We start from the raw sequence: 142074 nt of genomic DNA, 5'->3' as shown, positions 1-142074 counted from the left end.
GAAAAATGGCATTTGGGGGCATTTCACTACTTTAATACACATTTCAATGCATTCTGATGCATTTCAGTGCAAAATCGGGTGCCATCGCATCGCATCGGATGCCATCGTATGGCATCCGATGCGATCGCATACGATTTTTGAGCTAAAATGGCTCAAAAATCAGTAAAACATCGTATCGCATCGATGGCATACGATGCCATGCGATGTTTTACCGATTTTTCACAATTTTTGCTCAAAAATCGGTAAAACATCGTATCGAATCATATGACATCGTATGCCACTACATATGGCATACGATGTTATCCGATGTTTTACCGATTTTTCACCATTTTTGCTCAAAAATCGGTAAAACATCGTATCGCATCGTATGACATCGTATGCCACTACATATGGCATACGATGTTATGCGATGGCATACGATTTTTGAGCTAAAATAGTCAAAAATCGGTAAAACATCGCATCGCATCGTATGCCATCGTATGCCATGCGATGCGATGCGATTTTTAGCATACGATGCAGGTCGTGGGAGCCGTGATACTCCACAAGTACCTTTTTTTTTTTTTCCAACACTATTATTTGTTTAAATTATTATTAAATTAGTGGCCACATGACAACTATTGTAAATCTGTGGTATGTAGTCATGGCAGCTAAACCACCAGTACAGCTCTGTGTTTTTGGCCACATACATGTTAGGCTGCTAGAAAGAATGTTACAGTGTTGATCAATATGAGCAGTTGTGGAACTACAGGGCCCAGCATTATGAGCAATTTGAAAGTAGGAGCAGGCAATTTCTGGTGCATGACCTTGCTGGCCTATGTAGTTCCACAGCAGCACTTTACTTAGCATAACAATACAAGTGAACATTATAGTTATAAAACATTTGCATGTATGTTTAAGATTGCATGGGGTCACACTTACCAGCTCTGGATGGCGTTTGCGGCCTATCGGTATCCGCCACGTGCATGCCAGGCAGGACCTCAGGGGGTATGATGCGCTTCAGCTTCACCTCATACGAATTGTAGCACACAGTGGTGGGGCTTCCTCCTCCAGTCTTGGTGGCCTCCTCCAACTCCATGGCCATTTTATTTTTCAACTGCCTTTTGATGTCGTTGAATCTCTTTTTTACATTGCGGATCAGGCGCTTGTGCTGACTGACAGCGTTCACCGCCTGGGTGATGTCCTTCCACATAGCCCTTTTGCGCTGTGCAGTGGTCTTGTGGTGAGATTTGCCAAGCAAACGGTCAAACACTGGCATGATAGCCCGGACAAGTGCAGCATTTTCCTCATATGAAAAGCGGACCTTCCGGCCACTTTTTGTGCGGCCAGCTTCCACCTCCTCCTCCTCATTTTCAACTCCAGCCATGTACCCCTCCTCCTCCATGCCAGTGTCTTCCTCCTCCTCACCACCATCTTCCTCCACCTCTGACATGTGGCCCTCCTGCAGCTGGTGTGGGGTATGGTCAAGGTCTTGGCTGTAGAATGGGGATGCCAGCGGATCCTCCACCTCCTCCTGCTAGGGCTGGACGCCCAGGGCCTGGTGTGGGGCTGCCCTTGCTGTGGCCATGCTGCCTGCCACACTGCTGCCTCTCCCACTTGGCTGGCTGCTGCCACTGGTCCCTCTGCCACTGCTCCCTCTGCCACTGCTCCCTCTGCCACTGCTTCCTCTGCCACTCCTCACTCTGCCACTGCTCCCTCTGCCACCAACACCTCTTCCTGTACTCACACTGCCACTGCTCCTCTCCATGCTCCTTACTTCCTATCAAAGAGTGAAATGGCGCCAATGCCCCTTTATATAGGGGGTGTGATGCATAATGGAGGGGACACAGGTGGGCCAATAGGTTGGGGGGTTCTTAGTCATGCGGAGACAGTTTTGTAAATCGCACTCCGGTTGGTCCAAAACTCGCACATGACCGGCGGAAGAACTCGCACTTTTTTGTGACTTAAAATCGCACCACTTCGCTGCAAATCGCACCTCTTCGCACTTTTCAGCCTCCAAAGCGCATCACATTAAATATGCGAATTATAACTGAAAAGTGCGATTTGAAAAAGGGCGAATAGCGGCGATGTGGTGCGCTAAAAAAACATGCGCATTTATCTCAAAGCATAGAATGTCACCCACTATATCTACACAGATGTCAAATTAAAACATATATAGAGTGATATGTTATACACTGGGATAACAAATAACATTAATGTTTGTTGTGGTCTCAATGCAATGCAGGCAAAAGACAAATTAGTTTCAAGATAAGAACATAAAGGGTGAAATTCAATAGGATGCCATTTGTGTTTTTTTGTGATTTTTAGGCAACAAAATGGCGTTATCGCATTTTTTGCCGAAATCGCTTACTTAATAGGGTGCGCTAAATCACGTAAAGCGCACATTTTGTGCGATAATTCGCACTTTGTAACTTGGAGGTTTTAATTCGCATTTTTATCACATCCAGATGTTTTCCCATACAAAAATATACAAATCGCAAACGGCATTCGCATTTTTAAAGTGTCTAAAAATCGCCAATGTTTCAGACCAGGTCCTGATGGGTGAATTGACCTGGAAGCAACTTTGGTCAAGTGCAGAAATGGTTAATTTTCACACAGGTGTCCTCATTTTTACACATAAACTCCCCTACATATACCCCAACCTGATTAAGGGCACCTAGAGGGTTTTAGAGATGGAGATTGTGCTGAGTGGTTTGGAGTTGGCTGTTTGTGATTTTGACCGTTTGGAGGAGCTGCGCAGGAGGAGGGAGGAAGCTGCATGCCAGATCCAGGTACCCCGAGTACTGCGTGCTTCACGAACGTATCATGCTAGGCTGTACCTGGACTCCCTCTCTGATCAACAGGTTGTGGGGATGTTTTGGCTGAACTGCAAAAACCTCTGCCAACAATGCAGTGTCTGGGCTGCAGAAATTAATGTGTGCCCTCTACTTCTTGGCCACAGGCTCCACTCAGTCTCCTCAGGCTCCTCATGGTCATTGGGGGTCTCACAAGCCACTTTATCAAAGCATTTCAATCAAGTGTTACTTGCTTTCAAGAAGTTGTGGCGCACCTATATCAGATTCCCACGTTGTGAGTCCGAGTGGCAGGACCTTAAGGTGGCTTTCTATCGGCTCTCAGAATTCCCAAACGTGCTGGAAACCATAGATTGCGCCCACATTGAGCTTCGGGAACTGCACGTGAGGGGACACGTCTATGTCAATAGGCGTGGGCGTCACTCTCTGAACGTGCAGGTGGTATGTGATGCCAACCTAAAAATACTCAGTGAGGTTTCAGGCTACCCAGGGTACTGCCGTGACGCCTATATTCTGTGGCACTCAGCCCTCTGGGACAGATTCCAGGACCACCAAATGCCGGAGGGCTGGCTACTTGGTTAGTACATTTTAATATATAGAAATGATTGCATGTGAAATTGATTGTCAACTCAATTAAGGATGTTAGATAGGCACAGTTTACTTTATTTTATTTTTTTTCCCAATAAAAATATGTTTATTCTAGGAGTTCCATTAAACAAATGCTGATACTCTAGGGTGCCCCGGGGCGGGGCTTGCATTTACTCACCTCGTCGTCCTCTGTCTCTCACCTTTGGGATGAAGATGGTCCCAGTACTTCTCTCACGCCTTTGTTGGATCTGGACATAATTCTATCTGCAAGAAAAGGGTGAGGTGTTCCGATAGGGGGGTAGTAGATGGTCATCACAGGCACTACTGTACTCAGACTGGTTAGAACCACTTGAGGAACACAGTGAGTGTTACCCGCGTGGGGAAATGTTCCAGGGGAGAGGGGAAGGAGCATGCACAACACAGCAAACAGACACAACCCAGATTATCCTCACCGGATATCTACCTGCCCCCTAACTCGTTGGGGGTTCTGGTACCGGCACCTGGAAATAAGCACAAGTAACCTCCCGCCACCTAGGGCAGGGCAATATGCAAAATTACCTGGGGCCCAACGCCCATGCAGCCTAGCGGCCATGTAACCTGCGGCCTAGCGTCAGTGCAACCTGGGGCCTATCGCCTGTGCAACCTGGGGCCTAGCGCCGCCTAGACACAACCCTGTGGCCTAACGCCTGCACAACCTGGGGCCTAGTGCCCGCGCAACCTGGGGCCTAGCGCTGCCTAGACAAACCCTGCTCGCTATCCCCCATGCAACCTTGGGCCGCAAACACCTGGCCTGTAAGCAAAACATCTTGCAATGAAATATGTTTGCATGGATTAAAACACAACAAAATCCACAGAGAGAAATCCACAGTGGAAATGCAGTATAATGCAAGCAAGGCAATACACGCCCAAAACAACACTGAGGGCTTACCTCCCTCTGACCGCCTACGGCCACACCACGATAGTCATCGTGGTTATGCCAGTACCTCTTGGATTGCTGCCCGCTCACAATGTGCCCCTGGGCCTGCTGCCTAATGTCCTGTGCCAAGGGGCTGGCACCTGATGACTGAGGCCTTAGACTTGGAGGCTATGGGCCTGCTAAACAAAGGCCCAGACTTCCCGGCTTACAATGGTCATGGGCCGTAAAGGCCTGACTGCAGCCACCACAGGCTGAAAAGGCCACCGCCACTTCCGCCGTCTTCTGGAGCCACTTTTGGCTCTGGTGGCGTCCACGCGGTGATCCTCTGTCTTCTCTCCTCCGTTGCCGAACTGGAGCTTCCGTTGCGGGACGCGATTTTAAACCCCCCCACTGGCATCTGCCATCAGACACCAGGGGCGGGATGGAGGGCAGCGAGTGCCAAATGGCTCGCCGCGGCTGACTCCAATTGGATGGCCCTTCGAGAACTGGTATGGGCTCCCACTGGGGGCAATCCGGGGCCATAGCACACTGGGGACGCCGCACTTCATGCTCCGGTGCTTGGACCAGAGAAGCTCCACAACTCAGCAGAGTGTTTGATTGCTCAGACCCCAGTGCTCCCGGCAGAAAGGAGGGAGCCTGGCTGGAGGAGACTACACACGGACATCCACCTCTCCTAAGACGCCCCTGACAGTAAGGTGTAGTGAGTTCAAAAACACACACACAATTTGGTTATGAGGTTTCACTATAAACATTATTATGATATAAAGATTATATGAATAATACAAATGTGATATTTATAATCGGTACTCTTTACCTAGAAGGGCGCCCGTCGTGGTGATCGCGGGTACATTTATGTCTGGCCGCGACGCGACCGACGCGATGCCCGCGATTTCCCATTGAAACCCATGTTAAACATGGAAATCGCGTCGGTCGCGTCGCGGCCGGCCATAAATGTACCCGTGATGCCCGCGACGCGATGCCCGCGACGCGATGCACCCGATTTCCCATAGGAATCAATGTTAAATGGCCCGACCGACGCGATTTTACTGTTAAATGCCTCAATGGACCCGATGTGGCCATAGGAATCAATGTTAAATGGGCTACAGAGCCCAAATAGGCACAATTAACCCTTAAATGTCCCCCCAAATTTTTAACGCCACCCCACGATCCACGCCAACCCGAAGCGTGGCGAGCGCAGCGAGCCCGCGAGGGGCGGCGGTACGCGTCCTCCGACCTTTTCATGCCCTACTATCCACGTAGGCGTGGAGTTGAGAATAGAATAGTGTGGCGAGCGCAGCGAGCCACCGAGCCCGAAGCGTGGCGAGCGCAGCGAGCCCCGCGAGGGGACGCGGATACCTTCACAGGTAAACGCGTCCCCTCGCGGGCTTCACAGGTGTCCGTGGCCACGCGGACACCTGTGAAGTCCGCGAAGGGACGCGTTTACCTGTGAAGGTATCCGCGTCCCCTCGCGGGGCTCGCTGCGCTCGCCACGCTTCGGGCTCGGTGGCTCGCTGCGCTCGCCACACTATTCTATTCTCAACTCCACGCCGACGTGGATAGTAGGGCATGAAAAGGTCGGAGGACGCGTACCGCCGCCCCTCGCGGGCTCGCTGCGCTCGCCACGCTTCGGGTTGGCGTGGATCGTGGGGTGGCGTTAAAAATTTGGGGGGACATTTAAGGGTTAATTGTGCCTATTTGGGCTCTGTAGTCCATTTAACATTGATTCCTATGGCCAAATCGCGGGCATTGAGGCATTTTACATGAAAATCGCGGTCAATCAGCCTTTTTAACATTGTTCCCTATGGGAAAATCGCGGTCATCGCGGGCAGCAGATTTTTATGTACCCGCGATTTAACCGCGATGCCCGCGATGACCGCGATTTTACCCCCGACGCCCGCGATTCCAATCGCTGGCGCCCTTCTAGGTAAAGAGTACCTTATAATCTATAAATTTCTTGTTTTAAATCTTTTAATAATTCTTATAGTAAAAACTCTGGAGTATACTGGAGTATGGCAGGTAAGACTAACCTGACCACAGGTCACTGCCCAGGGTATGAGAAGTACAGTAGATTTAATTTAAACATTACAGTATAATACAAATCATTATTTATCGGACTATACATTCCTAGGAGTGTAATACAGAGCCCTTAAGGTGATTTATTGCTACTAGGGGGTATTTGGACCATGTTAGTGAATAAATGTGAACTCTCGTGAAATAGGTTGCTGGCAGATATATCAAGACACTGGGAATTCATAGCTGTAGGAGTACCACTGTTGGGGGAGATGTATTAAGCCTGGAGAAGAGATAAACTTGAGATAAAGTGGAGATAAAGTGAAAGGAGATAAAGCACCAGCCAATGAACTGTGGGGCAGATTTATTAAGCTCCGTGAAGTGATAAGGCCCCCACACAATAGAACAATTTTTTGTCCGATTGTCCGATTTCCAATCGATTTTCCAATATTTCGGACGATCGGTCGGAAATCGGACAATCGGCCCAAAAAATCGTTCTAGTGTGTGGGGGCCTAGTATGTGGTTGGTACTTTATCACCGGCCAATAAGCTCCTAACTGTGAAGTTACAGGTTTGGTTTGAAAAATGACAGGTAGGAGCTGATTGGCCAGTAATAAAGACCAGACACTTTGGGGCCCATTTATCAAGCAATATTTGCATCTAAATCTAAAACATCCGTTTTCGGGGGTTAACCGCAAATATTAAGAAGCACTGAAATGTATTAAAGGGGGAGCGCAGCAGGAATCACCGATCCCTGCTGCAATCTCCCCTGCAGCGCCGGCGGCGGCATCCCCCATAGGTTTCTATGGGGGATGCGAAGCTGCCCGATGTAACAACATCGGGCAGCCTGGCATCGCACCCCTGGGCTATCGCCATATCAGAATGTAGCCTATGGCTACACATGTGCGGTCAGTGGGGTCACGCGCGCGCGCGCGGGGGCAGCGCGTAACCGCGCATGCGCAGACCCCCCCGGCTTCCGGCTCCAGGCATCGCAGGGACAGGCTCCTTTCGGAGCCCTGTCCCTGCGCCCGGCAGATGATACATTAAGGTGATATGATCGCATTTTACAATGCGATCCTGGGCGGTAATATTCCGCCCAGATCGCATTGTAAATGCGATCAATGATAAATGGGGGCCTGAGTCACTCCACCGAGCTTAATAAATCTACTCCTGTGTTTGAAAATGACAGTTGGCAGTTGATTGGCTGGTGCTTTATCTCCTTTCACTTTATCTCAACTTTATATCCAGTTTATCTCTTCTTCAGGCTAAATACTGTACATCTGCCCCAGTGTATGAAATAAAAATAGTACATTGTACATTTATAAATGGAAATCCAGCATGCTTGGCTTTCTCCAGATAACTGTGACACCAGTATCACATATTACTAATTGCCCATGTCCATAGATAATAATTGGTATATTTTAATTGTACAGATGCTGTTGCTCCTTGTAATATAAAATTACCGGCCTTTCTTCTGTTCTGTCTGTACTGTACAGTCTCCACCCATTCTGTCTGTCAGGTCACATGCAGGTTAATGTCACATTGCCTGGGGACACTGGAACTGTCAAGTGATTCTGTGCCTCATCCTCCACAGGGGTGATGATAATCAGTGGAAAGGAGGAGTGAACAGAGAGAAGGGGGAGCGAGTGCACAAGAAGTCTTTTGTAGAAAGGTTTTTCAGAGAGGGGTTAACAAGGCAAAAGAAAGGAAGTGTTAGGAATAGGGTGGAGTTAATGTGGGTGGATTTGGGGAATAGAAGTTTAAGTCCCCGGCCTCCCGTTGCTTGATTTATACAAATATATACATATATATATATATATATATATATATATATATATATATATATATATATATAACATCTTGTCCATATATATACACGTATAATATATCCTTTCTCCCTGCTTACATTTATGTGACCATGGTTGTGTCTTCAAACTGACGCATTCTGTAAACATACAAGCGGAGTACGCAGTTATAAAAGACTTCAGTGTAGCATAGGGGATGTAACACAGAAACTGTTATGTTCTTGTCCTGATGATGATGTTTGTGACATTTCTGCATTTGTAACAGCTTCTGACATGCATCAGTCACTCCTCCACTTTCTCGGAATGCAGCTATGACACTGGTGTCTGTTTTGTATGTGAAAAATGTTTTAAATCTTGCAATAAAATGTGGGTTTAGTTTTTTTTTATTGTATTTTCACAAATCCTGGATCTCATAATGGTGTGCTGGTACAATACATGCATTATGAACTTCTGGTGGACCTAGACCAGTGGCATCACTAGGGGGCTCTAGGGCCAAACTTAAACTTCGGAAATATCAACTGTATTATTATAACTAATAATACAGCATCCTCAAATATCATATGTACTTTGTGATTGTAGCCATCAGCAAGAGAAGTGTGGTGGTTTGTGTGCTCAGACTAAAATGGGCGATGCATCAGGCAGCTATTGGGGCACTTCCCCATTCTGCCGATAACTGGGTCAGGGGATCTGGGAAATCCAACCTGTCCAAAATCAAAGATTTGCCAATTCAGACCAAAACATTATCCAGATTGGTGAATCAGGATTTTTAACATGTTGTTTTATGATGATTCCCTGATGGATAAATGATCATCGATGTCCACTGATTGGCAGAACGGGGAATCAGGCCATAGATTTAGAAAGCATATTAACAATTGCAGCATAGACAACAAAATAAATGATGTTCTAAAGCTGTTTATATATACAAAACAAAGCTGTTTATATATACAAAACACAAGTTGACAATGACATTATGAAATTTAGCATATATATATATATATATATAAGAAACTGTGCAGTTGTTCATGCACCAAGCATTGGAATAACCAGAAGTGCAAGGTCATTCCATTCGCCCGGAGGCAAATTAGAGTTTGATGCCCCCTCCTTAAACAAAAAATGGGAAAACAAATATGGTATGTGTGTGACAATGCTCAGACTCACGAGATTCAGCTGTCTGTAGCATGCAGAATTAGTATCCACCGATGGGTCAGCATAGGCTGAGCGGTACGAGGTGGGGGTTTCCCTGTCCCCTATTGCAGGTGTTAGCAGGGCTCCTTGGAAAAAGCCAATTGACTCTGCAGCAGCAGCAGGTGCGCCGCAGAGCTCCGTTGAAAGAGCAGCCGTCATGCTTGGATCCTGATGTGAACCACACAGGTGCTGCTGTAGATGCAGGTGCCCCTTCAGGGCTTGGAGTACGGAGGCAGGCGGCTCCATTTCTTCTGAGAGTTACGCCCCTGGGAATAGCTAATTAAAACCTGCAGAAGGATTAAGTGATTTGTAATTATTCATACATATATATACATACAGATGGGGCCGGGCTCTTCTTTGCTGGCGAATCGCCAGAACGTCACCGCTGGCGATCCGCCAGCAGCCCGGCTCGCCATCTGACTGAGACGAGCATGCGTCTCACGCGCACGCGCGTCTCAATCTCCGTCGGCGGGGCGACGGTAACCCTGTCCGTCTCCGCTTCAGGGAGACGGACAGGGTTAGGGGGGGTGTGCGGGCAGGCGGCGGGGACCCCGGGTGACTGCCGACAAGCCGGCGGTGACCCGGGGGAAGCGCTGGAAGCGGGACGCGCACGCCTCTCGTGCGCGCGCGCGTCCCCTTCTCGTTATACAGATGGCGGCTGGCGTGGGATGGCGGCTGGCGTCGCCATCGCCATCCCCTGCACAGATAAGCCATGCCCCATCTGTATATATAACAATGAGAAGTGATACTATGCATACATCTGCATTTGTTAAATGGTGTCAAAGGCTTGTGACTAGATCAGCAGAATGACAAAGGTTCCCTTGCACATCACTGTTGTTTTTTATGTATTAATCAATACGCATAGTTTTAATTACCGCTAAATTATTTGTTGCAAAGTTGATACAAGTAAAGGCATATAAGATTTTCATGTCTGACAATATACTTGTAAGAAGTGGACATACATAATAAAAGCTTATACTGAGAATTGCAATCAGCATTCCATGCAAATAATTCCCTGTGTAGTACTGTAGCTATTGAATAATAACAGACACAGGGATATCCCCATCAGGGCCGGCGCCACCACTAGGCAGGACTAGGCATTTGCCTAGGGCGCCGGCCACTGGAGGGCAGTACTGAGCCGCCAAGGTACCATAGAGAGGTACCAGAAAGCAGGGAGCGGGGAGCAGGTAAGACTGTCATCCTCCCTCTCCCCTCCCCGACCCCCATCACGCCCGTTAATCAACGCTGCCCGCTCCCTGCTTGGGGGATTTCAGCGCGGCAGTATTGCCCGCACCTTCCCCCCCCGTGCCGCATCACAGTGTTATCGCACCCTCCCCCCATGCCGCATCACAGTATTAAAGCAACCCCCCCACCCCCGTGCCGCATCGCGGGCGGCGGGCAGTGTGGGGGGCTTTGCCTGGGGACGGGCGGGGGAGCTTTGCCTGGGGCGGGCGGGGGCTTGCACCGGCCCTGATCCCCATATATCACAGATACCTTGTCAGCATAGATTCCTACTTGGCCGGATTGTGCTGGGGGCTCTCGATTTTTGGAGTAGTCCCCTGCACCCCTGGAAGAGTGTACATCCCTCCCACATTCTGCCCACTTCCTAGTGAAGTAAATAAAATGGGGAGCTAACCTGAAGTCTGACAGAGGGGTGGGACAAAAAGTGTGATTCTGTGCTAATCTCATAATTTTAGCTCTCCCTCTGCCTGCAAATTTGTCTTAATCGCAACATTCCCCTGCACAGGGCTGCCCCATAGCCTCACACATGCTACTCTCCAGGCAATTCCCAGGGAGGAAAGCATTCAAGTACAGTAGGTAAGTATGCTCTTAAGGTATATCTTTATAACTACAGTACAAAAAAGCTATAACCCAATTCATTAACTCTTTCAGTGCCAACCTCTCTGTGAGAGATGGTCAAAATATCCACAAAAAAAATGCCAGCATCACTCACATTTGTTATATAAATTCAAATACATGTTGTGTAAAAAAAGATTATATTTCCTAAATAAGGTAAACATTACAGGTCATTAGGATGAATAAAAATGTTTGCTTGCAATTTTCACACTTCTTTTGACCAATTCACTTGGCACTCAAAGAGTTACGCAAGAAAAATCCCCTCCTTTCTCTTTGATAGTGTCCAAGATGAAATATAGATTTTGTCTATTCTCTTCAGCTAAATCTCTGTAATATGAAGTTTTATAGTTGGCATATGTATTCTATTGAGGGTCCAAATAATTCATAATTTATTAGGTTTCTTCTTTGTTGTTTACCACTTTGATATATTACCATTGGATGCTGAATATGTATCTTTAGTTGAGTTTATGCTTACTGTATGTGTTCTCTTTGCATGGTTTCTCTTATATTTTCCCATCTTTTTTTCTGTAATATCTTAAATATTATTTTTTATTATTGAAAAACTCAATAACAATTATTGTTAAAAATAAAAGGCACAACCCACTGGGCACAATATTTGGGACACCCGTTGATGTCTGCAAGTCACAGGCCCCCCAAGATAGGAACAATTATTGATGTTTATGTTTAACATATAGAAGAAGAGAAAAAGTGCTGAACAGGTAACATTACATAAAAAAATCATATTGAAAATAGGTAGAGATCATGCTAATTACATTTGGCATAGCATGTGGTTCGGAATACTGCAATCAGCATAAGATTCTGACAACAGATCCAGAGAATGGAATGTTACAATTAGAGGCGTAACTAGAACTCAATGGGCCCCATAGTAACATCTTGATAGGGCCCCCTCCCATCTTTTGTCACTGCAATGCCCTTTATGGACAGGAGAGAGAAGAGAGTGAGAAAGAAAGAGGGTGTCGGGAAGAGAAAGAGAGGAGCCAGTTAGAGAGGGAGAGAGTAAGAGAGAGAGCTGAAAGTGTTAGGGAGAGAAAGAGAGAGAGGAGCGAGCAGGAGAGACACTACTTGATAACAGCACAGGATGGGGATGGAGGCATTGATGCACAGACGGACAAACAGGAGGGCAGGATGGGGCATACACCAACAGACAAAAGAATGTGGATGGGGGGGGGGGGGGGGGGCATAGACAGACAGAAGGTAGGGGGTATGGGAGGGGTATAGATGGACAGATGCGAGGGGCAAAAATTGCCAGTAAGAGCATAGATAGACAGATGGACAGGCAAGAGCATAGATGGGGGCATAGATAGACAGAAGAGAAGGGCATAAATAGACAGTAGGGAAGGGCATAGATGGGAGGGGCAAAGATGGACATACGGGGAGGGACAAAGACAGACGGACAGACATAGATCCCCCCGCGCTTTCAACCCTTTTACAATATACACATTATGCCACCTATGCATATTAAATGATTATTAATCAAATTACTTTTATTGTAACCAACATTTGTTGCTGACAGTCCAGGCTGGCGCAGGTTGAGTCAGACACGATCATAGGAGCTGGTGACAGCCTGAGGTAGTGACCTCTCCTCCTCCAGCCGCAGTTCCCAATCACCGGCTGGAGGAGGAGCATTGATGAGGCACCGGTACATTGAGGAGCATTGATAAGGAGTCCTGTACAATGCTGCCGCTATGCCAGTACGCAGCAGCAGCAGAAAATAGAGATGGTAAGCACTGCCTGCGCAAACAACCCACCTCAGCCACCTCCCTCCTTCTGTCGGATAACGTCTGGGACTGCACCCCGGGCCGCCTTCCTCCTTCTGGCTCTCTCCAGGTAACTGCACGACTCGGTCCCTACCGGGACCCAAACTGCCGGGACCCCCAGTTATAAAAAGAAAAAAAATAATATTTTTTTAGAGGGTGCAGGGGCCTTGGGGCCCCCCAAATTCCCGGGCCCCATAGCAGCTGCATCCCCGGCACCCTCTATAGTTAGGCCACTGGTTACAATATTGGTCGGGAAGTAATGAAGTCTGGCTTCGGCAGCCGTGCGGGATGCTGGATGAACTTTTTTTTTTTTTAAATCATGACTTGTAAATAATTGCCCCTTTAAAAAAATATGTGAGTTTGACCAGTTTCCTGCATGGCCGCTGATCTTGGAGTTTATTATACCACACCCATAGAATAAGTGCACTGTACTGTACATTTGTTCTTCAGTACAGAATAAAAGCAATACTACTTACTGCCGTCTGTTAGTTGATAGGGGTTGCTGCAATTAGAAGCAAGGTAAAAGAAAGCGCTTGGGTTGGAGGGATAAGTTAAAGCCAGTCTCTAGTGGTAATTAGGACATTTACAGATACAGAAACAAAAATTAAATAACAATAAAATGTAATAATCAGTTTCATAGGTACCGGCCAATACCAGACATATACAAATAACAATGGAAATCAGATTCCGGGAGGCAAGATATATATATATTGGTGCACCCCCCCCCTCCATACACACACACATACACAACCCTATATAACCTTATATAAAGTAACATCTGCCCCACCTGCAGTGCACATGGCTTTGTCCATCTAAGAAGGATTTTGTCAGAAAGAGTGAACTAGAATAAGGCCCAATATCCTTGGCTTTTAAAAAAACTGATTTAAGCTTCCAGGGGGAGGAGAGGTGCTCCCTTGGGATCAGGAGCCCGGCGGCAGATGACTCCATTGCCTCCCAGAGTTCTGCCTCTGATGGAAATAGAGTAAAAAATAAGTAAAAAATCAGGATTTACCTGAGGAAAAAATCAATTATGCTAAAATATCACGTACATTGCAAGTGAAAAACAAAACATCCCCTTTTTAAATGTAACAGGATAAATCCACTTTTGCCAGCCTCAGATTCGTAGAGGGTTAATAATGTTGGTGAATAGACAGTCCAATATTGTTAGTAAAGTAAGTGGTCATATGTTGTCAGTCCAATATTAGTAGTATTAAATTGGAGTTTGATATAGTTACCACATTCCTGCTTTACAATCGGCTGGAGGGCATCAGGGAAGTGCTGTTAGCATCAGAGTCTACAGAAAGTAGCACTTGACTGTAAACTTTCAAATAGTTGGAGACACAGCGCAATTGCGGTTTAAGGCTCCAATATGCTGGCCGGCAATACCTTTCAGATGGCAGAAGAAATCGTGACCTGGCGCGTTTCCCCGCTTACTTATGTCAGAGACTTTCTCAAAGATCAAGAACAAGCTACTATTTTTTATTTTCTTGTTGCTGCAGTTAGTTGTTGCAGGGGGATTGGTTAGTGGCGTGTTATAAATTAATTACTTAAATGAATAAATTATTTTGTTTTCTGACCATTTTGTCTATTTTTTTTGCCTTTGTAACATTTATTGATTATTGTCTTTGTTGCTTTAATTGTTCTCTGTCTTTAGAGTGAATATTTTGTGATTGTAAATGTTCTTACTGTATTTTTCTCTATTTCTATTTCTCCTACATACGTTTGGCAGCGATGTCGGGAACCCGGTGCCAGTCTCCTCCCATTGTCAGGATGCTAGCATTGGTATTATGAATGCTGGCATCACAACTTACACTGCTAATCGTAAAGCTCTTCAGGCCATTTAAAGGGTTATAATCATTCTATGTAGATGTAGGTAAGGAAATAAAAGAGTAAACACAATCATAACATTGTCTGTATTTGTATTATAAAGAGTAGCTTGCTACAGTATATGCAACACTTGATACACATTATCTATAGGTTGTTCCTAGTTACCTAGTATATGGACTTTATCCCAATTATTTTGCCATTGTTGCAGTGTATCTGTGTAAATAGCCACCTTTATCTTGCAATCACACTGGATTATGGAATGGCTCTACAGTAACACCTGCTGGACACAAGTAGAACTGCATTGTTTAAAGAAGTTGAAATTGTACAACCTAGATGTTTCCGACCTTTTCAGCACTAGAATACACCAGTTGACATACAATACAATGCAACATGATTTGCTTTCTCATGACAATCCAGTCTGAAATATTGTGCAAATAAAACCAGCAATAGTAGTAAAGAGAGAATTACATTTGAAGTGGATTTACTCTGAAGTGTCTTGCCTAAATTGTTTTGTTGCAAGTGAAATATAGCCCAATTAATTTGAAGTTTCATCCAATTTAAAAATTTGTCACTGATAACCAAAACTCCTGTGCTCAAGACACTAATTCCCCTTTCACACTGCTCACCCAGCAATAACAGGCATTTTTGAGTGCCAGGTCAATTGCCAGGTGCAAGTAAATAAAAATAGACAAGAAAAAGCAGCGCTGACTATTACCAATCAATCAGTAATTATTTAATGACAATTAAACATGTTAAAATATAATACATTAAAAACAAGAATTGAATAAAGGAATGGTTGTCATGGACCCAATTATATAGTCACCAGTTCAAGGATAATATAGCCTGCTCTGATCCTGGGGGAAGATTGTTAAGAAGTCCTTATTAGCCACTTTATGGTGTCCTGAAGATGTTAAAGTGGACTCTACCGATGGCACAGATGGAATAAGCCTGCTGGGGAGTCCTCACTGCTGCGAGTGGTCAGATATCCATAGTGTAACTGGCAAGAGACTTCCAAAAGTGGGGGGAATCCGATCAGATGAATAAGCAGGTGGGGCGAGTCCTTGGGTGTAGAAAGGATATTTCCTTAAAGAAAATTGGGTCCAAACTAGGGATGTGCACCGGCCACTTTTCGGGTTTTGGGTTCTGATTACCTTGAGGTTTTTGGTTCTAATGGCAAAACACCTCCTAAGTGTTTTGTGTTTGGATTTTTTGGGTTTTGGGTTCTGATTTTTTGTTAAAAAAGCATAAAAACTGCTAAAATCGCAGAATTTTGGTTTTTATTTTTTGCCCCTACGTTATATTAACCTCAATTACCCCTGGACTGATATGGCACATCTAGCATCACCCCTGGACTGATACGGCACATTTAGCATCACCCCTGAACTGATATGGCACACTTAGCATCCCCCCTAGTCTGATACGGCACACCTAGCATCACCCCTGGACTGATATGGCACGCTTAGCATCACCCCTGGACTAATACAGCACACTTGGCAGCACCCCATGAATTATACAGCAGACTTGGATCACCCCAGGAATTATTTGGCAGATTTGGCTCACCCCTGGACTAATACAGCACACTTGGCAGCACCCCATGAATTATACAGCAGACTTTGATCACCCCAGGAATTTTTTGGCAGACTTGGCTCACCCCTGGACTGATACGGCACACTTAGCATCACCCCTGGACTCATACAGCACACTTGACAGCACCCCATGAATTGGCAGACTTGGCTTACCCCAGGAATTATACGGCACAGATGGTGGCACCCCTGACCTGATACAGCACACATGGAATTATACGGCACAGATGGCGGCACCCCTGGACTGATACGGCACACATGGCGGCAGGAATGGAATTATACGGCAGACAAATTCCTGCAGTAAAAATAAAAATTTGTATTCTTTTAATTATAAAAAAGAGCAGCACACCTTACTTAGCAACACCCCATGAATTATACAGCACTCTTGGCTTACCCCTGGACTACAGCGCATTTAACAGCCCTTGCAGTAAAAAAAAAAAAAAAACCTTATTTTTATTTTCATTTAAAAAAAGGCAGCTCCCCTGGTCTGATATGGGACACATGGGGCACCCCTGGAATTATACAGCACACATGCGGGCACCCCAGGACTGATACAGGACACATGGGGGCACCCATGGAATTATATGGCACACATGCGGGCACCCCTGGACTGATACAGGACACAAGGGGGCACCCATAGAATTATAAGGCACACATGCGGGCACCCCTGGACTGATACAGCACACATGTGGGCACCCCTGGACAAATACAGCACACATGTGGGCACCCCTGGATGGATACAGTACACATGCGGGCACCCCTGGACTGATACAGCACAAATGTGGGCACCCCTGGACAAATACAGCACACATGTGGGCACCCCTGGATGGATCCTGATGTGAACCACACAGGTGCTGCTGTAGATGCAGGTGCCCCTTCAGGGCTTGGAGTACGGAGGCAGGCGGCTCCATTTCTTCTGAGAGTTACGCCCCTGGGAATAGCTAATTAAAACACAATAATTACAAAAGTGATTTGTAATTATTCATACATATATATATATATATATATATATATATATACACACACATACAGATGGGGCCGTCTTTGCTGGCGAATCGCCAGAACGTCACCGCTGGCGATCCGCCAGCAGCCCGGCTCGCCATCTGACTGAGACGCACGTGCGTCTCACGCGCACGCGCGTCTCAATCTCCGTCGGCGGGGCGACGGGAACCCTATCCGTCTCCGCTTCAGGGAGACGGACAGGGTTGGGGGGGGGGGTGCGGGCAGGCGGCGGGGACCCCGAGTGACCACCGACAAGCCGGCGGTGACCCGGGGGAAGCGCTGGAAGCGGGACGCGCGTGCCTCTCATGCGCGCGTGCGTCCCCTTCTCGCTATACAGATGGCGGCTGGCGTGGGATGGCGGCTGGCGTCGCCATCGCCATCCCCTGCAAAGATGAGCCATGCCCCATCTGTATATATAACAATGAGAAGTGATACTATGCATACATCTGCATTTGTTAAATGGTGTCAAAGGCTTGTGACTAGATCAGCAGAATGACAAAGGTTCCCTTGCACATCACTGTTGTTTTTTATGTATTAATCAATACACATAGTTTTAATTACCGCTAAATTATTTGTTGCAAAGTTGATACAAGTAAAGGGATATAAGATATTCATGTCTGACAATATACTTGTTAGGAGTGGACATACATAATAAAAGCTTATACTGAGAATTGCAATCAGCATTCCATGCAAATAATTCCCTGTGTAGTACTGTAGCTATAGAATAATAACAGACACAGGGATATCCCCATATATCATAGATGCCTTGTCAGCAGAGTTTCCTATTTGGCCGGATTGTGCTGGGGGCTCTCGATTTTTGGAGTAGTCCCCTGCACCCCTGGAAGAGTGTACATCCCTCCCACATTCTGCCCACTTCCTAGTGAAGTAAATAAAATGGGGAGCTAACCTGAAGTCCGACAAAGGGGTGGGACAAAAAGTGTGATTCTGTGCTAATCACATAATTTTAGCTCTCCCACTGCCTGCAAATTTGTCTTAATCGCAACATTCCCCTGCACAGGGCTGCCCCATAGCCTCACACATGCTACTCTCCAGGCAATTCCCAGGGAGGAAAGCATTAAAGTACAGTAGGTAAGTATGCTCTTAAGGTATATCTTTATAACTACAGTACAAAAAAACTTTAACCCAATTCATTAACTCTTTCAGTGCCAACCTCTCTGTGAGAGATGGTCAAAATATCCACAAAAAAATGCCAGCATCACTCACATTTGTTATATAAATTCAAATACATGTTGTGTAAAAAAATATTATATTTCCTAAATAAAGTAAACATTACAGGTCATTATGATGAATAAAAATGTTTGCTTGCAATTTTCACACTTATTTTGACCAATTCACTTGGCACTCAAAGAGTTACGCAAGAAAAATCCCATCCTTTCTCTTTGATAGTGTCCAAGATGAAATATAGATTTTGTCCATTCTCTTCAGCTAAATCTCTGTAATATGAAGTTTTATAGTTGGCATATGTATTCTATTGAGGGTCCAAATAATTCATAATTTATTAGGTTTCTTCTTTGTTGTTTACCACTTTGATATATTACCATTGGATGCTGAATATGTATCTTTAGTTGAGTTTATGCTTACTGTATGTGTTCTCTTTGCATGGTTTATCTTATATTTTCCCATCTTTTTTTCTGTAATATCTTAAATATTATTTTTTTTTAATTGAAAAACTCAATAACAATTATTGTTAAAAATAAAAGGCACAACCCACTGGGCACAATATTTGGGACACCCGTTGATGTCTGCAAGTCACAGGCCCCCCAAGATAGGAACAATTATTGATGTTTATGTTTAACATATAGAAGAAGAGAAAAAGTGCTGAGCAGGTAACATTACATAAAAAAAATCATATTGAAAATAGGTACAGATCATGCTAATTACATTTGGCATAGCATGTGGTTCGGAATACTGCAATCAGCATAAGATTCTGACAACAGATCCAGAGAATGGAATGTTACAATTAGAGGCGTAACTCGATGGGTCCCATAGCAACATCTTGATAGGGCCCCCTCCCATCTTTTGTCACTGCAATGCCCTTTATGGACAGGAGAGAGAAGAGAGTGAGAAAGAAAGAGGATGTCGGGAAGAGAAAGAGAGGAGCCAGTTAGAGAGGGAGAGAGTAAGAGAGAGAGCTGAAAGTGTTAGGGAGAGAGAGAGGGAGGAGCGAGCAGGAGAGACACTACTTGATAACAGCACAGGATGGGGATGGAGGCATTGATGCACAGACGGACAAACAGGAGGGCAGGATGGGGCATACACCAACAGACAAAAGAATGTGGATGGGGGGGGGGGGCATAGACAGACAGAAGGTAGGGGGTATGGGAGGGGTATAGATGGACAGATGCGAGGGGCAAAAGTTGCCAGTAGGAGCATAGATAGACAGATGGACAGGCAAGGGCATAGATGGGGGCATAGATATACAGAAAAGAAGGGCATAAATAGACAGTAGGGAAGGGCATAGATGGGAGGGGCAAAGATGGACATACGGGGAGGGACAAAGACAGACGGACGGACATAGATCCCCCGCGCTTTTAACCCTTTTACAATATACACATTATGCCACCTATGCATATTAAATGATTATTAATCAAATTACATTTATTGTAACTCACATTTGTTGCTGACAGTCCAGGCTGGCGCAGGCTGAGTCAGACACGATCATAGGAGCCGGTGACAGCCTGAGGCAGTGACCTCTCCTCCTCCAGCCGCGGTTCCCAATCACCGGCTGGAGGAGGAGCATTGATGAGGCACCGGTACATTGAGGAGCATTGATGAGGAGTCCTGTACAATGCTGCCACTATGCTAGAGCGACAGCCACTGCCAGTTTGCAGCAGCAGCAGAAAATAGAGATGGTAAGCACTGCCTGCGCAAACAACCCACCTCAGCCACCTCCCTCCTTCTGTCTTCGGATATCTGCTGGGACTGCACCCCGGGCCGCCTTCCTCCTTCTGGCTCTCTCCGGGTAACTGCACGACTCAGTCCCTACCGGGACCCAAACTGCCGGGACCCCAGTTATAAAAAGAAAAAAATAAATATTTTTTTAGAGGGTGCAGGGGGATTGCCTTGGGGCCCCCCAAATGCCCGGGCCCCATAGCAGCTGCATCCCCGGCACCCTCTATAGTTAGGCCACTGGTTACAATATTGGTCGGGAAGTAATGAAGTCTGGCTTCGGCAGCCGTGCGGGCTGCCGGATGAACTTGTTTTTTTTTTTAAATCATGCCTTGCAAATAATTGCCCCTTTAAAAAAATATGTGAGTTTGGCCAGCTTCCTGCATGGCCGCTGATCTTGGAGTTTATTATACCACACCCATAGAATAAGTGCACTGTACTGTACATTTGTTCTTCAGTACAGAATAAAAGCAATACTACTTACTGTCCTCTGTTAGTTGATAGGGGTTGCTGCAATTAGAAGCAAGGTAAAAGAAAGCGCTTGGGTTGGAGGGATAAGTTAAAGCCAGTCTCTAGTGGTAATTAGGACATTTACAGATACAGAAACAAAAATTAAATAACAATAAAATGTAATAATCAGTTTCATAGGTACCGGCCGATACCAGATATATACAAATAACAATGGAAATAGAGTAAAAAAAAAGTAAAAAATCAAGATTTACCTGAGGAAAAAATCAATTATGCTAAAATATCACGTGCATTGCAAGTGGAAAACAAAACGTCCCCTTTTTAAATGTAACAGGATAAATCCACTTTTGCCAGCTTCAGATTCGTAGAGGGTTAATAATGTTGGTGAATAGACAGTCCAATATTGTTAGTAAAGTAAGTGGTCATATGTTGTCAGTCCAATATTAGTAGTATTAAATTGGAGTTTGATATAGTTACCACATTCCTGCTTTACAATCGGCTGGAGGGCATCAGGGAAGTGCTGTTAGCATCAGAGTCCACAGAAAGTAGCACTTGACAGTAAACTTTCAAATAGTTGGAGACACAGCGCAATTGCGGTTTAAGGCTCCAATATGCCGGCCGGCAATACCTTTCAGATGGCAGAAGAAATCGGGACTGACGCGTTTCCCCGCTTACTTATGTCAGAGGCTTTCTCAAAGATCAAGAACAAGCTAATATTTTTTTATTTTCTTGTTGCTGCAATTAGTTGTTGCAGGGGGATTGGTTAGTGGCGTGTTATAAATTAATTACTTAAATGAATAAATTATTTTGTTTTCTGACCATTTTGTCTATTTTTTTTGCCTTTGTAACATTTATTGATTATTGTCTTTGTTGCTTTAATTGTTCTCTGTCTTTAGAGTGAATATTTTGTGATAGTAAATGTTCTTACTGTATTTTTCTCTATTTCTATTTCTCCTACATACGTTTGGCAGCGATGTCGGGAACCCGGTGCCAGTCTCCTCCCATTGTCAGGATGCTAGCAGTGGTATTATGAAGTCTGGCATCACAACTTACACTGCTAATCTTAAAGCTCTTCAGGCCATTTAAAGGGTTATAATCATTCAATGTAGGTAAGGAAATAAAAGAGCAAACACATTCATAACATTGTCTGTATTTGTATTATAAAGAGTAGCTTGCTACAGTATATGCAACACTTGATACACATTATCTATAGGTTATCCTAGTTACCTAGTATATGGACTTTATCCCAATTATTTTGCCATTGTTGCAGTGTATCTGTGTAAATAGCCACCTTTATCTTGCAATCACACTGGATTATGGAATGGCTCTACAGTAACACCTGCTGGACACAAGTAGAACTGCATTGTTTAAAGAAGTTGAAATTGTACAACCTAGATGTTTCCGACCTTTTCAGCACTAGAATACACCAGTTGACATACAATACAATGCAACATGATTTGCTTTCTCATGACAATCCAGTCTGAAATATTGTGCAAATAAAACCAGCAATAGTAGTAAAGAGAGAATTACATTTGAAGTGGATTTACTCTGAAGTGTCTTGCCTAAATTGTTTTGTTGCAAGTGAAATATAGCCCAATTAATTTGAAGTTTCATCCAATTTAAAAATTTGTCACTGATAACCAAAACTCCTGTGCTCAAGACACTAATTCCCCTTTCACACTGCTCACCCAGCAATAACAGGCATTTTTGAGTGCCAGGTCAAGTGCCAGGTGCAAGTAAATAAAAATAGACAAGAAAAAGCAGCGCTGACTATTACCAATCAATCAGTAATTATTTAATGACAATTAAACATGTTAAAATATAATACATTAAAAACAAGAATTGAATAAAGGAATGGTTGTCATGGACCCAATTATATAGTCACCAGTTCAAGGATAATATAGCCTGCTCTGATCCTGGGGGAAGATTGTGAAGGAGTCCTTATTAGCCACTTTATGGTGTCCTGAAGATGTTAAAGTGGACTCTACCGATGGCTCAGATGGAATAAGCCTGCTGGGGAGTCCTCACTGCTGCGAGTGGTCAGATATCCATAGTGTAACTGGCAAGAGACTTGCAAAGGTGGGGGGAATCCGATCAGATGAATAAGCAGGTGGGGCGAGTCCTTGGGTGTAGAAAGGATATTTCCTTAAAGAAAATTGGGTCCAAACTAGGGATGTGCACCGGCCACTTTTCGGGTTTTGGGTTCTGATTACCTTGAGGTTTTTGGTTCTAATGGCAAAACACCTCCTAAGTGTTTTGTGTTTGGATTTTTTGGGTTTTGGGTTCTGATTTTTTGTTAAAAAAGCATAAAAACTGCTAAAATCGCAGAATTTTGTTTTTTATTTTTTGCCCCTACGTTATATTAACCTCAATTACCCCTGGACTGATATGGCACATCTAGCATCACCCCTGGACTGATACGGCACATTTAGCATCACCCCTGAACTGATATGGCACACTTAGCATCCCCCCTAGTCTGATACGGCACACCTAGCATCACCCCTGGACTGATATGGCACGCTTAGCATCACCCCTGGACTAATACAGCACACTTGGCAGCACCCCATGAATTATACAGCAGACTTGGATCACCCCAGGAATTATTTGGCAGACTTGGCTCACCCCTGGACTAATACAGCACACTTGGCAGCACCCCATGAATTATACAGCAGACTTGGATCACCCCAGGAATTTTTTGGCAGACTTGGCTCACCCCTGGACTGATACGGCACACTTAGCATCACCCCTGGACTCATACAGCACACTTGACAGCACCCCATGAATTGGCAGACTTGGCTTACCCCAGGAATTATACGGCACAGATGGTGGCACCCCTGACCTGATACAGCACACATGGAATTATACGGCACAGATGGCGGCACCCCTGGACTGATACGGCACACATGGCGGCAGGAATGGAATTATACGGCAGACAAATTCCTGCAGTAAAAATAAAAATTTGTATTCTTTTAATTATAAAAAAGAGCAGCACACCTTACTTAGCAACACCCCATGAATTATACAGCACTCTTGGCTTACCCCTGGACTACAGCGCATTTAACAGCCCTTGCAGTAAAAAAAAAAAAAAAACAAACTTATTTTTATTTTCATTTAAAAAAAGGCAGCTCCCCTGGTCTGATATGGGACACATGGGGCACCCCTGGAATTATACAGCACACATGCGGGCACCCCAGGACTGATACAGGACACATGGGGGCACCCATGGAATTATATGGCACACATGCGGGCACCCCTGGACTGATAAAGGACACAAGGGGGCACCCATAGAATTATAAGGCACACATGCGGGCACCCCTGGACTGATACAGCACACATGTGGGCACCCCTGGACAAATACAGCACACATGTGGGCACCCCTGGATGGATACAGTACACATGCGGGCACCCCTGGACTGATACAGCACAAATGTGGGCACCCCTGGACAAATACAGCACACATGTGGGCACCCCTGGATGGATCCTGATGTGAACCACACAGGTGCTGCTGTAGATGCAGGTGCCCCTTCAGGGCTTGGAGTATGGAGGCAGGCGGCTCCATTTCTTCTGAGAGTTACGCCCCTGGGAATAGCTAATTAAAACACAATAATTACAAAAGTGATTTGTAATTATTCATACATATATATATATATATATACTAGGTGATTCATCGCGCCCTACGGGCGCTCTTCACACCGTCGTAAGGGGCTGCGCCCCCTTAATTTGTGAACGTTTGTATATGAGAAATATGGTTAGAATTGTATGAAAGATGCCCTGTATTGCAACTTAGGTGTCCGCGAATCGCGGGAGGGGGGGGTCGCGGAGGGTGCCGCGAATTGCAGGAGGGGGGGGTCGCGGGGGGTGCCGCGAATTGCAGGAGGGGGGTTGTGGGGGGGTGGATGCTGCGAATCGCGGGAGGGGAGGGATTGCAGAGAATCGCGGGAGGGGGGTTACGGAGGCGGGGGTTGCGGCGAATCATGGTAGGGGGGGTCGCGGGGGGTGTGCCGTGAATCACGGGAGGGGGGGTCACGGGGTGGGGTGCCGAGAATCGTGGGGGGGTGTGTGTGTGCCGTGAATCGCGGGAGTGGGGGTTCCGGGGGGGGTGTGACGCGAATCGCCACAAGAAAAAATCAACACAGAAAGGTCAACACATGTAAATGTTGACATAAGCGTGGCACTTCATTGGTGTCCATGTCGACACATGAAAATGAATATGAAAACATTCAAAAAATGAAAAAAAAAACTTCAAAAACTCATGTCAACCTTTTTCATTGTCGACCATAGCTATGTCAGTGTTTTCCATGTGCAATTTAATTCTGGAGCTGCCGCGAATCGCGCGGGGGGTGCCGCGAATTGCGGGAGGGGGGGTCGCGGGGGTGGGTACGCGAATCGCGGGAGGGGGGGTTACGGGGCGGGGGTTGCGGCGAATCATGGGAGGGGGGGTCGCGGGGGTGTGCCGTGAATCACGGGAGGGGGGGTCACGGGGTGGGGTGCCGAGAATCGCGGGGGAGGTGTGTGTGTGTGTGCCGTGAATCGCGGGAGTGGGGGTTGTGGGGGGGTGGGGGTGGGTGACGCAAATCGCCACAAGAAAAAATCAACACAGAAAGGTCAACACATGTAAATGTTGACATAAGTGTGGCACTTCATTGGTATCCATGTCGACACAAAAAAACTTCAAAAACTCATGTCAACCTTTTTCATTTTCGACCATAGCCATGTCAGTGTTTTCCATGTGCAATTTAATTCTGGAGCTGCCGCGAATCACGGGGGGGGGGTGCCGCGAATTGCGGGAGGGGGGGTCGCGGGGGTGGGTGCCGCGAATCGCGGGAGGGCGGGGTTCACAGGGGTTCCGGTGGGGGGTTGCCGCGAATTGCGGGAGGTGTGGGGTCACGGGGGTTGCCGCGAATCGCGGGAGGGGGGGTTGCGGGGGGGTGTGACGCGAATCGCCACAAGAAAAAATCAACACAGAAAGGTCAACACATGTAAATGTTGACATAAGTGTGCCACTTCATTGGTTTCCATGTCGACACATGACAATGAATATGAAAAAATTAAAAAAATTAAAAATAAATCTTCAAAAACTCATGTCAACCTTTTTCATTGTCGACCATAGCCATGTCAGTGTTTTGCATGTGCCATTTAATCCTGGGGCTGCTGCAAATTGCGGGAGGGGGGTCGCAGGGGGGTGCCGCCCCGAATTGCGGGAGGGGTCGTGGGGGGGTTCTTTTTGCAGCGAATCGCGGGAGGGGGGGTCGCGGGGGGTGTTTTTGCTGCGAATCGCGGTAGGGGGGGTCGCGGGGGAGCGGGTGTTTTTGCCGCGAATCGCGGGAGGGGGGGGGGGGGGGCGCGCGGGGGGGAGGTTTTGCCGCAAATCGCGGGAGGGGGGCGCTCACCTGGTGGCTGTGGAGTAGCAGTGCTGGGCAACATGGGAAGGCAGTGGGTGTCTGGCACTGTCTGTGGGCTCACTGGGCTGGTTCTCTGTCACATACCTCCCAACATGACCCTCTCCAGGAGGGACACAATGCTCTGTTTCTAGACTTCCCCTTAATGTATGATTGCCATCACCTGTTTTAAACAGGTTAATTTCTCAGAAAGGTGTTCAGCACAGATGAAGGCAATCACACATTAAGAGGAAAGTCCAGGAACAGAGCGTTATAGACACAGACACCCACTTTGAGTGACAGATGTAGCCAAATATATAAGAGATATATATACACACACATACAGATGGGGCCGGGCTCTTCTTTGCTGGCGAATCGCCAGAACGTCACCGCTGGCGATCCGCCAGCAGCCCGGCTCGCCATCTGACTGAGACGCACGTGCGTCTCACGCGCACGCGCGTCTCAATCTCCGTCGGCGGGGCGACGGGAACCCTATCCGTCTCCGCTTCAGGGAGACGGACAGGGTTGGGGGGGGGGGTGCGGGCAGGCGGCGGGGACCCCGGGTGACCACCGACAAGCCGGCGGTGACCCGGGGGAAGTGCTGGAAGCGGGACGCGCGTGCCTCTCGTGCGCGCGTGCGTCCCCTTCTCGCTATACAGATGGCGGCTGGCGTGGGATGGCGGCTGGCGTCGCCATCGCCATCCCCTGCAAAGATGAGCCATGCCCCATCTGTATATATAACAATGAGAAGTGATACTATGCATACATCTGCATTTGTTAAATGGTGTCAAAGGCTTGTGACTAGATCAGCAGAATGACAAAGGTTCCCTTGCACATCACTGTTGTTTTTATGTATTAATCAATACGCATAGTTTTAATTACCGCTAAATTATTTGTTGCAAAGTTGATACAAGTAAAGGGATATAAGATATTCATGTCTGACAATATACTTGTTAGGAGTGGACATACATAATAAAAGCTTATACTGAGAATTGCAATCAGCATTCCATGCAAATAATTCCCTGTGTAGTACTGTAGCTATAGAATAATAACAGACACAGGGATATCCCCATATATCATAGATGCCTTGTCAGCATAGTTTCCTATTTGGCTCCCCTGGTCTGATATGGGACACATGGGGCACCCCTGGAATTATACAGCACACATGCGGGCACCCCAGGACTGATACAGGACACATGGGGGCACCCATGGAATTATATGGCACACATGCGGGCACCCCTGGACTGATACAGGACACAAGGGGGCACCCATAGAATTATAAGGCACACATGCGGGCACCCCTGGACTGATACAGCACACATGTGGGCACCCCTGGACAAATACAGCACACATGTGGGCACCCCTGGATGGATACAGTACACATGCGGGCACCCCTGGACTGATACAGCACAAATGTGGGCACCCCTGGACAAATACAGCACACATGTGGGCACCCCTGGATGGATACAGTACAAATGTGGGCACCCCTGGACAAATACAGCACACATGTGGGCACCCCTGGATGGATACAGTACAAATGTGGGCACCCTGAACTGATGCAGCACACATGCGGGCACCCTGGACTGATGCAGCACACATGCGGGCACCCTGGACTGATGCAGCACACATGCGGGCACCCTGGACTGATGCAGCACACATGCGGGCACCCTGGACTTATACTGGGCACTGGCAGCAGTCATTAAAAATTTTTTGCTGAATTAAAATAACGTAGCCCCCTCTGTAGCACTAGCAGCAGCCCCCTATGCATAAATCATCTCCCCCAGCATGTCATCCCCCCCAGCATGTCATCCCCCCCACTCCGCTCAGCAGACAGCACGGACACATCCGTGCTGTCTGAAATCACCAGCCTGTTTGATAATGGCGCCGACCGCCGGGAACTATATATCCCCAGGTCTCGCGAGAATCCGACAGCGGGAAGATGACGTCTGGCCTCGATTTGAACTCAGAAAAATGGCGGCGACCATCGAACTCCCTGGATCCGGCCTCGGATCAGGTAAGTTCGTGGGGGTTCGGATCTCTAGGATCCGAACCCGCTCATCTCTAGTCCAAACGGTACTTGCCGGCAGCTTCCCGGGAGTCCTGCAATTGCGATTTGCTACTTCAATGGTTTTTCTATCATATTTATTGCATGCGATCTGTACAAGTGCACTGCGATGTGCATTTATATACGTGCGATACATATATTGATGGAGGTCCTTGAGATTTGCAACTCCAATGTGATGCGCACCGAAACACACCTCGCATTGCAAGCGCAGGAAAAGGACATGCGATGTAACACTTTTTATGCGATCCATTGCACCTTGAGCTATATGGTGTTATATTTTTTTAGTTCTATGCATTACACTTTCTTCAATTTCAAAGTAATCCAGTGCGATCATGTCTAACATCAGCATATTTTTATATTGACACACAGATATTTAGAAGCCTTTTCATTATCCTAAAGGGCCCATTACACATGTGGAAACCACTACCGTAACTACAGGGTGGCAAGAATGGCAAACGTCCATGGGGCCCCAAGGTGAAGGGGGCCCACCGTGCTCCGGCCTTTGGATAGGCCCAGAAGCTGCAACCTCGATTTCTGGATTTCCAGATCAGTGTCTGCCACTGACAATCCAATGCTGCTGCATGCAGAGCCATCCGGACTACTGTCCATACTATCTGTTGCTTGTCATTGGGGTCTGCCTGTGGAGGTTGGTGTCTGCACAGGTACCTCTGCAGCTGCTCGTTAATGTTTCTGTCCCCTGGAGTCCTCTGGCCTGCATTCTGTATAGCTTTCTCCTCGTCGGCTGGTTCCCTGTTTGGTTCAGTTGGTGCCTACACAGCTGCAGCTGCACATGTAGACTTAAGAGTTTATAGAAAACTAATACAGTAGGAGGCCAATCTCGAGAGTGTGTCAATGACCTCCGATACTCGTCCGCTACTGCTGTATTAATACTAGTAATGAGGTAGCTGTATTAAGGTGTCCTTACATTAGGCTGTGCGTTGTCCCGATCCACTAATCCATTTGAAGCTCTGATCCACAGACTAGATCAGCTGATTGGTGGACATCGATGATCAGCGATCTGTTGGAGGATCGGGGGGGGGAATGAAAAACGTTAAAAATGTTTCAACTCTGTGATTCCTGCCAGCATTTGGAGATCGGGATTTTCAAACATGCTTAATAGCCTCAATCCCTCAATGTGTCCGCTAGGGGATCGGCACCTTTAGGGATTGCAGGGACAGCTACTTTTGGGAGCAGCTTTGGTACAATTTGGATGCGATCCGCTGGGAAGTGCTGCCGTGAAACTACACAAGTACCAAAATATTTATGAGACCGTTTTAAAAGAGTGCATGTTATTTATACTGATATAAAAAGTTATAATTTCACATCACTGCAGATGGATAATAATCACAGCAGTAATACATAGGTCTATAAGACTGATTTTACCAGTGTCCATGATTTTGAAGTTTTTCACTCTAGAGGCCTATTTATCATTGCGGGAAAAGCTGCGGTACTTGTGTAATTTCACGGTGGCACTTCCCTGCTGATCGCATCATATGCAAATTGTATGCAAATACCGCATGCAATTTGCATATGATTTGCGTACGATTCAATACGTGATGCTTTTTAGCATACCCCACTATCCACGTCACACTGAAGTGTGGCGAGCGCACGTGGTACGTGTCCTCGCAACCTGTTCGTACTCCCACTATCCACGTCAGGTACCTTTTTTTTTATGCATTGATGAAATTTTTTTACTTTTGCTTGTTGGTAGGTGGCACTGTAGGTGGGGGCAAGGACACCAAAGAAAATGTTTCACCCTGAGCTCCACTTTTTCTAGAACCAGGCCTGACAAAGCTGCTGATATTTGCAAGTGTCAGAACATTTCCAGGAGGCGGCAGCATTAGCATCTTTTCGCACATCCACAGAATAGAAAAATCAGTTGAATCAGCCACCGTATTTGAATCAGGAACAAAGTACCAACCAATTAGGAACTGGAAAAATTAACTGTCATTTATCAAACACAGACTAAAACATGACAGTTGATTGGTAAGTATTTTAACCCTCTCTACTTTATCTCTCTAAGCTTTGATAAAGAAAAAACTACATTCATTACTATCATGTTATAAAATCTCATTACTTTGTAATTCATTCATTGTTATAATACAACCTTTCCCCATATAAAACCTGACACAACCCGTAGCTAAATGTGTTTGTCCTGGAGAGTCCCATTAGTCACTCAGCCAATCAAAAGCATTTTTCCACACTGGTTGTTTGAGACTGAGTAGCGCCTAAGGAAAGTCCACATAATTCAAATCACAGTCATTCAACGGTGGGTGGTCGTAACAAGCAGTTACATTGGCTTTTATGTGAATGTGTTTTTTCATGCTCTATTACAAAGACAAAAGACTTTTCCATGATCATGCTGTATGAGAAAAAAAGAATGGTTATCAGTGGGTGCGATATTCAATCAAAGATAATTTTTGAAATGTGTCAAAGATTTGTTTTATTTTGTGGAAATAATGTAGATGCAGTTTTCAAATAATTCAACAAATACTCAATTGGATTGTGATCTGGGGATATATTTACTAATGTTCCAGTTTGCATTTTGGAGACTTACTAAAAGCAAAATTCAGTATCCAATATAAAACCTTACCAGTAAGATTCATTATGGGAACAAGACTCTCCACAATCAGGAGTAGGGTGTCCTATCCCTCAACAACACTGAGCTTTTCCTGACCTGGTATATATATATATATATATATATATATATATATATATATATATATATATATATATATATATATATATATATATATATATATATATATATATATATATATATATATATATATATATATATTTTATATATCCACATTTGGTAACATCATGGGTGAAATGTAATAGGATGAGAGATTCAGAATGTGAGAGATTTGGTAAGAAATCTCCAGTTTTTTTAAATCAGCAATCATTTACACTGCAAACTCAAAGTGGAGATTTCTTACCAAATCTCTCACATTCGAATCTCTCATCCTATTAAATTTCACCCCATATTAAAATAATTCCCCAAAGTAGCTCTGTTTATTATTCTGTTTTTATTTTCATCTTCCGTGAGTGGCCACCCCTATTTATACAGCTGCTGGTTGAGAGAACAGTCTCATTCTAGCGCCTGTAATAACGTAATTTGATATTACCACACAAACAATAGTTTTGCTTATTATACTGACTAATTTGAATTACTCCTGGACCACCAACCCAAGGCACCCTTGTAAGTGTCCCAAGGCACCCCAGGGTGCCACAGCACCCAGTTTATGAACCACTACCTTAGTGTGTTTTAATAGTACAGCACTGGAATACAGCAGGTGTCAGAAATACTTTTGGAAAACTGTAATGAAAATAAAGTCAGTGAAAGTGCTTGTCAGAATCTAGAGCCACATACAATGAGGTGCACCAATGCTTTTAGCTAAAGTTGGAGTAAAAACAGAAGAGTTGCTAAGTGAATGGTAGGGACACATGCTGTGTAAGTGGGCATTGCCTTCATACGTTTGCGGTTAGGTCAAGGCATGCCACTGGCCCTATGTCACTACTGGTCATGTCTCTCCTCCCCTTCCAGCTGTCATTGTCACTCTTTCCCTGAACATCTCAGCAGTCACAGGAGATATGGCATCAGAGAGAGTGGCTCTTCTGACAGGCATGTTCCAGCATACTGTCCGTGTGTATGTGTGTAGCATGAAGCCACCCCATTCCCCCTACTTATTGTCCCCTTTCTGTCTGTGTATTTGTCTTGTACATAATCTCTCCCTTTATTTACTTCTCTATCTCTCTGTTTTTCCTTTTTAGTGCACTCTTTCCAAATATCTGCCCCCTCTCTGCAATTGTCTTACCCTCTCTCTGTGTAGATCTGCCTAATATTTCCTTCCAGTCTTTATTTCTGTGATTTCCCTTTTTGGCTCAGATTTCCAGCTCTGCTGTATATATATCCCAGAGCTATAAATAAATGCAGGCATGTGTGATTGGATATGTGTATATTTAGCAGGATCTCTAGTTAATATGTAAATGTGAGGTATTTATACCACCGAGGGATCTGCTTGTGCTCATGCTAAATTAGTGCTACAATAGCTATAGCTGTGAGCAGGTCTGCATATTGTATAGTACGCTATACTGTATGTGTGATAGGTATAGCTGTGAGCAGGTCTGCATATTGTATAGTACGCTATACTGTATGTGTGATAGGTATAGCTGTGAGCAGGTCTGCATATTGTATAGTACGCTATACTGTATGTGTGATACTGTAGGTATAGCTGTGAGCAGGTCTGCATATTGTATAGTACGCTATACTGTATGTGTGATAGCTATAGCTGTGAGCAGGTCTGCATATTGTATAGTATGCTATACTGTATGTGTGATAGGTATAGCTGTGAGCAGGTCTGCATATTGTATAGTACGCTATACTGTATGTGTCAGAGCCGGCCTTAGGCATAGGCCAACTAGGCAATTGCCTAGGGCGTTTGGAATGCCTAGGGGCATCAGCAGCTTCTGCTGATTAAAATGATATGCAGCATGCCTATATTCTGTGTGTGAGTGAGGCTGTATCTGCATATGAAATAGTGTATTCATGGAAATCACTGTAACATAGCATTCCGTATGCAGGTACAGCCACAGTTGCTCACAGAATATAGGCATGCTGCATATTATTTTAATCATTGGAAACTCCTCATAACAATGCAAATAAGACGAATTTTCAGCAAAAAAGGAACCCAACGTTAGCAGAACTGGCCAGGAGCTGCATGGCCTATTGAGTCAAGATGTATAAGGAAACATCTGTATCCAAGCAGAGGCAGAGGTCACAGTGCTAGCGGCTGTGCGAGTGATGTCTGCGGGTGGGTTGGCTGTGCAATAGTGTTCGGCTTATATGTGTAAGGGGCATTATTTGTGTCATGTATAAACGCATTATTAATGTGCGACATATGTGTAACAGGCATTATGTGTGTCATGTGTATAAGGGCATTAATAATGTGCAACATATGTGTAAGGGGCATTATGTGTGTCATTATGTGTATGAAGGGCATTAATAAAGGTTGGCATAATGTGTAAGGGGCATTATGGTTATAAGGACATTAATAATGTGTGTCATGTGTAAGGGGCATTACTGTGTGGTATTATCAGGGATGCTGAGAGAAAGGGGTAGGGGGTACAAATTACCCAGGCCAAAGTCTGATGGAAGGGCCCAGTGGGGGCCCCGGGCCCCCTCCCCTTAAGTCAGCAGCAGCTGAAGCTCTTCTCCTCTGCCCAGCACACACTGCTTTGTGCTGGGTTGCAGTGTGGCCATGTAGGTGCTTAAAATACAATATTTTCTCAGGATTTTTTTCTAAGGGTATAATGTGAATAATGTGAGGAAAAATGTATATAAGGTAAAGTGCTACTACTGTTTGATGTAACGTGAATAAGGGACACCATCGCATGATATAATGTGAATAAAGTTGCACTACTGTGTGACGTAATGTGAATTGGCGGTACTATTGTGTGGCCATGCCCCTTCCCAGCAAAAACACACCCCTGTTTGGGCTGCGCACCAAATGTGTGCACTGTTTCTATTTATAATATTGCATGTAGAAGCACCAAAATGATGACTGCTATGATGACTGTTGATGGTACTGGGAAAGGGGAGCAGGGTCAGAGGCGGAACTAGTGGCGGTGGTAGGGGGCACCAACCAAAATCTTGCCTAGGGCGTCATTTAGGCTAGGGCCGGCTCTGGTATGTGTGATAGGTATAGCTGTGAGCAGGTCTGCATATTGTATAGTACGCTATACTGTATGTGTGATAGGTATAGCTGTGAGCAGGTCTGCATATTGTATAGTACGCTATACTGTATGTGTGATAGGTATAGCTGTGAGCAGGTCTGCATATTGTATAGTCCGCTATACTGTATGTGTGATAGGTATAGCTGTAAGCAGGTCTGCATATTGTATAGTACGCTATACTGTATGTATGAACATACAAAGGTATGTAGCAAATTGTACAAGTGAATGTATCTAGTTATGTTTCATATACAGCTGTTTGCTATTATGTTTCCATGTAGCATGTCTGTATAAAATATATTTACAGAACTGTACTGCAACACCCTGTTCACATACTTGCGAAAGTACATGCATTTACATGAGCACTATTACATATGCTGTAAATTCTTAGTTTACATTTTATTATTCTGTTAGTATATGTTACTAATATTCCTTTCATGTCGCAAAATAACCTGGGCCAACCCCGGTCTCTGTGCAATGTGAAAGGGCCTTTTTCAATTTGCCGGGTCCAGCAACCTGGCATCCTGACTTGGTTCAAGAGAAGGGTTAATCCGGGTTAATCCCAGGTCAGACCAGGGTTGCTGTGCAGTGCTAATGGGTGACCTGGGCTGAGCGACCTGTGTCCCATTCACACTAGTAATGACGCAGCGCTTGGAGACCCCTCCACTGATGACACGCTTTTACTGTGTCCAGAGCCAGATTAAGGTCTAAATGGGCCTGGAGCTGAAAATGATCAAGGGCCTATTATGCGCAATAATAGGGCTTGCGGCCAGCACCTAATAATGTGGGTGGCGTGACCAGTGTTCTGTTTATATATTTATATTATATATATATACATATGCCTGGAAAAGGCAGGGGGCTGGCATAAGAAAAATGCAGGGAGATATAATGGCGGGTGCACTCCAAAAGTGCACCCGCAGGACGCCGATGTCCTAAAATACTTGCTGGGTGAGGCGGCACTCCAGTCATAAAAAAATACTGAAAGCCGAAACTTGGTAGACAATATGTCAGCACCTTTTATGTGGTAACCTAACTTTACCACACCATATACCCCTTATACAAATCATGCAACACAATAGTAACCCCTTAAACTGTACTTGCTTCTTACACATTATGCCACATGGAATGAGACAAAATTCACACTGATTGAGCAAAAATTTACACTATGCCACACAGATTAAGGCAAAATTCACATTTTGCCACATGGATTGAGCCAAAATACACACTATACAAGGCATGTTCAAACAGTGGCCCTCCAGCTGTTGTGAACCTACACGTCCCAGCATGCCTTGACATAGTTTTAGCATTCCCTAATTGCAAAACTGTGGCAATGCATGATGGGACTTGTAGTTTCACAGTTGGAGGGCCATAGTTTGGACATGCCTGCACTATACCAAACAGATTGAGCAATAATGCACAATATGCTTCATAAATAGGGGCATTGCGCGCCAAAGGCGCACATTACAAATTTACACCATAATGCCCATTACATGTTAAGCCTCACACCATAATCTCCATTACGTATTATGCCAAACACCATAATGCCTATTAAAAATTATGCTACGTAAGTGTTGCATACCTACATGTTCATTGCCAGGGGTTCCATGTTCATTGCCATGGGTTCCATGCTCATTCCCAGGGGTTCCATGCTTGTTGCCATGTGGGATTACATGCTCATTGCCAAGGAGGAATATATGCTAGCGGTAACTGGGGGACAGTCGCCGCCGGGCAGAAATGACAGCCATTAACAGCCGGGCAGAGAGCAGGGGGCTGCCCGGCTGTATTCAGAGCACTGCATGTCCCGGCTATTTGAAATAATACCAGAAAATGCAGGGAATATGGTCCCAGGATCATGCAGGGACATTCTCGGACTGGCCCCTTTTACACCAGCCTAGTCCCTGCATTTTCTGGTGTGAGGGGGACAAAAAACCACCCCGCCCCCTTTTAAACAACCAGCTATATCTTCGGAACCAATTGACCCATTTACATGTAGGCTTCGAATGATTTTGGTCCCGTGAAACTGGGCCGTTTGGTTCCAGAGAAATCTGTCCTCAAACAACATGAACAGCCATGAAATTACATTTCAGAAATGAAATTTTTTTTTTACCTGCAATATCTCTAGAACCAATGAACCCACCAGGTATCAGATCGAAGGCCCAGCGATTTGGGTTCGACTGAGATCAACCTCGAGTTTCTGTGATGCTGTAGGGGGAACTGGCAGCCGTTGGAACCGGTTGGAGGTCGGAATTAGCGGTTCCCATGTTATCCTATGAGGAAAACTTTCCAGGTTTGCCTGGCGATATTTCCGGTTCCCGGGGGATAGCGACGCGGGGATGTCTCGTTGGAAAGCCCTGGCCCTCAGCTACAAAATGGGCCTATATGGAGAGTGGGCCTGGAGCTATAGCTCCATCAGGCCCATTGTTAATCCGGCTCTGGCTGTGTCCCAACCCATATGACATCAGCAACCTGGTTTATTGCTGGATTGCTGTGGGCTTCTAAACATTGCAAAGGCCAGGTCGATCCCAGGATGGACCCGTGTCCAAATCCCAGGTGCAAGGCTGTATTTGACATGTGAAAGTAGTATATATACCTGTACATGTCTTAATGCACAGGTTCTCAATGTCAGTCCAAAGGGGATACGGTCACTAGGTCTACAAGCATTGGGTTGACAAGCATTAGGTCAACACCATTATGTCGACATACATTAAGGTCAACATGGGGTATTTCAACAGGCCATTATGTCGACACAAGCATTAGGTTGACATGGGGAAGGTCGACAGTCAAAAGGTCAACATGGGGTTTTTCACTGTCGCTTTTAGCCAACATGTGCCGACGGGCAGTATTTCATGCCTACCATCCACTAGGTAGTGGTGAGAGAATAAAGTAGTGCGCCTAGCGCAGCGAGGCAATGTGCCCAAAGTATGGCGAGCATAGCAAGCCATGCGAGGGGACGCGGTGCTACACTTCAGTGTCCATGTCGACTGTGTCGATATTTGGGACAAAAAAAGGTGAAAAACCCCATGTCGACCTTTTGTCTGTCACCCATGTCAACCTAAAGCTTCTGTCGACCTAATGACTTGTCGACCTAACCCATGTAGAACTTCAGTCATGTCGACTTGCTGTCTACCCAATGATCCATACCCCCACACAGTGCATGTTTTGCAGGTCTCCTCCACCTGTGGATCTTTTAAAATGTTTCAGTCAGTAATGAGTGCACCTGTCGGATGACCAGAGAAACATGAACTGTGTGGGGTCCTGGGGACCGAGTTTGAGAACCACTGTCCTGATAGAAGCAGTGGATTGGAGTTCAGCAGAAATCGTTTTCCTAAGTTGCTTAGTTCTCTCAATATTTCTCTCTCTCTATTTTCCTGACTAGCATCCATCTGGCTGTCTCTTGTGGGTTGTCTCTGTGATCAGAATGTCTATCCATCAGTGGGCACCATCTTCGTACATCAGCTCAACACTGAGGATTACCAACAACACTTCCTAAATAAATCTGGTGAGTGAAAGAAAGATCTATTTTTGTGTGTACAAATAGACCTGTTAGAGGTTATTTGAGGCTGATCAATATTTAAGTTAATATGAGACTATAAAGCAATACTTTCTAATAATCAGTATGTCAGCGCAAACATCATTTTCCTAGAAGCTCTTATATCTTTAAAAAATTTTTTTTTTTAAATCAGTCTCCTTTTATCAGTGTCCAGGCAAACTGGGTCCCTTAGCAATGGCAGCCATTGCACCCACTATAATTATGCCCAAGGTTGGGAGGATTGTTCAGGGCATATAAGTACTGAGAAGGCTTTGAACAAATGTAAATGTAAAATAGTAAAATATTTTATATTTCTGTAAAAACAAACTTGTATTAATGTCTATTTGGCTAAGGTCCCAATTTCATTCCATCCTGTCATTTCTGTCTTCAGGTAATCTCCGTACTCACCCATTTACCTTTCGGGCTAATTTGGAAGGATTCCCAGACCTGCCGCAATGGTTGCGTTACACCCAGCGCTCTCCCTGGAACAGCGCTTATCTGTATGGATCCCCGACCAAGCCAGGGAGAGAAGTTATAAAAGTAAAATAATGATACTTTGCCGATAGATTACATGTTGACCGGCCTGTCTAATCTATTGCTAAATTTTTTATTTTAGGTATCTGTATACAACAGGCACACATTTGATATTTTTCAAGAAAAGATCATTTTCCACATTCGTTCTGCAACTGGTAAGTGACACCAGCTCTCAGATGAAAAGTAAAACATATGTAAAGTACCAAGGCCTCAGATGTGTCATACCCTTTTATTTTAATTTCTGCAAAAACATTATTTGTACTTGTCCCTATTGTATTGATAATGGGCCCTATGATTGGCCCAACATGTTGATCAAAGTTATATCTGCACAACTCAGTGATGGCAAGGAGAGATTGTGTGTGCATTAACATCAGCTTGCGAGTTGTGTTGATGCTGCTTGTAGTCCGGTACACACTGAAGCGATATCGGGAGGATTTCCTGTTTCGGAATGATAAATCTTTTACATTGGTTAGTGTGTAACCGTGAATGCATGCTGCCACACTTCATTACGAACTTTGGTTGTCCCTGTTTCATGGACAACCAAAACATATCAATCTGGTGCATGTTGTCTAGTGTGTACGACCAACCGTATGTCCTAACAATATCTCAGTTTGATTTAGCCAATGAAGACGTCAGTGATCATTTTAGTGTGATCAATATGATACATTATATATATATATAGCAGCAATGTGCGGAACTCTCGACTCTTCATAAGAAATAAAGATGGCAGACACGAGAATATGGCTTCAACGTTTCATTTCTTTTATAGAAATTTTGTCATTCTGCTAGCCTCTCTGAAGCATTCAGAAGTCCCAGTGGAGATTCATTTGCTATTATTATTTGGATGAGGGATCGTCATCCACATTTTTAGGTAAAATCTTTTAAGTTCAAATTAGAGAAGGCGAACAGGAATTCAAAGACCTGTTACATCATAGGAATTTTTAACTCCGACACAGAGGAGGTTGACAGGAACTCTGAGACCTGTTTCATTATAGGAAACTTTTTTAACTCCGATATAGAGGAGGCCGACAGGAATTCCAAGACCTGTTTCATTATAGGCCACAATAATAGACCTACTCCAAAACATATCAACAGATATAGATGTATACTCCTACTATAGGTTCAAGGAATATCATGTCCTTACATTAAATTATTCTGGAGAACATCTATATAAAGAAGAAAGGAATTACAAGACTGTCATTCCCCTGATGAAGTCTCTGTGAGACGAAACGCGTTGGGTTTTCTACAAGCGTTTTTTACCTGACTATCCTGTGAAGAAAAATAAACAAAGTATAGGAAAAACACCTTCTGTTTTACTTCACTGGATGTGGATATTGCAAGATTGCTATTGGACTTTGTTATAGGCGCCATACCACTATTGGGTAAAAATATTGGTCTTTGTTCGTTCCCTATCCCTCAGGGAACTTAGTGGTGAGGCTGCCAAGCATATAATTGTGACGCATTGTATACATTTTTTGTGAAATAGGCTTTAGCGCAAGTTGGAATATTGGGGATACATATATATATATATATATATATATATATATATTGTTCACTCGTTTGCAAGATTGCACTGTGTGGGCCCGGTTCAGACCTGATCGCATGGCTGCAAGTAAGTCCTGCAACTTTTTCTATATTTCGCAAGGTGATTGACAGGAAGTAGGCATCTGGGGGTGGAAAAAGGCAGATGTGCCCAGGAAAACGCCTCCAATGAGCAATTCAAAATTCGGTGCATCTTACAGCAATAACCAATGGCCTGTCCTAAATTTGATTAAGGGTTTTTTGCCTTAAATACATTTGTTTATCCTATTGATCTGCCAGCTCTTACACTTTATAATTTCCTTGTTAGTTTCACAATACTTACCACCTTTGCATGTCCGTCAAATCAGATTACTACTCTGCATGATCCTTCAGACATCTGTACTAAGGAGTCACATTGTGTTTTGTATGCATCTAATTTCAGATCATATTAAGCCTTACTTTAATACCATTTATTTATTTATCACACATTAATAATTTGTTCATCTCCATTTTCAACTTCAAGAAGTGCCACCACTATATCAGGCTGAATTCATGATTCAGAATTTGGACGTGGAAGAAATGCTTCTACCAGAGGCCCAGCACAACTTCCAGGTTCCCCTACAGGATGTTTGGAATACAGAGCGACTTTCTGTCATTAACATAACGTCAGCGCTGGACAAGGGCGGCAGAGTACCGCTTCCACTGCCAGGACTTAAAGAGGGGTATTTCTTTTTTTTTCTTTTTCCTGGGCCCCTTTCAAAAACTACTACTACCCAATGCCCCTGACAATCTGTTATAGTGAGATACTCTTACAAAGTATGTCAGGCAAGTTGGTGCATAAGATGGCTATTGACACTATAATATAAATGTCACCATATTTTGTTTAAGTTGGGAAATCTAAATATTTCCATAAGGAAACCCTGTCATCCTGATTGTAGAAATGAAACCTTGGCTTTCAGCCTTCACGTTAAAGCAGCAGCTTCTCCTACCTGTATTTCCCAGGGGTCTGTCCATCTGAATTTTTCACATGCATGGGGTTGTAATCCTGCACAAGCATGTAAGTCTACAAGCAGGCTGCAGACTGCATTGGCTGCGTCCCTTGAAGTCAGATAGGACTGCTGTTATAGCAGGTGAGTGGCTTTCCATGGGTAGTGCTCTCTCTTCTAATTGCAGCTCGGACTGGCAGTCTCACAGGCAGAGGTCAACTCACCCTGTCTGGCTGCAATTAATAGGGAGCGATTCTCATGGGAAGCCACTATCAGTTTCTCACTGGGTGGAATATATTGGTGGCAGAAATCAAATATTACCATTTGTAAGTAAAATGGTAAAAATATATAAAATGTAGATCAAGTAAGTCAAAAGGCGTTATGTACTAACCCATGGCAGTACATTCTGCCACACTTTGCATTGATACCAATTGCATATGTACTAACTTATGTTATTTGTATTGCTAGGGCAGCGCTTCAAAAAACAGCTCCTCTTTGTAAAGCTAAGACTTTTGAGTATTGCCACCCCTGGGAGTCCCATGCATGCACAGAGGGCAGTGGTGGCCATTTGGACCCATCTCTGGTAGCAAGCAGAAAAAACTGACATTACCCTCTGGGTTGGATCTCTGGGATGAGGGGCTTAGAACATTTTTCCTGTAGTACATCCCACCCAAAGCCTGTTCACTGCTGTATGAGGCAGCTACCCCATTTAAGATCCATCTCCTGTATATGCTCTCTTGCCTCTCAAACACGCTAAAACATGGTCATTGCTTGTCTGAAGCTCTGCTATGTCAATGTCAATGTTGATAAAACATTTTAAAAATGTTTGGACCAGTTCGCCAACAGAATCCATATGCAGCCAGCTTGGACATCTCTTGGCGCAATGCTTTTACAATTACTGTACAATGAGATATGTTGAGCTTATTGCTGGTAGAATCCATGTCTGGATTCTTTCCACCTAATTAATGGGCTAATAAAAAAAATTAAACAGTATCACAATAAAAAGAATATCTAATATGCAGGGAGATGAGGTGATGTCATTGGATGGCTAGTATCAGGCCAGGGTGCCGGACGAGGTCCCGACAGTCGGGATCCCGACTGTCAAAACACCTACAGCGGGTTCCCGACGGCCACCCACTATTTTCCCTCGTGGGGTTCCATGACCCCCATAGAGGGAGAATAGAATAGGTGGCTCGTGTAGCGAGCCACCAAGCCCGCAAGGGGCTTAGTTGCACTCACCATGCTGTCTTGGTCCGGCCAGTTGAGATCCCGACGTCGGGATAATGACTGTCGGAATCCCGACTGTCGGACCCCTATGCCACACTCATCAGAGCCACATATCTGATTTGGTGGTGAGTTTTGGCTATTATTTATTTATTATATAGTGCAGTAAATTATTTAGCTATTTACAATTGGAAACTGATAAAACAAATTGGGTAGTTACATCCAGTCATAGTGGTAGGAGGACCCAGCTCGCAAGTTTATAATCTAAACAGTGGCATAACTATAGCCCCGCAGCCCCCATGGTGGGGCTGCAGGGCTATTGTTACCCGCTGCCACCTGCCCGGGACCGGCCGCCGGCGCATCAGTCAGCAGTCCCGGATCTACCTGCTCTCCCGGCTCCTGCTGCCAATAAAAAATGTGACACTCAGAAAATGGCTGCCCCCAAACTTTTGAGGATGCTAAAGGAGGCGGAGGCACTGCCAAAATTCAGGCAGGTTGAATTTATATATTTTTTTATTATTTATTGGGCAATAAATCCCATAAACTTTAAATCTCTTCAGCAGCAGAAATGGTGGTGTGACTGTGTAATCACGCCTAATTAGATGGTGATCCTACAATAAGTAGGTCTCCATCTGCAAAGAAAAAGAACTAAATCCAATATTCTGTGCTAATTTAAAAAGGTGCCTGATGCTCTGAATTATTACTATACACAATTTTATCAAATAATTTTGTATTTATAAAAATGAATAAATAAATATAACAATGTATTAGAACTAAAAATAAAAATACAATATTAATAAAAGTATGCATTGAAATTATAATGCTCATATGTTTCTTAAGGTGGCCACCTATCATTCACAATTAAATCTAGTTAATTGTCAATTAATATAATCACATAAGCATATGTGCACAAATAATATATATAAAAAGACTGTATAAAATTTACCCCGTATTTAGGTAGGTATTAATCTCCCCTATATATTAGGGAGAGAAATGTCCCAATCAATGAGGCAGATCTGAATAAAGCAAACAGTCCAGTATTTGTAGATAACCAGTCTGTATATGGGAATATCTCAACTCATTTAGACTGCCAAAATTTGCAGCGGGGGGGAGCATATTTAATAGGTACGTCACTGAATCTAAACTGCAATAGGTAGTGATATACATAATGATAGGTATTATATATTGCATAATGTTCAATAAGATTGCAAAGGTTCTTGGTGGCTATATGATATAGTAACCCAGCAATATTGGCCAGGGGTCAGGAGGATATGTGTATATGGGATGCGGTTAATTTGCCGGCGGTCGGGATCCCGGCGGTCGGAATCCCGACACTGGAATCCCGACCGCAGAAATCCCGAAACTTTCTCCCTCCGTGGGTGTCCACGACACCCATAGAGGGAGAATAAAATAGCGTGCCGAGCGTGGCAAGCGCAGCGAGCCCGCAAGGGGGGGGGGGCGATCCATGTCCCCCCCTTGTCGGGATTTCGGCGGTCGGGATTCCAGTGTCGGGATTCCGACCGCCGGGATCCCGACCGCCGGGAAATCGTATCGGATCCGTTTATACTGTACAGTGGGATATATTTGGATAGGAAATATTTAGAATAATACAAATTTGATAGAGATTATGATTCTAAATTATAAATGTTTTCTGTTTATAATTCTAATTATTTTATAATCAATCTCTGGAGTATAACAGGCTCTGTCTTCCCTGCCTACCCTTACCACCCTTACCACATGTATCTGCTAAAAGGTTCAAACAGAGATATCCCTACAATGCTATGCTTTTTCACCGTGCACTACTGTAATTACTGTAACAGGCATTTTAGAAAGGTTCATTGGGCAATAGCCAACATTAGCTTTAGCACTTACAGCCATATCATGTAGTATAAGTCAATATAATGTGCTTAATTCCCACTTCCAGAAAGTAAGCATTTACCACCATTCTCACAAGGATCAATTTTTAGCACTTTTACATACTGTATAGCAAGGATTTCATTTTGTATTTGTCATTCAGTTTTTAAAATCTATCAATTCTTTCTTTAAATAATTGATATCGGCCCTTATTCAGGTTGATTTGGTCTGGTGCAAATTTGCATGGGGGACCAATGTTTTGCGTCTGCGCATGTGTATACGCTGGGAGCATGCAAACTCGGCGCAAAATCTGTTCACGAGTGCACGATCCCTGCCTTTCGAGCGGGTGGTGGAGAAGGGCATGGGGTGCCGGCCTGGGCCATTAGCAAATGTAAACGCCCAGCATTTCATGGGTGTTCTGATGAAAATGCTGTGCGTACACATGCTAATGCAGGCATGGGCAAACTGTGGCCCTCCAGCGGTCAATCCTCTTCAGTTAGAAAAGGGAGTGTGATTGGACACTGTCCCAAAAGAAAGGGGAAAAACTGTAATGTCCTTGGTAGAACAGGTATAACAGAAGTACTTTCGGTACTTGTTTCCTAGCACGGTCACACCGATTTGTATCGGGGTGATCGTGTCGGAAAAATCGCGTCGGTCCCATCGCATGCGATGCGACCGATGAGATCGACCCGATTTTTACATTGAATCAAATGTGAATAGGGCCCCTGGGACCCTATTTTACATTCGATTCAATGTAAAGTATTCCCCAGACCCCCAATTTTACCCCCTCAACGGCACCCCACGATTGACACCAACCAGAAGCGTGGCGAGCGCAGCGAGCCCGCGTGGGGCGGCGGTGCGCGTCCACCGACCTATTCATACCCCTACTTTCCACGTCGGCGTGGAGTTGAGAATATAAAGTGTGGCGAGCGCAGCGAGCCACCGAGCCCGAAGCGTGGCAAGCGCAGCGAGCCCCGCGAGGGGACGCGTATAACTTCACAGGTATACGCGTCCCCTCACGGGGCTCGCTGCGCTCGCCACGCTTCGGGCTCGGTGGCTCGCTGCGCTCGCCACACTTTATGTTCTCAACTCCACGCCGACGTGGATAGTAGGGGTATGAACAGGTCGGAGGACGCGCACCGCCGCCCTCGCGGGCTCGCCACGCTTCGGGTTGGCGTCAATCGTGGGGTGACGCTCACAATGGGGTTGCGTAACTTTTTTACCATGACGGGGCCATATACAATGTGAAATGGGTCATATTGGCCCATTTCACATTGTTTCCTATGTAAAATGGACTTAATCAAGTCCATCTCATCTTGTGCCATTATAATGGCACAAGACCGATGCGATGCTCCCGATTTCAATGTTAAAAATATTTTAACTTTGAAGCCTATGGCAAAATCGCGTCCATCGCGTCGGTCGCGTCGGGGGCCATGTTAATGCACGCGACCAACGCGATGCCCCCGATTTTGCCTTTGCCGGCAAAATGGACCTGATTTCAAAGGAAATCGCGTCCATCGCGTCCATCGTGTACCTTAACTTTAAGGTACACGATGGACGCGATTGTGGCCGTGCTAGGAAACAAGTACCGTGCTTTATAGTTTACGCCACAAGATGGCGCTGTTAGCTGTCAGTCAATTTGGGGAGCTCTTCTTCGGGCCCTCTGGTGAGCCGGGTAATAAACTCCTTTGGGTCCTGCTGTTTGTCGGCTCCATGATGTTATGGTTGCTTAGCAACCCTTCTGGCACTGTCCTCCTGAGGGAAACTGCAAGGCTGGTGCATACCCTCCAACATGACCCATTCCATTAGGTACAAAATGCTCTGTTCCTGGACTTCCCTGCCAGTGGCAGCTACAGAGGTTGGACTCCAGCACAGTCCAAAATTCAAAGAGGGGAGCCACATCAACTGCCAGTGAGTCCAGGACAGTGATGTTTGGAGTGGCATTAGGTGTGGCTCCCCTTTTTGAATATTGGACTGTGCTGGAGCCCCAACTGTGCAACTGCCACTGGCAGGGAAGTCCAGGAACAGAGCATTTTGTACCTAATTGAATGGGTCATGTTGAAGGGTATGCTGGTGTCCTGATGAAACGGGGTACCCCCAGGTTGGGGTGCCACATGATGGGACTTGTAGTTTCACAACAGCTGGAGGATCATAGTTTGGACATGCTTGTGCTAATGCATTCATGATGCACGTGCTGGGGGCAGGCAGCTGACATAACTGGATGTCAGCTGCCCACCCAATTCCCTTGAAATCTACACACATATGTACGAGTGGTCTGGACCACCCTTACAAATGTGTGTGCCTTCACCATCATTCGAGGGTCAGCGACCATTGAAAGCTGGGGGAGTTTCCCACTGACATGCAAATGGTTGTTTATGCATAACATCCATTCGCATGCCAGTCAAACGAACCTGGCATGCAAAGGGGGTGGGTTCTGGTTGACTCGAAAGGGTGCGAATTTGCGCCCAAGCGAGTCGACCAGAATAAGGGCCATCATTAGGCAATTTCATATTAGTTGGATGGAGTTTGTGGTGTGTGTAAAATAAATATTGTGTGTGTGTGTATACATTATATAAACAACACACAACATATAGATATCACTGTCAGTCTACAGGGACTGGAGCCTGCAGTGAATTAGCAGGACTCCAGACTCACAAAGTTAAAGCTCGGTAGACACAAACAAACTCCCTTGTTCTTGTCACTGTGGGGGGATGCCCAGCTGCTGGCATGCCCCCTGTCACTCTCTCCGGTAAATAGAAATTGTGTATACAGTATGCACAGAGTGGGTAAGATTCAGACTCAGTCGCAGTGTTGCAAAATTTCTCAAAGCTACAACTAGCGGCAGTAGTCTGTTGGAGGGGGGGGACAAAGCCACCCACTCAGCGGGCCCCTCCCCGCAATGTGCCTGCAAAAATTTGCGTGCACATTACCGGCTGCGAATTCAGGTGCATGACGGCCATGTTTAGGGTCACAGTGGCTGTGTGTGATGTTACGCAGCCATCACGGCTTACCCGCGGAGCTCGGACCCACTCCACAATGGTCTGCTGTCATGGGACACTGCCCGCACCGCAGGACATTGCTGCCCATGGATGGGACATTGGGACAGTCCCAAAAACTGTCCTGCAAACATCATGACAGTTGGGAGGTATGCTGGTGGGTCCCATCTCACAGTCCACCTGTAGTCATGGTAGCACTGTTGCTTGCTGCAGCGTATTCTGAGTGGTCCCCAGACTGGAGCTGTCCTGTCCCCACTTGTTAGCAGGCCTCATGGGATAGAGCCAAACAACTTTGCAGCTGTGAACACAAAACAACATGCTTTAATAAAAAAACTTTTAGATAACATGTCTGGGCTTTAGCAAATAGAATATCTCTACCCTTCCACCCGAAGATACAACACTGCATCTATCTAACTAGGATGCATGTTTTCTGGGTATTCAATCGATGGGGCGAGAGTGTTTCATGAATACTGTATGGTCAACACAAACAAAAGATCAACATGACAATGGTCAGCACATGAGAAGGTATTCATGAGTTCTTTCGTATTTTTTCTCTTTTTTGAACTATTTCATATGTACTTTCCAATCAATGTGGAATCCAATTTACGGCGGTAAAGTGTGCCAATTGCAGTGGAGCGATGCACATTACCTGAAGCATGGTGAGCACCATGTGAGGGGACACAGTAAATATGTCTATGTGATGAAATCTATCAAAAAAACCATGAAACACTCACACTGACCTTTTCATGTGTCAACTCAACCATTTATAAGTCGATCTTTTTCTTGAGCCAACCTTTTTTTCCTATGAAGACCTTGTGCATGTCGTCCTTTTGGTGTCAACCTAGACACCGTCGACACTTTATACCATAAACGTAAAGTAAATAAATATTAATATATAACTGATCTAGTAACAGTCAAAATCCTAACACACAACATTCTGTTACATTAACTTGGGCCAATGAAATGTCCTTAATTTCTTAATGTGGTTGACAGCTGTCTTTGGCTCAAAATCCAGTGCTCTTTATTTCTGTAGTCAAATGTCCCATGTTCTTATGTTGAACGCTAATGATGATGAAGACTGATCAACTATTGTAACCCCAACTAAGGGTTAAACATTTATACTTGTGTATAAATATATGTGTGTAAATACTTTTATGATATAGTGTGTAAATTGTATATGTAAATGTTAAGCTATGATATATTAACATTATAATTTATGGACGTAAATTGGTGGCAGTGATTATAGGGTTATTTTCATGTATATATGCACATTGGTGGCCAGTGCTGACAGAAGGATCTAGAAGCCTCACGTGCCCTCAGCAGCTGACAATATAACAGCTGCAGCTCGAGACAGAGGCGGGAAAGCTGACCCCTTTCTCACTGGGCAGTAGAGGTCATGTGCTGACTGGAGAAGGCTATATAAGAGCTGTTAGCAGCAGCTGACGTTCACTTCAGTCTTGAGATCCCTTCCTCCAGTGCTCCTCCCCTGTGCCTGGCCTGCCGGAGCTGTAAACATCTGAGCTGTAGACAGGCGGCCAGGCACATGGGGGGAGGAGTCAGAGAGGGGAGCTGGGATCGCAGCAGGAGCTGTGAGTCCCCAGCGCTGTGTGGGCAGCAGTGCCTGCCAGCATGAAGTCCCCTGCTGGCGCTTACCTCCAGGTCTCGCTTGCTGGCCTTGGGGAGCAGTGGCAAAAGTGGGCGGAGTCAGCGGACAAAGTGGGTGGAGCCAGTGACAAAAGTGGGCGGAGCCGTGGCAGGTGTGGGCGGAGCCAACTACACCGTGGGCAGGTGATATTCATTGGTGGTGGCTGCTCCACTGTTGACTTTCTGGACAGAGGTGAGCTGTGACATGGCAGCTGGGAGAAGTAGCTGGGGTACTTCTGCTATAGTACCGCCTGGATACACTGCCCACCAATATAGAGACATTGAGGGAGGAGTCAGGGAAGTGGCCAGCCAATTGTCTTGAGGACTGGCTGAAGACTACAGGAGAGGTCTGTAATGGGCAGAGGATCCAGTACTGAATCCCGGCGGTCGGGATCCCGGCGTTCAGAATCTCGACGCCGGAATCCCGACAGCCGAAATGCCGACAAGGGGGGGACGTGGATCGCCCCCCTTTGCGGGCTCGCTGCGCTCGCCACGCAGCGGGCCCAGTGCCTCGCTACGCTCGGCACACTAATTTATTCTCCCTCCAGGGGTGTCGTGGACACCCACGGAGGGAGAATGTGTCGGGATTTCGGCGGTCGGGATTCCGGCGTCGGGATTCTGAACGCCGGGATCCCGACCGCCGGGATTTTAACTGCATCCCGGACAGTTCACACGACAGAGTGCAGACAGACACACCCCTCCCAAGTAACATGCAGGGAGCAATAGTCTGTAGCTGCAGCTCCAACCTAACTGTATATAGCATAAATGTCACAAAGCCAGCATCGACTTGCAGCCCTCGTTAAACAGTGACTTAGCTGTAGATTCTGGATGCTCTATATATTTGTATCTATTCTACATTTATCAGCTATACATGTAAAGAAAAAATGACATGCTACAAAAAGGCTAATAGACTTATAAAGGAGAGAGCACTTATGATTGATTATCATAGGAGTACAAAGCAACAATCCTGCCCTTAGGATAAAATAACTACAGTAAAATAATAATTGTAATACTATGTGCAGTATTCAATGAGAAAAATTTGCCGTGTTTTATGGCGAGTTTGTGCTATTTTCGCGTTGGAAGGAGCATTTTGCTCTCCAAAAGTGAACCACCCTATTCAATGTGATATTTCTTTTTAAGTGATTTTCGCCGTGTCTCTCCGTGTAGCAATTCTCCATCTTTTCATGGAGAACTGGAATGTGAACTTTTAAACTAAAAGGTTTTTTTTTCTAATTTTGGTGTAAAAAAATCAGGATTTTTTTTTCTGTGAAGGGGCATGTTATTTTTATTCATGTTCTTATAGCACATCTCTTATATATTTGGCTACATCTGTCACTCAAAGTGGGTGTCTGTGTCTATAACGCTCTGTTCCTGGACTTTCCTCTTAATGTGTGATTGCCTTCATCTGTGCTGAACACCTTTCTGAGAAATTAACCTGTTTAAAACAGGTGATGGCAATCATACATTAAGGGGAAGTCTAGAAACAGAGCATTGTGTCCCTCCTGGAGAGGGTCATGTTGGGAGGTATGTGACAGAGAACCAGCCCAGTGAGCCCACAGACAGTGCCAGACACCCACTGCCTTCCCATGTTGCCCAGCACTGCTACTCCACAGCCACCAGGTGAGCGCCCCCCTCCCGCGATTTGCGGCAAAACCTCCCCCCCGCGCGCCCCCCCCCCTCCCGCGATTCGCGGCAAAAACACCCGCTCCCCCGCGACCCCCCCTACCGCGATTCGCAGCAAAAACACCCCCCGCGACCCCCCCTCCCGCGATTCGCTGCAAAAAGAACCCCCCCACGACCCCTCCCGCAATTCGGGGCGGCACCCCCCCTGCGACCCCCCTCCCGCAATTTGCAGCAGCCCCAGGATTAAATGGCACATGCAAAACACTGACATGGCTATGGTCGACAATGAAAAAGGTTGACATGAGTTTTTGAAGATTTATTTTTAATTTTTTTAATTTTTTCATATTCATTGTCATGTGTCGACATGGAAACCAATGAAGTGGCACACTTATGTCAACATTTACATGTGTTGACCTTTCTGTGTTGATTTTTTCTTGTGGCGATTCGCGTCACCCCCCCCCCCCGCAACCCCCCCTCCCGCGATTCGCGGCAACCCCCGTGACCCCACACCTCCCGCAATTCGCGGCAACCCCCCACCGGAACCCCTGTGAACCCCGCCCTCCCGCGATTCGCGGCACCCACCCCCGCGACCCCCCCTCCCGCAATTCGCGGCACCCCCCCCCGTGATTCGCGGCAGCTCCAGAATTAAATTGCACATGGAAAACACTGACATGGCTATGGTCGAAAATGAAAAAGGTTGACATGAGTTTTTGAAGTTTTTTTGTGTCGACATGGATACCAATGAAGTGCCACACTTATGTCAACATTTACATGTGTTGACCTTTCTGTGTTGATTTTTTCTTGTGGCGATTTGCGTCACCCACCCCCACCCCCCCACAACCCCCACTCCCGCGATTCACGGCACACACACACACACCTCCCCCGCGATTCTCGGCACCCCACCCCGTGACCCCCCCTCCCGTGATTCACGGCACACCCCCGCGACCCCCCCTCCCATGATTCGCCGCAACCCCCGCCCCGTAACCCCCCCTCCCGCGATTCGCGTACCCACCCCCGCGACCCCCCCTCCCGCAATTCGCGGCACCCCCCCCGCGATTCGCGGCAGCTCCAGAATTAAATTGCACATGGAAAACACTGACATAGCTATGGTCGACAATGAAAAAGGTTGACATGAGTTTTTGAAGTTTTTTTTTTCATTTTTTGAATGTTTTCATATTCATTTTCATGTGTCGACATGGACACCAATGAAGTGCCACGCTTATGTCAACATTTACATGTGTTGACCTTTCTGTGTTGATTTTTTCTTGTGGCGATTCGCGTCACACCCCCCCCGGAACCCCCACTCCCGCGATTCACGGCACACACACACCCCCCCACGATTCTCGGCACCCCACCCCGTGACCCCCCTCCCGTGATTCACGGCACACCCCCCGCGACCCCCCCTACCATGATTCGCCGCAACCCCCGCCTCCGTAACCCCCCTCCCGCGATTCTCTGCAATCCCTCCCCTCCCGCGATTCGCAGCATCCACCCCCCCACAACCCCCCCTCCTGCAATTCGCGGCACCCCCCGCGACCCCCCCTCCTGCAATTCGCGGCACCCTCCGCGACCCCCCCCTCCCGCGATTCGCGGACACCTAAGTTGCAATACAGGGCATCTTTCATACAATTCTAACCATATTTCTCATATACAAACGTTCACAAATTAAGGGGGCGCAGCCCCTTACGACGGTGTGAAGAGCGCCCGTAGGGCGCGATGAATCACCTAGTGAATATATATTTAATTAAAAAAAAAATATATTTTTATTTTTAATTTTTTTTTTACACAGAGCAGCTAGCAGGGGGCCAGAGCTCTCGAGCCTTTCATTAGATATTCATATATTCACTGCACCCGATCATTACATATGCACGATCGGGTGCAGTGAATACTGGGTCCCCCGCTGGCTATAGGGGGGGGGCAGCTTGTGCTGCCTGGGTCCCGGGGAGCCCACCTCCCCTCCACATATGTTCTGGGGCAGCCAGGGAGACTTTAATCTCCCTGGCTGCCTCCATCCCCCTGCTCCCTGCCAGCTCACTGCCGCGGACGCTCGTCCGCTGCAGGGGTTAATACTCGCTGCGAGTGGCGGCGAGTCTTAACCACATTGAATAGTGGGAGCTGGAGTGGCAGCGAGCCCTCCGGAACAGGGCGAGTGCATAACGAGAGAAAAAATCTCTCGCCATGCACGGAGAATTTTTCTCATTGAATACTGCCCTATGAAATGAATAGCAGACTGAATGGAAACATATGTAACTACAGTACATGTTGGAAATAGGATACAGAGTAATAAGCTAGGAAACAGTTCAAACAGGTATTCAAACCACAGCTAATATAAAGAGCACCAATAAGTATATTTCTGTTACAGGAACTATTCATATACAGTATGACCCGGAAGGATTGATATGGAGGACAATTATTTAATATTGCTACAATCTTTCTGTATTCTTTATAAAAGATATACGCACCTGCACTATCGGTAGCTGGAGGGTTCATCAATTATATGGAGATATAGGATGTTAGATATATCGTTGCTATGGACAGTTACAGCAACCTGCAATGAGATTTCTGCTACACATTCTATAGCATTTATATTTGCCGGAGGACTCTGATTAAAGACATTTACTTATTTTATGCTTATGGAGCCGAGCAAATACAGAAGGAAACATGATGTTTATAATATACAGTGCAGTTCATCCTACCTCAGCTACTAAATGTAACTACTTTAAAAGGGCCCCAACGTGTGCACTAGTAATAATACTGCAGTACGGCTTAGAACAATTAATACCCAGGTATTATTTTTATTGTTTTATTATATAGTATAGATAAGTACTATAATTAATTCACTGTTATAATATACTGTATGTTACTTTGGGAAAATGCAATTAAAGTACAATTACTTTTCTCTGACATGCAGCAGGGACCACTGGAATCACTTCGGGTATTAGAGCTGGGAATGCTGGGAGCTAGGCACTTCTTAATATTAATTAGGGGATACTGGCTCCTCCCCTCTAAGACCCACAATCCCCCAGTGAGAAAATTGTGCCAGGGAGTTAGGTCACAGTTTTTCTGCTCCTGCACATTTTCAAGTTTTTTCTCTATTTTTTTACAAGAGTTCTTTTCTCTTGGTAGCTAACTGTGAATCCCTTCCCCACCTATTGAAAGGTGTGGGTCCGGGTATTCAACGCCCCTGGATATCCAGGTCGTCAGTCAGGACCTCGCTAAAGGTACCTGCCTGCACGTGTTCCGTGTTCCTGCCGCCCCTCCAGCAAAGGGGACGCCAGTCACGAAGTTGGGAGGCCTCCGGTGGTGAGTACTGCGCTGAGCGCACTTTCCACACGCCGTCCCCTGCTCCCCGTCTGCCGCGCTGTGCGCTGTTCCCTGCAGCGTTGTGAGGCGCCGCCATCTTGCGGACGGCGCGTCCTCGTGTTACAGGTCCCACGCGGCAGAACTGAGTTGCCGGAGGCAGTACACGGAGGAGCGCTAGCAAGCGGGTGGCTCTGGGCGCTGTCAGGTCTGCACAGGCTGGCTAGGTATGAGGGAGAGGGGGCATGCTGTTTAACGGAGGCGGGCATGGCGCGGCCATTATGCAGATACACAGTAAGGCTGACTCTTTCCTGTTCACAGGTGACTGCAGCTTGGAAGGCTCTGTAAAGGTTATGTGCTGACATATACAGTGCTTTGCGCTGTATAGGTCTTTGTGTTAACAGAGCTCATTCTCCTCCAGGTCTCACAGAACCCTGAGGTTTTTGGCTTGTGAGAGGTGTATCTGTACTCAGTGTGTGTGTGTGTGTGTGTGAAACTGTGGTCCTGTATCGCACGCAGTTATTGGACCGGGCGAGCAGGGATCATGACGGGCAAGTCCAAAGCCTCTCAGAAGGTTTTTGCTTGTACTGTTTGTACAGCAAAGTTTTCTCAATACACAGCTGAGGGAAATGCCACTGTTTGTCAGTCATGTTCAGGTGCTGAATCTGCATCACTGGCGGGGGCTCAGGCGCCCCAGTGGGCCTCAACCTTGGTAGGTACTATGTCCAAGCTCACATCTGAATTGGCGCTGGCTCGCAGAGCTGAGCCTTCTTGGGCTACAGCCCTAGCAAGGTCTGTGGAGGGGTTAGCTAGCTCCATGAGCAGACCAGAGAGGCCCTCCACATCCAGCAATAAGCGGCCTTATCAGGCTCTTATTGTTGAGGATGATTTAGAGGAGGAGCAGGATCCATTTCATGAAATGGAGGATGGTGAATGGGAAGAGGTTCAGGATGCCATTCCTGAGGAAGAGCCGACGCCATTAGGTATAGAGGCTCTTATTATGGCGGTAAAGGAAGTGCTTCGTTTACCGGAGGACCCTAGGCCAGAGCCGCAAGAGTTTGATCTGTTTGGCGGGGTTCAGAAGACGTCAGTGGTCTTTCCCTGTCCAACTCAGGATCAGCTTTTGGCGGCATGGAAGAACCCGGACAAGAGGTTCCAGATTCCTAGGCGTTTTCCTTCTCTGTATCCCTTTGAGCCGGCCGCCCTAAGCAAATGGGAAACTCCACCGCCTGTGGACACCTCAGTTTCCCGACTATCCAAGAAGACCACTCTGCCAGTCCCTGGAGCTTCGGCCTTGAAGGACCCTTCAGACAGGAAGATGGAGGCGACTCTCAAGGCCATTTATGTAGCAGCAGGGACTCAACTCAGACCGGCAATAGTTTCGGCCTGGGTAAATAGGGCTAATGTCAAGTGGGCGGAGTTAATCATCGAGGGGTTGGAGGCCGGCATGCCTATGGATGAGTTACGCCGCCTAGCCGAACACATTAAGGAGTCTGCTATGTTCCTAGGGGAAGCTGCTAAGGATGTATCCTTAATTTCTTCTAGAATCTCAGCAAGCGCCATTTCGGCGCGGAGAGCCCTCTGGCTACGCTCCTGGCAGGCGGACGCGGAATCTAAAAGGGCTGTTGAGGGTCTTCCCTTTTCTGGGGACATCCTCTTCGGGCCTGAATTAGATAAATGGATCTCACAGGCGACGGGGGGGAAGTCGGCTTTCCTGCCGTCTGCAGCTCCTCCTCCTCCTAGGCGACAGTTCGCAGGTCCGTCTTTTCAGTCCTTTCGGACTCAGCGCCCCTTTCGGGGCAGAGGAAGAGGCTTCCAGTCATCCAGAGGTTCCCGGGCCAGGGCCCTTCCTCAGGCCGCCCCAAGAGTCCAGGACCCTAAGCCCCAGCAGAAGCCGGTGGCATGACGGTTTACCAGCTTCTGTCAACAGCTTACCGGTAGGTGCCCGTCTGTTGGCCTTCAGAACCCAATGGTTCTCCCTGTCGGAGGATCCTTGGGTTCGCAGGGTCGTTTCAGAGGGGTACCGAATTCAGTTTGATTCCACTCCTCCGGTACGATTCTTCACAACGGCTCTGCCAACATCTCAGGAAAAGAGAACGAGCCTGCTAGAGGCCATTCGGATCTTGCTGGAGGCTCAGGTCATCATGCCGGTTCCAGCAGCTCAGAGGAACACAGGGTACTACTCAACCCTCTTTGTAGTCCCCAAGCCGGATGGGTCTGTCAGGCCCATCCTCAACTTGAAGCCTTTGAATCTGTTAGTCTCTTATCAACCATTCAAGATGGAATCAGTACACTCAGTGATTGCTTCGTTGGAACCAGGGGAGTACATGATATCCTTGGATATCAAGGATGCTTACCTACACATCCCGATTTGGATTTCTCACCAGGCCTTTCTCCGTTTTGCCATCGGTCGGGATCATTTTCAGTTCAGGGCTCTGCCCTTCGGATTATTGTCAGCGCCCAGAGTATTCACCAAGACTCTGTCAGTGGCCATCGCATACCTCAGATGTCAGGGGGTGACCATAATCCCCTATCTGGACGATCTCCTGATCAAGGCTCCAACGAAGGAGTTACTGGAGAGTCAGGCGAGGTTAACTACTCAGACGCTCACCAGCCTGGGGTGGATAATGAATTTCAGGAAATCCTCTCTAGTCCCATCCAGGAGGATCTTGTTTCTAGGTCTTTGGCTAGACACAGAGTCTCTGAGAATCTTCCTACCGGAGGACAAGATCCAGGCAATCTTGCTCCTGGTTCAGAGGGTCTTACTTCCACAGAAGATCAGCCTTCACCTGTGCACGCAGCTTTTAGGGAAGATGGTGGCAGCCTTCCCAGCTCTGACGTGGGGACGTTTCCACTCAAGACCGTTTCAGTGGGATCTTCTCAGGAAGGGTGCGGGCTCGCATCTGAATCTTCACAGAAGGATCCGCTTGTCGGCCGAAGCGAGACACTCCCTACTGTGGTGGCGACACAGGAGGAACTTGGTAGAGGGCAGTCGGTTTGCAGTCCAGGACTGGATTGTGTTGACGACGGACGCAAGCCTCCGCGGCTGGGGTGCCGTAGTACTTCACCTCCGTCTCCAGGGCAGGTGGGACCTTCACGAAAGTCACTTGTCCATCAATGTGTTAGAGATCAGAGCCATATACAATGCTCTGCTGGAGGCCCAGGATTTCCTTCAGGGGCAGCACGTAAAGATAAGATCGGACAATGCCACGGCAGTCGCATACGTGAACAGGCAGGGCGGCACGAGAAGCGGCATGGCCATGAAGGAAGTAAGGAAGATCCTTCAGTGGGCGGAACGGTCAGGAGTAATTCTGCTGGCGGTATTCCTCCCAGGTCGGGAAAATCTAGAGGCCGATTTCCTCAGCAGGGAGGACCTACATCCAGGCGAATGGTCTCTCAACCCCGAGGTGTTTCGGGAACTCACCGACAGGTGGGGAGTTCCCGAGGTGGACCTGATGGCGTCTCAGGGAACCATCAGCTACCAGCATACGTGGCACGCACAAGAGACCCTCAGGCCATAGCGACAGACGCTCTGTCAACTCCGTGGGAGTTCAGCTTTGTCTATCTGTTCCCTCCACTTCCACTTCTGGGCCAGGTGCTGAAGAGACTCAAGAGGGAACAAGTGCAGGCTATTCTGATAGCGCCCTGGTGGCCTCGCAGAACATGGTTTTCAGACATCCAGAAGTTACTGGCAGACGAGCCAGTTCGGTTGCCCCTCAGACCGGACCTTCTTCTGCAAGGACCCTTCTTTCATCAGAACCTGCCACAGCTGCATTTGACGGCGTGGCTGTTGAGACCGAGGTCTTGCGGGAGAAGGGAATTCCAAGACCAGTAATTCCTACGATGTTAAGGGCCCGAAAGCCCGCCTCAGCAGCGCATTATCACAGAATATGGCGTTCATATGCGTGCTGGTGCGAGTCTAAGGGCTGGCCATTCCGAGTCTTCAGTTTGTCCCGCCTTCTGTTGTTCTTACAGAGAGGGTTGGACGGCGGTCTGAGACTGGGTTCTCTTAAGGTCCAGGTCTCAGCCTTGTCCGTCCTCTTTCAGAAGAGATTGGCTCTCATGCCTGAGGTGCAAACCTTTTTTCAGGGGGTTCTGCGGGTCCAGCCTCCCTTCGTACCTCCCACAGCTCCTTGGGATCTGGATTTGGTACTAGCTTTCTTGAGGTCTGAAACCTTTGAGCCACTGGACAGGGTGGAACTCAAGTTCTTGTGCTGGAAGACAGTGCTTTTGCTAGCCCTTGCCTCAGCTCGCCGTGTATCAGAGCTTAGTGCTCTGTCCTGTAGGCCTCCGTATTTAATTTTCCACGAGGATAGAGCAGAACTACGCACCCAGGCCGGTTTTCTTCCGAAGGTGGTATCCTCATACCACATTAACCAGCCTATCGTGGTGCCGGCGTTTCAGGGAGATTCTCCGGAACAGTCCTCATTGGACGTGGTCAGGGCTCTTCGGATTTATGTGAATAGAACCAGGTCTATACGTAAATCGGATTCTTTATTTGTGCTCTATGACGCTTTCCGCAGGGGTTGGCCTGCGTCTAAACAGACAATTGCACGATGGATCAAGTGGACGATCCGTAGTGCTTATCTTCATGCGGGACAGGTGCCTCCTGTCTCCTTAACGGCGCACTCTACCAGATCGGTGAGTACATCGTGGGCCGCTGAGAGAGGGGCTTCAATCTCTCAGCTGTGCAGAGCGGCCACTTGGTCGTCTAAAAACACGTTTGTGAAATTTTACCAGTTCGATACCTTTGCCTCTTCGGCCTCGACCTTTGGTCGTCTGGTATTGCAGAATCCTCAGCACTCTCCCACCCGGGGCTTGGTCTTTGGAACCTCCCCGAAGTGATTCCAGTGGTCCCTGCTGCATGTCAGAGAAAAGAGGATTTTGGTACTTACCGGTAAATCCATTTCTCTGAGATCAGCAGGGACCACTGGACACCCGCCCGGCTGCTGGATTCTGCCTGTTGTGGTTGCTGTTGCGGCCCGGTCCGGTGTCTGCGTGTTGTATGTATGGTTATGTTTTTGTGTTTTTTTCTGTAACCCTTTCCTCTGGTGGGCCAATTTCCTCACTGGGGGATTGTGGGTCTTAGAGGGGAGGAGCCAGTATCCCCTAATTAATATTAAGAAGTGCCTAGCTCCCAGCATTCCCAGCTCTAATACCCGAAGTGATTCCAGTGGTCCCTGCTGATCTCAGAGAAATGGATTTACCGGTAAGTACCAAAATCCTCTTTTCATGTCAATGAGTGTCCCAGGATAATTTCTTAATGGAACCAGGAGGATGACTAGGAAGGCAGGTGTATGAGTATTGTATTAGGGTGACCGATACACTAACTCCATATGTATATTGGCAAATTTACTAGATTATTCAATAGGCATTCCCAAGTAGGCCTACGGTTAATCCATACTTGGGTGGAGGCACTGATGATATTCAATAGGCACACCCCTTTAACAGCAGGTTAAGGGTGTGTTTACATTTGTGATAAGGTTATTGGTAACCAAAAGTCCCTTTAAGGGTTAAAGGGTGGGTTACACTATACCAAGTACTTGACATAATTGCCTCTTCCTTACAGGGTGTTCATAAAGGTGGGATCGGTTGTCCCCTTTCCGGAGTGCTTTTATGAGACCCAGAGTCCAGTGTTCCGACAGCAGTGTCAAGCAGGATTGAAGCCAGAGTTATGCATGATTCCACAAGAACTTGATTTCAGCATAGATTGGTGCAATGTAAGCCTGGTGAGTATCAGGTGTAGTACTAGGTATGACCAACAGATGGCTTAGGAACTCAATTATGGCAGTGATTCCCAAACTTTCTGGTATCACAATTCCATAGACAGGGACAAATGCATGATTATTCTTGGGGATGGGGGGATATATCTATATTACTAAGCCCCATGTAAATAAATGTACTTATTTTCACTCCATCATATCATTACAGGTAGATAAATCAGAACCATCTCCTACACCATATAATTCTGAGCCTCTTGAATGGAAAGTTGAATTTAATCCTCCTTCCGATGACTTAGGTGAAACTCATTACCTCTCGGATTACTTGCTCACTCTGCTCCTTCCTTCTCTAATTGCTGTGCTCCTGTGTGTTCTGCTGTCCTATATCATGTGCTGCCGCAGAGAAGGGGTGTAAGTGTTGACAGCAATTTTCTATATGCTCTTTAAGGGAATTTATACGAGAAAATGACAATAGGGGTTATTCAGAACTGATCGGTACTCTGCTAATTTGCAGGAACCAGTATTCAGGTAATCACTGCCCAGTAGGGTGACCAACTCATCCCTTTAATCCGGGACACATATTAATTACACAGGTTCTGTGGCTGGCTTTCAGCTGGTTTTAAACTGCCACACCTCAAGACTCCATTTCACCTGGTTTTAAACTGCCACAGAACCTGTGTAATTAATATGTGTCCCGGATTAAAGGGATGAGTTGGTCACCCTGCCGCCCAGTGAGAGTAAAATCCTTCCCTGTGATACACCAATTGGCGATTAGCAGCAAATCCATATGCAAGATGCTGACCATTATATGATTTCCCCCCTGTGTGCAGACTGTGCATAGCCCAGGACTTAATCAGTGGGTGTGATAGAAACAGGCTGATCTGGGCCGGAGCTGATGTCACATGTCTGCCCTTCAAACGTCTGGGCACGCCTGCATTTTCCCTGACAATCTCCGAAAATGGCCGGTTACCACCCCCAAGTGCCATTTTTCTGTCAATGGACTTGCATATGGTCAGCAATTAAATAATCCCTTGAATTTCATCGCAGGATGGGCTCACACATGCATACTATGAGCCGTACGCATGTGGAGTCTATCTATTATTGAAGGAGGCAGGGCTGAGGGAAAAAGTGTTGGGTATCATATCATAAAGGTAACAGTGTCGGTGGATCTTATTGGACTTTATTCACTGGTAGAAGTAGTGCTGATGTTTTGATTTGAGCATGCCCCCTCCTAGTGCACCTACACAGGGCCGCCGAGAGGAATGCTGGGCCCCGGTAAAATTGCGGGAGGGGGGGGGGGCCCAATAACAGGAGGTGTGGCCACTTCCCACAATTGGGCCATGCCCAAAAATGTTAAGGTGGGTGAAAAACACTCTAAAGTTGAGGGTGGAGTGTTATTGCCCCCCCCCCCCCCCCACACACCTCAGCAGCAGCAGCAGCACACAGCTACAGCACATGCTGTAGGTGTGTGCTGCAGCTGCCTAGAAGGGATGGAGTGGGAAAGGGGGGGTGTCGGACCAGTGCCCCTGCCAGGCCCCTCCAGCAAGCTTGGGCCCGGGTAATTAGTACCTGCTCCCCCTCCCTCTCGGCACCCCTGCACCTACAGTTCCCTGTAAGATCTCCTATTTCTGCCAGCTTCACTAAAAGGCAGGTGGGGCAGTGTGGAGGTATCCAATGGGATGTAGACAATGTTATAGGATACCTTTATTGGAAGCAATACATATGGACACAACAGCAGGAATCAGTGTAAGCAAAGCAGTGCTGAGGAATACATAGCATTTAGTATAAGTACTATGTAGCACACACACAACTAACACGTTAGCAAACCCCATCGTGAGAGAGCAGTGGTAGTGGTCACATCACAAAACAGGTAGTGTTGAGGTCATCCTGAAGGTATTTTTGCTGGGATAACATATGTTGTAGGTATGTAGTGCTGGAGAATTAGATCTTGAGAAAGGGTGTGGTATACGGTTCCAACAGTCGGGATCCCGACAGTCATTAACCTGACGTCGGGATCCCGACTGCCCGGACTCAGACAGCATGGCGAGCGCAACAAAGCTCCTTGTGGGCGCGGTGGCTCGCTACGCTCGCCACCTATTCTGTTCTCCCTCTATTGCCACCTATTCTATTCTCCCTCTATGGGGGTTGTGGACCCCCACGAGGGAGAATAGCCGGTGGCCGCCGGGAACTCGTCTGTCTGACAGTCGGGAGCCCGACGTCTAGTAAATGACTGTCGGGATCCCGACTGTTGGGACCCCGTCACGCACCCCTTGAGAAAGACAGGGTTTTTTGATCATGTCATGGGACAGTCAATATTGATTATATCACAAATGAAGTATTGGAAAATGCATTATATAGAAGGCAGTTTAAGAGGAACACATAACCAGGATGCTGTGTTTCGGAGATACAGAAATCCTGAGCAAAGCAATGCTAGCATACTGAGAGCATGTGGTAAAATTATTATAATGTGTAGAGTGCAAAGAATAATGGGGCATACACACGGGTCGTGTCGCCACCGTGGGCTAGATTTATCCTGCATGCAGTAGAAATCTAATCATCGCCAGTGTTCTCTCACCAGAGAACATTGGCCGTACCAGATCGGTCAGTGAACAGCACTGGTGCATCACTGTGTGCTGAGCGATCTATGCTGAGCGATCTGAGCTACAGTAGATTGCTCAGCATGGAGGCTCCGTCGCCCCATGTGTATACTGCATAAAGGCCCAGAGATAATGGCCACTTTAGACCTGTGTTCATGCATATTGAGACTAGATAATCTAAATGATATGTACCACTTTTGCTGAATATTGATAAAACATTTCATTTTTATTTTAAGAGAGAAGAGAGATGCTGAAACATCAGTGTAAGTTATAGACAGCGTGTGTTTTATGCTTTCATTGTATGTGTGCATCATGTTATATTAGTATTCTTATTGACACAGGGCAGGATGTATTAATATACATCGCCGCCCTTCGCGTAACAGCCGCCGCGATGCTGCCGCATATGTACTAACATATGCGGCTAGCATCGGGTTGCGGTGACGGAGACCCCCGCGATACCTGTGTTTGGTCTGCAGGGATCTCCGTCACCTCCCGGCGGCTGCCAGCATCCCCCTGCGTCTCCTCCTCCCCCCTGAAACCGGATGTCCTCCCGGCTGTGAGGGGGAGGAGGAGATCAAAGGAGGACGGGAGGGGGGGGGGGGGGGCGCGCGGATGGCGGACGGTGGGCGGCGAAAGAAGCCCATAGGCTTCTTTAGGGTATCGCCACCCAGGGGGTGGCGATACCCTACAATGCGTTGACGGGGCGGCGGGGTTTTAATACATAGGGAAATGCGATAAAGCGGGTGTTTTACCGCATTTTCCCGTTAGTACATCCCGCCCACAGTGCTATGTAATCTGACTTTATTTCAGCACATCACTCTCTTCCCCACAGGCACATGCAATTTAATTTCCTCGCAGAGGAAACCACATTTATGGGTGTGCATCAAATGGTCACCAGCAAGTTGTTAGACAGTCATTAGGTCGACACCATTAGGTCGGCATGTGTCTAGGTTGACATGCATGAAGGTCGACATTATGTCGACAAGGGTTGGGTCCAGGGGCGCTGGAACGTTTTTAGGTTGGGGGGGGCAAGATATAATCTCATTTTGGCGCCCCCTAAATTGCTATATGTTACCCCCGGGCACTATACACACTGGCAGCGGCATATACACGTTGGCATTATACACAGGGCAGCGGCATATATGCATGGGCATTATACACAGGGCAGCGGCATTTACGCATGGGCATTATACACAGGGCAGCGGCATATACACGTGGGCATTATACACCGGGCAGCGGCATATACATGTGGCCAGAGACTAGATCTCTGTGGGCCCCATAGCAAAAATTTTATTAGGGCCCCCCCATTCGGTTGTCACTATGATGATCTTAGGGGACAGGAGAGTCGGAGACAAATAGGGCATTGGGTAGAGGAAATACAGGGGTAAGGGAGTGAGAGGGTTTCCTGGAAAAAGAGAGAATGAGAAAGAGAGACAGGGTCTCAGGGTGAGAAGGGGGAGAGAGAAGGAATCAGGGACATGGTGTCAGGCATACGCAGAAGAAAGCAGGCTGTCACTTGCAGGGGCACGGTTGCAAGCACACACTTAGGAAAGGTTTTGGTGGGCTGTTGGCAGGCATGTGCAGGTCAGATAGGGGGAGCAGGAAAGTGAAGGTCAGAAGGGGGCAGGTAAGTGCTGGTCAGAGAGGGTCGGCAGGTAAATGCAGGTCAGAGGGGGGGCAGGTAAGTGAAGGTCAGAAGGGGCAGGTAAGTGCAGGTCAGAGGGGGGCTACTACTACTATTACGCGCAGATGTCTAGAGTTGAACCATCGCACAATGACCAAAGAGTCCTGGGACATAAACCAGTGAGCATCGAGAAGATGTAATGTCCATGACAGACAGAGTTCCTCAGTATATGCCCATGTACGAGGTCCAGGGGCTGGCTGGCAACTTTTAGCCTGGGGGGCAAATTCAGGGCACTGGCCCATAAGAAATGGACGATCCTTAAATTAGTAGCAGGCAATCAAGCATGGCCACCCCACTGCACAGTAAACATACTAGCAAGTAAGCTTACAGATATGCAAAACATGATAAGCCATAAAAGTACGCTTATTGTTTTTAATAAAAATCTGCATGATTTCCTTCACCATATAATAGTATGGTGTTGGCAAAATCATTAGATGTTTGCAGATATAATAATACTGTATACAAAGTTTTATACAAAGCAAACTTCTACGTTATTATAATAATGGGCCAAAGATATAATTATAATAGGAATACATAGTAAAGTCCTAAAAAAAGGCAAAATAAGGAGATACTATATATATATATATATATATATATATATATATATATATATATATATATATATATATATATATATATATATATATATAGTTTGCGAAGTGGGAAATGCATCCAGTCTCCTGGTGATTATTTGCTTTACTATTACGAGTGCCGCTGCCAACCAGTCCTATATCTATATCTATATCTATATATATATATATATATATATATATATATATATATATATATACTTAGGGTCTCACAACTGTGATAGCACTACAAGTCCTAGCTTAGTTAGCTTACAAAGTATGCTGAAACTTATAGTACCACCACATCTGGACAGACACAGTCAGCATTGTTGTTCTCCACCCAATCACAGCCCATTCTGCAGTGCTTACCTCTAATTGCAGAGCTGTAGGAACAGAGCACTAAATGCCAAACTTGAAAGGACCCACAAAGGGAGGACCCTGCATGCTCTAAATAACCAATGCTGCAGCCTCCATCTCTGTAGCAGCCTCTTGTCACATGTGGGAGGATCGGAGAAGCACTAATGTAGTCAGACTGTGCGGGGCACTGGGAAGGTGGAAGAGGAAGAGCACACAGAACTATCATAGTTGCTGCAGCGTTCAGTGGGACTTCCTGCCTGTGCGATCCATTTAAGTCATGGGGGATTGCACAAAGCGCAGATGTACTGATAAGTACAGGTTGGCCATGTCACTGTTCACAGTGAGCCCACACCTGTACCGCGCTAATTGCGGTCCTGACTGCTAGTTTGACCTCTGCTTATACCTGCGCTGCGGATCAGTGATTCAATTTCAATCCGCGGCAGGGGGGCCTGGGGTACTTACCCCCTGTGATCCCCCCTTAATCCTACTCTGTCCACAATGTGATACGGCCGCCTATGTGTTGCTGCATCACAGACTGGTAATAACTGTGAGCTTACAGGGCTTCCATAGCCCTGAAAGTCCACCATTATCAGCAGTCTGTGATACGGCCGCACTGCCATGCATAGGCGGCCGTATCACACTGTGGACGTACTCGTAGCCCTGTATGCCTGCGGCTGCTGACAGTAGCAGTCTGACTGCAGCTGCACAAACCGCTAGATGGCAGAGTGGCCCAGGGGGCACATGGCACCCTGCCCCCCCATCACCCGTCCGTCCGTCCGTCCGTCCGCCCGCCCTACCTGTGTGCTGATGCGTCTTTCATTGTTGACAGCCGGGCAGACTGTATGTGCGCTGCCCGGCTGTAGTCTCCGGCAGGATAATCTTTATTTTCATATCTCCCGCTGGACCGGCGGGCAGCCAATCAGGAGCGGCGGCATTGATAGCCGCTCCTGATTGGCTGCCCGGCGGTCCAGCAGGAGATCTGTGTAAATACTCCTTCCTGATACTAGTACAGCCGGGCAGCGCACATACAGTCTGCCCGGCTGTCAGCTACCTATGCGCGTGTGAGCGCAGATGCAGGGACCGGGTCTCCCGTTGGCAGTGGCGTCTCTAGGCGGGTGCGGGGGGTGCAGCAGCACGGCTGATTTTGGTGTCACCCCACTGACTGGTGACACCCGGTGCGGGCCGCACCCCCCGCACTCGCCTAGTGAAGCCACTGCGCCCGCCCTCCCGCCTATATTAGCGCCTCAGTAATTTTGGGGGGGGCAAGCTGCCCCCTCGCCCCCCCCGTTCCGGCGCCACTGGTTGGGTCGACAGGATAATAAAGTCGACAGGGTCATTAGGTGGACATGGGTTAGGTCGACAGTCAAAAGATCGACATGGGGGTTTTCACTTGTGTTTCTACCCAAATGTCGACCCAGTCGACAATGACACAGGTTGAAGTGCACCGTGTCCCCTCGCATGGCTTGCTGCGCTCGCAATGCTTCGGGCTCGGTGCCTCGCTATGCTCGGCACACTATTTTGTTCGCCCACCACACCCTAGACGATGGTAGGGCATGAAATACCGCCTGTCGGCACATGTCGGCTCAAAAACAGTGAAAAACCCCATGTCAACCTTTTGAATGTCAACCTAATCCATGTCGACCTAATGGCCCTGTCGACCTAATGACCCCGTTGACCTAAACCCACGTTGACCGTATCCCAGGGAGACATATACCTACATCAAACTAATACCAAAATAAAAAACTGGAAACCATGTGGGAAAGCAATTGGTTCATATGGTCGACAATGTCTAGATTGACAGTGTCTTGGTCGACACCAAAAGGTTGACATGCACAATTTCAGCATGGAAAAAAGGTTGATACAAGGGACAGGTGGACATGAAAATGATTGACACATGAAAAGGTCGACATAAGTTTTAATGCTTTTGAGGTGTACCTTTTTATCTTGTAGCATATCGACCCCAATTAGTGTATCACATCCTTTGCATTGCTAACATGTTAAAACTGTGACATGGCATACTGGCATGCAGGGGTGTCACTTGCTCCTGTGTGCCCTGAAAAAGGGGTGTGGCCTCATCCGAGGGGCATGGCTTTGCATACTGAACACCTGTTTTTATTAATATGGGGATCTGTTAGGTGTAGGAGGCCCCTTAGGGAATGCTGTGGTTGCAAGTGCCGGCTTCTACTCACTGACAGGAGCCAGGTGCTGCTAGAATTGCCACAGTGCAGCACATAGCTCCTGTCACTGAGTAGGAGCTGGCACTTTGAAAAGGAAAATATGTGATGTTGCTCATAGCAACCAATCAGATTATGTCTATCATTTCTCTATTGCATCCTGGAAAATGATAGACAGAATCTTATTAATTGCTATGGGCAAAATCACCTCTTTTCATTTTTAGAAGTTTTAGTAAATGCACCCTTATGACTGTCAACATGGCTTGTCGACATTTTGACTGTGTCTACTGTATATTTTGACTGTCAAACGAATTACCCTGTCAAACTTCTGTCCATGTCGAGCATTTTGGTTGTCTACATTTTGATCATGTCAACATTTTACTGTCGACCTTGTTTCTAGATTTTCATTGTCGATATTTTGACTAAATCCCTTATTCGGAGTGTCGATGCAATGACTGTACAAAGTAATGTGCTGTAAATACTTTGTTGGTGTGTCTTATAGAATCCAGTTAGTTCACCAGCAGTCAATCTTCTCCAACACGGAAGAGCTTCGGCACATGGCATCAAGTAGAGACGTTCCACGACCTCTCTCCACGCTTCCTATGTTCAATGTCCGCACAGGACAGAGAACATCTCCGACGGAGATATCAGGAGATAGTGCCCGTGTTCCTCTTATCCTGTCCCAGCAATAAATGCACAGCACCAACCTCATAACTGCTCAACAAGGTATGTAGTAATTGAAGATACATGTATACAGTTCAAAATGTATTGAAAAGACTACCAAGGGAAGCTCCATCTGACTGAGACGCGCGTGTGTGTCTCACACGCACGCGCGTCTCACACGCACGCGCGTCTCAGTTTCCAGGCGGCGGGACGACGGGAACCCTGTCCGTCTCCGCTTCAGGGAAACGGATAGGGTTATCATTAGCCGGACGAGCGGGGAGGCGGTGGGTACCCCGGGTGACAGCCGGCAAGCCGGCGGGGACCCAGGGGAAGCGCCGTCGGAGTGGGGACGCGCGCGCATCTCGTCCCCTTTCGCAGATCAGATGGCGGCTGGCAGGGGATGGCAGATTGCAAATCTTCCACCATCCCCTGCAAGAGCGAGGCCGGCTCCATCTGTATTTTAATTTACCCGACATTGAATGGGAAAACGAAACAGGTAAATCAGCAAGAAGCAATGGGTTCTTAAGCTTACTTAAAGACCAGTTTATTACACAAACGGTGGAAACTCCAACTCGTGATGAGGCACTCTTGGACTTAGTTTTAACAAATAACACAGACTTAGTTTCAAACACAAAAGTAATTGAACAATTAGGGAACAGTGATCACAATATGGTTTCACTGGAAATCAACTTCAGTAAATTACATCAAAAAGGATCTGCAAAAATACTAAACTTCAGAAAAGCGAACTTTGAATTATTCAGGGAAGCCCTAACAGGAATTGGGTGGGAAACGGTTATGGAGGGAAAAAATGCAGAGGAAATGTGGGATACTCTAAAAAAGGTGCTTGATTCACTAACTATTGAATACATTCCTAAAGTAACTAAAGGTAAATTCAACAAAAAAAAGCCACCATGGTTGGACAAAGAAGTAAGGTCAGCTATCAACAATAAAACCAGAGCCTTTAAATTCTATAAAAATAACTTGAATGAGGAGGCGTTCGCAAAATACAAAGAATCAAACAAAACTTGTAAAGGGGTAATCAAAGCAGCTAAAATATTATATGAAGAGTGCATAGCCACTGAAAGCAAAACCAACCCAAAGAAGTTTTTTAAATACATAAATAGTAAACGTTTAATTAAGGAAAACATAGGCCCACTAACTGATACTAGTGGAAAAAGTGTTACTGAGGACAAGGGAAAAGCAAAACTGTTAAATGAGTTCTTCTCATCAGTATTTACTAAGGGAGAGCAGACTGTGGAACGAACATTTACCACAAACGGGACAAATAAGCCAGATATCATTGTGGATTTCACGCCGAAGGAAATAATACTGAGGCTAAACAAACTCAAAACAAATAAATCACCAGGGCCAGATGGGATTCATCCAAGGGTATTAATGGAATTAAGGGATGAACTAGCTACCCCCCTACATTATATCTTTAGCAAGTCACTATCGTCAGGTATAGTACCAAAAGATTGGAGAATAGCAGAGGTAGTGCCAATATTCAAAAAAGGGAAAAAGGAAGATCCCGCTAATTACAGACCCGTTAGTTTAACATCAATTGTGGGTAAACTATTTGAAGGATTTTTAAGGGATGGTATCCAGAAATATTTAGATCATCACCATCTACTCAGTGCTAACCAACATGGGTTCATGAAAAATCGTTCATGCCAAACTAATCTACTAGGGTTCTATGAAGAGGTTAGCAAAAACCTCGATAATGGAAATGCTGTAGATGTGATTTTCCTAGATTTCGCTAAAGCATTTGATACTGTCCCACACAAGAGATTGATTAATAAAATGGAGAACCTAGGATTGGGTGAAAATATCTGCAGATGGGTAGGTAATTGGCTATGTAATAGAGAACAAAGAGTGGTTGTGAATGGTGCTGTATCAGATATGATACCGGTACTAAGTGGAGTGCCCCAGGGTTCGGTTTTGGGGCCCATTTTGTTTAACATTTTTATTAACGATATTGGTATAGGGTTACTCAGCAATGTATCCATCTTTGTGGACGATACAAAACTTAGCAAAGTCATCAAATCATCAGAAGATGTCACCATGCTTCAAAATGATCTTGCAATTCTAGATGAGTGGGCAAAAAAATGGAAGATGAGGTTCAATGTAGATAAATGTAAGGTTATGCACCTTGGGAGACACAACCAGTGTGCAAGTTACAACTTTAGCGGAGAGGAACTGGGTAATTCCATACTTGAAAAGGATCTAGGAGTCCAAATAGACAACAAACTAGGATGTAGTGCCCATTGTAATGTAGCTACAAAAAAGCCAACAAAATTCTGGCATGTATTAAGAGGGGAATGGAAACTAGGGACTCGAGGGTAATTATACCACTGTATAAAGCATTGGTGAGACCTCACCTCGAGTACGGAGTACAGTTCTGGGCCCCACACTATAAAAAGGACATCATAGAATTAGAAAAAGTCCAAAGGCGAGCAACAAAGCTTATTAGGGGAATGGAGGATTTAAGCTACGGGGAGAGATTAAGCAATTTGGGACTATTTACATTAGAAAAGAGATGTTTAAGGGGGGACATGCTCAACATGTACAAGTATATCAAGGGCCAATATAAGGAACTGTCACACACCCTCTTTTCTACTAGAAAGGAATCTAGGACACGAGGGCATGAGTATAGATTAGAAGAAAAAAGATTTAATTCAGCTAGTAGAAATAATTTCTTTACGGTCAGAACAGTCAAACTCTGGAACTCTCTTCCCAGAGAGGTGGTAACGGCTGGCTCATTAAATGCGTTCAAGGCAAAGTTGGACAGACATTTACTGGAGAAAAACATCCATGGGTACAAATAAGAAATATAATTTGTCTGTAAAATACCAGAACCTACCAAATCAGCAATGGATATCTATACCAGGTTGAACTAGATGGACGCAAGTCTTTTTTCAGCCTTACCTACTATGTAACTATGTAACTATGTATGTTGTACAAACACATCAAACACACACAAGTATATTTTGTTTGTGCATGAAACAAGGTTTCAAAACATGAAACAGTTTGTGTGCTATCCCAGACACTGAATTTAAATGCCAAGCAATCATTTTCTTGCACATATTTAGTGCCAGTTACATACCATATTCCCAGAAGTGCCAGTTACAGATGTCCCCAGTAGTGTTTTTCGCAAAAACAAAAAACAAAAGTACATTTGGATAACGTATATCTGGATAAGGGATATATATCCTTTTGAGGTATTAGTTTATGCATATGCTTGTGTTTGACCATGGCTTCACTCTCATCGATGACTGTTATTGCTCAGTGCAACACATATTCGGGGAAATTTACTAAGATTGAATGTTGCTATGGGCAACCAATCAATATTTATTTAGCACCTTCTAGAACATGGGTCTTCAACCTGTGGCCCTCCAGATGTTGTGAAACTACATGTTCCAACATGCATTGCCACATTTTTTCCTATAAGAGCATGCCAAAACTGTCAGGGCATGCTGGGACATGTAGTTCCACAACATCTGGAGGGCCACAGGTTGAAGACCTGTGTTCTAGAACATAATAGATAGTATCTGATTGGTGGCCCATAGTAACATCCCCTCTGAAATAGAACTCCCATCTTAGTAAATTTCCCCCATTGAGTGTAAAGCATCTGGTTGTTCCTTTATTGCTCCTCTCCCTGATGCCACATTGAGATAATACATACCTCAGTTTCTTTCTAGGTCACTAAGTCATAAAATAGTGAAAACACAATCCAAATTCATCCAGTGGTTTTTGTGTTATGCCGGAAAGAACAGACAGACAATCAGACTGACACATTTTCTTATTGTCTTCATAGCTCAGAAATACTAGTACTATATTCCTAAAGAAATTCTAAGCACAGACACAACTCTTAGGGTGAGATTTAATGGGATGAGAGATTCAGAAAGTGAGAGATTTGGTGAAAAATCTACAGGTTTTTTAAAGCGGTAATCATTTACACTTCAAAATCAAACTGGTTTTGCAGTGTAAATGATTGCCGCTTTACAAAAACTGGAGATTTCTTACCAAATCTCTCACTTTCTGAATCTCTCCTCCTATTAAATCTCACCCTTAGAGTTTTATCATATGTATAGATGAGATCACTAAATCCAATGCTGGAGGAATGACTTTCCATCACTAACGGGCCCATTTATATGCTGCTAAATCCCCGAAAACACACGTTTTCGGGGTTTAGCCGCAAATATTAATAATTAATATTAAGTATCTCCTAAATGTATCATAGGGGGACCGCAGCAGGAATCTCCGATCCCTGCTGCGATCCTCCCTGCAGCGCCGCCGGCCGCGTCCCCCATAGGTTTCTATGGGGGATGCGAAGCTGCCCGATGTATCAACATCGGGCAGCCAGGCATCGCACCCCTGGGCTATCGCCATTCTGATACGGCGATAGCCCATTGTAGCCTATGGCTACACATCGCACTGCCGATCGGGGTCGGAGGGGGGTCAGCGCATAACCGCGCATGCGCAGACCCCCCAGCTTCCGGGTTAGGGCTTCGCAGGGACGGGCTCCTTTTGGAGCCCTGTCCCTGTGCCCTTAATATTGATACATTGCCCCGATATGATCGCATTTTACAATGCGATCCTGGGCGGTAATATTACGCCCAGATCGCATTGTAAATGCGATCATGATAAATGTGCCCCTAAGGCTGTGTCTACACATTGCCTTTTGACAAGTCCCTTTTAAAGGGACCTGTTTGGCAGAAGGAGACTGCAAATGTAAGTCTATGGCTGCGTCTACACATTGGGCAGTATTCAATGAGGCCAATTCACCATGTTTCACGGCGAATTTGTGCTATTTTCGCGGTGGAAGGTGATTTTTTGTGTCAGAAAGTGAATCACCCTATTCAACGTGCACTTTTCGCCGTCTGTGAACAGTGAATGACGGACAATTCGCCATCTGATAGTCTCTGCAATTCGCTGTGGTTTTTCAATGGGTTTTTCAATGTGAGTCTCTGTCAGTGTATTCAATGAGAAGATGGCGAATTGCTTTCTAAGTGATTTTCGCCGTGTGTCACCATGTAGCAATCGCCATCTTTTCATGGTGAAGTGGAATGTGAACTTTTAAAATAGAGTTTAAAAAAAAAAAATTGGCGGAAAAAAATCAGGAATTGTATTATCTGAAGGGGCATGCTATTTTTATTAATGTGCTTACACATAACAACCAGCAGGGGGCCGGGAGCCGAGAGACAATCATTACATATTCATATATTCACTGCTCCCGATCATTATATATGCACGATCGGGAGCAGTGCTAGCGGCTCCTACCCGGTACCCGGCTAGCTCTGCCTGGGACCCGGGGAGCCCTCCTACCCCCCACATTCATTCTGGGGCAGGCAGGGAGACTTCCATCTCCCTGCCTGCCGCCGTCCCCCGGCATTGAATACTGTGTCAGAGAGGGCTGGCAGCGAAGGCTCCAGCCCTCCGGAACACGGCGACTGTGCAGCGAATCCTAAACAGGATTCGCTGCACATCGCGATTATAGTCATTGAATACTGCCCATTGCCTTTTAGCAGGATGCAGTCGAACAGGAGCTGTTTAGAAGAATGCTTACTCAAGACTTACGTACAAAAGCCTGCTGCATCCTGCTAAACAGGATGGGTCTAGACCACCAGTTCTCAAATTTTGGGTCCTGTCCCCAAATTGGGTCCTGACCTTTTCAGCATGGGGTGTGACTCCGAATTGCTGACCATCAGGCTGATGACTTTTCTAATGTCAGTCAGCGATTCAAAGAGTCTAAAAAATCTGTTGGATTGTCTGTTATTTCTGACTCCTCCCATCATTTTGTGCCTCCACAATGCTGCCATGTATGTGCTGTTTGCTGACTACACATGTTCTGTGATGACCTTCTGTAGTAACTTGCTGGGGTCCTGAAATTATATGTATTGTCTGATGGGGTCCCAGAGCAAAATAGTTTGAGGACCCCTGATGTAGACATAAGAAGCTTCATACCTCTAAACAGGATCACGTTTAACTGCGTCCTGTGAAAAGGCAATGTGTAGATGCAGCCTGAGAGGCAATTAATGTAGTAGAGAATTATTAAGGTTTAATGACGCCATGTCCACTTTCTGGCTTTTTCTTGTTTCTTCACCATTAATGATTCTGAGCCTGATGAAGACGGTTGCCAGACGGGGTCCCGACAGTCGGGATCCCGCAGGCATTCACCCGACGTCGGGATCTCGACTGTCAAAACACAGACAGCCGGGTTCCCGACGGCCGTTGGCTATTTTCCCTTGTAGGGGTCCACGACCCCCATAGAGGGAGAATAGAATAGGTGGCGACCGTAGCGAGCCACCGTGCCCGCAGCAAGCCCGCAAGGGGCTTTGTTGCGCTTGCCATACTGTCTGGGTCCGGCCAGTTGTGATCCCGACGTCGGGATAATGACTGTCGGGATCCCGACTGTCGGACCCCTATACCACTCCCGATGAAAACATTGTTGCAACATTCTTTGTCCTGCAGTTTACTCATATATATATATTTTTCTTAGGCTATATTAATTCCATTTTCTTCTTAGGTTATGAAGCATACATACTTACATGAAGCAGATGTCAGGAGGCTGTTTATGGCACATGAATACTTCCAGGACAGAAGAAGCTGAAAATCATTATTGTAGTGTGTGTTTTAACTGCAATAAACAGTTATCAGAGCTGATTGAAAAAAAACAAATTAAACCAAACAATCACTCATCTCAACACTGTAGGCCTGATGCAGATGTGGTATTACATTGTGTGTACATTGCTCAAAACAGTGTTTGACTGGCCTACAGGGGCACAGGAAAAATCCCCGGTGGGCCCCACTCCTGGTGTGCGTGTTTTTCTGCCACCTACAATTAAAGGGATCAGATTCCAGACTGTGCACATGAATTATATACATTTTACATATGTTACACACTACACAGGACTGTGGTGCATCTTCTAGTGCATTGCTATGATTGATCTGATACATTATCATGCATGCACTAGCAGTGTTTTCTATACTATTTACTCTCTACTGTTTAGCCAAACTTCTGTGGAAAATGGCCGTACCCCCTCTGGAGACTGGCCACACCACTAAAGTGAGCCCCTATAACTTCATTCCCCTGTGGGCCCTTCATGCCCCAGTCTAATGCTGGCTTAAAAGATGTATACACAGAAAATGCCTAAATTCACTGATATGCCTAGTGAAGCAGCGACAACAAGCATGCATGTGTGGTTTGCTACAAGTCATCATTGTATTCTGTGTGTACTTGCACATGCCCTACAGTATACTAAGTGCTCTTGTGTCCAGGTCTGTATACATATGGGGCCCCCTCTCAGTGTTGCCGTCAGACCGCCATCCGCAGGTTTCTGGAGGTTGGCGATCTGGCGGGCGGGGACAGAACAACATTGACACATAAGCATCTCACATGCATGCACGTCCACCGCCGAGGATGGGGCGTGCGAGCGTCTCGATGTGCGCGTGCCCCATTCTGGCGCACAGTGGCGGACGGCGCGATGGGAGCCACTCTCATGTACAGTATGCTGCTTTTGCATTAACTTGTTCTCACAAAACCTTGCCTAAATAACAATGTTCCTTTACACCCAGTTCCCCCTCTTGGGTTGTAAAGTGTTGATGTGTTTTAAACAGGGGTAGTATGAGCCGGACAAAACAATAACAAGCAACAATATCTGGATTAGAACAATCTCTACATTACAGTTTGTGTTTGTTCCTCCAACTTGCTCTCACCTCCTCCTAGGTTTCAGTCACCTACTTCCTAGGTTTCCTCCTCGGATGCCCCATGCCCCATGAAAAATGGCTACACTGGGGGGGGGGGCTTCTTGTTTTACTTGGTGGCATTGCAGATTTAATATACCACCATATCTACACTACCTGTACTGGGGCATCATCCTTACACAAGGTAACGTCCAACCATATTGACAATGGAAATACATTAATTGCGATGAGCAGCCATATATTGGTTTCACATTTTTCCTCTCCTGCCAGGGGCAGATGTACTAAGGCATGGAGAAAGATAAAGTGGTGAGAGATAAAGTACCAACCAAGCAAATCCTAACTTTCTTTTTTAATACCTATTCTGTAATATGACAGCTAGGAGATAACTGACTGGTACTGTATCACTCAATGATGTGCATTTCCCCATGTGTTTGAAAAAAGACATGACAGATAGGAGCTGGTTGGTTGGGACTATGACACTTTTGTTGGTAAGCTGCTCAATCAGAGGTGGTTGGGACTATGAGCCAGATGCACTAAGCTTCAAAAGTGATAAAATGGAGAGTGATAAACAGCCACCCAATCATCTCCTGCCTGACAGTTTTCAAACACAGTCTGTGACATGGCAGGTAGGAGCTGATTGGCTGGCTGTTTATCCCTCTCCATTTTATCACTTTTGAAGCTTAGTGCATCTGGCCCTATATCTTCATTCAATTCATCTCCATCCAATACTTAGTAAATACACCCCAAGTTATTAAGTAAGACAGACAGCAATCAGATAGATAGTAATAAATCTTCAATTTATTTATAGTCAAATCCAACCACTACTGCATAATATAGTAAAACAGAATACAACATCATATTTTGGAGTGCATTTATTGTAATATTATTACATGATTATTTACAAATGACGCATGTTTTTCCATATTATATAATACATTAAGATACTGAATAATAGCCTTATGCAATTGTTTATTATGTATATGTCTATTGCTAAAGCCAGATACGATTATCTGTCCAATACAGTATTTCTGGTTGGAGCAAACATCTGGTAATGTATGGGAGCAAATGACAATTGACCTTTTTCCTATATTCTAGTAAATGGTACCTACCTGTTCCCCTAAATGCTGACTAAGGACCATTGCTGCTGCTCAAGCTGTACTGGGTGATACTTAAATGCCTACCAGCCCAAATATTACCATGTACATCTTAACATGTTGATTACATTTTGCAAACTAAGAACTAATATAATATATCTTCATTTTATTCTAGTGCTTCAAGTTCAGATATAGTTTTAATTTAAACTAAAATAAATCCACATTAGTAAATTGGTACAGCAGTGGCTGTCCTCTAGATTGCGATATTGTGTACCTATGAATTACTATTCCAGTGCTTCTTCTTAACCTAATGATCTAATGATGCTTGCTCTCTTCTATTCCCTCTTACATTAAGAGCATGTGATTTTTATTCTAAGTAGAGATCAAGGTGTCTCAACATACCTCATGTCCTCTTCTCTTCTGCACCTTCTTTTTCTTTTGCCCTGACCTTCTTTCCTCTGTTCTTTTCTAGATTGTGTCTCACAGTGTTTTTCTTCTGCAATCCCCTTCCTTTTTGTAGCATTCTCTGACTATTGACTCTCTGTTTCCCTCTGTATCCTTCTCTCCTCCTGTACACATCGGTAGCTCTCTCTTTATATATCCTCTGTTTATTTCCTATAGTCTTTGTCTTTATAATAGATGTTCTTTTCCTTTTCCTTGATGTGTCTTTCTCCCTGTATCTCTACATTATCCTGTCTTTTGGCAGCAACCTCTCAGTATCAGTGTATCACCTATGCAGATTGGTGCTTCTCTGTGTTGCTCCTCTCACTGCTTCTGCTTCGCTATGCTACTCTCATCCTGTCATTCTGATTATTTCCTGTTTGTAGCAGTGTTCCACTCTGTGTAGCCCTTTTCGTCTTTGCTGATGCCTATTTCTTTGTTAATGCCCCTGATCTTTTCTAAATATCTTACATCCCTTACACTATGCAGAATTTCCCCCCTGATTCTCTGTAGACCCAACACCCATTTTCGCTGTACCCTCCCCTACCATATCTATGTACTTTTACTTCATCTATTGGTAAATCATCTCTCGTTTGTTTCTGTAGATTGCAGTAAACTCAGATTCTCTATAAATCTCGTCTTTTCTCTACTTAGACCTCCCTTTCCCCTTTCTCAGCAGACTTCTACTTTTCTAACTAAATAATTCTTTGTAAATACCCTTATTTTTCTAGTTCCAGCTCCTGCTTGACTCTCTGATCAACACCCTTTCTTCCTATGTCTTTCCTGACTCCATGTACACAGGTTTTTCTTGTCTCTCAATAGGCTCTCAATTCCCTCAGTAGCCTCTCAATTCGCTTCTCTCTGTGTAGAGCCGTTCTCCTACATTTTAAAGATTTCCCCTTTCAATTATCTAAAGAGAACTCCCTTTCACTTGTCTATCAGGAGAATACCCCCCCCCCCCCCCCCAATCATTCCTCTATAGCTCTCTTTTGCCTGTCTATAATATTCAGTTCCTTCCACTCTATGCCACTATGTTTTTGCAGACTCATGAAAACTTTTCAGACCCATTGACAACTATAAATTCCCCCTCCGCTATCTCCTTGTGAGTCTCCTTTTCTCCTGGCTTTCCGAAAATCTAATTTCTCTGTAGACCCCCTCATTTCTGTTTGTAGCATTGCCATAATCCCCCTTCAGTTTTCCTTAAAACACCTCTTACATGTTTCTCTGTAAACGTCTTTGTTTCTCTGTAGATGCCATTGTCCCGCGTCTCCCTGTAAACCGATTCTTCTCTGATTGGATGCAGCTCACAACTCTCCCTGCCTATATGTTTTTTCATCATTAACCCTGAGTGGGAGAGAAAAGAAAATTGTCAATAAACATACCTTTTTTTTCACCATTATTTATACTCTCAGTTGGTCCAGCTTTGTATATTACTATACACAGATTTTTCTCTCCTTTGAGATATGCCTCTCCTCATTAAGATTTCTATTGACGCCTCTCTCCTCCTGTCTCCCCCTATGCTTCCTGTTTATATAACACCCCTCTCACTTCCAGACATACACAATGTTCCCTCTGTATAATGTGACAAAAAGCTTTTTCATTTAGAAGTTTTTAATCTAAAGGTCTCATATGGAGAGTTTCCAACATCAATAGGCTACAGTGTGTTCTCTGTCCCCATTAGTGCATCCTGTAATTGTGGGACTTGTGATAATTTAACCCTTACCATGCCAGATAATGAGCATGTAAATGTAATACAATAACAATGCAGAAAAATGTGAGGATCTTCAAATGAGAAATCTCAGCCAAAGTGTAGCAGTTGCCCCTAACAGCCAATCAGCTTATTTCTGTCATTTATCTAGCACAGTTTTAAAAAATGACAGAAGATGATTGGTTGCTACAAGACACTTCTCTATGTCATGTTTGATACATTCACCCCCTAAATGTTATGGTTTAAAGCTAATTTGACCATCCTCTGCTTTTGTAGCTGCGCTGAAAATACATTTGAACTTACAGGCAAAAGCTCTGTGTTAACATTCATTTAAATAAAGGTTCGTATAGTTAAATTCTAACCAGAGCAACTTCTGTGTAGCGTTTGTATGTTTTCCATGTTTGCATATGTCTTCTACCCCCCCCCCCCCTCTCTCTCTCTCTCTCTCTCTCTAACATTTATTTTATTAACAGTTATTTTTATAGTGCACACATAGGGCCAGATTCTCTAAGCTTCAAAAGTGATAAAATGGAGAGTGATAAACAGCCAGCCAATCAGCTCCTACCTGCCATGTCACAGTCTGTGTTTGAAAAATGTCAGACAGGAGCTGATTGGCTGGTTGTTTATCACTCTCCATTTTATCACTTTTGAAGGTTAGAGAATCTGGCCCACAATCCGTAACATTTATATGTGTGTATGTGTATATGTGTGTGTGTGTGTGTGTGTGTAAAGTTTAATAAAATAGATTATAGTTAAAGTGTTCTATCTGGCTTATATCAATGTGAAAATCAACTGTATACCAATATCTCAGTACACAATGGGGAAAATTTACTAAGATGTGTATTTCACTTCACATGTGCTGTTGCTCTGGGCAACCCATCAGATCATGTCTACTATCTTCTAGAGGGTGCTAAATAAATAAGTAGATTCTGATTGGTTGCCCATAGCAACATCACATGTGAAGTAGAATACACATCTTAGTAAATTTCCTCCAATGTCTTTTTGTCAAAGTTTTTTCATAACCTCTGGTAACGCTTCCTGACAATGGTTTATATAATTACCTAAAACAATGAGAATATTAAACTCCATCACCATGTTTTAGCAAGTAGTATAGTAAGCAAGTAGTAAAACCTGTGGAAATCACAAATGATAATTGTATTAATATTTTATGTTGAAATAAGGATATCCATTGTTAAATAAAAATGGGAGGACTGTTCTTTTACCGCAAAGTATTATGGGAATTTGATTGTCAGATGAGGCCGCCTCAGATAGCAGGGTGTCACTACAGACAGCGATTTGAAGGGGGAAACTTGAAAAGGTGGATCAGTTTTGATTCCGTGTTGCTAACATCAGCTATCTACATTGTAATATCTTCAAAGTCCAAAACTTCCAAAAAGACTCTTGTATGCAAAATTATAATATTTTCGGTGGTCGCACATATTATAAATCAAGACAGGCTGGGGTAATTCGGTGCATCCTATATACCTGTGTGCAGAAATTTCTTCATCACAGATTCTTGATGGCATTCTACTTCTGATGTTCCATATTCCTTCCAATGTCTGCCTTTGTACAATCCATACAGAGTCCTTGTGCCCCTACTCCTGTACAATCCATGCAAAGGATCCTAAAGAAGTTTGTATTATAAAATCCATGAAGGGGGTCCTTGGGCCCCTACTTCTGTACACTCCATGCAGTGGGTCCTTGGGCCTCTGCTTCTGTACAATCCATGCAGTGGGTCCTTGGGCCTCTGCTTCTGTAAAATCCATGCAGGGGATCCTTGGGCCCCTATTTCTACACATTGCAGAAGGTAGAGTGGATTTCTGCTTCTATGCAGTTCATACCCAGGTCCTGTGAATACTGTTTTTTAAACAAACTTCTGTGTTTATAGTACCCTTGGTCTATCTTTCCCTTGCTGGCATTGGCTTCTCTCAGAAACTGAGCTCTTTTCATCATCCTCATCTCATGTCATCACAAGGGGTGGAGCTCAGGGTACAATGCCCTCATTATACCATGTCCGACATACCAGAGTGCGATTTACAGGGAGACGAGGAATGTTATGTGTATTTTCTACCTCTCTTCTCTCGTATAGTATTGCAAACGCACACTACTTTTGTGCAGTACTTAGATGGGTGAGCATTTCTGTGCATTGCATTAGTGAGGACTTACTTATATGCACCGTACTGCTGGTGAGCATTTACCTTTGTGCAGTACATTAGTGATCACTAACTACAGTCCATAGGGTGAATATTTACCTTTGTGCAGTACATTAGTGATCACTAACTACAGTCCATAGGGTGAATATTTACCTTTGTGCAGTACATTAGTGATCACTAACTTCAGTCCATACGGTGAACATTTACCTTTGTGCAGTACATTAGTGATCACTAACTACAGTCCATAGGGTGAACATTTACCTTTTTGCAGTACATTAGTGATCACTAACTACAGTCCATACAGTGAATATTTACCTTTGTGCAGTACATTAGTGATCACTAACTACAGTCCATAGGGTGAATATTTACCTTTGTGCAGTACATTAGTGATCACTAACTACAGTCCATAGGGTGAATATTTACCTTTGTGCAGTACATTAGTGATCACTAACTTCAGTCCATACGGTGAACATTTACCTTTGTGCAGTACATTAGTGATCACTAACTACAGTCCATAGGGTGAACATTTACCTTTTTGCAGTACATTAGTGATCACTAACTACAGTCCATACAGTGAATATTTACCTTTGTGCAGTACATTAGTGATCACTAACTTCAGTCCATATGGTGAATATTTACCTTTGTGCAGTACATTAGTGATCACTAACTACAGTCCATAGGGTGAATATTTACCTTTGTGCAGTACTTAAGCGATCATTTACTTTACTACAGTACAAGCAGTGAATACTTAACTTTGTGCCTTTCACAGTAGAGTACTTTTGTAATTAAATTAATAAGCACTTAAATGTGTCCTACAGTACAGTACACAGGTGATCAGTATTCAGTTGGCTACTGCGCAAACGTATTGAATACATTTTTACCTGTGCACTGGATCAATGGACAGTCAAGCTAAATAAAGAGATGTTACCCTCATGCTAAAAAAAAACAACTAAAGAGGTAAGTGCTCCTTAAAAACTGTAAGCGATCCCCTAAGTTTTCAGTGAATTGAACAATTGTAAGTGCTTACCATATACTGTACAAAACTAATAAATTACAGTATGTGTGTATTATACAATGAAAGGTAGATATCTAAAGTACAAGCATAAATGAACTGGGTAAAGACAGGCACTTAACCTTGTACTATTTCAATGTATGTGCTCATTCTTCCACTTTACATTGGTACGTGGTAACCTTTATGCCCTACATTAGTAAGCACTTACCTGTGTTCAGGGAAACTTACCTTTGTACAAATCGTAGGAAATGCTTTTGTATAGAACATAGTTGATTTTTTCGGGTTGGGATCATTTGGTCTACAGCATGATGGTCGACATGGGAAAAGGTCAACATGGGTCTAGGTTGACATGGGAAAAGGTCGAAAGGTCATTAGTTCGACAGGTCGTTAGTTCGACAGGTCATTAGTTCGACAATGTCTAGGTCGACAGTGAAAAGGTCGACATGGGGTTTTTCACTGTTTTTTGACCTGAATGTCAACCCAGTCAACATGGACACAGTTTAAAGTGCACCGCATCCCCTCGCATCGCTCGCTGCGCTCACAATGCGTCGGGCACACTATTTTATTCTCCCACCATGCCCTAGTGGATGGTAGGGCAAGAAATACCACATGTTGGCTCAAAAAACAGTGAAAAACCCCATGTCGACCTTTTGACTGTCGATCTAGACACTGTTGATCTAATGACCTGTTGAACTAACGACCTGTCGAACTAATGACCTGTCCACCTTTCAACCTGTCAACCTTTTCCTTTGTCGACCTAGATCTATGTCAACCATTTCCCATGTCGACATAATGGTGTCGACCTAATGACTGTCTACCATCATGCTGTAGACCAAAAGACTGCATCACGATTTTTTAAATTCAACATATTGATCAACATTTACCTTCATAGAGTGCACTGAATACTTACTTTACCTTTGAGCAATTATTTTCATGTAGTTCACAGATAAGTACTTTGTGTAATGATAAGCATTTTATACAGTACACATATGAGCACTTAATTTTGTGCAATTCTCAAATAAGCACTAACATTACAGTATGTACTATGGGCGGGATGTATTAAAATACATCGCCGCCCATCGCCGCCTGCCCGTCGCGATGCCAGCGCATATGTACTAACATATGTGGCTGGCATCGCAGTGCGGTGACGGAGACCCCCGCGATACCTGTACTGTGGTGTGTGGAGGGTCTCCGTCATCTCCCTGCCACCTGCCTCTCCCCTCACGACGTGGACAGCTAAGCAGGCTGTTCCTGGCACCTCCTCCTCCCCCTGCAGCCGGAAGGACATCCAGCTGCGTTACTAGGGGGAGGAAGTGCTTACCTTCCGGGTCCAGGGGGACCTGGACTAAGGTAAGTCAGAGGGAGGGGGAGAGGGGGGTCGGCAGGTTTGCGGCAGAGGCGTCGGGCAGCGAAAAGAAGCCCATAGGCTTCTATAGGGTATCGCAACCCAAAGGTGGCGATACCCTACACTGCGGTAACGTGGCGGCAGGGTTTTAATACATAGGAAAATGCGGTAAAACAGGAGTTTTACCGCATTTTCCCCTCAGTACATCCTGCCCTATATATGGATAATCACTTTAATCTGGGCCGTACATGGATGAGAACAGCATGGAGATAATCAGAGGTAAGTACATGGATGACCATGAGCACTTATAGTGCATTTCTTCCATACCCATGTGAACACTTACCATTTTCAGTGCACAGGGGAACATTTACCTCTGTGCAATACACAGATAAGTACTAAGCTTTGCACACTTACCTTCATACATTACTTGGAAAAATATATTTGTACAGTACACTGTTTAACTGTTCACATATATACAGTACACCAGAGTAGCACTCATCTTTATTCAATACGTGAGTATAGAGTGTCAGACTGGTGCATGAAGGACCCACCAGGGGAATGCAGTGGTAGGGGCCCATGTTTAGAGGTGTGGCCAGTCTCCAGAGGTGGCATGGCCAGCCAGTACAAAGCTTTGGCTAAACATTAGAGTGGTGTTTCCTAACCTTGGTCTTCAAGGCTCACCAACAGTCTAGATTTTAGTGATAACTAAAATTGAGCACATATGGTTAAATCAAAATAACTGATGTAATAATTAAATAATCTATGCTCAAGTATAGCTATCCTTAACCACTTTGGTGGTATGCCAGGAAAAGTTTTAGGCTGCTGCAGTGGGCTCTCCTGAAAAATTTCTGGCCACGTCACCATCCAGCATCAACTCCCCATTGCTCCCCCTTCGCCAATGGTCGTACACTGAGCCCCCAGCAGCCGCACTCCCGCTCCCAAGCCCTCTCCTTTGTCGCCGAGCACTCCCCATTGCCACCGAGCAATCATGGTCGCCACTCACAGAAGTTCAGAAGCACTCAGGCATTCGGGTGCCCAAACACATAAGCGCACCTGAGCCCCTGAGTGTCCCCAAACATCCCAGAGATGCCACGCACAGCTAAAGCCATCGGAAGCAGCCCTAAGGGAGCAGGATCTGCTGTAAAAGATCTGCGGCTGTAGCTTCAGTTGTGATTTTTTTCTGGGGCATGACAAACCTTCCCTGAAAAGTTTGTCCTGCCCCAGCAAAACCCACTACTGTGCCTTGAGGACTATAGTTGGGAACCCCTGCTTTATAGAGTGCATGGTTATATATAAAATATAGTAAATACCATACCTTCCAACTGTCTCGTTTTTTGAAGGACCGTCCCATTTTTTGGGGAAGACCCCACATCCCGCATGGGGCCAGCAGTGTCCCTGCCCGGTGCTGCAAAGTGGAAAATAGATGCTGTGCACATGAGCACAGCAACTATTTAGAGAGGCAGAAGGGCAGGGTGCATGGCCAGCAACTTACACAGCGCTGGCCATGCCCCAGTAGTGAAGGAAAATAGAGACGTGGCCTATGATCATACCCCCATTTCAGTCTATGCTGTGCGAGTATCCCCGTTGCTGATAGGAAAATGTTGGTAGGTATGAAATACTGTAGTGTAATGGAGTGCCGGTTTTTACCTAGGTAAAATTTGTGACTGTAGTGAAGCCAGATGACTGTGACCGGTAGTGACTTCCTATTGGAAGTCTGACCTGCCAATCACCAAGGCAGTCCCATATTAAGGTGTTTCCTCCCTCTGGGATGCCTTTCTGTGGGCTGCCATGCAAAATCGGAGATTTCTGAGCTGGGCGAGAGAGCCAGTACACTGCTGGGGACAGGCTTTATGCGCTAGAACAGGTTGTTGCTAATGTGCGGCTTAATCAGTAGGACAGCAAGCAGGGGAGGAGAAGAGGGCGCGTCTTCTTGTCCACGGTGATGAGCCTGACCAAACCGCTGCGCTGCTGGTCCTCTGTGTTGTTGGGTACTTTTAGTCTCATCCTATGACAGCGGCACGCCTCCTGCCATTCCATTGCCCGGCTCCCGACTGCTCATCTCCTCAGCACGGGACAGTCCTCTCCTGCACAGGGCACACTGCCTCCTGCTTGGCTTCCAGCTGCACCCATCTCCCGGGATCTAGCCAGCCGTTCATCATCTATTTTGAAGCTACATATGCCCAGGAGCAGTGAACAACATCTCCCTTCTTGCCAGGTAACACTGCTGCCCATAGGTGCTGGTTTATGTTTTTGCTGGTGGGTGCTCAAGCCAAAAATATAGGGGAGTGGCTACATGGGGAAGGGGCGTGGCCTCAAAATAATACCAATTTATATTACACAGCACAATTGTCTCCAATATTCAAATTACGTCAGCAGAGTTCCCCTTTTTACATATAACAGCAGCAGAGTCCCCCTTTTTACACATTACAGCCGCAAATTAGCAAGTTAATATGGTGGGCCAGCAGCGGGACTCGGACCCGTGGGTGCTCATCAATTTTCGTGGGTGCTCGGGCCCTTGAGCACCCACAGAATCGGCACCTATGCTGCTGCTATTTGGGAGATCCAAAGATAAACTGAACTCCCGACCATACGTGGTATCTTCCTGGTATCTTCAAACAGAAGGCCTGTCTATATAGAGGACTGAACATGTGATTTGTTATTATCCTCCAGCATAAATAACATAAGGGCTACATGTATTTTATTAATTTATATTAATACTTCAAAACTAAAAGCACAAGCAGCCAGCCCAAGTTACTAGCACTAGCAGCCAACCCCTGTCCCATTCCCAGCAGAGCCTGTCTCTGCAAGTGATGGCCTACTTCTGTAGCCTGATCACTAGGTTACTATAATACCGTTAGCCCTACCTCTGGCTCCTCTCTGATTACTTACATCAGAGGTGTTTAGCTTGTTGTTATGCGTTTCCTTTTTAGTTAAGTATGTATTTTTTGTACTGTTTCCTAGCAGGGCGCCCACTAATCAAATTGCTTAGCGGGCGATTCTGCGTAAGAAAATCGCATTGCATGCAGTTTTTGCGTGCGATGCGATCCGATATAAATTTCCTATGTCATTTATTCACTGCTCTTTTTTGCCCCGGGCGGTGCAATGCGATCGCATCCCACCACAAAAGAGGGTGCTATGCCATTTACTTTACTATACACTTATATGAGATGCTATAAGATTGAGGAACCCCCCACTATCCACGCCACCCCGAAGAGTGGCGAGCGGCGGTGGAACGCATCCTCCTGACCTTTTCATACCCCCACTATCCACGTCGGCGTGGAGTTGATTTTATATAGTGTGGCGAGCGCAACGAGCCACCGAGCCGGAAGCGTGGCGAGGGGACGCGGAATACATGTAACATAATCTACGTCCCCTCGCAGGGCTCGCTGTGCTCACCTCGCTGTGCTCGCCTCGCTGTGCTCGCCTCGCTTTGGGCTCGGTGGCTTGCTGCGCTCGCCACACTATATGAAATCAACTCCATGCCGACGTGGATAGTGGGGGTATGAAAAGGTCGGGAGGACGCGTTCTGCCGCCCCTCGCCACGCTTTGGGGTGGCGTGGATAGTGGTGGTGGTGGTGGGGGGTCAGTAAAACCTCATTGTATGTCATACAAGTGTATAGCTAATGGCATGGAATTGCACCCTATAAAATCGCATGCAATCACATGCAATTTGCGGGAGGTGCGATGCGATGCGATCCCCTGGAGCCAACAGAGCAGTGAATATATTACATTAAAAAATCGCATTGGATCGCACGGCACTAAAACGGCCCATGCGATGCGATGCAATGCGATTTCCCTACGGTAGCGTACGCAAGAAATCTGGGCGCCCTGCTAGGAAACAAGTACCGTATTTTTTTGTCAAACAAACCTTTCAAAAGTAAAAACATGTGTCAAATATATTTAAATTAGCAACTTTTTTATAAACAGAAAACCATGTGCATTCATACTAAAAGTAATACATATTACAGGGACTGTGGGTAATGGTTATAATAGGCACATGAAACAGTAGCGGGTAGAGGAGCTAGAGGTGGGCAAGTAAGAGTCACCTTTGTACCCGGGGGGCTGGCGAGTGGGTATTGGTGAATGTGGGAATATGGGGAGGGGGGTGTAGGCTGACGGTTTGCCTTGGGTGCTGAGATGCCTTGCACCGGCCCTGTGCACGCGCTGGTCCCGGTGCCTGTAATTTGTATTGTACAGGTGCCGTGCCAAGATTCCTTCTATGGGCTGTTGCTAGGGGTGCCACCTTTGTGTTGAGAGATTCCTGGACATTGGCCCACCCCTAGAACCACCCACAGCCTGCCCCTTGACCCATCCACAGCCCCACCACCTTGGCCTGCCTTATCTTGTTTTTTTTTTTTAACCCTTGCTTTAATACTTTTTGGGGATTTTGCACACTGTAATGCCCCTTACACGTTACGTCACAGACCATAATGCCGCTTACACGTTACATCACACACCGTAATGCCCCTTACACGATACATAACACACCGTAATGCCCCTTACACGTTACGTCACAGACCATAATGCCCCTTACACGATACATCACAGACCATAATGCCCCTTACACGTTACATCACAGACCATTATGCCCAAAATGATCTGATATATTTATTTTTCCTTCCCCTTACATTTTTTTCACATTTATTGCCAGATTTTATTTTACGGTACTCTTTACCTAGAACGGCGCCCACGATTGAAATCGCGGGCATCGCGGGTAAAATCGCGGTAATCGCGGCATAGCGGGTAAATCGCGGGTAAATCGCGGGTACATCAAAATCGGGTACCCGCGATTACCGCGATTTTCCCATAGAGAACAATGTTAAAAAGCCTGATTGACCGCGATTTTAGCGTTAAATGCCTCAATGCCCGCGATTTTCCCATAGGAATCAATGTTAAATGGGCTACAGAGCCCAAATAGCCCCAATTAACCCTTAAATGTCCCCCCAATTTTTGTACGCCACCCCACGATCCACGCCAACCCGAAGCGTGGCGAGCGCAGCGAGCCCGCGAGGGGCGGCGGTACGCGTCCTACGACCTTTTCATGCCCTACTATCCACGTCGGCGTGGAGTTGAGAATAGAATAGTGTGGCGAGCGCAGCGAGCCACCGAGCCCGAAGCGTGGCGAGCGCAGCGAGCCCCGCGAGGGGACGCGGATACCTTCACAGTTATACGCGTCCCCTCGCGGGCTTCACAGGTGTCCGCGTGGCCACGGACACCTGTGAAGCCCGCGAGGGGACGCGCTTACCTGTGAAGGTATCCGCGTCCCCTCGCGGGGCTCGCTGCGCTCGCCACGCTTCGGGCTCGGTGGCTCGCTGCGCTCGCCACACTATTCTATTCTCACACCACGCCGACGTGGATAGTAGGGCATGAAAAGGTCGGAGGACGCGTACCGCCGCCCCTCGCGGGCTCGCTGCGCTCGCCACGCTTCGGGTTGGCGTTGATCGTGGGGTGGCGTTAAAAATTTGGGGGGACATTTAAGGGTTAATGGGCTCTGTAGCCCATTTAACATTGATTCCTATGGCCAAATCGGGTGGATTGAGGCATTTAACACTAAAATCGGGTCCATCGCGGCTTTTAACATTGCTTCCTATGGGAAATCGGGAGCATCGCGTCGCGGGCATCGCGGGTACGTTTATGGCCGGCCGCGACGCGACCGACGCGATTTTTCAGGTTTAACATGGTTTTCAATGGGAAAATCGCGGGCATCGCGTCGGTCGCGTCGCGGGCAGGCATAAATGTACCCGCGATGCCCGCGACGGGCGCCGTTCTAGGTAAAGAGTACCTATTTTACTATCCAGGGACAGGTGTTGTGCGGAGTAAGGAGGTTGCAGAGCAGCGCAAAGTCTTGTCTTCAAATTCTGTGGATGTAAAGGCTTAAGGGAAATTGTAGCAAATATTCTAAAGCAATTAAAGGCAACTTTATACACTTTGGGGGCCACAAACAAGTCATTTCATACCTCTTTGTGGCGAGCTCAGAGACTTGGAAACCTGCAATCACAGTGCACTAGGCCAGCGGGAAGCGGGGGAGGAGCTGGTGACTTGAGCCTGATCCTCTCTCCGCGTGGTCATGTGCGTCCAGTACATGATCACCCTGCATCTCCCCTACATTGCATCACTGTGCTCTCCCCCCTGTACAATACCTGTAAAATCACACCCACTGTACTGCTCCTAAACTGAGCACTACCCTATATTCAGGTCATGCTTGTCAGCCCCACCCTCCTGCTTTCCTGAGCTGTAAAAAAAAGTTCTCTCTTAATGTACATTGTAGATGAGGACTTGACAGGAAGAGCTTGTCACTTTCTCCCTCAAAATTCTACAGTAAAGAAAATGATGTTTTTTCCTTTATGAGCATGGCGCTATACTACACACTGGTAGCCCAAGGATAGAAGTTCTTTATAACTAACCTGGATGACGTTACCAATACTCTTATGTTGTCCTACTTGATAAGTGAATTTTTACTGCAATATGCAGCTGTGAAGCAAATAAGAACAGTTTTCATTCCTCACTCTGCCTCTCCAAACAGCACAGTTGGACTATTGCTTGGAATCTTTATACTCGCTCAGCAGATACAGTATGTGTGGGATAGGAAGGGGAAAAGGGATAAACTGGAGAAAAGGAAAGCTTGTGTGGATGTGTGCAGTGCAAGGTTCCTTTGTTACAAAGAAAAATGACAGACACAATGTGAATGTGACAAGTTAAACAACCTTATACTTTATTTGACTATTATGGAAAAAGCACACATTTAGATGACCTCTCATGGATTCCTGGCTGAGTGTGCCACTGCTAGGGGTTCACATCTTATATCACTATAGCGGAAATTACAATATTTAGAGTTTGCCTAGGACAGGTCCCACTTCAAATCAATGCAGCCAGCGTGCTTAATAATTGTCCTATTTTTACTGTGGGCCTGATTCAGACATGGGCACTTTAATTAACAATTTGTACCCCCCCCCCCTCCAAAAAAAAAAAAACAACAACAAAAAAAAAACTACCGTATATCAATTTGTCAGTAACAATACTGTATTGAGCTAAAATATTTAATGGGTGGTGCCTTGATGATACAATTCAATTCTTTTTTTGTGGCATTACCCAGTGGCCCACCATCTGTCCCCACACTCCCTGCCCACCATCTTTTCCCCCTTTCTCTGCCCAGCATATCTCTCCTCTCCCTTCCCAGTATCTGTCCCCCCTCTCCCTGCCCAGTATCTGTCCCCCCTCTCCCTGCCCAGTATCTGTCCCCCTCTCCCTGCCCAGTATCTGTCCCCTCTCTCCCTGCCCAGTATCTGTCCCCCCTCTCCATGCCCACCATCTTTCCCCACACTACCTACCCACCATCTGTCCCCGCTTTCCCTGCCCAGCATATCTCTCCTCTCCCTGCCCACCATCTGTCCCCACACTCCCTGCCCACCATTTGTTCCCCCTTTCTCTGCCCAGCATATATCTCCTCTCCCTGCCCAGTATCTGTCCCCCCCTCCCTGCCCAGTATCTGTCCCCCCTCTCCATGCCCACCATCTGTCCCCACACTACCTGCCCACCATCTGTCCCCGCTTTCTCTGCCCAGCATATCTCTCCTCTCCCTGCCCAGCATCTGTCCCCCCTTTCTCTGCCCATCACCCCCTCTCTGCCCATCATCTTTCCCCCTTTCTCTGCCCATCATCTCTCCCCCTTTCTCTGCCCAGCATCTGTCCCCCTCTCACTGCCCATTATCTGTCCCCCATCCCTCTCTACCCAGGACACAAGCACCTATCCCCACCTCCCCAGAATCTGTCTCCTCCCCACCCTCTCCCTGCATCTGCAGCTCTCTCTCCTTACATATGTACCACCATCTCCCTGCCCAGCATCTATCACCCTCTCCCAACCCAGGATCTGTCACCCTCTCCCTGTCCAGAATCTCTCCCCCCTCTCTTTGTCCAGCTTATTTCCCCTCTCTCTGACATATTCCCCCTCTCGCTGTCAGGGGAGCTCAGTGCATACAGTGCCTGCAACCCATGGCAACGAGCATGTAACCCCTGACAATGAGCATGGAAACCCCTGGCAAAGAGCATGGGGGGAGCGCCAGAAAGTTTTTTGGCAGGGGGCACAACATTTCTAGTTACGCCACTGGCATTACCCCTGCTGCACAATGACATAAGTCCTGTAATAAAGAAGTTAGGTAGGGATGTGAGACTTGTTTATGATCTCCTGGAGAGTATAAGCAAAAACTTGGTAAGGACGCAAAGACTATTCTGAATGCAGCTAAATTATGTATTAAATGAAGCATAAATGTGCTGTGATATCAGTGTTTATAATGTGTCCGTGTAGTTTTATGTTTTTGTTACTTTGTTATGAATGCTCTATCATACAATGTACTGGGGAGGTCTCTACAGACGTCATGGGAATTAGCTTTTTCTGTGAGAACACTCCTAATAAGGCAACACCTCTAAATAATATCTTCTTCCCTTGATACTGTACATTTTTAAATAAGGACAGCAAATACAGTTATATTTTGTTTTGTGCAGTGTAAATATTGGCTGTTTTTGCATGTAGCCCATATTGTTACACGGCTTTATTTTTACATTGCAATTTAGATTTCAATTTGGACATACCCCACCCATGTCTCAAGGGGCCTACACACAGGGAGATAAGCATTCAGCACAATGCTAGATCACTCAGAGCGCACAAAGTGCTTAGCACACAGCAATGAGCAATATGTCAGGGCCAGCGTTCTCCATGAGGACTCTGACCTGAACACCGGCGATTATAGATTTATCCAGCATGCTGGATATTGATCACTGGGGCGAAATTGACACTCAAGGCCATGCATCGCTATCGCTATGTCCCTTCACATGGAGCGATGCAGGGGCATTTGCTAAGTGATTACGTGTGTAGTCCCCGAGTCTCTCTGCATATGTTACATTTGCCCCATCAATAGATCAACATGGTTTTGCTCAATTGCATGCGTTTTTGCTTCATTCACAAACATTAATCTGACCCTATATCACAAAACAGCATTTGTGTTTAAAAACATTATTTTACAGCCAGGCCCGCCGCCTAAAATGTTGGGGCCAGGAACTGAGCTTCAGTCCGGGCCCCCAGCAGCACAGCGCCACCCCCCGCCTGCACCCACGTGCACCCTACCCCCATTACTTACTAGCATCCAGCAGCAGCGGCAGCGGCATCATTGCCGGCTTCCTCCTTCACAGTCCGGAGTGCACAGTGCAGCCTGCAGAGCACCGAGCCCATCTGTGTCCTAGGCTCGGCGCTTGCAGGCAGCTATTGTGCGTGCCTGGCTGGGGTCACCCGGGTGGGGGAAGTCCGGAGGCAGGGTGCAGGCGGGTGTGTGTGTGAGCCATGCTGCTGTGGGCAGCTACCCGGGCCCCTCCAGAGGCTGGGGCCCGGGACAGCTGTGCCCACAGCTCCCCCCTGTCGGCGGCGCTGTTTACAGCTTTGTAATACCCACTACTGTCTCTTTCCTTTAACATGATGGACAGCCAACCTCTATCATTGAAATAGAAAATGAAATTTGGCAATTCGTTACATACCAAATTTATGAGAGTTTTGTGCTCTGACGGCCACTATATGGCGTCTGACTGAGCGATTCAAGTGTTGCTCTGCCGCCAGCGCTGACATTACTCTTTTGTTGTTATGTCTTTTTGACAGGCTAGTAACTAGTATTTAATAAAAACTCTATTAAACCTTAAAGGATTTGAATAATAAAACACACAGTTAGGGGTTTATTTACTAAGATGGGACTTATTTATTTAGCACCTTCTAGAAGAGAATGGATAGAATCTGATTGGTTGCAATGGGCATCTTCAATGGAACTCCCATCTTCATACATTTACCCTTTAGTGTGCCCATTCCTATAAATTACTGGGGCCATGCCTACAATTTTACAAGTTTCAATCCTCTCAAGTGCCATGAACTCTGCTCCTAATAGGATACATATATCGTTTATTTTAAATATTTTCTAACATAAAGCAATACATTACAAAATTCTGTTACATCTATAGGCAAACGCAGTAGGAGTTTACAGTTGTCCGGATACCCCTCTTCTCTTGGCAAGTGGCTCAAATTATGACAACAATAACAATGGTGTATAATAGGATAACTAAAGCTGCTGCGCCATTGTGCAGTTTAATGGAAAGAGCAGAACTGCTGCACATGTCTAATGGTAGCAGTGTCTTCTACAAAATATGCTGTATATGTGTGTGTCCTCAATCAGTGCACTGGACCAGAGAATATTTTCCAGGAAGAAAAGGCAGGAGCCTTTCCATAAGGTGGGAGAACGTTAGCTTAGAAACTTTAGTGCTGGTTCTGTTATGTTTGTGCATTTAATTATTATGGTATATATATATATATATATCTCTTGCACTTGCTCCAATGTTCTGCAGAAAGGAAGATTGCTGTCTGCTTTTGGACCCCCCCTCTAGTAATCCTGCCTTTGCAACTGGTGGCAATCAACGCTGCGGGCAATCACGCTGCGGGCACGGTGGCTCGCTATGCAAGACACCTATTCTATTCTCCCTCTATGGGGGTCGTGGACCCCCACAAGGGAAAATAGCCGACGGCCGTCGGGAACCCAACTGTCTGTGTTTTAACAGTTGGGATCCTGACGTCGGGTGAATGTCTGTCGGGATCCTGACTGTAGGGACGCTGTCCGGCACCCGTCTGATAGTTGTGTATGTCTCTGTAGCAAGAGGCGCTGCCAGTGGATTTTGCAGTACAAATACTGACATTTGTGACCCTGACATATTTTCACACTGCATACAAATTCGCATCTGTGAAGGCAATTGTGGAATCAGAACTTGTCAGCTATTTCTGCATGTGCAGAGGCTGGAAGTGACTGAGCATGCTCAGAGGAAGCCCTTTCCCTGCTGTATTGGGAGCAGAAGGGGGTCCTAGGGTTATATTTGCTAAACTGCATTTGGTTTTAAGTGAATGTGTTGCACAGACATCCACTCAGATTCTACTTATTATTTATCTAGCACCTTCCAGAAGATAATAGCTGGAATCTGATTGGTTGCTATGGGTGGCGAGCTGTTACCCACAGCAACCAATCAGATTCCAGCTTCTGTAAACTTGTAAACTTTAGTAAATATTTAGATTGGATTCAGTACAAGCCAGGCATATATATACTGTACACTGTAATGCCCCTACTTCCAATCAAAGAGAACACTGCTATATATAATACATAGTCACAAGGAAAAAGATCAATGGAGGGAAATAACCTTTTCATGAGGGAAGCATGTCGCCCTGGTCAGCCACTTGCCCATACACCTTCAACAGTGACACAATGTTGACTTGGGTTTAGGCATGACATCATCAAACAATTACTACTAAATTGAGTACATGAGATGAAACTTACAATTAAATAATACAATTGTACTTGATAACATTTCAAGAATTATAGATAAGGAAATATTAGAACAGGACTGTACACGGGATACATATACCAGGGGTCAGGATAAGGGTGGTCAAAAGAATGAACCGGCATCCCGATATAGATAATCCCGATAGGGGCTCTGGTAGTAAGCTAACTCTCTCCCCCAACCCAGAAGTGGATTTAGACCTTATGGGGCCCTAGGCAAGATGCCAGTTTGGGGCCTGCCCAACACAAAGCACTATATTTTTGTTGCTGATTGCAGGTGGCATTGATAGATTACATTGGCATGTGCACAGTCTACTTATAAATGCGCAGCTGCGTGCACAGATCTGAATCAGGCTCTCTGTATTTTGGAAGTAGGCCTAATACCTTTTACATACCTTTTACAGTCACATTTAAAGTAAACTGTCTGCTCACATACAGTCAATGAAACCATTGTGTGTGTCCAAACCTTTTTTATGCTTTCAAAAAAGATCCAAGGGAAGGTTTGTGTGATGTCATGGCGTCACGCAGTAGTCTTGTAATGTTCCTCGCGAAGTGACCCTCTCCAGGAGGGACACAATGCTCTGTTCCTGGACATCCTTCCTAATGTATGATTGATATCACCTGTGTTGAACAAGTTAATTGATATGAAAGGTGTGTCACCACAGGTGATGGTAATCATACATTAACAGGGAAGTCCAGAAACAGAGCAATGTGTCCCTCCTGGAGAGGGTCATGTTGTGAAGTATGCCACATGGAAGAGAATAGCATTTACATTTAGAGTCATCTATTCAGTTGATGTAATGATTAGATGTATGTATGTATGTATGTATGTATGTATGTATGTATGTATGTATGTATGTGGTGTTATATATGAAATACAGGAGCAGTTGGAGTAAGACTGCTCAGGATTACCAAAATAGAAATACAAGTGAAATAATTAGCTCCACCTGTGGATCTTTTAAAATGTGTCAGTGAGTAATAAATGCACCTGTGCACCTGCAAGGTGACCTGGAAACTGTGAACTGTGTGGGGGAGCTGAGGACCGAGTTTGAGAACCTCTGGCATATCTTATGTCCTGTGCAGACTAGCTCAACTCTTTCTAATTTCCATACATAATACAACAAAATATATGTAATTTGTAAGTTAGGGTAATAAATTACTTTCTAAATGTATATTTTATGGGTGTGGTATATTAACTCAAAGATATCTAGGTTGACATGCACAAGATAGACTCTGGAAAAGGGTCAACATCAACAAAAAGTCAACACTGAAAAGGCAGACACATAAAAAGGTCAACATGAACTTTTGACTTTTTTTGGTGTCAATGTTGATACCTGATCATTTGGACACTAAGAATTAGTGTACCCTGTCCCCTTGCATAGCTCGTTTCACCAGATGCCTCGCTGCGCTTAGCACCCTTTACAGCTCTCCGTCAATTGGATGGTAAAGTTAAAAATGTTAAAAAAATCCCTAAAAATTCATGTCAACCTTTCCATGTGACTTTTTGTTTGTATCGACCTTTTGACCATAATGACCATGTGTCTGTTGACTATATGTTGTCAACTTACTGACTGTTGAACCAGACATTGTCTGTCCACCAGCCAGATACCATATTTTATTAGTTTCCCTAATCTACTGTAAAATCAACTCATCTAAAAGAATTTCCAGTGGTTTGCCAAATTCTCGAGATGCAATAAATAATGGTTTGTTTTGATTATCTTAGATGTCCACTGTGGCTCACCGCCACTGCTCCATACAATTGTGGACCTTGTTCCCAACAGGCAATGCCATCTATAGATGGTGTTGCCTATAGAAGACTATGTCCTTTTTCTGAAGACTTCCCCTAAGAAGGATCAGAAGTACTCAGAATGCAAAGGATAGCTCATATTGAAAAAGATGTGCTTAGCATTTTATTCAGAATTATACGTGCATATGGTCTTAATAAACACTGTGCTGCATGCTGTAAATGGTGGGATGCTCGATACAACCTGCCCACTACACAGATATAAATATAAATACTGTAGCTATCAATATACAATCTTAAGTTATATTAATAACAAAGCTTGGTGTTGCCAACCTACAGTATTTGGTATTTATATAACAGACTGATTTGAAATACTTTATAACTGAGCTAAGCCCCGATTTTCTTTATTCAATTTGAAGTTAGATAAGGTGTCAGCTTTGGACGGAGAAGGACCACTGATCACATTGACTGTTTTGGACCATATCACATGCTTTATTCAGCAATCAAAATAATTAAAAACATCTCAAATTATTATACAATTACAAACAGGTACAGATCCTTTGGTTTCAGTTAAAACCCCATGGCATCGCTGTCTAGATTTGGGTTGGACAAAGATGGAGAACAGGGACAGGTGGGAAAATAAGAGAAACTAAGATGGAGGAGGAAGAATGGAGAAGAGGACCAAGCAAAACAAGAATGTGGAAATTAAACCAACACAGACAGGACCTTATGACCTTGTGTTCACGGGAGAGGGGTTTAAAGGAAGTGGTAAGATTGGAGCAGGATAGCACCTTAAATTCCTCAAGTTGCAGGGTATTTAGGGGAATAAATATGGACAATAGATCCTTCTATTGCTTAGCACCAAAAACTGAAGCTACTGTGGAGAAGACTATCAAAGAAGCAGTGAGACCATAGCACCAATGGAATGGGACATGACAGTGAGGTAGTCTCAGAATATAAAAACATTAATACTCTACAATGCTCACCCTTCTAACACTGGAAGAACCTTCAACTGAATGATCTGTGGGGCTTTCAGTATGACAAAGATGAAGCTCAGCATTGAGGAGAAACTTCAAGAATGATGAAGTAAGAAGCAGAAGGAGACACTCACACCCAGTGGAAAAAATATACTTTTTCATGATTTCAAAACACTCTCCACACACCTTCAAATTTATTTTTTTCATATTTATTTTTTTTGCCACCTGAACAAATGAAAATAAAAAAACATTTTTTACTTTTTAAAAAAGGTGCATTACATGAAATGATTTGGTTTACTCCTCTTCTACTCTGGTAACTTTATAGGATCATCGATCCTACATTCTCCTCATCTCATATCCAGGGACAGTCATAGGAAGGACATTCCATTTTTTTCTGAAGTGGAGAGGACTTCTTCTGGGTAGTGGAAAGCCAATTCATGTAAGCAGGGAACACAGATATTGGGAGAGTTGAAATATCTCCATCCCGTGAACACAAATTCACACGGGTGTGGTCTGTCCTTTGAGAGATGTTTTTCAAAGCATGACTATCTGTTTGTTTTTTCGTGTAATGCTTTCGGAAACAAGAACAGTTTTAGAGATGAGAGGAACAACAATTTCAAGTCCGCATGAGATATTCTCCTGTCCTGGTATTTGTGTTTTGTTTTTACACGAAGCAGACTGGTCCGATGTCAATTCCGAATTCCTGGTCTGCAGCTCCAATATCCATGGGTGCAACATCGGTAATGGGCAGGCGTGATGTCTTTGATGTCTTGTATTCAATGACTGTCTTGCCCCATTGTCCTGTGTGTTGCTGTGGAAGGAACAAACTAATTAGTACACACTTTGGCTACAGCATAGAAATCAAAAATAAATGTGGAAGCTGTCATATGTAGTAAGTTTTAATGGCAGCAATATTATGTAGGAATTTAACATAATTTATAAAAAAATCAAAATAAATTATTAACATATAATAAAATATTCTGCTCCTAAAGAACACTTTCCTGTTCTGTTCATAGATCTGAAAATGACTTGTTTATTTGTATTATTATGTACTTGTAAGGCATATGAAGAGCATCATCTTAGTTGTAGCATCACAATGATTTATTTTATCACTATTTTCTAAATAAGTGCAAAAAATTCCATTGTGCTTTACAATAACTAGACTTTATTCAACCTAATTTTTTAAAAGGGATAAACTTTGGCTTTCCTTTTCTTTATCTATCAAAAATAATAAAAAATCCATTTAAAGATTGTGAAGTTTTGTGCTCAGGATATTAGTGCCAACTTACCGTGCAACCATCCTCTGTGACACTGAATGTAAAACGGCTGTTGCCCTCGGCTCTGATTTCAATATCATTGGAGCCTTGCAGGAGCAGGGCCTTTTTCAGATTGCCAGATTGTTGGTCCATGTATGCAACGCTGTTCTTACAGTGGTAGGTGATGTTCTGAGAAGCTTCGGTGGCCATGAGGCGGAGGAAGGTTAGTTGGATGGCAACATCAGCTGGGTCAGATCCTTCACTGCCATATTCAAACTGAATAAGAAAAGAAAATCACTTTATGAATCATCACATTTAGGCTAACATTGTTATAATTCTGGAACTGATTTAGTTTTATAATATAGGTGCAGCCTCTTTCTTCTTGAAAGACCAGTCACACTAATCCCCTCTTAATGCCCTTGCTGTATTGTTCTCTCTATTGTATTACAGCTGAGAACAATAGAAGAAAGGAAGCATTTTCTAGGTGCAGAAACTTAGTCAAGAAGAACCTGGCTCTATCTGTAATATAAGTGACACTTGGTGATGTTCTACAAAATACCATATAACAAACTAGTAGATAAGATTAATTTTGTGAATTGGTCAAGATATTATTTATATCAATATCCTTACCTGGAATCCATCGCTCATTGTCTCTCCAAACCAGACATGCTTCTTCTCACGTGGGTTCTTGCTAGTGTACCAGTTCTTCTGTGGAATGCTGGATTGTGTAGGGTATACACAGGTCTCTCCAGTTTCCATGTTACAAAAGACCTTGATGGCATCAAGAGTGCATCCCTGGTTGGGGTCAATCCAGTACTCACCTGAAAAAAGAAAAGGGGAAACAATAAGGTAATGCAACAAGAGAAATAAAACAGCTTTTCGAAAATTTTGCACATTTTGTCTCGTATTGAAGAATAAAAATATTCAATCAATATATTCCTAAATCTTCAGCTCATTGTATTACCGCTCTTCCAGTCAGAGTGGCACATCTTCAGGTCACGGCAGGTGCGGGCTGGGTTCTTTTTGGTACCCTCGGGACTGCGGATGTTCTCGATCTGTTTGCTCAAGCTCTTCAGAGTGGTGTCTACTTCTAGATCACGGTCGCGCATTACATTGGCATCATCAGCACGGTATAATCTTTCAGATTTCTCCTGAGGTGGTTGGGGCATGAAGCTGAAGTCAAATCCACCACTTGGGGGGCCAGGGGGACCTGGAGGACCAGGAGGTCCAGGGGGACCCTAAAAAGTATTAAATAGAATAAGTTAGAAAACATATAGCATTCAAAGTGAAAACAAAAATAGATAATGTGGCCACTTTGGAAAATAGTTACAAAATAAAAGTATGCTCTGGACAAAATTTCAGACTTACTTTTAAGTCAATGAACTAAGAATATATATATATATATATACTCACAGCAGGACCAACATCACCAGTACGACCACGTGGACCAGGGGGACCAATTGGACCAGGCAGACCATTAGAACCATCTTTACCAGCATTGCCAGAAGATCCAGGGGGACCCTATGGTGGGAAAGCCTCGGTCAGTCATATATATGAGACCACATTTGGAGACCATAACATATTTTGTTTTAAAAGCAGAAGTTATAAATGTTGCTGAAAAATAGTAGAAAATTGTACTTACTCTTGGACCAGCGGGACCGGAAGCACCAGATGGACCTTGTTCTCCAGAATGACCCTGAAATAAATATTGTGTATTACTTTTTGTAACTGGAGATTCAAGAAAAATTCAATTTCAGCTGAGAAGATTAGATGATTGCTCTAATATATACTCTAAAGGAGCAGATAAACTTGTGGAAAACAACTTCTATAGAGAGTAAAAAGTAATTTAGCTTCCTAAATGTGGTTGCCAAGGTAAGATCATTATAAAGAATATTGCATAGAATAGATTGATAAACAGTATAAGTGGAAAGTTTAAATATCAACAGCAATGAGGAAAAAGAAGAAGGACAATAGTAGTAGCACTATGGCCTATGGTACTTACAGGGGGGCCAGGTGGTCCGGGAAGACCATTGAATCCTCTGTGTCCCTTCATGCCTCTCTCTCCTTGTTCTCCAGCCTCACCCTTGTCACCACGTGCGCCTTGTGGTCCCTATTTAAATACAGAGATGAGAAATAAATTTGAGAACAGAACATTGAAATGAAATTGGTAAAACATATTAAAAATAATATGAGTACTTACAGCGGGGCCACGAACACCAGCAGGACCAGCAGGGCCGGCAGGACCAGAAGGACCCTAACAATACAGATAGAAGCATTTTACAGATATATCTAACCAGTCCATGGTTTCTTCACAATCAATAAATAGTGGTCAGAAAATGTATTTATGTCTTCACAAGGAAGCTTCTTATATGTTATGTTACTTGCAAATGCAACCTCAACTGAATTAATGCGTATTAAACAATGCAAATGTTTTATATAAATTAGAGAATGATGAAGATGGGTTTTAGAAAACGATACAGAGCAAACTGTGTTGACTAATAGGGCAATTCCAGATTGTCCAATATTATATCTTTATTATCTTTTTTTTCAGTCATATAATAAAAACATATGGGAGACAGGTCATACAAAGGCATAACCTGAACATGTGAAATGAATACTTTAAGCATCTGAGCCCTCTGCATGGTGTTCATTCAAATTAAAAGGAGGCACCTCTACCCTCTTTAAAATATACATGGGCAACTGTAGATTTAATAGTGGGGATGTTACCTAAGCATCAGTGGCCAGATGGGTTTTGCAGATTGGTAGGCCAATTCCAGATTAACTTGGAGTATCATTAGGCAATGAGTCAACTGCAGTTTAATTTAAAACTATAGTATAACTATAGTACAAAATAAGTAAAATAGGAGCATTTTCTCTCCAAAAAAAAGCCTTTGTTGGCACATAAGATGCCTATACAAAGGAAGCATATTTATCTATTTTCCTTCAAGTCATCACCTGCAGCTTCTACTTACACCTTTTCATAGCAGGTGACAAATATCTGCCCCCTAACAGTAATATACAGTATTCAAATATTTGCAAATCTTCAGTTGTAGGGAATGATGTGTACAAATTATTTATGATTTTTTAACTCTGTATTTACTCATTTGTTTTTCTGGGTATACATAAATTGGTTAAACACAAGATATGTTATACAAATGAGAGTAAGTTAGGTGTTTAGCAATGTAGTCCTTGGAATATGAGCATCTCAGCATATAGCTTGGTTAACCACTAAAGGTATAAGTAATGATACAGCTAGGCTTCGGCATAAGTTTTGGTAATTCTATCTATGAATTAGAAAACTAAGTAAAATATTAGGGAATCTCATTGCCCAAATTATGGCATGATAAGATTTTCATATACCAGTAACTGCTATACTTACAGTCTCACCACGATCGCCATTCTTTCCAGCAGGACCAGATGGGCCAGGAGCACCAGGGGCACCAGGAGCACCAGGAGGACCAGCAGGTCCGGACTCACCACGATCACCCTAAATAAATGAGGATTACATAGTTAGTTTTAGGTGCCATCCATAACACCCATAAATACTGTAGATTATACAGGATTTTATTGAACAAAAAATATGGTTGTAGCAACTAACCTTAGGTCCAGCAGCACCATCACGACCAGGAGAACCTTCAGAACCAGGAGAACCCTAAACACATAACACAAAATAGATGAGACTTCCTTCATACCAGTTTTAGAGAAGGTAACTTATGCACTTTATCCTGATTCCATCACCTGTTTATATAGACTAGCACAAACTCCCACTATGAGTGTACTTGAAACATTAACATGCTATGAACTTCAGAAGATGTTCAACACTATCGATAGAGGTATTCATGTTACAGTACTTGAACATTATTTTACTTTGAAGCCTATCCATTATTCTTAGCTTTTTCATAGATTAGAAGGAACCAAATACAAGTCTCTTTTCTTTTTCTTTTGTGGAGGATATACAAAACAGTTATAAAATTTGGTGGCAATATTGACACTAATTTATTCTGAATTTGGGTTCCCATAGGTGTTATTTTTTTACATTACAGTCTTGTGTACATACCCAATTTAAATAATATTACAGATATTACTAATATTACTAATTTAATAATATTTTTAGAGACACTTACCTCACGACCAGATTCACCGGGAGGTCCACCTAAGCCTGGTGGGCCAGCAGGGCCAGGGGGACCACGTTCACCACTGGGGCCAGATGGACCTTGTTTGCCAGGTTCACCCTAAAAGGATACAAATCACAATAATGTATAGGCCAAGACAAATAATAATAGTAATAATAATAATAACAACATAATTTAAATGTAATGTGACTATGTGTGTGTGTGTAAATATGATACCATACAGGTAGGATATTTAGCATACTTAATTTGCTACAGGTATACTTGTATTCCAGAGATGGAAAGTAGGATGGTAAGGATATGGAACTCCCTTCTGGAGGTAGTGTGGGCCGAAACATTGAATATATTTTAAATAAGGTTGGACAAACATTTACTGGAAAAAAACATCCAGGGGTACAACCCATAATTATTATTTAGACCAAAGTTACAACAAGCAAATTATTTCACAGGGGCATATCACAGCTAGACCAGGGGTCTTCAAACCATTTTGCTCTGGGACCCCATCAGACAATAAAAATAATGACATGACCCCAGCAAGTTACTGCAGAAGGCCATTACATCACATGTGTAGTCAGCAGACAGCACATACATTGTGGAGGCACAAAATTATGTGAGGGGTCGTAAACAACAGACAATTCAACAGATTTTTCAGATTTCTTGAATCACTGACTGAGATTAGAAAAGTCATCAGCCAGTCGCAACCCCATGCTGAGAAGGTCGGGACCAACTTTGGGGTCAGGACCCACAGTTTTAGAACTGCTGAGTTAGACCATATACTTTATTGAAACCTGCAAAAAGGATTTTTCAACCTCAACTACTATGTTATTATGTAAGTGCTAGTTTGAAGGTACCTCCCCTTTGATCATAGAGTACATTCTCTGGGGCCACAGTGAAATTATTTATATAATGTTAAAATATCTATATTTTTCCAATATTCTATTGTCCCTGTATACATTTCAAGTTGGTACTCACAGAAGGTCCGGGAAGACCTGGGAAGCCACGCTCTCCTCTTTGTCCGGGAAGACCAACGGTACCACGGGTTCCTGCAATACCTTGAGGTCCGGGAATACCAGGAGGACCCTAGAGAATAATTAGAGTCATTTTATAGATTCACATTCTAATAAACACACTATAGAAAATGTTCATCATTTTTCAGGTTTATATATAGATTATATTGGGCACACAGTATCTTAGCATAGAAATCCACAAGCCATGCAAATAGGTTCACTAAAGGGATTGCTACCTACAGAGCTATATATGAACATTGCAACATTGCAACCTAAATCACTTGTTTCAGGATTCCGAAAGACACTTGATGTTTTAGTTATAGCAAAATGAGGGAGAAGATGTAGATTTAAGGAGCACTTACATTAGGGCCATCACTACCAGGAGATCCTTTCTCGCCAGGGGGTCCGGCAGGTCCAGCAGCTCCAGGTTCACCAGGACGTCCAGCTGGGCCAGTCTCACCACGAGGTCCTTTTTGTCCTTCTTTTCCAGCTGGTCCAGAAGGTCCAGGTGGTCCAGCATTGCCCTATAAATTAATATTATTGTTAAATAAAGTCCAAAATGTGGCATAAATTATGCTGTTTACTATGTACTATAAATCTTGTTTGGAACATAACTATTAATATTGGTATAAAATGGTATAAAAATGTAAATTAATGATAAAAACAATGGAACCAATATGAGGTTATTCAAAGCGAGTTAGTGAGTGAATTGAGAGGTACTTACAGATGGGCCAGGGGGTCCAACACGTCCAGCAGCACCAGGGAAACCAGTAGCACCCTATGGATAGGAGAGACAGGTCAGTGCATATGTTCAATAGAATCAAACATGATGACACAAATGGATCAGAACTAAGTTCTTGTGAGATTTCAGACATGTATTTGTAGATAGCACTGAAAATATAAGGTGTTTGTGTAGAAGGGTCATGCTGTAGAAAGGATACTATAAGGTAATATCCTTTTAAAAATAGGTTGAACTCGATGGACTTGCATCTTTTTCAACACCACAAACTATGTTACTATGATAATCCTCCTAAATGGCATGCAAACATGAATTTATAATCTGGTGTTTTTAGTGCATCTTTATTATGTATTGATATATTCATGATACTTTCTTCAAGTTATATATACTGTATATATATATATATATATATATATATATATTGATTTTAATGGAGTGTCCTTGGATAAGTAATATGGGTCTCTGTTTCTAAACCTAGAAAGCTTTCATGTCAAACATTTATGTTAAGTAGCACAAAAATAAATTTACACTCCATTAGCTACACAGGCATTTATGTACTCAGTACTTAATATTAGAAACAAATATGATTTGTATTGTGGTGGATTGTGAAGCACTGTAAAAAGTGCACCAAAGGCTACCTCATCAATATTCTAGCAGTTTAGTGGATTACTCATACTTACAGGGGGACCAGCGGGGCCACGGGAACCTTTGGGGCCAGGAGCACCAATTGAACCCTGAAAAACAAAGGGTTACATTGGTATTGTTGTGCTTACTTTTCATGAGAGAATATATTTTTTTTTGGGGGGGGGGGGGGGGTCTTAAAAAAAACTTACAGCAGGGCCGGGAGCACCAGTGGGACCAGCAGGGCCGGGAGGACCAGCATCTCCTTTAAGACCAGCATCTCCTTGTTCTCCCTTAGCACCAGGTTGACCATCAGTACCCTACATGGAGAGAAGAGAGAGATTAGTAAGAGTAGTGTCTATCTTAGAAAATCATATTGGGTTTAATTCTGAGTTAGATGTTGCAATGACTGTGTGTGCATTATTGGTCAATCTTGCACATGTGACTTTATGCTACTATCCATACATGCCCTTCCCTGGTGTATAGCCATGCATCTGAATGTGGAACGATTTAGACACCCACTTTGAGCACCTGCACATACTGAAATCCCAATTGGAGAATCTTTAGGTGCAACCATTGGTCACACCATGGAACCTTCCACCAGCCCTAATCTAGGTGCAGATTCTCCATCAGAGTATTGCCTCCATTGTGACTGATTTTCAACAACCAGTTACATGACAACCCTGTGACACTCCTAATGTTTGTCTGAATAGCCACCTCCCATTCACTGCCCAGTGCATTTCCAATCCACATTTGATACCATGCACAACAATCACTACTGCACCTCTGTGAATGCACACTCAGAGAACCATGTGCTATGCACCTTTTCATGATTTAGACACCTGCGCAATTGAAAACCATTGGCCATTCGCTCAAATTATCTAGTAATTTCTATCACTTAGTCAACTTGATCAAGAAACTCTGTTGTATGATCCCAAGCAACAACATCTACATTATACTATTTTCTATCACTTTGATGGAGGCTGGATGCACCTGACACTATGGAAGGGATCTCACTTAATTGGACAGCACACACAGGTACATCCCCCTTTTTTAATTTGTGGGAAAATATTTTTTTATGGTTAGATATCTTTTCCGGAAGTTGGTTATTGGATACTTAGTGCTATTAGCTAATCATAATAATATATTGTAGATGACCACTTACATGAAATAATCAAACTAGAAGCCCTTTAGATTTTGCATCTGGATGATGTGGACCTTAGTTTTATAGTAAATTAGGCAAAGAATAATGAAATTTAGCTGTAACCAGTATTAAGAGTATTTTCTAGACCGTTAATGGTTTTCATGTTAGGTTGACTGTGGATAATATTTTGGTTCTTCAAAATACAAATGTAGGGAGTATACTTACAGGGGGACCAGCAAATCCAGCGGGGCCGGGAGGACCAGGCTCACCACGTTCACCCTATAGGAGAAATATGGATCTTTTTGTAATAAACCATCATATGATAGGTACAGAAAAGGGTGTTGGATTAATATAAAGGAGATACTTACGGGAGCACCACGAGCGCCACTAGGACCATTAGGACCAGCGGGACCAGCTTCACCCTGTAGAGAAGAACAGATTATTATATAGTGGATCAGTATTAGACTAAAGTAATGAAGTGCCTTGAATAAATCCAAGTACAAGGACCCTCTATAAATTGATAATAATATATATTTTAGTATGCATATTCTACTTAGCAAGTTATATATTTTTAGTGATTGCTAGATAGCAGAAGGCCATATCATTACATTTTAGAAACATTTCTTAAATATATTTTGGATATCTGTAGTAAAGCATAGAACAGTCTATTATATTTAAATAATACAACCCCTCACAACTGTGGAATTAAATATTGGTATCTAGAGTGTCCTTTTAGGAACCTGTACATTGCTTTTTGGAATCTTTAAAAGTGTAGATAGCAATGTACACATATTTAAGTGTGTATAGTTGTGATGATTCACTCACCTTGTCACCAGGAGCACCAGAAGGTCCAGGAGGACCAATAGGACCAGTCAAACCTCTAGCACCATCTTTGCCAGGAGCACCATCGCTTCCCTTAGGACCTTGGTCACCCTAGATTGAAGAATTGTTTACTGTAAGTTTCAGGAGTGAACTACAAGTATTAAATTCCAACAGAAGAAAAAAAAAAGAAGGTCTTGATTCACAAAGGTTGAGTACAAAAGGTTCTGATATATTATTTGATACTTGAAGTTTAGTCTATACATGAAGAGTAGGTAAGTTCTTAGGTCATGGTGATGTATTTGCACTTACTCTGTCACCTTTACCACCAGGAAGACCAGCAGCTCCACGTTCACCGGGCATTCCCTGAAGACCAGAGGGTCCTTGACCACCAGGGCTACCTGGAGCACCAGCTTCACCCTATTATCACAAGAAATTAACATGGTATAGCAATTTAAAGAAAGTATACCACAATTGGTCAACACAAGTACAACACAATTGGTCAACACACAAAACTACATTCTTAAGACTAAATAAATGCTTTTATTAAGCATATTGCTCTATTACACAAATTGCTTAGTTTATATTTTATAGTAGAAACCAAATTTCTATAATATATTGTACATTAGAGCCTACATTTTTATGATAACTCACCTTAGCACCATCATTACCAGGAGAGCCATTAGAACCACGGGGTCCCTGAGCACCAGGAGGACCTTGAGCACCACGTTCACCAGGGAAACCTCTTTCACCCTAGAAGTCATAAAAAATAATACTGATTACAATGGTATAATAATCAACATATGCATGGAAAGGGGAAAGGTTTGAAAATGGCCAAATAATGGTCTTTGTCACTATTATTTATTAACAGTTATCTATATAGTGCATGCAAATTCTGCAGTGTTTTACAGATAATATTTAGTAAGTCACATCAGTCATGCCCTCAATAGAACTTACTCATCTAGATTCCCACACACAGACACATATAAACATTGTTTTTTAGTCAGAAATCATATAACCTACCAGTATGGTTTTGGAATGTGGGAGGAAAACCACACAAACATGTGGAGAACATACAAACTTCATACAACTAGGGCTTTCTAGGATCAAACTAAGACCTCAGAGCTGTGACGAACAAGCTCATCGCTATGCAGTCCCTGCTAATATGTGTATAGGTATGATGTGAAAGGTCGAGCTATCAAAATACTTCTAAATATATATAACTAGATTGCTACACTTATACAATATATGCACTGCAGTCTAAGTAAAGGGATGAATGTTTGAAGTACAGTATAATTAAAGTGCTAGTAACTTTCATGTGTACAGCAACTGTAGCACTTCATAAAAACAGACATGATACTCACTCTTGGGCCAGATGGACCGGAAGGACCAACATCACCAGGGGGACCCTATGAACAGAGAGACCAATGTTAATAATATGCAATGTAGCAATCAACAAAAAGGTTCCTAAGTACTGTATAGTAAGTGTAACTATTGAAAATATTGTGTATGGTAAGACTGCAATCTCAAAAGAGTAGTACAAGTGCTGGACATTTTACTGTTTGGAAACAATAAGTATTTCCAATGTATGCGTAAAACAATATACATTGGCTATGGGAAGCTGCTGTAAAAATCATATGGCCACTATTATGGCAAGCAATGGTAACATGGCACCCAGCAGCTACTAGGGAGTTCCAAATTATGTCTCTCCACCACAAAAACACGGACATCTCTAAAATACTTTTTAGAAGTTGGTTTAGTTTAACTTTAAGGTACATAAACCTCTGTGTTTATAAATTATATTTGTGAATGTTGCAAAGTGTAATTCACACAATGTAATCTGAATATCATTTTATATATACAGTATATAGATAGCAAAATACACATCTGCAATTTAAGAAGGCAGCTATTTTCCTCTCACCTGTTCACCGGGTTTGCCACTCTCACCAGGAGCACCTGGAGATCCAGGAAGACCCTGCCAAATGAAAGATAATGTTATATTAATATATGGGATACTAAGGCTAATATCTCAATATCAGTTTCCATGAGCATTATGTATACAGGTCATGTATGGCACAATCCATGTGTGCAAATGATGATAATGTCATGTCCTCTATATAAGATCATGACAAAAATATATGTAATAAAATGTACAATAATATCTACCACACAAAACACGTGAAATGATCCTTTCAAGAACAAACATTTCAATAATAAAAAAAATCAGTTTATAAAGACTGAAAATGGCACCATGCATTATGTACAAGTACTTACTTGGAATCCAGGAGGTCCACCAGGACCTTGTTCACCTCTCTCACCAACGGGACCCTGTAGAACAAAAGTAGCATTAATTATATCTGATGAAAATCAATGATCAATGTGTAATCAATGTTGCAAATAAGAAATATTTATACTCACAGCAGGGCCAGGGGGACCTTGAGCACCAGCTTCACCATCTTTGCCAGGGGCACCCTATAGAAAATGAGAGATAGTTTATATTACTGAAGGCAACACTAGAGCATAGAAAGGAAGTACTCCTTATCTGAGGCTAACAACTGTAAACTAACTTTCATGTGCTACCTCTATATTACTGAAAATTGTTTAATGACAAGGACACTTTTAAGGTATCTTAGTAAAGATTGAAAAGGTAGACAGATTGAGTCCATAATCCAATTTAAAAGTCAGTCTGCCCCATCTTCTGTGCTTTGTGTTGGAGGCAGTGTGCTAACAATGATTTTTTTTCTAAATAATAAGACTGCCTTTATTTTGGAACAAACACTTTCCATCTATAATCTTTACTTCTCTCTCTTCCCATTTGCAACAAACCATGCTTAACCACAGGGCTTTATACCTGTGTTGAATGAAGCACCCTATTTGACAAACTAAAGTGCCCAATTGGGCCAAAATTCATACTTACAAGAGCACCAGGGGGGCCAGCAACTCCTCTCTCGCCAGGCTTTCCAGGCTCACCCTAAGGAAAAAAGAAAAGTTAAAACAAATAAGAAACCAGTAGGACAGTTGGTTAGCAATATGTTAAAGTTTGTAATGTATAAGGCAGGTTATAGCCTCACAGGCAATAAATACTTACAGCTGCTCCTTTAGGACCAGGGAATCCCATTACACCAGATTGGCCTCTAGCACCAGGTGGGCCAGGTGGACCAGAGCGGCCATCTTGACCTGGAGCACCCTGTATAACAAACATTGTATAGGTTAGAAAATATGTAAAATTTAACAAAAACTAGTATATGCAAGTATATGGAAGACAACTTACAGCAGGGCCAGTTTTGCCATCAGGACCAGGGCTACCAGGGCTACCAGTCAGACCCTAGAAAGGTGGAAAGAAAAACATGGTCACACTATTATCTATAAGGCCCATAAAATACAACTGTGTTCGATCATATAAACATTGCTATATTCTTGAAAATGTTCTTTTGTTATGTAGGCTAGAAAAACAAATAATTTATAGTATGGTACACATAGGAAGTGTACATATTCTAGACTTAATTCTGTATAACTGACCAATTACATTTGAATTATTTCCCTATGGTAGCTTTTTAGTGCCATCTTGAAGTCTAAGGTAAACTCTCACCTTAGCACCAGGAAGACCAGGCTCGCCAGGGCGACCAGATTCACCAGTAGATCCTTTGGGACCAACAGAGCCAACGGGACCACGTTCACCAGGGGGACCCTAGTTTACAACAAGAAACAGTACATACTTTGAGTGAAGCTTTACAAGAGACACACAAACATGTAAGTCATCACTAAAACACAGGTGTGAAATGTCATGTCTACAAAAACCATCAATAATTCTTCACCACTTTATAAAATAAAAGGATAATGTAACTATAGTTCAATTTCCCATTTCATTGAACATTGTATAGTTACATTGTATCATCAAAGAATGCTCCAAATAATTAATCCATTGTTCCCAAGTCTTACCTTGGGGCCAGATGCACCATCAGCACCAGGGAAACCACGGCTTCCAGGGGCACCCTGTCAAAAGAGCAGATATGGTCAATCAAGTCAATCGGACACAAATGAAATAGAGACAAAATCAGAATAGCCTGAAACACATGCAAAATAGTAATTATATATGTTAATAACTTTGGGAGTTATTAATGAAATTCAGTAAACTAAGGATCCATGTCAGAATATGTTTTAAGTATGCTATAAGTCTATGACACCTGCTAGGCCAGCTAGTTCCAAAGCAGACACACCCGTAACTCAAATCTATCATATGCCTATTACTTCTGATTTGCTCATTGTGTATTCAAGGGACTACTGTATGTATGATCCTGTGTATAAACAGAAAAGCACTATCTGTGCTTTCCACAAGTTATGAAATAATATTAAGGATTGTGTATATGTAACAACCTTATAACTAAACACTGTACTGATCTCCATAGATACTAAAATTATGAGTGCTCATTGGAAAAAATCTTGATAAGAATTTAATGAATATGTTATATTAGGAGCATTGATAGCCAGTTGATTAATGTACAATCAAATAGTTTCTTATACTGTATATGGTCCAATCAGTTAATCATTTAAATAGGCTGTGCCTGAAACTACATTTGGTTACAGAAGGGTTATGCAGCTGGTGTATTGCATGTAGAAACTCAGACTGCCCCAGGGTGATGTATGATATTGGGCTAATAACTGTTTGTTTTCAAGAAAATGTAAATGAAAGAACAGAAGGTATGTACTATAAGTTTAAATTAAAGAACAAAAGGTATGTACAGTTTAGTCCAACCTATAAATATTCAAGTATATTATATAGTACAGAATTTCATTGAATTAAATATAAAGTACACAAATCCATGAAAACAAGACTAATTAATTCACTAGTAAGTGATGACATCACTAGAAAACATGCTTCACTGATGTCACTTGTACTTATAGGCCAGATCAGCCCAAGAAATAGCTGTTTCCTTGATAGACCCATTTGTTAACTGCATTTCTCAAACCTTCCAGTAGTGTAGGCCCTAAATATATTACTATGGACAGGTATACAAATAATACAGTCATTTTAAACAAAAAGAATGTACCAATGGATGACAACATTATGGTTCAATACAGGGCCGTCTTTTTGTATGGGCTTAATGGGCACTTGCCCAGGGGCCCCAGGTGTATAAGGGCCCTATGCTGATAGCTGAGGATCCCCTTTTTCCAGAGATACCAGAATTTTGAAAATCGGCCCCGGGGAACTGGAGATATCCAACTTCAAAACAGCAGTCCACATCCAACCTGTTAATTGCATTTCCCAGTCATATTTCTCAGGTTCTCTCTGACTTAGAGTTTTTCTGAGAGAATATTCCAAAAGCTGGGACTCTCCCCTTTTTGACGACACTAGCAGCTTGTCTCTATCATGACCAGAACCAAATATATCAGTCTTCCAGCAGCCGGTCCCTGCTCCAGCTCCAAACGTCTGGTGTACAGTTTTAGATTTTTTCAATGGATTGCTCTGGCTCCTGATCTCTGATCCCCAAGTCCCCAGCACCTCCTGAAAGTTGGGACTCTAGGTTTTTATGCTATTGAAGGCTAAGAAATCAATTTCCAGATAATGGCGATATCTGCAGTCAAACAAGCTGCCCTTCCACCGGAAAATGATGAATTTTAAGCCCACTCCATTATCCAACCCTCCTCTGCGTATAAAATACCCCCTACCTCCCTGGAAGTCATTTACAAGGGACCCTTCATTCAGCTCTGTGCCCCCTTCCACACGTTAGTGTTCTCCCTCCCACCACCTGTGCAGTAAAGAAGTAATTAGCAGCAGTTACTGCTCCAGGTACTAAATGTGCAAACCGTGGGACATCAAAGCTGCTGCTGATAGCACCCCCCATCCCTAGGAGAATGGGTAAGGGCCCCAGTGCATTGCTTTGCCCAGGGGCCCACACTGCTGTTAAGACGGCCCTGGTTCAATAGATCCGTTTTTCCATGAGTGAGCTAAAGAGAACTAAATAAATACGCAGCCCCATTTATGTAAAATAGAGTAATATGCTAAATGAGTTTTGGTTTTCTGTAGTGTGAAATGCATTAGCCTGTTTGCATGGTTAGGGTAAATATAAAAACAAACTGGAGGTGATGTATTGGTATTTGAAGCAATGTTGATGCTTTTCATATTTTTATCATAGACTAAATTAAGCATATATTGTCAAAAGATATTTGTATGGAAAGCAATAAAAGAACTACTGTAAGGGGTCCTTTAATTAAGCTTTGGCTGGAGATAAAGGGCCTCTCTTTCTGACAAAATCCTTCTTAGATGGACAAAACCATGTGCACTGCAGGGGGGCTGATGTAAAATGTGCAGAGAGAATTCGATTTGGGTGAGTTATTTTGTTTCTGTGCAGGGAAAATATTGACTGCTTTATTTTAACACTGCAATATAGATTTCACTTTGAAGTAAAACCCCACCCAAATCTAATTCTCTCTGCACAAGTAACATCTGCCCCACCTGCAATGCACATGGTTTTGTCCATCTAAGAAGGATTGTGTCAGAGTGAACTAGAATAAGGCCCAAAGTATCAACCAATCAGCTCTTAACTGCTCTGTTACAGACTGTGTTTAAAAATGTCAGTTAGGGGCTTGTTGGTACTCTACATCCACTTGATCTACAAACAAGGCTTCGTAAATACACCCTGATGTCTTTAAAACAGTATTATCTCTATTCAGCCCTCAGCCCTTACAAATATTTTTTAGCACAGTGATGGAAATTATGCTAATTATATTAATGATAACATGTAGTTTATGTAAGTGGTCCCTAGATATGACAGTAAAAGTGTTGTGTATAACCTGTGAAAAGATGGCTAGTGTCCATTTTGCATGTAGGCATTTTTCCTATTGTCCTCTGTTCACAAGGCCTCAGTAAAGACCTAGAAACTTGGAGGATAGTTAGGTGGTTGGTATAAAAATAAATTTCTGGTTACTTACACGTTCACCAGCAGGTCCAGCAAGTCCAGCAGGTCCAGGCTCACCACGGGAACCTCTCTTTCCTTCTTCACCAGGGGGGCCTGGGGGTCCTTGAACACCACCTGGGCCCTGAAAGGCATTAAGAAGTTGATAAGTGTGACCTGACTTGAATAAATAACTTCAATAAAAAAAAAAAAAAAGTTTCAGATGGTACTTACGGGTTCTCCTTTAGCGCCAGGCTCACCCTTGTTTCCTTGAGCACCAGGTTCACCCTAGTTGAGACACAATATGAAATGTTATTTTATTGTAATAAACAACTATTCCAGGTATTATAGCCTATAAGGCACAATTAGTGGAGTGTCATACTTTAGTATTACAGATCCTTATTCGTATCAAATTATAAATTGTCTTTAAGAAAGGGCAATCATTGCACAGTTATATATTATCATTGGGCATGCATTATTATTAGTAAGCATATAAGTATGTTATCCTAACTTATAGTTTGTTATTTCAAAGCATGTCTAAAGACCTAGTAATTTCCATATATTTTAAGAATCATACTTACATTGTTTCCTTTAGGACCAGGAGTACCGCCAGGGCCCTGAGGTCCGGGAGCACCACGGGCACCAGGGAATCCGGGAGCACCAGAAATACCAGGAGAACCCTGCAGTATACAGGCAATTACAATGGTTGTATATTGGTCAAATCAAGAAGAGATATTTGAGAGATTTAGGTATAAAACAAAGGATGAGGACATCTGGTGGGAAAGATAAAGACAACAGAATGGAGAGTGCAATCTGTTGGGATGCATATAACAGTGATTTGACAGTAAAAAATAAAAAGTGCATGTGCTAGATTAGCAGACAGTTGGTTTAATGGCTACTTACAGTGGCACCCTTGGCACCAGGTTGGCCATCAGTACCAGGGTTTCCCTGAAATACAGAAAAACACATCAGTCAGTAATGTTATCCAGAATTGGATGAGATGAAATAATCATAAAACACAAGTTACACATTACTTACAGAGGGGCCAGCAGCGCCAGCTTGTCCAGGTGTACCAGGTTCACCACGAGCACCTTGGGGACCATCGGGACCACGAGATCCTTGGGGACCAGCATCACCCTGTGTGTGAAAATACAGTAGATGGGTCACTAAAGTCAGGTCCATGATACCAATCTTCTATATGTATATCTGCTTAGATTGACATATATATATATATATATATATATATATATATATATATATATATATAAAACAATTCCCAGAAAGAATACACATAGGTATTGGAAGATATGGGCTTTGCTCACTACTAAAGGTGCATTCACAATGGGCATTTTTGCCCAGCGTGTATGCACAGCGATGATTGCTGAAATTGCTGGGCTGAAAATCGCTCAATGCATACACGCTGTGTGATTTCCCCCATGCCCAGCGATTTTCACAGCTGTGAAGGGCTTTCCATAGCAGGACGCTGTGGAAAGCCGTTCAGACTGCTGGCAAAACCAGCAGACAAATGGCGGCCACCGGTGATGATGCGAGAGTGCGCATCAGTGCTCACCGCTTATCATCTGCCCATACACACTGGATGGCTTTTGAGCTGAAAGGAGCTCAAACAACAAAACTGACCTGCTTGCAAGCTCATAATTGCCAAGTGCATAGGCTTTAAGTTTCAGTTCAATTATAAATATACTCTACTTATCTCAGATTGAACAAGCCTTAAAAATTATAGTTGTCTTTCTTCTTTTTTCAACATCTAGAGGTTTGAACACAGAACCTCACATCCCCTAAAGTCTTACCTTGGGGCCAACACCACCTGGGAATCCGGGTGGACCGCTGGGACCGGTGGGACCCTAAAACATAAGAAAAAGTTATGTAAAGTAAACACTTGCAACAGTAATAGGCATTTAATTCCATCACAAAAAAACACCATGTAGAACAGAAATAGTAATAATAATAATAATAATAATAATAATAATAATAATAATAATAATGATTATAATATAAATAAATATTATTATTACTATAACAAATTATGAGGACTAGTTCTAAAACTGATTTACTATAATAGGTGTGCTTAACCCTTTGAGTGCCAACATCTCTGTGAGAAATGTTCAAAATATTTGCGAAAAATGCCAGCGCCACTCATATTTAAAATAAAAAAAATTGTGTAGAAAAAAGATTATATTTTCTAAATAAGCTAAAGACTACCGGTCATTATGACGAATAAAAATACATATGGATAGTGGTAGTTGCTCAATTAGTTCAGTAATACCACTCAGGTGCATGCAAGGGAGTAAGTAAAAAAAGACATTGTTTCCCCCAGCTCACTATTTAGTGAGCTGGGGGAAACAATGTCTTTTTTTACTTACTCATGATGAATAAAAATGTTTGCTTGGCAATTTGCACACCTAATTTTGACAAATTCACTTGACACTCAAAACATGAACTTCCATTACTATCAGTTTTACTGCACATAAGTATAATCTTCATGTCTGAATGACCCCATTTGTAAAGTTATTGAGACTACTTACAGGAGGACCAGCACCGCCAGGAGAACCATCGTTACCACGAGCACCCTATTAAAAAAATAGAAAAGAATTCTCATTAATACCTTTCACATGTACACATCACCTATAAGGACTCAGATGAATGGAGATACATTATCCAATATACTTACAGCAGGGCCAGGGGCACCAGGACGACCTCTCTCACCAGGGAGTCCGCGTGGACCCTGAAGAAACAGAATACATAGGATTAAAAACTCTCCAACAATAATCTGTGTACTAAAAGCTAACTTTGCCTTTATACTGTAGTGTGACTATAGCAACACTTTCCCAATTGGCATACAGTATGATATTAAATAGAGATATTTAATTATTAAAGAAGACTAGTAGAAGGTCTATCTATTTCCATCCACACATTTCTTCAATAGTGCAGTTAGGAGTTATCTTGCATCAACATGGCAAAGAAGAATCCCACATCTAAATTTATGACTTTAGTTCTATAATATATGATAATGTAATGTAATGCTACCAGATTACTATAGTTTACTTTAAATCCGAACAGTCTTAAACAATAGAGGAGCCATGTCATGTGACTGATTGTGGATTGAGGCCTAGTGGACCACTATTGTTTTATGTGCCATCTCAGACACATACTTCGAACTACAGCATGGCTTTATAAATATGAAAAGACAGAGAACTCTACATGTTTTATTCACCATGGTTACTCAGTTTACTACAGTTATCCTCAGTTTATTCTTCTGCTCTAATACTAAATCTGTGTAAGTGATAGACATCAACTCTTCCCTCTCTCTGTTCAGGCAGACTGTTCCATAGGGTACAGCACATTGATTATTTTGTTGTATTCTGCTTTCTTTGTAACACAGTAGTATAACTGTTAGTTAAATCCCCCATGGCAGTGCATTGATTTATGTTCCCACTGATCCATGGTACTGCTAGCAGGTGCACAGCAAAATGGAATCCTATGGATTATCAATGTAAAATGAAAAATGTGACCTACCACTTGTCCGGGAGCTCCGTTCTCACCAGGATTGCCAGGCTCACCCTGAAAGAGATTAAGATAACAAATTGAGATCAAAGTCGAAGGTTTTGGTCAGATAGAGATTGTCCATAATGAATCTGAGAGCAAAACCTACCTTGGGACCAGCAGGGCCAGTGTCACCCTTAGCACCATCAAGACCATTGAAACCCTAGGTAGAAGAGGAGGCGAGAGGTATTGCTTAAGATCTTGTACTAATGGAATTGGCTCATTCACATTTCCTTAGGATAACCTTGTCATTTAGAACTTACTCTATGTCCCTTCATTCCTGGGAGACCAGCAGTTCCTGGGAGACCACGAGCACCCTGAAATTATATAATGAGACCATTAGAAGATGGATATAGACAGCAGTGTGTTCAATTCAACAAAAGCCCTATATAATATAATTATGTTCCAGTGACAATAAATAATGCTTAAAAAACAATGAATCAAGTAAACAAATTATAATAATCTATAATCTTAAACATATAGCATTCTACTATGAATTCAGCTAATAGTTTCAGGTGCTTTGATTTCATCTCAGCTGGAACCTGTCTTTCAAACAAAATGTTCAGGTACAGGCCTAGTGGCACCAAAGACGTCTCTTAAAGTGTCAGTTTCTGATATTTTCATATTATAGAATATATATGTATGGTGCCACTGACACTTTGTGGTGCATTATAATTAATATAATAATAATAATAATCAATAGATTTTATTCAATAATATAATAATATAAATCTCTTACCTGTGGGCCTGGGGGTCCACGTTCACCAGGGCGGCCAGGTTTGCCAGCTTCACCCTTTTAGGGAAAGAAGACATGTGTTTTTTTTTTTAAGTGAAGAGACAAACCTAAGGTAATTGCTCAGCACTGGTTCCAAAAATCAAGTACGGTATAATTTAAGGGCTTAAATCAGCATGGTTCTCATATGGTATGCTGCTTGCTGCAGTTTAGCATATGTAATCCATAGCAATGCAAATGTAGGAGATGAAGCATACCACTTCCTGCCTGAATTTGCAGTGTGATCAAAGTTCTAGCGGAACATCGCAACAATCGGTCATGATGATCCTCTGCGAGTGCAGCCTGAGTAAGTCTAACCTTACTCTGACTTGGAGTTGCAGGGGGACTTGCGACGCCAAGGAAACTGCGAAAGGGACACAGTCCTTGGCCTAGTAAGGCCCCCCATTACTTGGCAGCAGAAGCTGCAGCAGCTCTTCTCAACCCTGCACATGCTGCTGTGTGCTGAGCTGCAGTGTGGCCAGGGAGGTGCTTAAAGTGCTAATTTTATTCTATGGGTGCATGGCCATGCCTTCCAAGATTATGCCATGCCCCTTAAAAAGTTCCTGGGCCCAGTCAGGCTTAGAGATAAGCAAGACTATGTTTGGAATGTAATGGAATGATACAAAATACAAAACTGTATGTATGACAGTGGGAGGCAATTTGTGACCCTCCAGCAACAGTGGAACTGCAAGTTCTAACATGTGAAGCAGGGGAAGACCAACAGAATAATAATCATTTTACTAGGCAATAACATGCCCACAGGTTCTGATTCATAGGGGATAGGTTAGAAAATGTATGGCTAATACTGTTATATTTCCCCTCTGCAGTTTTTGTATTGGTTAGACAAGACTAAGGAAACTTTCAAAGATATGAATATGCTTCAGATGAAATAAGAGCTATCACCACTAATTACTTGGAGAAGTAAATACCAATCCCTTTGCATAAGAGTATAAGTTCGGCTGCATTTAATATTGTTGCCTATTGATAACTATGCACTCTTTCTGATTTGGCCTGGTAACTAATAGTGACATTTGGTATTGTGTCGCTTTTCTATGAGCAAAATACTTACATCATCACCATTCTTTCCTGGAGGTCCTGAGGGGCCACGAGGTCCCATAGCACCCTGCAAAAGAACATAGATTCATCAATTATTAAATCTATAAAAGACCAGCTAATATTTCTAGTAATACTATAGTAACATTGACAGGCAATGATCTTCTAACTTCTACTAAAGGTGGGAAAAGCATGAGAGTGGAAGAGAAGGATACAGTATATGTTGCTTTACAATATATACCTATACTATATATTTTATTATATTTCTTCTTGACAATATATTTATAGATGCAAAACATTAACATGAAGAATGCATCTTGGCAGATGAGTTCTTGACTATAATCAGTGTATGAGGCCCAGTGACAACACTGTGTAAAGCTTGATCTAGAAGTTGGGTTTGTTGGCCTAGTGTCTTCACGACTCACAGAAAGGGACATAGCGGTGTTGTTGTAGTGAGCAGGAAGATGAGCAGGAAAGTGGGGCGACAATGTGCTGAGGCAGCAAGATGTAGGCCATGTAAGTAAAAGGCCTTATTATGCTATCTCAGTCCTAGCACTATCATGGAGATCATTTTATGTTATGTATGGTAGTTAATCATGGACAAGATTTGGATTTACTCAGTTCACCAATATTAGCACAAGGTCAGATTCCATTGGCTATTGGCTGTCACATGATTTGGATAGCCAATAAGATCCTGCTTTGATATCCAAGTAAATCTGGGTAAGTTCTCTAATTACAAGTAAGGGAGAATTAATTAAAATATATATTTTAAAAGATTAAGTAACACTTACAGCAGCACCAGGTTCACCGGGTTCACCAGGGGGTCCTTGGAAGCCTTGAGGTCCCTGAGGAAGGAGAAAATGAGTAAGATCAGTCCAGTTCTATAACACATTGCTCAGTGCAAAAGAGCAGAGCACATGATGGGTGCCAACATTGTATAAACCCATACAATACTTACAGGTGAGCCAGCTTGGCCAGGGGGACCACGGGGACCCATTGGACCCTAAAATCAAAAAATCAAAAAGGCCAGGATGAGAAAAGATTCCCTAAACCACCTAAGCTCTATTGAAGGCCCTGTCCTCTCCCATCTAAAATGGCAGTTATTAAAGACAGACATAGTTACTTACACATTAAACTAGAGCTATTTAAGTACTTCTCTAGCACAGTGAGTTTCTCACTTAAAATGTTTGTTTTTCCAATAATGCCCTCTGTTTGCACTTTGCCAACTGAAGGGTTTCCCAACTTCTTACCATGGGGCCAGGCATGGAAACACCAGCAGACTTCTCATCATAACCGTAAGACATTTGAGGAGCAAAGTTCTGAAGGATAGAAAGAGGACACCCCAATTAGAGATGAACAGTGAGCCATGATCCTGGAGAAGAAACAAACAGTGATCAGGTAAAAAACTTACTCCGCCAAGGCCGGGTGGGCCTGGGGGTCCAGGTGGGCCAGGTTGTCCAGGGATGCCATCTCTGCCAGGTATACCAGGTGGTCCCTGCACATAAACAAAACCCAACATTTGCATAATTATTCCCAGGCAATTACAATATAACCAGGAAGGCCTATGTGTACAAGGCTATGACACAATTACTGCAAGTTGTTAACCCATACATTCCAAGATGCTTTAGGTACAAGTCTGAACAGACTTAAATAAGTGACACACATTCTCAGCATTTGATCTACAGAAGGGCAAAGTTCAATTTAATTCTACAAAGAAAACCCTTTCTAAAGGTGGAAGTCTAATGATCAGAGTAGTAGGTCATATAGAATGAAAGCTCGCACAAGCAGGGCCCTCTGTCCTCGTGCGCTTTTCTTATATATCTCTGCCACCCTAATAATTGCTTCAGTGTCCTGTCCCCTGATGCAATTATCCTTATTTACCATGCACTTGTCCTAAATTGTCTTGTACTGTATTTCATTATTTGTTTTTGGCTCATTTATGTATTGTTAGGCGCTGTGGAACCTTTGTGGCGCCATAAAAATAAACTATAATAATAATAATAAATTTATATACATATACAGTATTAGTTTGCCTAATGTATGCATGCAATGACATTGCTACACAAAGCAGGTCAGGGTTCATGTGTTGTTGGCCTGATGTCTGGCACTTACATTGTCGCCTTTTGGACCAGTAACGCCTCTGGGGCCCTGGTAGAAGAAAGAATTTAAGAGATTAGATTGAGATAAAGTTACAGTAAAGATAACATTCAAACAAGAGATCAGAGATACAATTCTGGTAAATAAATACAGTACATCATATTTATAACATAACTTCTGTCAGTGATGACTTACCTCAACACTAGGGCCATCTTGGCTTTCTCCTGTTGGATGGAGAGAGAGTCAGAATTAATATATACATGCATCACAACACTTTGCTGAATAGGACTTTTAAATTAGTCACACTTAAGAAATGGCTGCATCTTTGAAGTACCTCATTTTGATATAAATAAATATAACCCTCCTAATCACCAACTACAAATGAAGAGCTGCTCTACTTACCATTACCATCTTCCCCAAGGCAAACTGGACAGCATTCCCCTTCTGAAATTGATGGGTTAGGGCAGTCTACGTCTTCACACATAATTTCATCGCAAAGGATATTTCCGTTGTCGCATACGCAGATCTGGCAAGATTCTGGTTTCCATACATCCCTGTCATTATACCTTTTGCCTTCATGGGTGCATTGGGAAAAGTCATAAGCTGTAGATAGCAAAAATAAAAATGACAAATGAGTCATTAAATGCCCATTCCTATGTATAAGCAATCGATCGATATACAGTAAAAACTATATCCTGCTTCACCTTATGACTAACCTGCCTGGAATACAAGAAGGGGTTAAACTGCAAGAAACAGCTGTGTTTTTTAAACTTTTTCAGCAACATCTGGTTTAAAAGAGAAAAAAAGGAGATCATCTGGTTCCCATCAGCCAGCCTCTGACTGGTGGAAGCTGCCAAAAATACTGAGGGTGGGAGGAGGAAGGAGAACAAAATATTTTGGAAGAGTCCAGTGTTTTCCAGCCTATGGTCTCTTCCAAACCAAAGTGCATCATTAGGGATGTTGCTCCAAGAGGGACAAAAGAGGGGGAATAATGTGCTGGGCTGTAGAAGGAGGAGGAAGAAAGGGAATTTGAGAAGGTGCAAATGTTCTGGGTGGGAGTAGAGGCTGGTAGTGTGAGCTTGTGCTTGTGAAGGAAGAACCTGCGGCCTTTGCAGGATGAGACATGTTAAGGTACTAGTGGAATGTCAAAGAGCACCAAGAGGATTGTCTCAAAAGAAATAAATGACAGGTATATATGTATTCACTGCCGCAAGCTACAATGCACAACCTGAAAAGGAAAAACAAACCACCAACATTTTTCTACAAGTCCTGTCACTTTTAGCAACTGCAGGCTTAAAAATGTCCAAAATACTTTTCAATTATTTATAAATATGATATAATGATTGGCATATGCCATGCAGGTGTTAAACAACTGTTGCAAAAAGAAGTCAAAAGCATTGTGCACCACACCCGTTCATCTTAGTTGCAATGCCAAAAGTTGCCACAAGATGGCCATGATGTATTATCATTATTAGAATTGCTACAATGTCAAAAATTGGAAAAACAAAAGCTTTTCTAATATAATTTCAAATATTCACGTTAGATCAAGTCATTTAGTTAATAACCATATTTTTAAATGAATAATGTAATAATTGTTATGATTAGGAATGCAGCAGCAACAATTGCTTTTGCCTTACCCTTGCAACTTTATTTGCTGCCACCAGATGGCAGTAGTATAATGTCATTGTGTACCATTATGTTAAGTTAGCATCCCGATGCAGAAGTTCTGAAGTTATGTCTAGACTTTTTTATACTGGAATCTGTTAACATCCCCCAATGAATCATTTCATAGCATGTTTTATTATCCAGTTCACCCCCACCTGATGAGTTTAACAGATTGTAATGAAAGCCACATGCAAGTCTGCATTGCAGCCCTCTTTTTAAAAGTACTCACACAATGCAATCATGAGATAATATGTTTTCAATATAAACACTGCATGAAATCATACAGGAAAGGGGGATTAGATAAAACCCACCCCAACTCTTTTTGGCCCATTCTTCTTGTCTCTTTCAGACCACAAGCTTGTACATTTAACTCATATTAAATAAAATAAAAAGCTATACTATAAAGTTTTCTTTCTTTTTGTTTTGTTTTTAACATGTATGACATACAAATCAAGTTCCCAAAGCCCCTAACACTGGCATAAAATATTCCCTACTATATACTATTCCAAAGAACACTAAAATGCAATAGTATTTCCCAAAATGATATGCCTAAACTCAATTCTAATGCCAAATTAGGTTCCCTGTCACTTTCAGCACCTGTGGAACTACAAGCCTCAGCATACACATTAAGTTCTACTAGGACTTATGCACCCAACATTGCTGTAATATCAGAAAAAAATATAAAGACAATTGAATAAAGGTGAAGAACAATTGGTAGGTTGGAAGATACATGTAAGATGCTGATAGCCACATGATGTAATTAGCATGCATGGTGTACTGACCAATAAACAATAAGACCTGACTGACAATGGTAAAATAATAATAGGAGTACTCACAGTCGTCTTCTCCTTGACATTTTGCTGCTAGGATTGTTGCTGCTATTACTAGCAGTAATCTTGTATCCACAAAGCTGAACATGTCTAGATATTAGACATGTAGACTCTCTGTGGTCCTGTCAAGAATTTCTTAGGTCCTAGTCATACAGGGGTGGATTTAGTGGTATAGTTCCAGTGCAGACCCCAGCAGAAACTTCCTACTGTGTCCCAGCTGGACAGGGTCCCCTTTTATATCTATCCACAACTTAGAGAGGTGGGGTCCTGGGATTCTGCTCTCTCTATCCTTTTTTTTTTAAGGTTGGAACACTGGTCCAGCCCTTTAACCAATACCAAATCTCATACACAGACTCATAAGAAAAAAAAACACTTCAAACAAAGCCAGCCCCTCCCTGTGCAGAATAGGACTATAGCATTCAGAGCTCAGTGCGCAGGCAGACAGCAGGAGAGTCATTTTCATTCATACTAAAGTTAATATCTGCACAAGAAAAAGTGTTTTATTCGTGAATTGTTTACCTGGGACATTTCTTTTATTATAATGGTTATAGCAGCGAAGCAAAACTTCTGCTGCAAAGAAGATTCTAATGTCCTTTTCTACTGTACAAATAAACAATAGTATTTTATGTGCAAGTTTTTACCCTATTGATTTATAAGTAGTTTTTCCATTTCTGCACATTAGAACACCTGGGTTTTCTATTATTTTTACTCAGTAACAAACAAGTAACCAGAGGTGATAATATACATTATATATATATATATACAATGTTGAGGTGCATTGTAGCATAAAGTCACAGAAGAATATGGCAAACAATAGTCACATCATTATGTTTATAGAAACAAAAAGTTATTACAAAAGTGTAAAATGATTTACTTTATTGCCTATATGGAACATAAATGATCAGGTAATGTGCAGGATATAAGACAGGAATCGTTTAGTGCAGTCTATTAACAATAAAACTAATATACTTTTTTTTTATTCTACAATCTAAAAGATATCTCTCTTTTTCTTTCTTTCATTTTTTTTCCTTGAACGCCTTTTTTTTTTTTTTGGCAAAAATCCACATTTGTTTCTGTTTAAGAGAAGCCACGTTGGAAGCTCCACAATGATATATGAAATATGTCATTTCATTTCCACAGGCAGTAATTATGCCTAACAATATATGTTTAGCAGGCAAGTAAGAGTACAGTGGCTGGTGAATGAACCATCTTTAAGTCAGGACAATGATATAGAATTAATGGAGATATTTTGGCATAGGGTATTTTTGTAAATCTGTTTTAAAAAAATCAAATATTGAAACGTCTTTCATTCTCAGCATTAAACTTGCTGATGGGTATTCTCTAACTTTATATTTCAATCTATAAGACACCAATGGTCCTCAGTGGTTTAAGTGGTCATAAGTTCAACAGTTGCAAGGCCAGGTTATGGTATAGCGGATCAAATATGGTCAAATACGTTTAGTTAGATGGCTAAAATAGTCAACTGCATCTAGATAGACAGGAACGGATGTTAGACGATAGCGCTAGTGCGATGGGAGCGTGGTCAAGGGTCAAATGGTTGACATGAGTTTTTCGCATGTACAGAGGTCCCCGTGGGCACTGTATATGTTCACAGTGTCCCCTTGCATGGCTTGCCATGCTTTGGGCATGGTAATCGCTACGCTCAGCACACTATTATAATCGAACTCTATGTCAACTTGGAGAGTAAAGTATGAACCAAGTCGACATGTGGCATTCGGCACCAAAATAATAGAAAAACTCATGTTGGCCATGTGACCACCGACTGTCACTCTAGTGTTGGTGTCTAACTTCTGTCACTCTAGCTCTGGTGTCTAACGTCTGTCACTCTAGCGCTGGTGTCTAACTTCCGATCAAGACACGGTCAACTGTCTTTAGGCGTCTAACTTGACGGGTTTGACTAAGCGTGGTTGACCATAACATGGCTGATCTAGACATCGCAGGTCCGTCGATTGGATACCGTAAGGCCATTAGTGCATTCTGCCATGTTCAGACATATTAATTCTACTTTATCTGAGAAATCAACATGGAATTTTCTGCTTGTTTTAATAAATATGCTGATAATGTGGGCTTTATTTTAACTCTGATTATAAATGCAGCCATGACCAGTTCAAAGGTTTGGCAACAACCAGACTTGGCATATGGCTTTTTATAGTCATCTAAAGACATCAGTCCATACAATTCAAGTTATGCAGTATTGACATGCAAATATGCCATGCGGAAGCCTAGAAGGATGGATGCAAGTTGACCACTTTTTCTTGGTTCCCAAATCTCTTTGTAACATCATTCTCTTTATGTCATGTCAATAAAATTTGATAGCATCCAATGTTTGTAAATCGCACATGGTGTAATTACAATTGTGGAGTAAAGCCCCCATACACTACTTTGACTTCTTCCCTGTAGAAGTCGTAGCCGATCCCTCTTGAGCCGCCTGGGAGCTTCCTTTTGCATTTGCATATCAAATGCGATCCCATTCCCTGGTACCGGAAGGCCTTCTGAGTCGGAGTTTGATCATGCAAGCAGGTCCGATCTCCAACTTCAATCCGATGCTCACGAGACCAGATACTGAATTGCGACACATGTCAAACACCTGTGATTTGGCCACTTTTCAGCGATTTCTTGTCCTGATCTATCAGAATTGGGTGAAAAGTGGCTAAATGGGACAATTGTATGGCTAGTGTAAGCCATAGAAGGCTCAATAGCTTTGAGCAATCTTATGCAGGTTAAACATTGAAGGTCAATGTCTGGGTTAGTGGTATTGGTTTATTGCACATTTGCACTTCTTGTAGTTTATGCAGTCCTACCATGACTCCTCTGGTGATGCAAAAATACTCAGAAAATGGATGTTTCATCTTTACATCTCTTGCTCTCAAAAGTAGCTATACACAGATACATTTTTGCATTTCTAACTTCCATAGGCCAAGTCTTTGCCCCAAACACTGTGACATTTATCACCTCCATCAGACTTATGGTCAACATGTGGCATGTGTGCAGCTTATGCAGACGCAACAGAATTATTCCAGTACACATAATCTTTAAGATTTTTTTCCATGTTTATGGGAAAATCCAAGAGCAGGATTATCCTCATTTTATTGATTTGCATTCACATTATACCAGGGTTGCCGACCCTCCCGGAATTCCCGGGAGTCTCCTGAAAATCGGGTCCCCCTCCCGGCCCCCCGGAAGGGTGGGCAACTCTCCCGGAATCTGAGGGACCCCCCTGAGCCCCCCGAATCACGGCATGTAAATGCCGCAATCCGCGGGTCTCAGAGGAGGGGGCGGAGCTAAAATGGCACAAACGTGTCAATTTAGCCCCGCCCCCTTCATGGAGATCAGTCATTTCTCCTATTTCCCATAATGGGGGCGGGGCTTAATGACATCACATTCAAGCCCCGCTCCCCGATCGGGTAAGGAAAGTCTCCTCTCCGGGCTTCTCCCGGAGAGGAGCATTTAAAAGTCGGCAACCCTGCATTATACTGCCTATATGCATTTTTTTAAAACCAATATACACTTTATGTGATGTATGCATTGGTCAGTAAAAGAGAATAAACATTGCATTATGGGACTGTTGCTAGTCAGCTGTCCTCTTGGTGTTGGGATTACGGAATAACAGATGTTGACCAGTAATGGTTGACAGTGACTAGGTCGACACCTTGAAAATGGTTGACATACCTTTGGTTGACATTGATAGAAGGTCAACACAAGCTTAATATTGACATGGGAATGGTCGACATGCTTTTTTCACGTGTTTAATGGTGTGTATGTCATACACATATGTTGATATGGACACTATAATTATACCTTGTCCCCTCGCATGGCACGCTTTGCTCGCCATGCTTCGGGCACACTATTATCTTCTCATTCTATGCCCACTAGGATAGTAAAGTATGAACCAAGTCGGTTTACAGCAAAAAAAATTGGGGAAAACATATGTCGACCTTGTGGGGGTCGACCATGCCAATATCCACCTTAAGCTTGTGTCAACCTTCTGTCAATGTCGACCTTTGGTATGTCTACCATTTTAAAATGTCCAGCTAGTCACTGTCGACCATCAGTAGTTGACCTAGACATTGTTGATCCAGGGACTGCAAACTGGCGGTGGTCCATGCTTACTTTACTTTATCAAGTGTTCCCCCCCTTAGGCCTCTTTCCTCAACAATTGTGGGAGACCTTGAAACCTCACATCCACTCACATCTACCAGTGGAAGAGCTAAAGGATCAGTTGACCCATAAATGCACCTTGTCATTTGGCAACATAATGACATATGAAAGCCCCTAAGTGGTAAGGATGGAAACCAATATATACAAAGAAAAGGGAAGGCGATGGTGGCCACCATATATTGTACTCCACTGCTATCAACACTACACATCAGGTGCATCTTTGTGGGTTCCTGTAATGGGATCCCAGGAGAAGCAGCTCCTCTATATATGTACAGTGACACAAATTTATTTAGCAATAGACAGTTATCAATTTGTGAATGTCATGTAATGAATCTGTACTGGAAGGCAAATATTCATACTCTGCAATATAACACATTGGGCCTCAGATATGCACAGCTCTAATCTGTGCCACTCAGCTCCCCTTACAGTTCCGTAGTTTCTATTGTATTTTATCGTTTAAATAATGCTTTAATATACAAGGGGTGTGCAATAAATTTCCAGCCGTGCAGTGTATAGGTAGATTAGACACGATCTGTCTGGTTGTGAACATTAATGTCTGACTAAAGATAATGTGAAATGTCCAGGCACAGAACTGTATATAAGTGGCACTACACACCAAATAAGTCATCATGTTCATTTTCTTCACAGACTTAGGCCCTTATTCTGGTTGGTGCGGATATTCCCGCATTCTTACGGAGCGGTCCGCACGCCACGGTGTTCTGCCGCGTGCGGCCATCGTCCGTAGAAACGCCCACGGGTCCTCCGCATTCGGACGGACTCACTCTTTAAGAACAGGGCGTGTTTACGGACGACATACAAACCATGCGTGTGCGGGAGAAACACTCCGATTCTGCACGGTATGCTCGGGAATACCGCATCCGAATGGGAGCCAAGCGGTGCTACCGCACGTAAGCGGAGTATTTACGCCAAACAACCCACTATTATGTATCTTCTGCAATACATCACATGACCCACTTATTCAATTACCTATCCTCATAAAAAACTTCTTATTTGGAATTGGAATCAATTAGATGCCAATATATCCTTACAAGCATGCCTAACACATGCATTGCACACATTAACCCTTACAGCAATTGAAGTGCAATGGTTTCAATTAAAGCACTGACAAGCGTCCTATTAGTGAGTAATGAGTAAAGGAGTCGATTCTATTGGGTTCAGGTGTTAATGCTTGTAGTCATTAGGCGTACGTTCGCCTACCGCATGAACGAGTGGTGTCCGCAAAGCAATAGTACACTTGTGGACACCGCACATTTCTTCCCTTTTTGATCGCGTGCATTCGGAGTGGTATCCGAATGTACGCCCCCCAACATAAGTGTACTCCCCCGTGTCCGCCCATGTTTCCGCCCCGTTTTGCCCACTTTGAAACTACGCCCATGTGTCATTCCGCATGACGCCCATAATACGCCCATATTTCCCGACTGATTGCGGGGAACAGTTTTGGACGGGATTTGGCCGAACAGGTACGGAGTCAAGGCGTGGCACATGCGCGTTGCGTTCTCCACGCATGCGCAGACGCCGTAAAGACGCGATCCGAAAGTATGCGGTAAAGTATGCGTCAATCAGAATAAGGGCCACAATATGGAGCTCAACAGAAGCCACTGGAGAACCATGATCATCTATGACTACAATAGTTTTGGGGGAGCTGCGTTTGGGGAGGAAGCACCATCCCAAACCATTGTGTATCAGTGGTTTACAGAATTTTGGTTTGGGAACAGTCCCTGGAATATACATGCTGTATCCAACATGTGTCTGTCATCACCAAGGACACTGTTTATCCATGCAGACATAAGTTGAGGCAGATGCCAGGGTGACCATGATAAGATCATAGATAACTCATCAGGATCCATCCGCTTTGTAGTCCATGAAAAGCTTGGCCTGAGCAAGATTTTTGAAAGCTGGCTGCCACATCAGCTCACTTGAGAGCAGAAGGAGGCTTGGGTGACTTGGTGCTGCAACAGGTTGCTCAAACTATGTCTGAGAGATCATCAGTGAAGATGACTGGATCTAAAGTTTTGACCCTGAGACCAAACAACAATCAGCCAGTGCACACCAATTGGAGGTGCGCTGCCACAGAAATTCCCATGAGAGCACAGTGTAGCCAACAGATTGTGACTGTTTTTGTGTACTGGTGGCTGGTATGTCAACCATTGCCTGCCCAAAGTTCTGGAAGCCATTTCCAGGTGCTGTCCAAGATCTTTCACTTGGTGCCCTTCACCATCATTATAATGCACCTGCCCACCAGCATTAGAAAGTGATGGAATTTGAGGACCGTGAATGCATCCATTTTATTGCATATTAACAACTCTTATATAACTATTACTTTTACTGCTTCCACCTCATAGGTGGGAGCAGCTGGTGCAGATTCATACACATTCACTATGGCAATATGTATATATATATATATATATATAAAAAGAAAATATGACTAATTATATATAAATATATATGTATATATCTATATCTATATCTATATATATTTATATCTATATATATATATATATATATATATATATATATATACATACATACATACATACATACATATACACACACACACACACACAGACAGTCACACACACACATACATATGTAAACTGTAAGTATATATACACAATTATACATAGACAAAATAGAAGAGTAAAATATTACCATTTCTTACAAGGTAGAACTGAAAGAATAGATAGATAGAGTAGCTAGATAGACAGACAGACAGAAAGACAGATGAAAGCTCTTTCACCCCCTCTCTCTGACACGTTGAATTTGGGGGATGGTGCTCCAGGCTATGACTATTGTGTGATAGCATAAAGTGTAATTAGAACCACAGTACTGCCCAGAAATCTCATCCAAGTCAAACTCAGTCCAGCCCCACACATCCACGCAGACACGTTGCATGAGCATTTCCCTGGCCCTCCCTGTGATTTCTTCGTGGCTGGAAGCTGTCCAGGGTAGAGATGTGTCTTTAATTTTTGAAGCATGACAGCTAAGAAAAGAATGCATTTTTTCTATATGTAGAAGCAGAAAACAGACATTGCCACCTCACCACTAGCAGCCTGACTACGGAAATGTGTCTCTGTCTCAGACATTTCTATTCTATTCTATTTTATTCTATCTATCTATCTATCTATCTATCTATCTATCTATCTATCTATCTATCTATCTATCTATATATTGTTCTATCTATTTTTCTTCTATGTGCAACTAAGTTGCTAAACTAAACTTCATGAATTCAGCTTGGTAATTCCAAAACGGAATCAGAGGATCATCGCACTGTGAAGCGAGTCAGGTTTTTAGGCACCCCTGGATATATGAAGGCACAATGCGTTAGTGCCGGAACCTCCATTTATTAGAAAGCTGCAAACAGGAACCATAACTCTAGTATTTGGAGTAATACATTTACTATAAATAAGACAAGATTACTTTGCACCATATTTGCATTCCACCTCGAATCTTTGTTATTATGGGGGATGTTAGATTGGTGTGTACCGGTTAGGTACAGTGAGGCCAACAGCTGGGGAGGCACTGGCTATTATCGGAGCCAGATTCACACACGCAAATATATGATTTTGTTATGAGTTTTGACAGTACTTGTTTAGTTTCACGGCGGCAGCATGGCCGCCGTGAACTTCCGGGTACGGCGCTCACCAAACTATATAAAATAAACGACATTAACTCTATGCCAACGTAGATAGTTCATACCCCTACTATCCACGTTGGCATAGAGTTGATTTTAGATAGACTCAGACGCACGCTCGCCCGCTGCCGCCGTGAAACTAAACAAGTACCATTTTGACTTTAAAAATTATTACAACAATACAAAGATTATATGAATAATAGATTGCATGTATTAAGTTCTATTAAAATTATTTAGTCAAGACGTAGGAGTGTACAGGAATATGACAGGCTCAGCCTACCCTGACCGCATGTCACCGGTGTGCACACACTTGGTTCGGGCAGTCCGAAGGGTAATGGAGTAAAAAAATGACCATGAAAAACACATAATGTGCAGAATTGTTTTGCAAGCCTTCGCATTCCCGCGTTATACATGCTCCAAATACAGGTCAATGGAGAGTGTGCATTAGGGGCTTGCAGGGCTACAGAGCCCATGCATTTTCTGCCTGGGGAGACACTGAGAGCAGCAGACAGGTGTCCAGCCTTCGTTCAGATCCTACTTCACTCAAAACTATTTCAGCAGCCAACAAAATCTGACTAATATCTTCACACATGTCCTACTTTAGCACTAAATATTGTGTCCTTAAGAACGTATTCTCTTATCAAATCCAACGGAATAATCATAATAACAATAATAATAGGAAGAAGAAGATGAAGACAAGGTGTCTAAGAAGTTAAGGGATCGATAATGCGATCCCTACACTTCTCCTTTGGGACCCGGTGTGCTGGCTATCTATGCATGAGTGTTGCCACAAATGGATCCTATGGATCTAGAGTGGTATGCAGTCAGTGGATAGACAATGTCTAGGTCAACAGTCACTAGGTCGATACCTAAAAGGGGTCAACATACCTTAGGTTGATAATCGTGTTAGTTTAACTGCGCTGGGATTTTGAGCAGCCTTAATGGTATGGTTTATGGTAAAAGGTAGTTATTTAAGGTGCTGGTTGGGTAATAGAAAAAATAAATAAAAATGGTAAATAAAAATATAAAGGGATTTGGAAAAAATTTTTTGAATAAGAAAGCAATAAAAATAAAATAAAAATTAATTAATAGTGAATAAGCAGTGAAAGAGCGATGTGCTTGCCTGTTGAGAAAAACGGGGTTAGTAAAAATATGTTTACAGCCCTTCTTTGAATATATGGTGGTAGCGTTATTTTTTGAGAGAAAAGGTAGCTCCAGGGAATGGAATGAAGGCGGTCTACAATGTCCCTACAATACCTTTTCCGTTGTATGGGATAGGGCAAGGCAAGTCCGTGATGTAGCGCTTCCTTAGATCTTGTTCAATGTCCCGTGGAGCTCCGTGTGGCTTCAGCGTGGCTTCAGCGATAAAACCGGAAGTTCGGGGAGCGTGTTTCCGGATCACGCTCCCGGCACCAACGCGTTTCGAGTGTACCACTCTTTGACAAAGAGTGGTACACTCGAAACGCGTTGGTTGCCGGGAGCGTGATCCGGAAACACGCTGCCCGAACTTCCGGTTTTATCGCTGAAGCCGCACGGAGCTCCACGGGACATTGAATAAGATCTAAGGAAGCGCTACATCACGGACTTGCCTTGCCCTATCCCATACAACGGAAAAGATATTGTAGGGACATTGTAGACCGCCTTCATTCCATTCCCTGGAGCTACCTTTTCTCTCAAAAAATAACGCTACCACCATATATTCAAAGAAGGGCTGTAAACATATTTTTACTAACCCCGTTTTTCTCAACAGGCAAGCACATTGCTCTGTCACTGCTTATTCACTATTAATAAATTTTTATTTTATTTTTATTGCTGTTTTATTCAACTATTTTTTTCCAAATCCCTTTATATTTTTATTTACCATTTTTATTTATTTTTTCTATTACCCAACCAGCACCTTAAATAACTACCTTTTACCATACCTTAGGTTGACACTGCCAAAAGGTCAACACATGCTTATGGTGGACATAGGCAAGGTCGACAGTCAAAAGGTTGACATGAGTTTTAAAAACAAAAACAATTCTTACTTTACTTTCTAAGTGGGAATAGAGTGAGAATATAATAAATATAGTGTGCCTAGTGCAGAGAGGCACCGTGCCTGAAGGATGGCGAGCGAAGCGGTACATATATTTGGTGTCCATGTTGACGTACGATTATATAGACACCAAAAAATCATGAAAAACTCATGTTGACCTTTTGACTGTTGAACTTGCCTATGTCGACCATAAGCTTGTATCGACCATTTGGCAGTGTCGATCTTAGGTATGTTATCCCTTTTTTTGTGTCAATCTAGTCACTGTCGACCATTAGTGGTCAAGCTAGTGACTATCAACCTGGACATTGTCTATCATCTGTACCATCATTAACTAGAGCTTGGTACATTTCTGCACTAACCATAATATAGATGATTTAACTCTGTCCCCATAACTTCAGTAGGAAATCTCATCACACATTTGTAATAGGCAAAGGTAGATAAGTATGTACAGTAGATCTATCTCATCATTTCTTAAGTTTTGTATCTGGAGGTCTAGGTGGGAGAGTCATGGACATGAAGCTGCCATTGGTATTATTGTGGGCCTACGCACTTCACCGGAAACATGGACAGAATGTCAGAGTGTTGTCCCCAACATGAGTATCCCGGAAACCAAGGAGAGATGGTAAGTATGGCTTAACCATTGTGTGCAAAGCCTATTAATGGAGGGCTTGAGGCTCTAAAAGCTTGTAGAAATAGCAATGTCCCCATGACATAAACATTGTTGCTATTTAGAAGTAGCTAAAGAAGATATCAACTGCACTGAGCCAACTAAAGCAGAATAGTACAGTCTCCATTTTTCGCAGTGGCCACTGCAGAATGGGCTAATTTAACAAGCTCTGAAATCATCTCTTCTTGGATCTTCACCCTGTAAGCTAACACTATCTTCAGCTGGTGTGAACCTCCTTGTCCTTCTTTGATCTTCTGCCAACCTAGTCAGCCTCCATTCTCCACATCTCCAGGCTATGGCATTGTGTGCTTGCGCATGGGCAGAATCACAGCTGGCAGTAAAATCATAGCGATATCCTGCCAACCTCTTCTTTGCGAGGGTCCTAATTGAGCCGCTGTCCCAACAAGAGCTTTTCAAAAAATAGCCCCCAAATGATTTCTTACCAAATAAACCAGCTGTGGACAATACTTGTCTAACTGATGTATAATGCTCAAAACCGTGACCAACCTGGTGGTAGTCCTTGATGCTGAAAAAGCCTTTGATAGAATGGCATGGCCCTTTTTACATGCCGCCAACTTTCCTTTATTATTAGCAGACATTCACACTGAACTTACCTCCCGGGAAAAATTTGATTATTACCTGATTTGGTCGAACTGCAGCTGCCAAGATGAATATTGTCCCTAGGCTGCTTTATCTCTGGCAGACATGCCCATAATGTTGAAAACCTTAAATAATGTTCTACGGCCTCTTATTGCCTTTAATTGGGCTGACAAGAAGCCCCAGATGAAAATTTGAAATCTTCAGATAGGATATTCTGAGGGGTTTGGGAATGCCTGATTTCCTAAACCTATATTATTAATGCAATGTATATTGTGCCACTCCCGCAACAACACTGAGTATGGACCACCATTGAGGCAGATATCCTTCAGGTATTCTCTCTGTACAGCTTATTATTATTATGGTCCTCACCATTAAGTGGATCCCCTTGTGCAAAATCATTCCCCACTATTAAATTCTTGCTGTCTGTTTTGGGTTTTTGTTTGCATAGATCGGATCTTCGTTCTTCTTCACCCCCTGAAGAAGTACTCAGCTTTTATGTAAAGCTTAAATCACAAGGCTTTTAGTGATCATATTGAACATAAATGATGTTGTGTATGCACTAAGCTGTCGTATTCTCTTCCCTATTGCTACCATGCCTTTGCGCTCATTTCCTGATGTCAAAATCCATTGGCTCTACACTTTACATTGCCTGTAGAGCTGTTTTCATATACTTACAGTCTAACAATTCTATAATACTCTATGAGGTCCAGATCCATTTCAACCAGGGTTCCCTGCTTAAGTTATTATGTTTATATATTCACAATTTTCTTATCACTGGCCTCTTGAAAAGGCTCACAAGCTTGTGTGGGAATGGGTGTCGGTGCAGACCCTGAAGAATGGGCCATCATTCACTTAACTGCAGCTACTATAAAAAATCAATTTCAGAAAATGCTCTTAAAGTCTTGGAATATATATATATATGGATGAGTGGCAGTGGGGATGTCGGTGGTCAGAATACTGATTCAAGGAATTACAAAAAGGATCCTTTTAATTACCTTCCTTCTCTCACCCAACTGCTTTGCTTGCCCTCGGTAATTTACCCCTTTTTTATCCTCTTACCTGCGTCTATGTATCATGCTCTCAGAAAAGTATTCACTACCGCACCAAATGGTCAACATGCAACAGGTACAGAAGGATGACAGTGTGTAAAAGTCAACAAGTAAACAAAGCAAATGTTGACAAAATGTGAAAATCCCCAAAACATATGCTCACCATTGTCATGTCATCCTTTTGTACTTGTAAACCTAAGACAACCATACGGTGTCTACCTTTTGACTGTTGACCCATACATTGTCAATCTATCATCTGATACCACTGCTTATTGTTACCTTCTGGCTTACATGTTATGGTGTTTATACCTTGGTACGTGTATTTATTTTCTTCGTCATTTCGCTATATACTCTTCTAAATAAATAAAAATATTTTATTTTAAAAAATACACAATTATAAGGATTTATACTTTTCAGGGCCCTGAATGCCAACAATGATATACAGTCCCTTTAAACCCATATACACGGGGCGATGTGTGTTTTAACTGATTTGCTGAGCGATCTAGTTAGCACAGATAGCTCAGCACACATTGGGACAGATGTATTAAGCCTTAACAAGAGATAAATCCAAGGGTGATAAGGAGAGATAAACGTTCAGCCAATCACCTGCTAACTGCCATGTTACAGGCTGTGTTTGAAAAAAGTCAGTAAGGAGCTGATTGGCTGGACGTTTATCTCTCCTTATCACTCTTGCATTTATCTCGTTAAGGCTTAATACATCTGCCCAATTGATCTATACACACCTAGCCATGTGTGTGCTGAGTGATCTGTGCTAACCACTGCGTTCTTTATGCACATGCAGGCAATCTATCTAGATCTTGACCACTGGCGTAACTAGGCCACCGCAGCCCCCGCCATGGCGGGGAGGCGCAGAGTAACTATGGGCGCCGGGGGGGCTGCGGTGCTATAGTTACCCGCTGCGCTGCTGCCCGGCCGCATCTTCGGTCACTGTCCCGTCACTCGCTCCCGGCGCCGGCTCCTGCTGATAATGAAAAGTGACACTTAGAAAATGGCTGCCCCCGTATTGCAGACAGTTTTAGCAGCCATTTTCTAAGAGTCTCTTTTCATTATCAGCAGGAGCCGGCGCCGGGAGCGAGTGACGGGACAGTGACCACAGATGCGGCCGGGCAGCAGCGGAGACTGGAGCAGCGCTCTGTCAGGTATGGGTATGGGGAGGGGAGGGGAGGGGGGGGCGCCGAAAAAGTTTGGCGGGGGGGCGCAAATTATATAGTTACGCCACTGATCTTGACTGAAAGATTTGAGCGGGCGATGGCGAGGCCCGGAACCATGCATCAACATCGCTATGTGGTATACACACTGGGCGATGTGTGCTTCATTTCGAAGCGATCTATACAGCTCGCTTACAAAAGTGCCAACAATTGCACACTGTGTATGCAGCCTTAATCTGGCTATATTAGTGTACAGCTGCTTATCTGATATTATTCAAAGTGCAATTAGTTTGTGTCTGCGTTTCCCATTTTTATCCTAATTGCCGTATGAAAGACCTCATTAACTAATTTAGCAGAGGTGATTGCAGTTGGTTAGTACAGTTATACCCATTTCACATATGCAGCTATCACACTTACACATGCAGCTATCCCAGGTTTTTGCATGTGAAAGCACATCAACTTGGGTTTTCTGCAGATGTGAAACAAAGCAACCTGGAGCTGAGACCTGGGAAACTGATGGAGCGGATACCTAGGTATTTGAGGGACTTGACAGACCCAGCAAATACTAGGTCAAATGTCCGGAAGCGGCATAAGTGTAAAAAAATAAAGCAGAAAACATAACTCCCAACATGAGGGACACAATGTTTTGCTTCTGGACTTCCCTCTTAATGGGCCAGATTCTCTAAGCTTCAAAAGTGATAAAATACAGAGTGATAAACTGCCAGACAATCAGCTCCGGCTTGACATTTTTCAAACACAGTCTGTGACATGGCAGGTAGGAGCTGATTGGCTGGCTGCTTATCACTCTCCATTTTATCACTTTTAAAACTTAGAGAATCTGGCCCAATGTATTGTGAGCTCTACAGAGCAGGACCCTCTTCCCTCCTGTTGTCAAAGCCCTCTTCTCTTCACATTTTACTCACAGCTCTCCCATACTCAAACACTTAGTGACCATCTTCGTCCGCATACTCATCTCAGTCTTTGCCCACCAGCCCCTAGTAGCACGTTGATCAAGTCCTCACTACTTACTGTACATTTAAGCTGTACTGTGTATTGAACTGGGGCATTTGTTTTACCTGTACTCTATTTTTGTTATTTATTTACTGTAATTTTAAGTTTTGTCTCCTTGTACTGTTCCATTGTAGGGCGGTGTGAAATACTTGTGGCACCTTATAAATAAAATAATAATAATAATAATAATAATAATAATAATAATAATAATAATGTATGATTGCCATCACCTGTGTTGAACAAGTTAACTAATAAGACAGGTGATTCACCACAGTTGATGGTGATCATAAATTAAGAGGGAGGCCGAAGAGCAGAGCATTGTGACCCTCTTGGAGAGGGCCATGTTGGGAATTATGAGAAAGTATATTATCATACTCTGAAAATGAGTCAGGTGTATATGAGAATGTGCAATATTTTATGTGTTATGTATGTGTTGCATCTAACCCTCCAATTTGACCCATTTCACTTTGAACACAACATCCTACTTCTGATATTCAACTTATTTTGTATTTGATTAACAGCGACATTAATTCATTGATGTATGAAAAGGGCAGTCTCTTTAATCCAAATGACTGTAATTAGCACATAAATGAGAAAATCAGGGACAGAAGTTTTTGGATAGAGATGAATACAGTAGTGGTTTTAAACGGGATCTCTTTAGTCTATAGTAATTTATATTAATACAGTTTGTTTCCACGTAGAGAAATCCTGAAAACACTACCTGTTGGTGGTACTGTTCAATCTATCTGGTGGGAACAAAAATCTGGCATTGTCTGGGATTATAAGAGTATTGAACCTTAGCTTCCAAACACTGGAAAACAGGTAATAGTCATTCAGAAAAATTAGTTGAATCCATTTGTTTTAACAAATGTATCCAAGCAGATTTTTTGTCTGTTTTTCAGCATTTGGGAACAAATGGTTGATTGTCTTTGTCATATACTCCTATACATTTCCAGGTTTTTGTTCCCACCAGACAGATTGGACAGATAAATCTTTAAGTATGTGCCCAGTTGAGTGCCTTGGGAACCACTGGTTTATGTTTTTGGGCTGCACAGAAATTAATTAACATGCATTTTGCAAACTATTAATTGCAGGCATAAAGATCCTGTGTGAACTAATTACATCACAGCCATGTGGCTTAAAAAAAAAAGCAGGCTCTGGAAAGCAAGCAATTTGTTTATTTAACTCCTTTGTTAATACTATTGCACATTTATGTGATAGATAATAAATATCAAATGCTAACATTGGCCGCTTTTATTGAACAGATAGGAATGTATTTGTGCACTGGCGTAACTAGTATAGTTTCTCCCCCCCCCCCTCCCTAAAAATGATACAAAATAATATATTTGTGTTTAAAAATAAATAGGTAAAATAATAATGACAACACAATTATGCAAAAAAGCAATTAGCAATTGCACAATACAGTATTTATTTAGCTTTATTACCCCTTTCACATCGCAAATGCTGGGTAGCACTCAGGATTTTGACATGGGTCTGTCCCCGGACCGACCCTGCATTTGTGAGGTGAAGCTCCCCACAGCAACCCAGCAATAAGCCGGATGGAGGCAGGGCGGAGCAGCATTACGTCATCGGGGGGCGGGGGAGGAGGCAGCATTTGGAGCTGACACTGCCTCCTCCCTATAGTGTAAACGGGATCTGGGTATCTTGACCCTGGTTACTCATTTATTACACTGCCCAGCAACCTGCGTCCGACCTGGGTAAAAACCCTTCTTTTAACCCAGGTCAGAATGCCAGGTTGTTTGAGTTGGGTTTTTCCTTTTGGTGCTTTCACACCACACAGAGACTCGGGTCGACCCGGGTTATTTGTGTGGTGTGAAAGGGGTATGACAGGTATAGACAGTCTGTAACTCAAAATACCTTTACAATATCAATTAATATATGCTCTTTTGGTACTCTTTACCTAGAAGGGCGGCCATCGCGGGCATCGCATGTACCAAAAAATCGCATGCGATACGACCAACGCGATTACCGCGATTTCCCATAGGGAACAATGTTAAATGCCCCAATTGAACCGATTTTCCATAGGGAACAATGTTAAATGGGCCAATTGACCCGATTTTCCATAGGGAACAATCTTAAAAGGCCCACAGAGGCCAAATAGCCACCCTGAAGTGTGAAGTGGCCCCCCCAATTGTTAACGCCACCCCACGATCAACGTCATCCCGAAGCGGGGCGAGCGCAGCGAGCCCGTGCGGGGCGGCGGTACGCGTCCTACGACCTTTTCATACCCCCACTATCCACGTCGGCGTGGAGTTGAGAATAGAAAGTGTGGCGAGCGCAGCGAGCCACCGAGCCTTAAGCGTGGCGAGCGCAGTGAGCCCCGCGAGGGGACGCGGACACCTGTGAAGCCCGCGAGGGGACGCGTATACCTGTGAAGGTGTCCGCATCCCCTCGCGGGGCTCGCTGCGCTCGCCACGCTTCGGCCTCAGTGGCTCGCTGCGCTCGCCACACTTTCTATTCTCAACTCGACGTGGATAGTGGGGGTATGAAAAGGTCATAGGACGCATACCGCCGCCCCTCGCCGGCTCGCTGCGCTCGCCACGCTTCGGGTTCACGTTGATCGTGGGGTGGCGTTAACAATTGGGGGGGGGGGGCCATTTCACACTTCAGGGTGCCTATTTGGCCTCTGTGGGCCATTTAACATTGTTCCCTATGGAAAATCGGGTCAATTGGGATATATAACATTGTTCCCTATGGGAAATCGCGGTAATCGCGTTGGTCGCATCGCATGCGATTTTTTGGTCGCATGCGATGCGTCCGACGCAATTTTTTTCCTTACGATGCCCAAGATCAAAATCGTGGGCGCCCTTCTAGGTAAATAGTACCGCTCTTTTTAATTGTATAATTTTTTATAGCTGTTGAAGGCAACTTATTACTATCATATACAACATAGTTTAATACCTTCTGTAAATTTCTTGGTATTTTAATCTAGTGCAACCCATGGATTAAAATAAAAACAGGACACTTTTTGGTGGACAAAATGTAATGAAGAATGTTCAGCTTCGTCATACAGTATGCTATTGTATGGATAACATTCTTATTATCTAAACACATGGATATTAAATTTACTTGACAATATAGGAAAGTGTGCAAATATAAGTAATAATTCACAATGCACGTAACATTATTCTGTAGAACTGGATGCAAGTTTATCTTTTCCAAACAGAAAAAGAAAACATCTAATAAAATGTATGAAGGAATTACATTTAAAATATTGGAAAAATAAAAAGGTAAAAAAGACACATATACAAAACATTGACAAACTGACACTTAAATAATACTTAACCCTTTGAATAGAGCTATACACGCATGCATAAGTCATGTGTATACCATTCTTAACATCTGTTATTCAAAGCATCCTTTGCTTTGGTTTAAAGCCAGTGGCAATTCATACAAATTAAAAGCAGAATACAAATTCAGCCGGCTACTTAAAATGATACACGGCCAGTACCACTGTAGATTCGGGAGTGGATTTAAATGGTACATGCAAAATATAGTATCTTAACATAGATTTATCTAAGTACAACTTATCACTAGTGAATTTCAAGTGTGGTTAGGCTCTCCACATATTTTTTCTTAAGACTTTATAATAAATAATTAGCTGTCATTAGGACAGATGTATTAAGCCTGGTGAAGAGATAAAGTGGAGATAAAGCAGAAGGCAAAGATGCACCAGCCAATCGGCTATGTTTAAAAAATGACAGTTAGGAGTTGATTGGTTGGTGCGCTATCACCTGCTACTTTATCTCCACTTTATCTCTTCACCAGGCTTAATACATCTGCCTCAGTATACTGTACACGCAGCAAGTAAATAGTTAAGTAATTCCTGACATTATGTCACTGGAGAGGGAGGAGTACAGGAGCACAGGAGGAATTCACATCAGTAAGGAATTCTCCCAGGGGCAGGTTTAACCCATGCAATCCTTGCTGTCTTTTGCAGCTTTCTTCGGCCATGTGGGAGACATAAAACGAGCTGCAGTGAAGCTGCAAAGCTGCAGGCTATGTACACAGACACTCACCTGCTCTATTATCCCATCACAATTGTATGTTGTGTTTTTAAACATACGCACTCGCTGGCCACTGTAATTGGTACGGGTATGGATCATAGGATTGACACAAGATGCATTGTGTCGATCACTGAAGGTCGATATGGGCTTATGTCAACCCCTCAGAAGTTCGACATGGGGTTAGGTCAACAGGGTCATTAGGTTGACACAAGCATTAGGTCAACATGGGCAAGGTCGACAGTCAAAAGGTCGACATGGGTTTTTCAGGTGTTTTTTTTGTCCCGAATGTTGACACAGTGGACATGGACACCGGTGCACTGCATCCCCTCGCATTGCTTGCTGTGCTTGGCACACTATGTTATTCTCCCTCCAAGCCCTAGTGGATGATAAGGCATGAAATACCGCAGTCGGCACATGTCGGCTAAAAAAAAGTGAAAAACCCATGTCAACCTTTTCACTCTCGACCTTGTCCTTGTTGACCCAGTCTATCTAAGCCCATGTCGACCTTCTCAGGTGTCTACCTAAGCCCATGTCGGCCTTCATTGGTCCACCCAATGCATGTCGACCTTATACCAATTGATACACCTATACAGCTGCTTCTCGCTGCATATACTGTATATCTAATCAGACATCATGTGGCAGAATTACAATGCACAGCGCAGATAAGGGAAAGAGTTCCAGTTGTTGTTCAGATCAAG

General features: G+C 43.8%; 2 protein-coding genes and 1 long non-coding RNA gene across 3 annotated transcripts; 1 reads left to right on the top strand and 2 right to left on the bottom strand.

Annotated features, from left to right (window-relative positions):
- Positions 1–30136: 30136 nt before the first annotated feature.
- Positions 30137–75010, top strand: LOC146008266 (alpha-sarcoglycan-like; the record flags this gene model as incomplete). The annotated part of the gene is made up of 10 exons (XM_083147376.1): positions 30137–30146; positions 37273–37395; positions 37817–37965; positions 38042–38114; positions 40004–40202; positions 58677–58836; positions 59039–59238; positions 61661–61687; positions 66711–66934; positions 73398–75010. Coding segments are annotated over 9 exons (1131 nt in total), but the record flags the coding sequence as incomplete, so codon positions are not given.
- A 2064-nt stretch (positions 75011–77074) lies between these two features.
- On the bottom strand, positions 77075–79766 carry LOC146008264 (uncharacterized). Its single transcript, XR_014444490.1, has 3 exons — positions 79042–79766; positions 78880–78949; positions 77075–77454 (listed from the first exon to the last, which is right to left on the bottom strand). It is a non-coding gene; the product is annotated as an uncharacterized LOC146008264 (long non-coding RNA).
- Positions 79767–95891: 16125 nt separating this feature from the next.
- COL1A1 (collagen type I alpha 1 chain) lies at positions 95892–123240 on the bottom strand. The gene is made up of 51 exons (XM_083147373.1): positions 122993–123240; positions 120894–121094; positions 120687–120715; positions 120507–120542; positions 119806–119889; positions 119645–119713; positions 119353–119397; positions 119186–119239; positions 118411–118464; positions 117309–117362; positions 116833–116886; positions 116679–116732; positions 116543–116587; positions 115698–115751; positions 115552–115596; positions 114817–114870; positions 114047–114145; positions 113912–113956; positions 113590–113688; positions 113243–113296; positions 113046–113153; positions 110055–110108; positions 109705–109803; positions 109387–109440; positions 109204–109302; positions 109033–109086; positions 108534–108587; positions 108390–108443; positions 108037–108090; positions 107480–107524; positions 106770–106868; positions 106428–106535; positions 106122–106229; positions 105665–105718; positions 105522–105575; positions 104365–104472; positions 104212–104265; positions 103517–103570; positions 103155–103316; positions 102758–102865; positions 101780–101887; positions 101254–101307; positions 101035–101142; positions 99856–99909; positions 99658–99765; positions 99298–99351; positions 99069–99176; positions 98620–98893; positions 98286–98476; positions 97689–97931; positions 95892–97210 (listed from the first exon to the last, which is right to left on the bottom strand). Exons 1-51 carry the CDS (start codon positions 123072–123074, stop codon positions 97064–97066), a joined length of 4344 nt encoding a protein of 1447 aa, XP_083003499.1. The 5' UTR covers positions 123075–123240; the 3' UTR covers positions 95892–97063.
- Positions 123241–142074: the final 18834 nt, after the last annotated feature.

Source organism: Crinia signifera, chromosome 6 (assembly GCF_055691185.1).
Source record: "Crinia signifera chromosome 6, ASM5569118v1, whole genome shotgun sequence".
In the NCBI taxonomy this organism is placed as follows: Eukaryota; Metazoa; Chordata; class Amphibia; order Anura; family Myobatrachidae; genus Crinia; species Crinia signifera.
The sequence above is the reverse complement of the archived record's forward strand: the minus strand, read 5'-3'. Positions and strand labels throughout refer to the sequence as shown.

Coding starts and splice junctions, on each gene's coding strand:
- COL1A1 (XM_083147373.1), bottom strand. CDS start 123,074: ATGTTCAGCTTTGTGGATACAAGATTACTGCTAGTAATAGCAGCAACA. Junction 120,716..120,893: donor CCTTGGGGAAGATGGTAATG/GTAAGTAGAGCA, acceptor TCCATCCAACAG/GAGAAAGCCAAGATGGCCCT. Junction 119,890..120,506: donor CTGGTCCAAAAGGCGACAAT/GTAAGTGCCAGA, acceptor GTTTATGTGCAG/GGACCACCTGGTATACCTGG.